This window comes from Nannobrachium achirus, assembly GCF_963921795.1.
Source record: "Nannobrachium achirus genome assembly, chromosome: 6".
Taxonomy (NCBI): domain Eukaryota; kingdom Metazoa; phylum Chordata; class Actinopteri; order Myctophiformes; family Myctophidae; genus Nannobrachium; species Nannobrachium achirus.
This window is the reverse complement of record NC_137815.1, coordinates 43,529,296-43,673,474: the sequence shown is the minus strand read 5'-3', so window position 1 is coordinate 43,673,474 and position 144,179 is coordinate 43,529,296. Positions and strand designations below refer to the sequence as shown.

Sequence of the window (144,179 nt, the reverse complement as noted above, 5' to 3'; positions counted from 1 at the left end):
CCAACTGAATCACAGTCCCGGCTTCACACATGCAGAAGAGCAAAAAAAGAAAAGCACCACAAGTCTTCATCTTGAAACTGAGCACAGCACAACTCAGCACACACCTGAATCAAAGATATTTAATTAATGAAGATAGCTCATCCTCATTGGATCCACTAGAGTGCGACATGGTACACAAATCCTACAAATTGACTCCTAAGTGGGCGCCGGCTCTGACTGCAAATCTCGCGCACGTCCTGTTTACTGGTGCTATAGATCCCGTGAGAGTGTGTTGCTGGGACAGCTAAGAGCAATAATAAAGTTGATTTTCTCCTTTGTTGAAAAAAGCCACTTTAGTATGACAATTTTGTTAATATTATGTGGCTTGTGATGATCTGGTCCAATATTTAGTTCAGTGAGCATAGCTTCTGAACTATTATTTTGATCTGTGTTCACGTTAGCTCTCTCATTGGAAATGAATAGACTCCAACCTGCTTCTGCCTCCTAAAAAGGCGTCCCCCCCTACGTCATACAGAAACGGGAAGTACGGGTCTTTTGCACTCTCTTGCTATCGCCCTCTTGGCCTGAATTCACTGTACCCAGCATGCAGCAGCTGACTTATATACTCTCAGAGGGGTCCTTAAACAGCTAGCTGGATAGTAAGAGGGCTGCCTAAGTTGTGCCTGTCTTAAATTCAAGTAATACATAATTATTAAACACTGAAAACAACAATTTTAGTTTCTCAAACATCATTCATTAACAACATGTGTAAATGTTACACTTGAATGGTGAGGCCATTTTCTCCTGGCACCTGTCTATGTGTGAGCCTGCTTGGGCAGCAGCAGCTGCTGCAAAGGGCCTTCATAGACCTTATCAAAAACAGCACAATCATCAGTGTATTTTGGATTTATGTCAATGTGTGTTTTCAGATATTTAACCACTTGAACCGTCAATACTTATCGGTAATACACTTGACATTTCACTCTGGTACTTAGTCTGCTATTTTTCCCCTCTACACCAAAGCTCAAATAGCCGATCTACAAGCAGCGCGAGGCGTTGTGAGCTTGTAGAATATGGACGCTAGGGTTCAAGTTGTTAATATAAAAAAGGAGAAAAAAAGTTTCTGTCACACAAAGATTTGGAGGACCCCCTGTAGTAACTCTGAGGATCCCCTAGGGGTCCCGGACCCCCTGTTGAAGACCCTTGGTATACATGGTTTCACCTTAGCACCACCCACCTAATCCAGTCCCTCCACCTCCTCCTGAGGGGAAGTGCGTGGGTGGTGTAGAAGATATTATTGCGACCGTCAGGTCGCACTTACTATCAAAACCTCCACCGGCTGTCTGTCCGTCCGTCCGTCAATTCTCACATGGCCCTCTTCTAGCGCCACCATGAGGCCGATTCTTGCAAAAAACATTTTTGGACACTGCTCCAACAAATTTGTCCCTAAAATCACGCAAATCGCTACACAGTATGTCTACACTCATGTCATCAACATGGATCTGACCCATATAGCGCCACCATCAGGCCGATTTTTTCAAACACATTTTTGGACACTGCTCCTACAGATTTTGACTTAAATCACGCAAATCGGTACACAGTATGTCTACACTCATCTCATCAACATGGCTCTGTCCCATATAGCGCCACCGTCAGGCCGATTTTTTTCAAACACATTTTTGGACACTGCTCCTACACATTTTGGCCTAAAATCACGCTGCGACCTGACGGTCGCTTATCTCCCGATTAGGGAGTCTTACTGGTTATACTGTATGTATATTCGCGTACTGTGTGAATGTAGGCCACTCATGTCACAAAGAGCAGTTTAAATGAATCCGACTTGAATGCGTGAAATAAACTCTCCCGGTGCGTAAGGACCTTATAAGTGTAAATGTCTTTGTTATTTTACATGTTGGCATATTTAAATGACCCTTGCTGACATTTTCTTCTCCCTCCTGTCCTCCTTCTTCACCTGACCCCTCTGTGACCCTTCAGATTCGCCTCCTTCCCCTCCGCACGCAACACACACCTGGTCTGGACCACAATGGAAACCCCCTGGGGATTTTGTGTTAATCTGTTAGCATAACCTTTGACTGTACTGCCTGTACTGTTGATAATCACGTCAATACAGTATTCAATCCATCAATCAATCTCCTTTCTTCACCCCCTCCCCCAGCTACATGACTACACCATGCTTTACTTAACGTACTTCCGTTGGTACTTCCTTGCTGTACTGCATCATGGTTCATGGTTCTCTGCATGATCTACATCAGGGTTCCCCAATTCGTTTTCCCCAAGGGCCGAATTATGTCTGGGGTACCAAGCCGAAGGCCACAACATTGCAGGGGGCGACGGTGGCGTTCCCGCTACTCCAGCGACAGTTCAGATATTGTCGTTGTCGGGTGAAAATCTTGTATGTCCAAAACCGTTTGTTTTGCATTTATCATTTAAAAAATGATTTAAACTAGTGAAAACAGACGATCTACAAGCACACAACGCCTCGCACCGCGAGGCGTTGTGTGCTTGTAGATCTGCCTTGTATGATTTGCCTTGTATGATTTGCGAAAGAACGTACACATTTGGAGATACGAGATTTCCACCCGACAACGATATACTAGTGTTGATGCTGCTCTTATACCACTATTATTACTGGGGTTGGTGTGGGCCAGACAGTAGCCCCCCGCGGGCCGCAAATGGCCCGCGGGACGCCTATTGGGGAACCCTGATCTACATCTTCACCTCCGGTCACAACAGCCCACAAGAAATGTCTTATAGAGTTACTAACACGGTTCCAACCAAAATGTCATTGTTTCCCCGCTATGGCTTCACACTGCTCTCAGATAGGAGTGGACGTTTATACCTCCACTCGCCGCATGAATGAACAGCACGCCAACCAGGGCTTTAAATGTCAGCCCTCTCCTCCACAGCCAGCGGAGAGCACTCCACAAACCATCTCTGTCTCTCTTTAAGCTCACAGGTGACGGGGGTTTCCTGGGTGCTTAGGCAGCTTTAAGGGACGGGCTATGGACCTGCAATACAATACCGCAGGTTGGAACCCGTTTCGTGACGTTTGTGATCTTCACCTCTCTCTTTCTTTCTCTCTATCTCTCTCTAATTGTTGTCACTCCCTGCTTTTCACAAAGTAAAAATGGCCTGATTGTAAAAAAAAGAAGTAAAGCCCAAGAGGACAATGAAAAGAAAGGGATGTGAGAGCAGGGTACAGAAGAACATAACTTTGTCTAACCGTAAGAATGTACAGTAATTAAACGGCATCAGCTGACATGATACACAGCGGCCATGACAATCAGAACATTGTTCACACAGACAGACTAGAATGCATACCAAAACCCACAGCAAAACAGCAAAACAGCAATCAGCGGTTAAGGGCTACTGGGAAGCCACACTAGAAGAAAACAAATGCAACTCCATTGTATTCGTTCCAGAAACTAGGAATAAACAACCATTTGGACCCCTCTGTAGGCATTTTTTAGGAAGGGTGAAACCGATTGCTCAGAGTTCTTGCGTGTTGCATCAGTATTATTGCAGCGTGGTGGAGTAATATTGGCCGTGATGATAGCATGACATCTAACATAAATCCATTGTTGAGCACGTGGTGCACTCAGCGACACATAGTGAAGACAACCTATCATTCCAGCTGATGGTGTATTACCTGCTCTTTGAACAAGGAAAGCACACTCATCAGTGGCAACTTAACCACTTAGAAACCCTATATACTTTGTTGCCCGGGGTCACACAGGGGTCTATACTTGTTCCCTGCATGTCTATTTTCCCCTTTACGTCTTCATCAAATAGCTAGATCTACAGCATACATGGGCAACTGGCGGCCCGCAGGAATACTGATATATTATTGGTTTCAGCTGTTATAATTCCAAACGTGCTAACATGACCAGCTTTAATTACTTCAGTCTACTGTATATTAGTATCTTGATGACTTGTAGCCTACTACTAGTCTTTTTTTTATGTCCAATGCATTTGTATTTAAGTTCATAAAGTAAGAAGTAACATAAGAACCTCTACATGCATTTGAAATTAAATTAAAAAAATACTTTTCAGGATTCTAAATAAAAAAATAGCAAAAATAGCCGATCTACAAGCTCAAAGAGCTTGTAGATCGGCTATTTTGCTATATATATTTTTTTTTAAGATTTGTTTTTGGGCTTTTTATGCCTTTATTTGATAGGATAGTAGACTGACAGGAAATGGGGAGAGAGATGGGGAATGACATGCGGCAAAGGTTGTCCGGAGCGGTCCGCCTTGACCACTAGGCCAGCGGGCACCCCTATTTTAGCTATTTTTGACAGTATGCATTGTGGCCCTCTGGAGTGTGTGTGAAAATATAGTGGCCCTCTCCAGAATCAAATTTGCCCACCCCTAATCTACGGGCTCACAATGTGCTGCTTTGCGACATGTGAGTTGGTGAATCTGCCATTTTTGCCCAAGTGTTCGCCTAGTATGATATGTCTAGTAGTAGGAGCAGGGATTATATTTCATTGTGAAGAATTGAGGGTGGGGAGGAGGGAGGTGAGGGAGGGAGGGAGGGAGGGAGCAGGGTTTTTTGTGGTGATGAGATAAGATGAGGCACTAACCACTTGCCCTAAGGAGGGACCAGCAGTACTGTGTAATGCTGATGAAGGGTGGGGAGCCGTGCGCGTGTGCATCTGTGTGTGTGTGTGTGTGTGCGTGCGTGCGTGCGTGCGTGCGTGCGTGCGTGCGTGCGTGTGTGTGTGTGCGCGCGTGTTGTGTCGTGTGTGTTTTCTTCATTGTGGGAATACCTTGCATACTTTTTATTCTCATGTATAATAAAGTCACTGAATTCAAATTAAAGATGTATTAAGGATGTGTATGGTACATGCAAACCGTATAAGTGGGCCTGCCACTGTGTGCATCTGTGCGTGTTTGATTACATGAATATGTTAATGTGTGACCGTGTGACCATGTTGTGTGTGTATGTGTACAATATGTGTGTGTGTGTGTGTGTGTGTGTGTGTGTGTGTGTGTGTGTGTGTGTGTGTGTGTGTGTGTGTGTGAGTGTGTGTGTGAGTGTGTGTGTGTGCGCGCGCACCATGTTGTGTGTGTATGTGTACAATATGTGTGTGTGTGTGTGTGTGTGTGAGCGAGTGTGTGTGAGCGAGTGTGTGTGAGCAGCGTGTTCTGCATCTGAGGCAAGACCCAAATTCAGAGTGAAAATTTTTAACTCAAATCTTTGCTTCTGGGGGTCCCCGGAAACAAAGTATTTTGAGGTGGGGGTCCGCGGCCAAATACATATCATTTTGGGGGTCATTGACATGGCAAAGTTTGATAACCGCTGATATAGGCCGATTCTACAAATGTCTTCTAAATCCTAACAGTTTTCTTAAAAATGTGTTACTATATGTGGTTCTCAAACTTTGTCATGTCAAGGACCCCCCAAAATTACATGTATTTGGCCACAGAACCCATCTCAAAATATGTTGTTCCAGGGACCCCCAGAAGCAAAGATTTGAGTTAAAAATGTTCACTCTGAATTTGGGTCTTGCCTCTTGCTAGATACAGAATTAGATACACGTGCCGTGCGCGTGCGTGTTTGGGCAGCAGCAGCAGCAGCCGTATAGCGTAGAGAGCAATCAGTAATGAATGGTGTAGCTCAGCCTCTGCCAGCCCTGTGATCTTCTCCCTTCAGATATATCCCAAATTACAGGCGCGGGTTACAACTTTAACCCCCGCGGAGAGGAGAGCCTGGGCATGGTATGGCTCGGCCCTGCCTAGAGCCACTGCAGCTGTTGTGGCGTTGGCAATTAGAGGGCTCTCCACTGCACTCCAGCCTGAAACCCACTGTGGCTGAACTGAAGGAATATCCCCTCTTTATGTCAGAAGGAGCGAATACACTTCCCGGCAGCGGCACCTGCCGCGACGTCGTCGGACTTGCCGACAACAGCCGCGGCAATGATTCCTATGCCGTGGCAATTGATTCCTATGCCGTGGCAATTATATAATCCGGACAGACCGACAATCGAGCTGCGTCAGCCGCTGTTGCCGAGCCTATCCTCCCCCCCCCCCCACCCCCACCCACACACACACACACACACACACACACACACACACGCAGGCACGCACGCACGCACACCCCCCCCCCCCCCCACACACACACACACACACACACACACACACACACGCAGGCACGCATGCACGCACACGCACGCACCATGATCAGCTAGTGGACCAACGTGCTCATATAGTCAATTATGTATAAATAAATGAATGAAGTAGACTGGTGGTCGCTTGCTGACCTTCCGGATCTGCTGGTGGACCACCGGGCCCGCCGGGCGTCACCGGCAGCCGCCGCCGTCACCTGCCGGCCTCACCGGCAGCCGCCGTAGCCGCCGCCGCTAGCCGCCGTCACCGGGCCTCACCGGCAGCCGCCGCTAGCCGCCGTCACCTGCCGGGCTTCACCGGCAGCCGCCGCTAGCCGCCGTCACCTGCCGGGCTTGCACCGGCAGCCGCCGCTAGCCGCCGTCACCTGCCGTGCCTACTGTGTGTGTGTCCCTCCCTCCACCTCGCCTCTCCACTTCTATCTATCCATTTTACGCACAGCTGTTTTGCGCTGCACGCATCTATCCCGAAACACACACACACACACACACACACACACACACACACACACACACACACACACACACACACACACACACACACACACACACACACACACACACACACCGCCCGGGAACGACCCACGGAGCGAGCAACGAACACCCACCCGTCCGTCTCGCCGCCGCCAGAGATGGATCTGTCTGTCTGATCCCCCCCCCCCCCAGATTGTCCATAGTTTAATAGTCTGTTATTTGTATTTCTTTCGCCTGGCCTGGCCGTTTAATTATCCATTTCTACCTTAATTCTCATATCAGCCATATTCCATTTTACGCACATTTTACCGACCTCCTCACCCCGAATATAAATATAACCTTCATTTTTCTTTGCAGCTAAATTAACTAAAGGTTCTCCTTAATCGAATTCATCATAGATAGCCTATGTTTATTTTTCAACACATGTTCTTCATTATTATTATTTAGGCATATGGTTTCTCTGCGCTTGTCATGCGTACATCTTTGGATTCATTCTGTGACCAGCATTCTGCTTATGTACTATGCGGATTTTATCGATAACAGGTTGGGTTATTCACCACCTCGGCGTCAGGTTTATTATTAACCAAAGCCATTTCCGAACATAATGCCTTAATGACCCAGTTAACCTATAAGATATTAATAATAATACCAGTAAGACTCCCTGTCAGGTAGCAGCGTGATGTAATAGCTTGCAGTATGATGCCCTCATCATGAAAGACAGTATATGCAAAATCCCTGTAATGCTCCAAGAAAGAAAAAGGACATGCGTTTCTATAATACTGACCAGCAGCCAGCAAGCCAGCCGTGTGTGTGTGTGTGTGTGTGTGTGTGTGTGTGTGTGTGTGTGTGTGTGTGTGTGTGTGTGTGTGTGTGTGTGTGTGTGTGTGTGTGTGTGTGTGTGTGTGTGCATGTCGTGCAGCCTATATGTTTTGGCCGACGATTTTGACCACATCCCCCGCAGTGTTTTCCACAGTCAGTGAGAGAGTGTAAAATGAATCCAAACGTCCCCCCCTTACGGGTCCATTTGGTTTCGTTTTAAGCCTACCCGCACAAGAATTAAAATGTCCATAAGGGTCCATTATAGGTTGTCTACTCATTTACCTGGGGACCACCTGGAAGTTCCAGGCGATCGCCTGACCTTACCAAAACACTGACATAATGTCTGCTGGGTAGTTGGGACATGATGCTGCTCTGTTGCGACTGGATCTATCTATCTATCTATCTATCTATCTATCTATCTATCTAGCTATCTAGCTATCTATCTCCACTAAATTCTCAATTAATTAAAGTCCTGCATTTTTAAGTGATGCTCTGCTGCAGAGAGAGAGAGAGAGAGAGAGAGAAAGTGAGAGTGAGAGTCGGTCCAATCATTGATTGGCCACTTGTCTGCGGATCCCGTCCTCTGAAGTTTGACGCCCAGCAAGGAGTCAGTCCAGCTGTCAATCAGGATATAGGCAATAGCCTAGGCACACTTCATGACTTTATATATTTATGTTATTAACTGTAGGCCTATCACCTGGTCCTATAGAGCTAGTAAGCTATTGCATGTCTTATTACACATAAAAAACCCGCGGAGGCGCCGTGGGCCGCTAAAGAAAGAAAAAGAAAAATAAAGGAAGTTATGTAATAACTGAAATACAGATGCGAGCATTGTACGCTTTGAAATTATAATATAAATGTGAATAAATGAGCAGAGATTCACAACATGACAATATAGTTCCTCTTTTATTTTACATATTAAATGAGCAGAGCATCACTTAAAAATGCAGGACTTTAATTAATTGAGAATTTAGTGGAGATAGATAGCTAGATAGATAGATAGATAGATAGATAGATAGATAGATCCAGTCGCAACAGAGCAGCATCATGTCCCAACTACCCAGCAGACATTATGTCAGTGTTTTGGTAAGGTCAGGCGATCGCCTGGAACTTCCAGGTGGTCCCCAGGTAAATGAGTAGACAACCTATAATGGACCCTTATGGACATTTTAATTCTTGTGCGGGTAGGCTTAAAACGAAACCAAATGGACCCGTAAGGGGGGGACGTTTGGATTCATTTTACACTCTCTCACTGACTGTGGAAAACACTGCGGGGGATGGGGTCAAAATCGTCGGCCAAAACATATAGGCTGCACGACATGCGCGCACACACACACACACACACACACACACACACACACACACACACACACACACACACACACACACACACACACACACACACACACACACACACACACACACACTCATGGCTGGCTTGCTGGCTGCTGGTCAGTATTATAGAAACGCATGTCCTTTTTCTTTCTTGGAGCATTACAGGGATTTTGCGTATACTGTCTTTCATGATGAGGGCATCATACTGCAAGCTATTACATCACGCTGCTACCTGACAGGGAGTCTTACTGGTATTATTATTAATATCTTATAGGTTAACTGGGTCATTAAGGCATTATGTTCGGAAATGGCTTTGGTTAATAATAAACCTGACGCCGAGGTGGTGAATAACCCAACCTGTTATCGATAAAATCCGCATAGTACATAAGCAGAATGCTGGTCACAGAATGAATCCAAAGATTTACGCATGACAAGCGCAGAGAAACCATATGCCTAAATAATAATAATGAAGAACATGTGTTGAAAAATAAACATATCTATGATGAATTCGATTAAGGAGAACCTTTAGTTAATTTAGCTGCAAAGAAAAATGAAGGTTATATTTATATTCGGGGTGAGGAGGTCGGTAAAATGTGCGTAAAATGGAATATGGCTGATATGAGAATTAAGGTAGAAATGGATAATTAAACGGCCAGGCCAGGCGAAAGAAATACAAATAACAGACTATTAAACTATGGACAATCTGGGGGGGGGGGGGGGGGGGGGGGGGGGATCAGACAGACAGATCCATCTCTGGCGGCGGCGAGACGGACGGGTGGGTGTTCGTTGCTCGCTCCGTGGGTCGTTCCCGGGCGGTGTGTGTGTGTGTGTGTGTGTGTGTGTGTGTGTGTGTGTGTGTGTGTGTGTGTGTGTGTGTGTGTGTGTGTGTTTCGGGATAGATGCGTGCAGCGCAAAACAGCTGTGCGTAAAATGGATAGATAGAAGTGGAGAGGCGAGGTGGAGGGAGGGACACACTCACAGTAGGCACGGCAGGTGACGGCGGCTAGCGGCGGCTGCCGGTGCAAGCCCGGCAGGTGACGGCGGCTAGCGGCGGCTGCCGGTGAAGCCCGGCAGGTGACGGCGGCTAGCGGCGGCTGCCGGTGAAGCCCGGCAGGTGACGGCGGCTAGCGGCGGCTGCCGGTGAGGCCCGGTGACGGCGGCTAGCGGCGGCGGCTACGGCGGCTGCCGGTGAGGCCGGCAGGTGACGGCGGCGGCTGCCGGTGACGCCCGGCGGGCCCGGTGGTCCACCAGCAGATCCGGAAGGTCAGCAAGCGACCACCAGTCTACTTCATTCATTTATTTATACATAATTGACTATATGAGCACGTTGGTCCACTAGCTGATCATGGTGCGTGCGTGTGCGTGCATGCGTGCCTGCGTGTGTGTGTGTGTGTGGGGGTGGGGGTGGGGGGGGGGGGGGGGGGGAGTGTGCGTGCGTGCGTGCCTGCGTGTGTGTGTGTGTGTGTGTGTGTGTGTGTGTGTGTGGGTGGGGGTGGGGGGGGGGAGGATAGGCTCGGCAACAGCGGCTGACGCAGCTCGATTGTCGGTCTGTCCGGCGTTGCCACGGATTAGGTATAATTGCCACGGCATAGGAATCATTGCCGTGGCTGTTGTCGGCAAGTCAGACGACGTCGCGGCAGGTGCCGCTGCCGGAAAATGCACTCGCTGTCCCTCCTTTATGTTCTGTGGCTGGGATGATCAGTGGCCACTGTTGGGCCACGAGGGTACTGCAAGCGGGCCCCCTAATAATTGAAATAACACTAAAATGTTAATGATAATATATACATATATCTTTTAAGAATAAATAGAAGGGTATTTTTTTCTTCGAATCCTTGGAAATTGGGTTGTCATTGTGATACCGATAAATAAATGTGTTGCATCCCTTCAAATTAAATTATTTTTTATTGGTTTACCACAGGGACGCTTTGTATGTAGATGTTGTTTTTTTAGAGGCCTTTTCACCACATCAGGAATACATTAATTTCCATGATTTTCATTCACTAAATGTTGACTATGTTCAACTGCAGCATGGTTTTGTAATGTAGTTGCCGGACAATACGAAAAGAGAATAATGTAAACACTTGCTCCAATACATTTTTTACATTTATGACAGCATTTCAAGCCTTTTCGTCAGATCAAAATGAAGAACCTGGGCTCAAAACGTCATAAAAAGTCATTGGAGCATGTGAGTGTGGGGGTTCTATTCTTTTTCCCGGTCCTATCCTATTCCTAACCCAGCAACCTGTGTTGTGCATATTCTGTTTGGTTTGTTTTTTGTCAGACAATGTCCCACGCTGAGATGTTGTTGCCTCAGGATGTTGTTGTGAATGTCGTTGTTGATTGACGTGCCTAAATTAATAAAGTCAGTGTACTGTGCATCTACACGACAGAATCGCATCTCACATTTTGACTCACGTCCTCATTTGTCATGGGGATGAGGGTTTTACTGCAGTGACCACAGAGACGTGTCCGTCATCATGTGCCGGATATATAAATAACAACAAAATGAAACAGAAAGCCTCCGGAACATCATCTCATCTGTGAGTCACAACACGCAGCACCCTTTTATATTTGGACATGGGTGTGTGACCGTGGAGGGAGGGAGGGAGAGGGAGAGGGAGAGGGAGGGGGTCTGTATTTGCATCACATCTCAAGAAAAGGGATCCCAGTATAAAATGTCATGCTTCTTGTACCACTTAAACCCTATATAGTGGACTTGGGGGTCCCACCCCAGGGCTCTATAGTAGGTCCGCTAGTATCTACACCAGCCTGATCTACATTTAAATCTATTTCGCCCGGGGGTCTTCAACAGGGGTTCAGGGAACCTTAGGGCGTCCTCAAAGTTACAGGCGGTCCTCCAAATCTTTGTGTGATAGAAATAGTTTTTTCCCCCTTCTTTATATTAACCACTTGAACCCTTAGCCAACCACTTGAACTTTAACCAAAAATAGCCGATCTACAAGCTCACTAAGCCTCGCAGCAAGAGCTTTACAGTGAAAAGTCAAGTTTATTCATTATTGACGGTTCAAGTGGATATCTGAAAACCCACATTGACATGAATCCAAAATACATTGATGATCGTGCTGTCGAAAAATGAAACTATATGGAATCTATGATACGGTTGTGGGGGTCCCTGCTTCATCTCTCTCTCAACTAAGGGGTCCTTGGCCTGAAAACGTTGAAGACCCCTGATTTAGCCAAAACAGCTAATCTATTATACAACTCAAGCTTGCAGAATGGCTATTATCGCCAAATGTTCTCCCCGTGAATAGTGACACTGGGGTTCACTAGGGTTTCATTTTGTATACAGTCCTTCTTTCTCTCACCACTCTCTGCCCCCTCTTATCTTTCTTTTCCCGGTCACCCTGCTTTTGCTATCTTTCTTTTTCCCCCTCCTGCCTCCCTTCATCCATGCTCCAGTCCTGCATCTTTTCATCCCTTCAAGTCTGAAAGTTCAGCACTGAAGCAGCCATTAAAGATTTAACGGATGACTTTTACTAGTCACTGGGAGCAACGAAATCCTTTTCCCCTTCCAGAGTGAATACGTGTCAGCTCATGTGGGATATGGCGGCGAATCCAGAGCAGGCTACGCTGTGATGAAAGCCCCTGTTGTGTGTCCTTACATCACATCATCTCCTGGTGCAGAACAACGCACCACTGGAACACTAACCCATTAGACTACAATCTGAACTGCCTTTTCTTTTCTGTGTCAACTGGATTGCATTCTTTCTAAATAATTCCTCTGGAAGGGGTGGGGGGTAGGAGGCTGGGGGGTGGGGGGGTTGGCAGTAGTTCCATAAATAGCCGCTCTAGTGTACAGGGCATTTCTTCATGGCTGAGTGACTGTTGGTTGATCACATTAAATATGTGACATTGCGTTACAGACATCATCTGTGGTGGTGCCCAAAGCACACATACATTTTATTACGAGCTGACAATCATCTTGTTCAGTACACTGAATTATTGCATGGGTGGAATAGTCTCTCTTGGCAGCTATAGCTCAGCACCGAACAACGGAGGATGTGCGTTATTCTTTCTTGGAATAGTCTCTCACACACACACTTTTATAGAATAAATCTAATCTGTGCAGTAGGTAGCCTATGGAACAACTGTATGGAAGAACACAGACTATTTGACACCTTTATAGTTTCCAGAGCAGCTATTGTGGAATACATCATGAATTCTCCCCTGTATTTACAACTGAAAAACTACCCTTTGAGGAGCACCTAAGCTTAGGGGGAATGACCTAAGCTTAGGTGCTTAGGCCCTAACCTAGAGGTTAGAGGTCAGTGACAACAGATGCAGGTAATTGTGAATGTATGAGTAGTACAGTAGTAGTGACAATTTAAGCACAACATGCTATATACCAGGGGTGTCAAACTGCCATTTCGCGGGCATTTTGCGCCCCGCGAAGAGGTCCAATGCGGCCCGCGACGGACCCCCGGCGGCCATCTTTGAAAAAAAAAAAATTGGACCTCCAAAAATGTAGTAGGCATGATCGCAATCGTGAAATTGCATGTTTAACCCCCATACCACACCACATTTGAAGAAAACATAATGGCTTCTATCTCATGAATGCCTGAACGGATTTCCAAGCGGATTTTATTGTTTGAATTGATCATGCACACACATGGTGCATGATCTAGGCATGGGCATGCATGATCTGTGCACTATGAATTACATGGAAGTCTATGGAGACTGAGGCATCCTGGTACTTGGCAGCCATTTTGAAAAAGCAGCGAATGTGTTAATAGTAGAAAAGAATATGTATAACTTCAAATTGAGTTGTTCTACTTTCAATGTTTTAAGTGGGCTCCTTAAAAATGCATTGTTTGTTTTCAGTGTCTAATCTGTCTATAATTAAGTAGCTACAGTAGTGAGTCAGTTACTGAAATACAATGCTTCACACTGAGCACTACGTATAACTTTACAAATCTTATATATACGTGTGTGTGTGTGTGTGTGTGTGTGTGTGTGTGTGTGTGTGTGTGTGTGTGTGTGTGTGTGTGTGTGTGTGTGTGTGTGTAAACACCTTTGACACAATCTAATTGTCTCAATAGAAGAGCAGGAAAACTAAACACAATCATCTCAATTGTTATATTGTAACATACTCTACCATTCAGATTAGTAATAAAATGTGATTTTATTGGCCAAGCAAAGTCCTGCATAATACAAGTGTAACTATACAAGCTGAAACTCTGGAGTATCAGGTGATCATAGCTGAAACCTCAGAACAATAGCCACACATTAGCAACCATAACAGATAGCCACCCATTAAACTGCTTATGTAAATGCTGGAATGTTGGAATGTTAAAAAGGTAATCTCTTTCACTTCAAATTGCATAAATTAGCTATTGTTCTGTAGTTATAGAACTGACTGCCAACAGACTGAAAAACAATGCTGGTATAACAGCCATTCACACTGAGTGTAATAGTTTGGAAAATTGTTTGAAAATGTTCACTGTGTGTGTGTGTGTGTGTGTGTGTGTGTGTGTGTGTGTGTGTGTGTGTGTGTGTGTGTGTGTGTGTGTGTGTGTGTGTGTGTGTGTTGGTGTGTGTGTGTGTGTGTGTGTGTGTGTGTGTGTGTGTGTGTGTGTGTGTGTGTGTGTGTGTGTGTGTGTGTGTGTGTGTGTATATACACATATATACACATATATATGTGTGTATATATATATATATATATATATATATATATATATATATATATATATATATATATATATATACTTAGCTGGATGTGTGTGCTCGTGCGCTGGCTGCGGCCCAGCTCAAGTCACCTTTTGACCAATGTGGCCCTCAACCCAAAATGAGTTTGACACCCCTGCTATATACATTTTAGAAAAGGCAATGCCTAATATTTCTAATCTGGTATCTCCCTTAGAGATAGGGTGAGAAGTTCAGTCACCCGAGAGAGACTTGGGAGTAGAACCGCTGCTCCTACACTTGGAAAGGAGTCAGCTTAGGTGGTTCGGGGATCTAGTACGGATGCCTCCCGAGCGCCTTCCTAGGAAGGTCCTCGATTCACGTCCCACTGGGAGGAGACCAAAGACCAGATGGAAGGATTATATCTCCACACTGGCCTGGGAACGCCTCGGTATACTCCCGGAGGGAGTGGAGGAAGTTCCTCAGGTTAGGGAACTCTGGAAATCTCAGTTGGAACTTTTACCCCCGCGACAGATTCCGGATGAGCGGTTGAAGATGGATGGAAGAATGGATGAATTAATTGTCACAGGATATCCTCTTCATAGGGGATAGGAAGAGATAGAAATGTTAGTATAGAGCAGTGGTTTTCAAAGTGGTCCTTGAGGGGTTCCAGGGGGTCACTAGAAGAATTAGCCAATAGAGCATCAAAATCATTTGAACAACTTTAACCCTATATACAGGCTTTGAAAATAGCAAATCTATAAGCTAGTAGATCTACTATTTTCCAAAAGTCTATTATATTTTTTGAAACATTTCAACAACACATAATACTGACCATGATACTGACATGATACTGACACGATACTGACCATGATACTGTCATGATACTGACCATGATACTGACGTGATACTGACCATGAATATTTTTGAAACATTTTACAACACATGATACTGACACGATACTGAATGTAACAGGACTACAATTTATATTTGTTTTACGCTATTGATTTATCAATTATTGTTTTATTTATTAATTATATATTTAGTATTCCTCTTACGTCAGTTATATTAATACATGATACTGACCATGATACAGACCATGATACAGACCATGATACTGACCACTGGTATAAAGGGTATGCAGCATTAAGGCATATATACTAGTAAGACACCTCAGGGTGACTTGCAACATCAGGGTGACATGCGAGGTCGCGCCAATTCTTGGCCATCTGGCCAACCACAGCGTTTCTCTGATTCTAGTTGTTGTCATTCTGGGGGGGGAGTTTGTTCATGTTTTAGTGAGGGTATCAACCCTAGGAGACATGGGGAGAACATGCAAACTCCACACAGAAAGGCCCTATCGCCAACCCCACCTAGGGTGTGGGCGCTGATGATGCGGAGGGAGGAACACGCCGCCCATATATGTCCTTAATATTGATAACATAATATCCTTAATAATGTCCTTAACACTTTGCCAGCCGAAATAGAATGGCTTGTTGATAGATTAGCTGTGAAATTTCTATTATTGTATTATGATCTGAGACATAATATTATGTTTATAAACATGAGCCCGCCACCCCTCCTTCTTGGACGGCGCCGTTGTTTTTTCTTTTTTTTCGATCCCCCGGTCGTTAGCTCACCATGAATATCTGGATGTCCATTGGCATGGAGTGGCGGTTTTGGCCGAGGCGTCTTCTCCCCGTGCGTTTCGCGTGTGCGATCCGTGCGTATATAATCCAAGCATATGGTCCAGGTATGACTGAACGGTCGATGTGAGCATTTTCGCTAGCTTAGCCCTTAGCACTCCAGCTATGCTAATGTTATCGTCTAAACAGAAAATGGGTGGCTTCTGGGAAGCTTTAGCAAGGAAAGGACCTGACGTCACTTCCGGTTCATGTCAGAGCAGCCATGAGCGGGAAGGTCAGACAATCACCGATTTTCGGATAAAAATACTTTATTTCGTTTTTAATGACCCAGTACGGTAAAAGACGGCGCGGCTGAGACATCCTTGCTCAGATGTCCGGTATAAAACGGTTTTAATATTAAGTGGCTCCCCGTGGCTTGGAAAGGGTTAATATTGACATATAGGAATCTCCATATATGGGTATGAAACGTACGTAAGTAATGCCAAGCAGGGCCTTGGTGACTTAGGGCCTTGGTTTGATGCCTCTGGATCTCCATATATGGGCATAAGGGGGTACCCTAACATTCTCATTTTCGGCCTAGGATTTATGACTTCAGAAATCTCCATGTATGGGCATAAAAGGTTTTTTCTTTTTCTGGGAATGACCATATATGGACTTTTAATTGCGACCGTCAGGGAGCAGTTTACTATGAAAACCTCCACCGGCCGTCCGTCCGTCCGTCCGTCCGTCCGTCCGTCCGTCGGTCACACGTCACACGTCACACGTCACACCTTTGCCCTGCTCTGGATCTCCATATATGGGCATAAAAGGGATTCTGTTAGGGATCTCCATATATGGGCATACAAGGGATTCTGTTAGGGATCTCCATATATGGGCATAAAAGGGATTCTGTTAGGGATCTCCATATATGGGCATAAAAGGGATTCTGTTAGGGATCTCCATATATGGGCATAAAAGGGATTCTGTTAGGGATCTCCATATATGGGCATAAAAGGGATGGTATCCCAGATGATGCCCTGTTAGGAGATCCACACTAACAGAATCCATATATGGTCCTACCGACAGCTGCTATAAGCCAACCCTGGCGATAAGGTCTGAGTCGAAGAAATGCTTCTTTCCTGGCAAGAATTGCCCCTTTATACTGTAGGGCTCGTTTGTGTATTGTATGACATCACGCCACATCATCGGCTGAGGACTGTGTGATGTCATCATATGTCCATATATGGAGACATAAGTTGCTCATGCCCAAATATGGGCTGGTGAGGTCAGACTTAGTGTGATGCGTAGGTTATCTCCATATATGGAGATTCAACTTCAATGAGTAACCATGGCAAACTGTCAACTGCCCGTATGTCTTGATAATTGTAAACAAACTTTTGGCCTATTTGTGGAGATAAGCGACCAACGGTCGCTTATCTCCCGATTAGGGAGTCTTACTGGTTTTCTTTTATCCTTTATTGCGACCGTCAGGGAGCAGTTTACAATGAAAACCTCCACCGGCCGTCCGTCCGTCCGTCCGTCCGTCCGTCGGTCACACGTCACACGTCACACCTTTGCCCTGCTCATATCTCCGCATCAGTATGACATCACACCACATGTGTACACAAACCTTTGTGTACGTTGCTGTGGCAACAGTCTGTTGTTGCTGGTCTGTTAGTGTACGTTAGCAACCACCTTAGCAACCATGGTTTTACCCTAGCAACCAACTGTTTACCATAGCAACCAGATACGCAGAGCAGGGATCTCCATATATGGGCATAAACAGGTGACATCACACTGATGTCAGATACTCAGAGCAGGGATTTCTCCATAATATATGGGCATAAAAGGGATTCTGTTAGGGATCTCCATATATGGGCATAAAAGGGATTCTGTTAGGGATCTCCATATATGGGCATACAAGGGATTCTGTTAGGGATCTCCATATATGGGCATAAAAGGGATTCTGTTAGGGATCTCCATATATGGGCATAAAAGGGATTCTGTTAGGGATCTCCATATATGGGCATAAAAGGGATTCTGTTAGGGATCTCCATATATGGGCATAAAAGGGATTCTGTTAGGGATCTCCATATATGGGCATAAAAGGGATTCTGTTAGCTGTTAGTGATCTCCATATATGGGCATAAAAGGGATGCTGTTAGGGATCTCCATATATGGGCATAAAAGGGATTCTGTTAGGGATCTCCATATATGGGCATGAAAGGGATTCTGTTAGGGATCTCCATATATGGGCATAAAAGGGATTGTATCCCAGATGATGCCCTGTTAGGAGATCCACACTAACAGAATCCATATATGGTCCTACCGACAGCTGCTATAAGCCAACCCTGGCGATAAGGTCTGAGTCGAAGAAATGCTTCTTTCCTGGCAAGAATTGCCCCTTTATACTGTAGGGCTCGTTTGTGTATTGTATGACATCACGCCACATCATCGGCTGAGGACTGTGTGATGTCATCATATCTCCATATATGGAGACATAAGTTGCTCATGCCCAAATATGGGCTGGTGAGGTCAGACTTAGTGTGATGCGTAGGTTATCTCCATATATGGAGATTCAACTTCAATGAGTAACCATGACAAACTGTCAACTGCCCGTATGTCTTGATAATTGGTAAAACAAACTTTTGGCCTATTTGTGGAGATAAGCGACCAACGGTCGCTTATCTCCCGATTAGGGAGTCTTACTGGTTAATAATAATATGTATCCATATACATACAATATGCCCATACATGGAGCTGGGCATAAAGAAACGTACGTTAATTAGTAATGCCAAGCAGGGCCTTGGTGAGTTAGGGCCTTGGTTTGATGCCTGTGGATCTCCATATATGGTACCCTAACATTCTCCTTTTCGACCTGGAATTTATGACATCAGAAATCTCCATGTATGGACATAAAAGTTTTTTTTATTTTTCTGGGAATGACCATATATGGACTTTTATACCCTGAGAAATCTCATAGCTTGTCTGACTGTCAGTACAGGAAGTGATGTCACGTGACATCCTTTTTATGTCCATATATGAGTCATTCTGTACCACATCACTGTGACTCACTGACATCACACTGACATCACTTCCTGTACAGCCAGACAGACAGACAGACAGACAGACAGTCAGACAGACAGACAGACAGACAGACAGACAGACAGACAGACAGACAGACAGACAGACAGACAGACAGACAGACAGACAGACAGACAGACAAGCTACGAGGTTTTTCAGAGTATAATGCGACCTTTTGTCGCAATTATGACATAAAATCCCTTACAGCAACTTCTTTCTAGGTCAAATGGGAGTCAGGGAACATTTAAATACTTTCTGAATGAGCTCCCTCACGTGTCCTTTCATGTTTATATCACTCTGAGCAGCTTGTCAGAGGCCTTTGTGAGCTATAACAGAAAGATTGTCATTGAAGCTTCACCTGGCCGACTGTGTGTGCGTGTGTGTGTCTGTGTGTGTGTGTGTGTGTGTGTGTGTGTGTGTGTGTGCGTGCGTGCGCGCGCGTGCGTGCGTGCGTGCGTGCGTGCGTGCGTGCGTGCGTGCGTGTGCCCCGCAGAGCAGCACAGCGGAACAAGAGAGAGTGCACGTTTGCTTTCTGTCTGCTTAGTGCTTCCATAGCTTGCAAGTTGCACCCTTGTTTTAAGGTGCAATAGTTTTAGGGTAAGGATTTTGAGGAAAAGGTTAATTAGGTTGTGTCTATATTAAGGATAGCGTTGAGGTTACGCAAAAATGGCATTTCGAAATCTGAAAGGCAAATTAAATTGGTTTTGATGTCTTGACAAAGATAATAAGACTGTGTGTGTGCGTGTGCGTGTGTGCGTGTGTGTGTGTGTGTGTGTGTGTGTGTGTGTGTGTGTGTGTGTGCGTACACATGTACAGAGTGTCAGACACTCCCTAGGGGGGCTCACGGGGCCACAGACTGTCCAACTGTGTTTATGAACCACCAGGCTCCAGAGCCACTTGAACAGACAATGCAGTTACTCCACCACAGACAGAGCAGCACAGCGGAACGACTCACGGCCCACCGGGGCCTGAAGTCATCTGCGATCGCACCTGTTCAAGTCATCTCTCCTTTTAATAAACACCACTGTGTGTTGTTACATATTCACAGTGTATTTTAGGACTCTTGTATGCGTTTGTTTTGTGGTCGCAATTTGTCACATCACTAGTCATGTGTGTATTCTGATTAAGATACAGTCAAATTGATGCCTCTTTAATCTATGATGAATAGCGTTTCTTTTTTGTGGTCTGTTACTGGTCCTTGTCATGTGCCGTCTAAAGCCCATTTCAACTGATGACAGCTCGTGTGTTATATTTGAATGTGTCAGGGAGGGTGTGTTGGGTGTTATTCATCATGACGGAGGAGAGAGAAGCATCGCCAGAACCAGGTGCTGGGTGAGGTGATAGTTAATGTGTCATAAATCCCCTACCATCCCCCACAAGCTGCTATTCTCTATTACTCCTTCTCTCTCTCTCTCGATCCTTCTATCTTTCTCTCCCCCCACTGTCTCTCTGTCTGTCTCTCGCCTTCTCTGTCCCAGTTTCTATCCCTCTCTCTTCCTGGATTAAATGGGTCCTCAGCTGTAGCTGAACTGTAGCACTCGTTGTAACAACACTGAGTGAATAAGAGCTAGCAATTGCAGACATACACACACACAGACACACACACATGCATACACATGAGCAGTTCTTTACATGTTCTCTGGTGTCTAGATTTATACAGCGACTGTCTGAAAGGCGCCTGCCCATGAAATAAGCCTTTCTTTATGTTGGCTGGGTGATGAAGACTCTCCATCACGTGACATGCACACACAGACACACACACAAGTTCGTTTGAATTAAGAAATGCACAGAGATCCATTTATCTCTCTCTCTCTCTCGCACGCACGCACACGCATGCAAACGCAGGGTCACAAATTCAAGTGAAACGTGCACTCTCCTAAACTCCACTCTGTGGTGGTGTAGTATAGAGCAGGGTGGTGGTCATGGTTGTTTGGTGTTTGTTTACATAGCTTTTACAGGAGCTCATAAACTTGAAGCCCAAGGCTGAGAGAAAACTACCAGCTCTCTCTGCATGGCCTTCTTGTTCCTGCAATCCACGTTCAATGTTGCTTTTATATGTCTTCAATGAGACAAATACCAAGCCAAGACGGTCATTTTAGATTAAAAGCCTCATTTAACGCTCAGTGGTTTTGCTTTGCTGAAAAACTACGGATCAGCTATAGTGACACTGTCGTTCGACAAAGTATGAACTATGCTTTAAAGCGGAAGTTTAAGGTTAGAGGGAATGTGCGTGTGTGTGTGTATGTATGTGTGTGTGTGTGTGTGTGTGTGTGTGTGTGTGTGTGTGTGTGTGTGTGTGTGCGTGTGTGCGTGTGCGTGTGTGTGTGTGTGTGTGTGTGTGTGTGTGTGTGTGTGTGTGTGTGTGTGCCTTTAAAGGATTTTAATGGGAAGTTTAAACTCAGTGTCCCAGAGGTTTCTAGTCTGCTCTGAAGGTTTCACCAGATGACACACTTTTAAACATCACTGCGTCTTCCCTTTCCCCTCTCACACACGCACGCACGCACGCACGCACGCACGCACGCACGCACGCACGCACGCACGCACGCACACACACACACACACACACTAAAAAGCAAATGGGCATGTAAGTATTTGTGGGGCTGTGTGTGTGGGTGAGAGATGGAGGGGGGAGAGAGAGAGAGAGAGAGAGAGAGGGAGGGAGAGAGAGTGAGAGTGTGTGAGAGAGTGTGCAAACATGTTTGCTTTCTGTCTGCTTCCATAGCTTGCATCTGTGTATATATATATAGGCCTATACCTACAGCATTTGAAGTTTCTGTCGTGCCTCATTGTTATAGTGTGTCGATAAAGAGGCTGATAGGAGAAGACATGTAGACAGTAGTGGCCTACTAGGCTCCCAAAGCCCCTGCTGACCTTCAAGCCGCCCATGAAGAGCAACAAAGCTTACCTATACATATTGCCAGCCATATACAGAAAAGCTACAGAAAAAGAAAGAGAGTTAAAATAAAAATCCCAGTATTTCCTGATGAAACACTCAACCTGGTATTGTAACTGACAGTGGACACAGGGCCACTGACCTGCACTTTGTGTTCTACACTTTGCCACAATCTGGAATAAAACCGCAAAGACATCGTTTTACTGATTTGGTACACTGAACACTCCTGATCTGCAAGGTCATGTATTCATGCAGTGAGGTCATGCTGGTTCTACAGACAGGGATATCCATGTATGGGCATAAAAGGGTATGATGTCAGATGTCACAGACACCATAGGACTTTCACATAACGAATAACTGAGTAAGCAGTTGAGCTCTCACAGCATATCTCCATATACAGTACATGGATCTCCATATATGGGTACCAGGGGTCTCCATATGGCTAACTGGTCAGATATACATCACTGGCCAGATGGCCAAGAATTGGCGTGATGTCGCCCTGAGGCGTCTTACTAGTATCTATAGTGTATTATGTAATTTTGTCTTACTACTTGTGTTTATAGTTTTTATTTTCCTTTGCGTCTTAATCTGTGTTATCATTGTCTTCATTGTTCTTTTTGAAAAATGTAAAAAATAAAAAATAAAAAGAGACAAAAAGAAGGAAAAAAAGGTACACTCCAACCTTGTTGCAGTAACCGCAAACCTTAAATCCAAGCCCTAAAAGAGGGACTTGCAACCTTTTGGGGCACTTTTTGGGTGCTGTTTTCCAAGGCTACTGTGATCACTCAATACCAGAAACGTTTTGTGCACGTCAAACTATAACGGTAAATAATGGTCGTTTTTGATCAACTCATTGACAACCTCAATAGCCCAATCTGATCACATTAAAAAGAGGTGGTTGCTGACCTCTGCCCTAAAACCTAGCCCCTAAACCTAACCTAACACCGTCCTCTACTGTAAATCACTAAAGCCAAACCCTGATTATTTCACCCTGAGCGTGAAATAATATTCTTGAAGGTACCAACACTGCAATGCTTTGCCCTCATCACCACCACCATCTTAACATTTCATAAGCAGCTTCTCCACATTAAATGTCAAGTACAGTACTACTACTTACACTTCAGTAGGCATTTACAGAACACACGCATGAAAAGGCCAAACCGCACCAATGCAACTACTCGCAACATGCAACTACATGCAAATACTCAGAGTTGCATTGGTGTGACAAACTGTGACATGGCCTTAAGAATTCATGCATTTTCTCTCTCTCTCTCTCTCTCTCTCTCTCTCTCTCTCTCTCTCTCTCTCTCTCTCACTGGCCAAGTTTTTCTGTAGTGTTGTTAACTCAAAGACGCCCTTATTTTTGTTTGACCAGATAAAGTATTGTAATGATACACACACTCACAATACAAGATATGCTGTTAATGGTCAAATTGTTGTACCTGGCTCAAATACAAACTCAATTAAAAAGCAGTCATTTACAGAGCCATAGTTTATTGGAATAATTTCCCACTTGACATTAATAAAAATAAAACCTCGGTTCGAAGTGGAGTGGTGAATCTGAGCAGCTATACCATGTGTGTGCGTGCGTGTTGAGTGTGCCTGGCCTGCTAAACAGCACCCCTCCTTTGAGTGTGCCTGGCCTGCTAAACAGCACCCCTCCTTTAACATGTGTGTTGTGTGTGGCCACTAGAGGTATTGCCAGGCTACAGACATAGCCAGCCAGCCAGCCAGCCACATAGCCAGCCACCCACCCACCCACCCACAGACATACCTGTCTATTGGGAGTGCTTCCACCACTCCAAAAAACAAATTAGCCTTTAAGGAAAAAGTGCAGAGGTATTTACTAGAATGCAGATGACCATAGTTGAAGGAAAAACCTCAGGCTAAATGAATGTATATAAGTTATTTCATACCAGTGCCTGTTTTAATGTTTTTTTTTTATATTGATGTAACTGTAATGTGAATTAATGCAATTTAATCTGTTTTATATTAATGTGAATGTCATGTGAATTTAATGTTGTAGTTCTTTATGTGTTTTGTAATACCGTATGTTTTTGTGTGGACCCCAGTAAGACTAGCTGATTGCCATGGCATCGGCTAATGGGGATCCTTTTCAAATAAACAAATTAATAAACAAATAAACACACACATTTATTCTTTTAGCAGTGGTCGTGGAGCTCTAAGGATGGCAATGTCTGTCTGCCTTTAACACTTTGTCCCAAAGAAGATATCTCAAAAGGGGATCCATGCGTGGCACTCAGCATCAAGCATCACTTTTAGCTGAGGTTTGCAGTATAAGACAAAGTGCCAACCAATCACAAGCTTGCTATGGTCTGACTCTGAACTAGGCCTGAACTAGGCTTACACATGACACCAGTTACATGGATGGTTCAGATGTTTTGTACATTTACTGGAACAACACTTGGAGGAAAAACACTATTGCTGTTAGAGTGAATACGGCATTGGGGCCCGATTTTGGGAGAAGAGGCAAAGCAGCATGAAGTGCAGATAAAGGCACGGTGGATGGCTTGGATTCAGCTGAACAGTTACAGATGGATTCAATCATGATCAATCAAATTGCTTTTCATCACCTTTAAAGGACAACTTTAGTTTTTTACAACAAGGGTTCATATTTTAGATTGTAATTAAAGAATATAAAAGATGAGTGTTAAAATTATTCAATTGTTTTAGAGATTCTTATTTCAGTGGTTGGGGCATGCAAACAAGTGGCTAAATATGTCATTTTACACAAAATAAGCTCATTCTCAAGATATAACGCAACCTTTCATGGTTGGAAGTGTTACTGTAAATAGTTTTAAAGAAACTGCTGGCTTATTGTGTCTAAAAAGACATATTTAGCCACTTGTACGCATGCCCCATGCGTATACGCATGCCCCACATTTTAGCACGCTAAACACGATAAAACAATGGAACGAAGCAAATGAAAACATTTTAACACTCTTCTTTTCTCTAATTACAATCTAAAATATGAACCCTTGTTGTAAAAAAACAAAGTTGTCCTTATAGTGCACTGTGCTCAGCACAATGTTGTACTGATTCATTTTCACTGTGTCATGGAAGAAGCCTTGGAATTTCTTCCCAAGAAGATCAAACTAATGTCCTTGTGTGGGAGTTGCAGAGTTGTTCACAAATAAATCTACGGTACCACAAACAGACCGCCAAGAGCAGATGGTTGTGGGAAAATAATTATGCAGTTGATATATCTGGCACTGGTCTCATGAGAAGCATTTCTCCCTGTAAGAAATGGTTTAATGATGTCCGGCGACAAGCCAAAACATCCTATCAGTATCTACTGTATGTGACTGATCAGTAAGCCTTTTATGAATGAAACTAAATTAAATAATATATTTTTAATATTAAATATATATTAAATGAATATATGCCTTCAATATTTCCTGTGTGTCGTAACCTACAGCAGTTTTGTTGGATACAACAAGCATTTAACCGTTGCTACTCATATATAATTATCATCATCAAAAATAATAATCTACAGCAGTGGTTCTCAACCTTTTTACATCATGTACCACCTCAGAAAATATCTGTCTCTCCAAGTACCACCATAATGACCTACCCCATCCTATTGAGCTATATGCAGTTGACACAGGAGGCATTCCTAAGCCAACAATGTAATGATCGGGTCATGGTCAATAGGACCGACTCCACTGGCGACCAGTGGAGATTAAGATTATTTTGGTGAACAACTCCCTTAACTCCTGCAGTTGTCACACAATGCCACAGACATTCCAACAGACATTGAGAGCCTTCTTCAACCAAGTGCTTGGTCAGAACTATACCTGTAGTATATATTTCACTCCACTTATGTATTTTTTTCTTCTTTTTTGGGAGACTCCTGAGTACCACCAGCGGGGGGCTCAAGTACCACCAGTGGTACATGTACCACATGCAGGTTGAGAACCACTGATCTACAGCAAACTGATCTACGGTAGAAAGGCTCAGTGCTCACTAGGGACAACTTGAGTCAGAAAGAATAATACCTGGGAACTCAACTGATCTGCATGTATTTGTTATTCTTGCAGGAGTGATTGACGTTTCGACTTGCGTCTTCCTCAGAGTCAAACAGGAACATAAAATAACATGAAATGGTTTTGCGTGGATCTGCTGCAGACTGCAGTCTAACTGGGTACTCCTCCACCAACTAAAATGAGGAAGATTGCACAGATGAGTGTGGATGTCATTGACCTGCTCCAATCAGGCGGGCAGCAGACGGCACAAATTATGGTCGACTCCTCAATCGTTGCCACCAAAATTGCTGTGAAGTGCTGATTAGCAGACCTTACACCCCTTAATGCACCTCTCCTCCCACATTAGGTGCATGCTGGCGAGTCCCCAAAATACCAAACACACGCAGACTAGGGGAACACACATTTCATTAAGTCATTTTAGTTATGGCACTGTTAGTATTGTTAGGTTTAGGCTTGAGAAGAAAGTTTTAGTTCATGTTAGGTGCAGTTATGGTTACTGTAAGATTGTTTAGGCATGGTTAAGGTTAGGCTAAGGATAGGGACAAACTCACCGCTGCACCTCATGCCAATGTACCTGCCCTGAAACAGGGCCTGTAGCCGTGTAAATGCTGCATTATCCTCCACACACAAGTGACCTGGAATCTATGTTTTCAGAGAGGTACTGTACCTGAGTCCATGGAATTAGGTATGCTGATGAGCTCAGGCATGCAGACGATGTGCTGGACACAGATAACAGGATTGGACATCCATGGGTGTAAGAAACCGATTAGAAACAAAGAAACAAAGAAAGACATTGATCTGCATGTGTTCATGATGTTTACAGAGAAGTATGACAGTCTCTGCTTTTGCTGGAAAAAAAAAAAAAAAAAAAAACATTTTCATAAAAATGTTCTCTCTTCATTTTTAACAAGGGCAACATAGAGGTATGCATATTAGGCTGCATGATCTTGAACTCTGACTACCAATTTAAAGATAGGGTGATGTTCTTTGGTCAAAACGTGTTTCAGTTGAAAGGTTAAAGCAGTATATTCCGAGTGTTCAGTAACAGGAGAATCCCTGTTTCTCCAGCTCTTTAATGAACAGAAAATACATTTTCAGGTGAGTTGCACATTTTCAACCAATGAGGAGAGAGCACCCATTTTTCAGCTTCAATTTTGTCTGCTCATTTTCCTTGTGTCATCACTTCCAATCACGCTTATTTATCCTGTATCCTGTATGAATTATCTCTCCTGATTGGATACAATTGGCATCCCGACCTGAACATTTGATTTTCTGTTTATTAAAGAGCAGTGGTGACAGAGAGACCATGCAGTGATCAGGATATATAACTATTTAACACTTATTTTACCCTACCTTTAAGCTCTATGTTATAAAACATACAAAATCTACCTGGTGTCCCTATTTTGGGCATGCGGGCATTTAAATGTGACAGGTTATAAGCTTGTAGATCGTCTATTTTAGCTACATTTTCGAAACATGTTGAAGTTATATATGGTTAATTACGTATGCATCCATGTATCTATGTATGTACAGTAGCCTACATACATTAATATACATGCAAAGGCTCTTTTTTTTCTTGTGACCCAATCTCATTGTAATGAGTTAGACCCACAGCATTGGGCTCTTCAGTGTGTAATCATGCTCCAATAAGCAGTGAAGCCTTCAGATCAGCATCATCTCTGCTTATGTAGTATAGAACCAGACGAGGACTCTCTCTCTCTCCCTCTCTCTCTCTCTCTCACTCTTCATTTCTCTTTTTCCCTTCCACCCTTCAACTCGCTCACTTTCTCTCTATGTCCTTTTCTCGTACGTACTCACTCTCACTCACCAAAATGGGGATACAGACAGTCCCTACCCCTTGGTTTACTTCTCTTTCTCACTCTTCCTCTGTCTTTCCCTCCTTCTCTCTTTCTGTTGCACACACGCTCACTCTCTCACTGTCACAGTACATACAGTATGTGCTTTATACGTGTTTGAATTATCCATATGTGTGTACAGTATTGTTAACATACTCTATGTGTGTGTGTGTGTGTGTGTGTGTGTGTGTGTGTGTGTGTGTGTGTGTGTGTGTGTGTGTGTGTGTGTGTGTGTGTGTGTGTGTGTGCGCGTGCGTGCGTGCGTGCGTGCGTGCGTGCGTGTGGTGTGAAGGCGTGGTAATGAAGATGAAGCCCTAGCCTGTGATCTCATGCCAGGAACCCACAGGATGGGAGGGGGCACTGTAATCCCTCCATCTTGTCTTTGACAGGGAGCAAAATCCAGGAGCTGCTTTCTATTTCATGTGGTTGCAATAGTCTGATTGCAAAAATGGAAATAGAGAAAAGCTATATTAAATAGGACATTTGTTTAAGGAGATACAGCAGGCTAATTGAATTACTCTACAGATTACAGATAAACTGTACATTTATCTTTGATTTTGAGATTATGGATGGAAAGATCACAGATCATAGTTCATCCAAGATCTATAAGTAATCAGAAGCCCTCTGAATGGTTTTGAGTAATAAATGTGACATGGTTAACGGTGTGGCTCCTCAGAGACCAGCCATCAAGAAGAGGATCTGTCTGTGTGTCCAGAGCTAATCTTGCAAACCGTTGCATTGATTAGCGCCAAATGTCTGGTGCACACTCCCAGTAGGCCACAGAGGTGTCACCACAATTCATTTTCCACACATGTTGTTGTAATATCTTTTGAAATATTTAACCTCCATTTTATAATGGAAACTGCAGATCAGGCTGAAAACGTGCCCCATTTTGGAGTCATACGTCATAGCGTGAGTACGTCAGATGACTGACGTCATAAGCGACATCACAGGCTGGCCACATGTAGCCTAGTAAACTGACTCCTCCTGCCTTGAAAGGAGAGTCTGGTTTACAATGCTAGGCCACGCGAAGTCCAAGTTCCACAGCTCCAACGTGGAATGTCGTTCCGTTGTTGATTCTGAGATCCACATGAGATTCGATTTAGTTGAGTTATTTTCAGGGATGCTATTTTGAAAGAACAAAAAAAAAACCCTGTTGGATCATTTGCCTGTCTACACATCACACGGGAAAATACATCAGTTTCCACAGGAATGTACAAGCTTGCTGATGGTGTTTTTCACTTAAAAATTGCACACTGACAACTGCTGCATATCCAAATAGGGAGCTTGTGTGGGGAAAATAATAGTACACCTCAATACACTGTGCCAATGGTTGTCATTTTGTGTAGATTGTGCCTTGGTTACATGGGACAGAATGCGAAATATATTACAGTGAGGGGGAGGGGGAACATATAATAGCAACAATGAATTTCATTACTGAGCCAGGGAGTGGGATGAAAAAATCCATCCATCCAGTCACTGCGTTTCTCATGTGTAAGCAGGGCTAAGTGAGGGTAGCTGATGGGATTCAAGAACCCAGAGAACATGCTGCCTTCCCAGACATGCTTGTATCCATTACTGCCAGAATGGACCAAGTCAGCAGAACAGGAGACCAGGATTTGAGGAGAGAGAAGCCATACACAGTGGCTCTGATTTCACGCTCCGAGCTGCACTTCCATCCATTTTGGAGACCCGTCCCCCATCCCCCACCCAGATTGTTCCTCTATTGTCCCGCTCCCTCCATGTCAGCCCACGAACGTGACTCCATGCAGGAATCGCCCGTCACACTCAAAAGGGCAAGCGTCTCCTCTGTGTGCCAAGCAGGAGGCTAGGGTTTCATCACCAGTGTATGTGTGTGTGTGTGTGTGTTCGGTGTGTGTGTGTGTGTGTGTGTGTGTGTGTGTGTGTGTGTGTGTGTGTGTGTGTGTGTGTGTGTGTGTGTGTGTGCGCGCGCACGCGTGCATGCGTCTGCAAGTGCATGTGCGTGCGTGTGTCTGTCTGTCTGTGTGTTTGTGTCTGTATGTAGGCCTACACAGAAAAAGACAGTCACATTGTTTACCAGCACACTCTTATTTACTGCAACGGTAGCGAGCTCCAAACATCCCCCCTCCCCCAGTCATTGTCATTCAAGGCGAGAACACACAACCGAGACATCAGGTGAGCCACGCAGTCGATCATTGTATAAATGGGGTGCTCTTACACCGAGGATAAAGACTGAATATTCACATTAAAGCCCCCATAAATAACGTGCGCGCCAATGGCCTGCTGCCACACCACAGGGGAGAGGACCGGGCACGTGCACACATGGACATCAAAGGGGGCTTGAGCCCCTGCCCTTTTATCCGCCTGTAAAAAGTGCCCTCTTCAGACCATGAATGCAGTTTTTACTCTTGGTGAAAGAAATGCAAATGCCCTCTTTCCATGCCATACCTGAAGGCAGCATTCAAACTCAACCTTGTCCAAACTCTCCTGAACTTGAACGTAGCATCTTATGTTGAAAGAATTGCCCTCTCTGTGTAAATATCCATGCTGTATGTCACATCTCCAGTAACGCCTTGATTATACTTAGTTGAGTGTGGTATCAAGCACTGAAAATAGCCGACCTCCAAGCTCACAACGCGGCGCAGCGCTATGCGTTGTGAGCTTAGAGGTTGGCTATTTTCAGTGACACGTCGCTCTGCGATGCGTTGTGAGCTTGGAGGTCGGCTATTTTCAATATTTTCACCAAAAGGCCCTTTTAGAAATGTGAGCCCCTGCCTCTCTAAAATTCGCTGCACGTCCCTGGAGAGGACAAGGTTAGATTGTCAAAGAGGGGGAGCAGCCATTTGCTGTGGATCTGGCCTTGAAGGGGATTGATAGAGTCACATAATGCCTGATTTATACTTGGACGGGCACTGTGTCGCGCATGCATCGGAAACAGCAGATCAACAAGCTCACGACACATCGCAGCACAACGCGTATTGCTGTAGATCTTGAGCTTGTAGATCTGCACCTGTGCCACGACTAAGTATAAATCAATCAGGCGTTACTGGACTCTCTATCCAATTAACACCTCCTCCTTGTGCAACGCACGTGTGCACGAGCACATGTGCACAAATCAGTGTACACATGCACGTGTGTGTGCACAGATGCGTATGTGCTTGTGTACACAGATGCTTAGACACACACACACACACACACACGCACGCACGCACGCACGCACGCACGCACGCACGCACGCACGCACGCACGCACACGCACACACACACACACACACACACACACACACACACACACACACAAACACACACACACACACACACACACACACACACACACACACACACACACACACACACACACACACATAAACAGTGATGCCATGGGGGCAGGGGATGGAGAATGAGGTAATGATGAAATAAAGCCATTGCGGGTAGAGAGAGATGTGAATAGGGTAGACCCTGCTCTCCTAATATGCTATTGACATTTAGACTGAGTGGGGAGGCCACTCAGCCATTTAATAGATTGAAAAATGTCAGGTGCTCATTTGCATAAAAAACGTATCTACATATGGAAATAAAATACATGCATACTAATGGGGAAAACTTTGACAGACAGACAGACAGACAGACATTTATTGATCCTGCAAGGGAAATTCAGTTGTCATGTCAGTAACGCAGTATGAAACACAGGACAGGTGCAGGAGGAAAGAAGAGACACAACTAGGAATAGAAAAAGAAATGTAAAAGAAAAAGGGTAAACAGACAGCAGCGTACAGGGACTGGGAATTTATTAACTTTTGTGTTGTTGGCAGAATCCGAGACATCGGGCAGCGCAGGACACAGGAGGAGAGTGCAAGCGATGGCAGAGCATAATGGGAGAGCATCTTGGGAGAGGAAGGCAGAGGATCAGGTTGCAGAAAATGGATTATTAGAGTGAATGAATTACATCATGGCTGGTGGAGCTCTGGGGGGTACTATCAGGAGGCTATAGGACCCTGCTGTGTGTGTGTGTGTGTGTGTGTGTGTGTGTGTGTGTGTGTGTGTGTGTGTGTGTGTGTGTGTGTGTGTGTGTGTGTGTGTGTGTGTGTGTGTGTGTGTGTGTGTGTGTGTGCGTGCACATCTGTGACCACAGAGACTACTTATGGGCGTCCCAAAATTCATGATACATGCACCCAAAGACATCAGACAGCAAGCACATCATTATGCCGCAATCAGGATCAGTGGCTCTATTGCCAAATATGAGGTCCTCAACCACATACCCCTAGCATTCCTATTCTGCACGTCATGTCATAACTTAAGATATGAGGGTGTCGTAATTGGTGAACATTTGGCAATATAATTGAACATTTGGGGAAAAATATACCACATCTACAAGCTCACAACGTGTCGCAATGTGACACGTTGTGAGCTTGCACATCAGCTATTTTCAACAAAGAGATTTGGTGCATAGACTCTACACCAAATGCCATTTAGTGTAGAGTCCATATTTGGACCAAGTCACTTTTGGACCAATCTGGCTAACCATCGTCAAATAAAAGGGAACATCCACTCTGTTTTGTTCCTTTTCATTTGATGAATGCGTAGCATCATAGTCTGTTCTCAAGAGATTACCTTTGGCCCAATGTAGCCCCCAACCCAAAATTAGTTTGTCATCCATCCCTGGTATAGAGGGAAAAAAGAGGGGGTCAAGTATACGTGTAGATCCGGGATCTACACCAAAAGCACATTCCCCTTTCACTCCCACAGGGATCTACTAGATCCCTGTGGGAGTGAAAGGGGAATGTGCTTTTGGTCGTTGCATGGTGTGGTGAAAACCCAACGTTAAACGATTGACAGTGCTTCCAACAGAGTACAGCACATGGACATAATGTACAGGGCCCACATATAGTGTAACAGAATACAGCACATACGTTCAGACAGACTACTGCCCGCAGGGATGCTTGTTTAAGGGGCAGATGGCTTTGTTACTAATAAGTTCCTGTTAGTAGTGCAACAGTGTAGCCACACTACAGCATGCCTTTTAAAAAGTAGACAATCACAATGGCCATACAATGCTTTAACGTATATTAAATTCCATTTAATTATGCTTTTCAAGTTGGGCAGATATTATTGATAACCTTCTCAAAAAGCAGTTTTTGTTATTGTGCTTGATAAGAGCATCAGCTCTACTGATTAGATGTAAAAAAGGTGACCTTTATTTAGTGCCAGTCAAGAGGATTTGGTGCCTCAGCTCAGAGACAATGCTGTTGAAGTACATCAGTAAGAGTAATAGACTGGAACTCAAGCCAGCAGACAGAAGAGCCACGGCCGTGCTGATTCTTAAAGACATTACCATTGATTTTCCAATGCTCTCCTGTCATCACTAAATCTACAGGCAATGTTTCAGTGGGTTCATTTGGATAAAACTCTCTAAAGCGAATCAAGCAGGGGCAAAAAAATAGAAAAAAGAAAAACCTTTGTGCCTCATTTATAATAGAGGTTACCACTGCCACTGAAAAGGTACAAGGGAAACCACCAGATAAAAAAAAAGATATGGGATTCTAAATCAAGTCAACCACAAACATTTTGCAACAACTATTTCAAGCATGTCTTTTTCTGGTCTGAAACCAAACTGGCTGTTGAAAGTGAAGAGTGGTAGCCTACTGTTCAAACAGATGCCTGTTCACAGTCAACCCCACAGACAAATACAGCTATATATGAAGTAAAGTACACATGGACAGAGGGTGCTGGAGTACACATGCAACAAGCCCGCCTGTGCAAATACAGGTGAGATATGCTGTGTCTAAATTGCCCCTTACTCCTTGTGCAAACATCTGCCTCGGTGGGAAACATCATCTATTTTCAATTAGGTGTCACTAATGTTCAGGCCTCCATTTTACTTACAAAACCATGCAATTGCAAATTGCAATGATAAGTGCATAGTGTGTTGATAGTGACATTAAACGTCCATCAGCCTTTGTTAACCCCCCACCCCCCTCGCAGGAAAAAGTCTGCAGTCATTTAATTTTCAACAGAAAAGCAACCCAACAGAGGAACACCAATAAAGACATTATAGCTTACAGGGCAGAAAACATGCAGTACCACTGGAGAACACAGGATTTCCTAGATATATATTGTATGTTTCTTCTGCATATTTTTTCCCTTAAACAAATTCTTAGGAAAATGTTCTCCATAATTCATACTCCTCATAGATGCTAACAGTATAGCCATAGACAGCTATGACACTGAGAGGATATATCCCATGGAGAATAGAGCAGGAAGATATGCACATCAAATGGCTCCCATTAAGAGGATTTTATGAAATTCAGTTATGTTTTTCAAGCAAAAGCTATTCCTCAGACATATGAGATATATCACATAAACATATCACTGCCTGGAAATGGGCTCAGCAGGCCCCAAGAGAAAGGCACAACAACAATGATATAAACAACAGTGGATGGAAAGGAAAACATAGCATATAGGCCTACAGAATCTTACATCAAAGTATGCATAATGTACTGCATCATGCACAGGACTACATTACAATTTATTAAACATTAAGGGACCAGAAGACATTATTTGACAAATATCTTGTTGCCGTGCGAAAGCATGCTGGGCAAAATCCATTCAGCAAAATAAGAGCAATTTTGCAATGAACCAAATTACACAATATGTGTTATCAACATAGATCTGAAAAATAAATACATTGCAGACAGGACATGACAGAGCAATCCTTGGAGGGCAAGCCTCTCGGCTGTCAATACCTTTCCCCTAACAGTCAAGCTCATGTTCGCTCCCTCTCCGGAAAACGCATTAGACAGACCAGGAGACATCCCCAGACCGGGGCCTTCAATCTATAGCACACAACCGCTAATCTGTTAATTGATCTGGCAAAGAGCTATATAGGAGGAAAAGGGTGTACGTGTGCGATGGTGTGGGGGTTGGTGGGGGCAGTGGGAAGGGGTCGGGGGATGTCAGTGGGGTGGAGTGGGATGACACGGGTGAAGAAATATATAATCTGTTATAATGGGTTGAGGGGCCTTAAGTGGCCTGGTGCACTTATATAACAAGTCCCTCAATTAAGAATGAATCTTTATTTCAGTTTTGTGTCGAGTCGACATTCTCAACAAGAAAGATTTCAAACAGTGAAAGGGATTTCTTTGGTTTTGGATGAAAGAAGAAACTGCTGGAGAAGAGTGTTACTGTGCAAGGAGACCTCCTCCAAATTGATCCGGGGAAATAAATAACATCTCTTACTTTTTAAATAACAAACTATAATATACAGTCCAGATATTGTTATAATCTCCATAATGTTATAAGATCCAAGTATATTTAACAAAGTGAGGTCCCAAACTGACATGTTATAAGTAATCGTGTTAAGTAGTCCCAAATATCATTTCATATTATTTTCAAAACATAGTCTATGACCTCATCCTCCATCTCTCTCCCTTCTGTTATTTAATTTAATTTACTGTTAGTCTCCAAAGTCCTAATGCAATTGCTATGTCCGCGATTCTATCACAGTGGTGAGACTACAGTCAACACTGGTTATGTACTGTAGTTATAGACTGTACCTCACACCTTTAAGGGCTTCAATATCTAACATATTATGAGCTGACAGCACATTGTGTTAAACCACAAGCTCCAATAACTACACACTAATATTCAATAACTCTATGGGAGCGTAGGTGTGACAGTAAGCCCACCTGGTGCTATATATAGCATTATCTCTTCTCTACCCTTCCAGGTGCAGAATGGAGTTAAATAACACCTCTGACAGGGAGAAAGGGATAATAAGTGCTGGAGTTTGGGTTGCTGCACTTCTCACAGGCACTAAAGGGATTCAAAGGCATGATCAAGGCTGGAGTTTAGGTGATAAGAATAAGAAAAACAAATGGAGACGTAGAGTCACGTAAAGCACTAATCCCATCATCACCACCATCAGCATCCTCCTCCTCCTCCTCCCCGGATGTAAGGAGCTTAGATGATCCAGCATATTTTCGTTCTCCCTTCACCAAGAAGTGGCCTGCAATAACTTTAGGGGATGGCTGGAGGCAGCTCCCCACCTGTCTGTCTCCTGTAACAACCTAATCTCCCCAGAAGTTCTTTTTTTCACCACTCACCCTGAAAAAATAAACCCAGACACTCATCTGCTGCCATACTGTAGGGTGTAGGCCATGTACGTAGAATACACTACGCGAAGTAGAAGACATGAGATTCTTTTTTTTAAACGTAACTTGACAGCTTTGCTTTAGGTAGTGGTGTTAAGTATAGTGTAGAAAGAGAACTCGTCAGAGCTAATGTTTACACATAGGCATGTGAGGGTCTACTCAGACTTTTGCTTTTTGTGTGTGTTAATCCTTAATGCGTTGTGTATGGTGTGGATTGAAGAGAGGATCACGTAAACAGAGGCCCCTCTGTGTGCATGAGACTCAAGGAAGGAAAAAGTCAGAGATGGGGGTTCAGCTCGTCCAAGGGCAAAGGCATACAGGATGCACTACTGTCTGTTTGTACGTAGCCTCGCGTAGCCAGGCTTACTCATCTCCGAACACGAGGTTTGTACGTATGTCCCACACTTCGCCCATTGGCCAATCTTTGTGGGACGCTTAATGAATTAAAAAGCACTGCTCACTTCACACTGGGTGTATTTTCTTCTTCGTTTTTACAATTACAGCGCTGCATTCGTATCATGAACACTGATGCATCAAAGCACATTATGCAATTAACTGGTTAGATACAGGCTTATAGACAAGAGGTGGATATAGCTGTATGACACTTATGTTCATACACTGCCTCCTTGTGGTCACTGAGAGTAAGAGGTCAACTGTGTTCTGTTCATCAACAGGTTTGTTAAAAAAAGGACCATTGACTGAACTATTATCTATTAAACTTGTGTACTGGTTCCCAACTCTGTTCCACAGGCACCGCTAACAGCACCGTCGTTTTCCAATCCTACCGAAATCCCTACTGCTGGTTTTCTATAACTGGGACCCCTAGCAGTCTACTTCAGTGGTTCCCAAACGTTTTAGCTCGAGCCCCAAAAAATATGTTTTGCCAGAAGTAGCAGATCAACAAGTGCAACACTTTGTGAGCTTGTAGATCTGATATACTTCTAAATGTTGATTTATGTAATGTTTTTTTTTATTCTTTTTAATATTTATTCATGGGATCCCTGGGAAAGGAATCAGCGTAGAACTACTGATTCTGTCCACTCATGCAAACATCATTAAGTGATGGATTGTTCTGAGGCTGGGTTCACTCACTGTATGTAATTCAATCAATATTTTATCGACAGCCTTTTGAATGCTGAAGCGAGCAAACAAGTTACCATGCAATTGCCGTTTCCCCTATTCTATGGTGTCAGAGAACGCATGCTCATCTTGGATTGTGACGTTAACATGGTTTAATTTCACAGGCTGCAAAGTCAGTCCAATCTGTTTTGGATAAAAGTTTAATTCACAAAAATACAATGACCAATATAATGAAAACGTACTAAAATGTACTTTAATAATCCATAAAAGCTGGAACATCATTTGACAGAAAAACACAAGAAGCATTATTAGAGTTGGTTTAGTATAATATATTTCAGCTTCAAGAGACATAGAAATCAATCCTTATTATTCCCCATATTTCTTCTATAAAAGACCCATTTTTTTCTGAAGCATTGTTATGCAAAAAAAAAGGCATTAGAATATATTATGGGAGCTATGAATTCCCAGTGACTGAGTATAAAATTAAGTCACATCAGAGAGATATCTGCAGAAGAGAAAAGTCCATGAATAGGGCAAAATAAAACATCTTTTGTGGTTCTCGATCTATCACCATTGACATGACAGGCATGGAGGATAGGTGTATGGCTATAAAAAACAAGTTCTCACGTTGTCACTTGGTTTCACTTGAAAACATTTACACTTTAATAACAAATGTTTTTCTTTTTCATGCTCGGTTCAAATATTTATAATCATACAACTAAAAAAAAGAAAAGGAAAAAGGGCTCAACTTCCATGTCTTTCAAATACACTAATAATATTGCAAAGATGAAAAATACTGAATTGAAGTTACAACCCATTCGTTTCCACCTTAACATTAATTTGTTTCTGTCAAACTCTTGGAGGAAAACAAAAACACAAGTAAGGGGCTGCTCTCTGGACAGGTTGGCAGATAATGGACACATTTTTTGTTTTTCGTTTCAACTATCAGAGGCTTTTTGTCAAGCTTTTATCATCATCGTGGTCAGAGTTCGTTGTGGTGGTGTTTGTTTGTTGGTGTGAAAATGGGGATTGTCCATTCAGACTCGCACTGATACAGAGACACTGAGGACTGCCCTCAGAGGTGAGAGACCAGAGTCTTCTCTCTCCATTTCTCTCTCAAGTAGCTCATCCTCATCTTCAACAGGAGCACATCGGTCAGCTGAATCACCGTTTTATGGCTGATGGCAGCGGGCAGGGGGAGGGGAGGGGCTGTCGGAATGCTGGCACGTTCCAATCAGGGCAACAGTTCTTCATTACAGCATTCTGAAGGGAGGAAAAAATAAAAGACAAGAGATTCATAGGAGGTTTCAACTCCGGTCTTCGGGACTCCTGGTACGGCTGATTTTCCATTCTACCAATTCTAACTACTAACTAGTGCCTGAGACAACACACTCACAGCCAACATGACAGGGATAGAGTACAGAGGATTTTCCATACATGTCAATGAAAACCTCACTAAATTAACCTATTTAGGCCTAGAATTATTGAATGCTTTAACCAGTGAAAAATAGCAGATATACAAGCTCACGAGCTTGTAGATCTGCTATTTTTGAAAAAGTTGTGAAAATGTGTGCAAATTTTTGAATATATGTATTTTCAAAGCGAAGGTTTGTAACTCAAATTTTGCTTCTGGGTGGTCCCTAGAACTAAATATTTTGAGATGCGGGTCCGTGGCCAAATAAATATCATTTTGGGGGTCCTTCACATGAGAAGGTTTGAGAACCACTGGCATAGTAGTCTCTCAAGAACAGACTAACTGAGCTCCATTTAAGTGAAAAGGACCTTTTCTTTGACGATGGCTAAGCCAGATTGCTGACATAGAAACATAGGTTTTTCAAAAAAATCTTAGAAGCATTCAAAAGACACTTATAGAAAAAATTCGAATTTTCACGATTTTTCAAAAATAGCAGATCTACAAGCTCGCAGCGCGGCACTCGGTGCCGTGCTGTGAGCTTGTATATCTGCTATTTTTCAATAGTTAAAGCATAAAATAATGATACACAATAATGTGTACCCGTTATGTTATCTATGGCTGCCCTCTTGTGGCCATTTAGCAACATTAACCGTCAGCCCTCCCCAAGTTTTCAACCTCTCCCCGAATGACTGCACACAGGCACGCAGCTGAACTCAATGCACGTCGCTTCTCCAGTTCTTCTGACAAGCAATGACGACACCGTCTCCTCCTACATCTATGTCCCCATCTGAGAGTAGGAATAATGGCCAGCTGTGAATGAGGTAACCGGGAGGGGGTGGAGGGTGAGACCAAGTCCAGAAACAGATACTCCCTTCTTCCCAGAGAAGTCAAAGAGTTAGGCCAAACGATGCTCATCTGATCTATGCAAACCACAGACTCCTCCTAACACAATGACAATTGAAATGGACTTATGGTTCAAATGAATGTACAGTACATTCAGGCCTGGCAATGCGATATGCCCCCTTTTTAAGCATTCATGTTATTTTATACATGCAAGCCATTCAGTAGGAGAGCAGAGCACTGGAAATAAACTGCTTAAATCAATCACATTCATAGTACATCTGATAAAATGACTTGAAGGAGGGAGAGCGAGCCAAATGCAATTTTATCATAAAATCATGATTTATTACGGGCCCGACGAGGCCGCTTTGATTCTATAAAATCATATGACGAGCTCTACCAGCCTCCAGATGCAGGTTGAATTACACTGTCAGCCAGCACTGTGCTCCATTATGACTCCACCTGTTCAGTCCCTAGACTGATAATTACAAGGTACATTCAAGTTGAGAAAGTAAACAACATCAATGGGTTGACATTGAAGTCGTGAATTCAATTAAAGTTCCCCCTGCTTTCTTTTATTACTGATTTGATGTATAAATCGAACAGCAAAAAAAAAAGAAAAGGAAAAAAAAGTTTGGCCATGTGAAAAGTCAGAGTCCACATCAACCTTTGCGAAACCGAGTTACACTGGAATTCCTCATTCTGTGCATGCATTGTCATGTGGCAAAGAGCAAATTCTCTGTGACTAGGCTTGAACAAGGCATACACACAAAGGTAAGATGTTTTGGACACAGCCATTTAGCGGAAGAAACGCTTAGCAGAATACCACCATAGCTGATGGTGTAAACTAGGTGTTTTTTTTGTCACAGAACTTCCAAAGTTATCATTTTCAAAAGGTTAATTCACATATTTTCTAACATAGATAATGATAGCTGTTAAGGGGGCCTGTTCAGATTTGGCACGACACATTGTACATGATTTTGAGCAAGACGATTCAACAATCAATGGGAGGTAGATTTTGATGTCAAAAGGTCTAGTCTGTTGTGGCATTTCCTCAAAGGTCGAATTCATTGGGGCTTGTGGATCATCAGCTTTTGAGCTTGGTGTGATTTGGTTATGGTGGCCTAATTGCGACCGAAGGTCGCATTTTACCATGAGAAATATCACAGCTTGTCTCTGTGTGTGTACACATTTTTACGTCTATGGGTTTGCTGCTCTGACATCATGCTCTGATGTCACTGTGATGACACATCCGGTACATCTTGTCCAAGTATCCGCGTATCTCTGAAGGTCATAAAATTGATGTACCATATACAGTACATGGATCTCCAAATATGGGTACCAGAGGTCTCCATATATGGGTAACTGGTCCGATATACATCACTGGCCAGATGGCCAAGAATTGGTGCGCATGTCGCCCTGAGACGTCTTACTAGTGATGTGAGGTTCTACATACGTATGCATGTGTATTCATTTTGTGTATACGTAATTGCCTCTGATTTCTTGGTGTCCATAAAAAATATATCAAAAATTGTCATGGACATTATTACAAAGAAAACATGAAAACAGGCAAGACATCCTCATATTTTAAGCACATTGGGTGGTCTCGAGGTCGGAGTAAAGTTGTCATCGATATACTGTAATCTCGAGGTCGGAGTAAAGTTGTCATCGATATACTGTACATATGAAAAACAGAAGTACCAACAATGTGTGTCCTCCACCAGTTGAAGGGCATAAAAACTAGGGGCTGTGAGAGTACAGCTGTACAATACATCACACATCTAAATTGCATCTCACAAGCGCACTATACACAAGCACACTGAATAGAAAACAAATACAAAGTGTGACTGGGGAATGTGAATACACATTCCTGGGGCAAATGAAGTGGGACACTGTTCATGGGGTTGAAGAGCGTTCAGGAAAATGACCGCGTTAAACAACAGATCCAAGTCCCTCTTTGTTCCGTCCATGCCCCCCCAGACACCCCTTTCCCAACTTCGCTTCCTGCCTCTCGCAGTTAAAATGCTGGTGTATGGTGGGCAGTGAAACAGTGGGTCCGTAATCCCATTAGTGTCAGTTCACTGGCAGGGGGGGGTAGGGGGGCAGACACTGCCCCAGGGCATGCCGACTGAGGGCACACAAACACACACTCATACACCTCCTCCAACTGACCAGTGCAGATGGATGTGTGCCTAGGGGCTCAGTGGGTGGTTCAGGGACACTGTTGTGGTTTGGCAACATCGGGGCCCTCATTGTGGCCCTGTCTGTCTTACTAATCCAGCATGTTATCACTGACTGGACCAAAAGTCTGTTCAACCTGATGAATGAATTCAATGCAGAAGAACAGTAACGCTTACACCTTAGAATCTGTTAATCGTAACAGAGTTAGCAATATTTTAAAGGGATAATTGAAGTGAATGGGGCTGTGATTGCGCTGAAACAAATAAGACTCACCCTTTTGCTGATGTAACGTGCTGACAAACTCCAATTAAGTCAAACAAGTTGATTATACAGAATGGTAGTGGATCCACATGGCACCACAAGCACTTGCAACAAAGTTTAAATTCATGAAAACCTGTGCACATATGCACACAAAAAATATATATACAGAGTATATAGTTAATGGGTGGCTCCCAATAGTCAGACCTTTGTTGAAAATAGTCTGATGCAATCTGGAATAATCAGTCAATGAGTGCTGACACAGTATAGCCTTCAAGACTGGACAAGGTTGATCCCCAGCCGGGTCATACCATATGCATCCCTGCTTGACACTCAGCATCCAGGGTTGGATTGAGGGTAAGTAAGTCCCTGCTGCGACATACTAGCGTCACGTCCAGGGCGGTGTACTTGTACAAATAGCCGATCTACATGTGTAGTGAAGCAGATTGGCCATTTTCTGAGCTATCCAAAGCCTCAGACTACCCTATATTACAACAAAAGCAAAACTAAAAGCATTAAATATAACCTAAACTAAATTAGCAAACCCAGGTTAAAAACGAATCAAACCTAAACTGACTTTGAAAACATAAGAAAAAATGAAATAAAAACGAGTTCAAAGCTCAAAACTATAATAACCTTGGTGTAGACCCAGTGACAGTGTCACTTGTTCAGGTTCACTGGTTTCAATGTTTGGAAACATGGAGGCCTCATGCTGCAGATCTCCAACTGAGGTTACACACTCCAAGATCTCATTAAGATTTTGTTAACCAATTAAGCCCAGCTTTACTGTCCCAAGTTTCCACATCAAGGTGCTAAAGGTGCATCCAGCTGCTTTATACTGAGGGCACTTTCCAGCGCTCTCTGCCTTACATTCTTGGTCTATAGCTGTTTGGTAAGAAATAGATGCATATATGATTCTCATCAACTAGTAAATTACAACACAAAGGTCCTTCTGGACCTTTGTGTTGAATCTAAACAATCAACTAGCCATTTAGAATGCTCTTATAAAGGCAGAGTAGTTGTAACTTTCCTTCATAAAATTAAGTCAGAATTACACAATAAGCATAACAAGGACAAAGCTTTGCTGGTGGAGACCAAACTGGTGGTTGGGGCTGCATGTGCCGACTAGGGCTTGGGTCAATGCAATTGTTCTAAGAAACAAAGTATCCAACATTTCCTTAGCAACGCTGCTTGGCACTTATATTGAAACCTCAACGCATTTGAGAGACATTCAGATATTGGGTTAAGGGCAATGCATACGTTTCTGTGTTGACTCGTGTCGGAATGAAACCACACAGAAATCAGGTACCTGCACATGACCGGCTGTTTGCACACAGCATGAGGGAGTGATTGTCAGCTGTGCATGTTTCAACAACGGATAGTGAGTCAGTCAGTCATGGACAGCAACTATTCTGGGTCGTAGCCTAAAGCCAAGCCCAGAAATCCTGCTTGGCCACAAGGGCTTTGCAGGCTGAGCTGCTGACTGGCAGACAGTAAACACCTAAAAATATAGTGGGAATCAACTCTATTAATCCCATAAAATCTTAGCTGTGGTGAGGTTGGCCTCTAGCAAGCAGGCAAGTTAGTCCATTTAAGCTATTTTGACAGTTTAACAGTAGGCTTGTTCCGATTCCTGATGGGATCGTACTGTATATCACAGACTGAAGGGAAGATGATATTAAGGCAATTTGAACTAATTTAATATCAGAACAGAAGATGCTATAGGATACACACCCTCCTGTGCATTTAGATGTTTCCGGTGGAGCGGCATGTCTACGGGTCTGTGGTCGGAGCCCTGTTAATCAGATATTTGTAAAACACGTTGCCATTCACTTTAGATCTCTGTACTCTGTATGCTTGTAATCATAACATTGCTCTGTACTCTGTACTATTTTTATTGTTTTATTAAAGCTAAGATAATGTTAAACTGAACATGATGCCATTATATTGTCGCACCGAGCACAGACAGACTTTTAAAAAGGGAGCCATCATTATTAAATCGATGGTTTTAATGCTTGACACTAAAACCAGTCGTCCATGCTGGCATTGATTTCACTGATCTCCATGCTGTGACACAACTATGATGACAGAGGCTTTTACTGCGATAGTGATCTTTAACAGGTCAAACACTCAATAACATGTCAACTCAAAATCTGGAAAAAAAAAAAGAAGAAGAAAAAAAAATCTGTTTCTAATGTCAAATTCCTTCTCAAAGTGAAAACACAAGCAATCCCTTCCATAACCCTCATTACCATAATTCCATTACTCACGCAGGGTAAATCGTATCATAAATGATGACACCCCCCGCCACTCCTACTACCACCGCCCCCTGGGCCCAAGAGATCAAATCTTTTAATCCCTATCCGATTGGATCAAATTTGAATTTTGGCTAGATCAAACACAACCACAAAACTGGATTAGGGATCAATTTGTTATCCGATCTGTGATCATAGAATTATATCATCAATCATTATGTCAATAAGAAATATCAGTTTGATTAATCAAATAATATCTTTAATCCATATCCCAATTTGGTGTTTTAAAGGTTTTTAACTCTTGGACACTGGCATTGATCATCTATCAGAGATTTTTAATTGCCATGTATTATGATATTATGAAAATATTACCCAATTTGATGAGAGACTATTTGAGTAGTACACGCCATGGCTTGGCTTCTTCACAGGTCAAAAAACAGTGGAGTAACTTGGACAGGATTGCGAAATGGACGGGTCAGAAATGTCCACATTGTACATTCACACCAGAGCACATTTTTGTTGCAATCATTCACAGAACTCATTCATCCATCTGCTAAAGTTGCCACAGCACTATAATGTGAAGGTAATGACAGCACTCCTCACTGACTCAGGAATATGGGCCTATTCACAAACACTGGCAAGCTTGTGATGGTCATCATCATGAGGAGGTGCAAACAGCAGTGGTTCAGGGAAACTTATGGGATGTGTCCTACATATTTCCTGTGTACAAGAAAGCCTGACTCATTCAGCATCATGTGGAATTGTTCCTGGTTAAGACAATGGCCCTGTTTACAGATCACTGCAGTTACCATGTACACACAGCCCAGAGGAACAGTAGTCAGATGGTTATGCTGGAGGAGTTTTAGACACACATGTGAGGAAACGTCCAATAAGATTATATATATATAGCCTGGGTCCTGATGTTTATGAGGTCAGTGCACGCAAACAAAGTCGGCGATGAATTAAAATACCGTCCTCCGTTGAGGCGGGGTTCCTTGTAATGATTGAAGTTAATGGCCTTTGGCCTATGAGGCCAGTGTCATGCACAATAAAATCAGCTGTCACCATGTGAAAACACGAGCCATTATATAATGCTGGCAAAGTTGCCACACTGCCTGTATATGACCTTGATACACATTTTCTTTTACCTTTTGCACTGAAAAACAGAGTAAACATGGCTAACAATGTAATATTGAAATCATGATCACCACACACACACACCTGGCTCAGAGCTGCTGCAGGGGCAGGGATGGGATGGGTATCTTTTAAAGCAGGACACAGTTGGATTTCTTTTTTGCTTTCTTCTTTTCCACTGGCGTTTTCCTATTTATCTGTCTGACCAGGTCATAGAAGATCTACAAGAAAGGAATCAGAACACAAAGGACAGGAGAGCAGAAATAATGAGGGGGGGTTGACAGAGGTAGAAAGAATACTGGGTGTGGTTGTCTGTGGCAGGACAGGTACAACCATCTCAAAACAGATTTAATGTCTGTTAATGTGGAAACACTTTTAAGATGAGGTTTTAAGATGATGTTATCATCTCAAGAGTAGTTTAATACAACCAGCCACAAACACACATCTCCCTATTGCTTAATCCAGTGTTTCTCAAACTTTCAAATCTCAAGGTCACCCCTTAACTCTGACAGGTGTAAAAATGGAACCAAATCCATTTGGTTCCATTTGTAAACTGTCAGAGTTACAGACTTGTACGAGTCAATTTGGACCCCCATAAAGGAACCCACAGAGTCCCTGGAATCCACTTTGAGAAACAATGGCTTAAACTACAAGCTTGTTGCAATGCGACACGTTCTGAGCTTGTAGATCTCTTTCGCAGCGCGACGCCATTGTGCGACCAAGTATGAATCAACCGTATCCGTCACCGTTTGCAATGCGGGTAGAGCCAATGTATGTGCATTTGTGTGTGTGTGTGTGTGTGTGTGTGTGTTGTACTCACTTCAAGGACGTTGATCTTTGACTTAGCGGAGGACTCTAAAAAGGCACAGTGGTTCCACTGTCTGGCCAGGTTCTGACCCTGCTCCTTCCCCACCACACGCTCATCCTCCAGGTCACACTTGTTCCCCACCAGGATCATTGGCACCTGAGGGAAGGAATGAGGTGATACACTCCATTTAAACTATTGTTCTCTACACACAAACATTTATCTGTCTTAACACTTTAGGTGTCTTAGACGGAGATCTCCGTTTTAGGCTAATAAGTACACATCCGTGCCAGTGTTTCAGTGTTTTTACCAGGTTTTTCTAGGGCGATCGCCGATCGCGCGTGCACACTGCCTGTGCTGCGGTGCATTCTATACAAAACTGTATGTGAGCGACACAGTGTCTTTGCTTCTGTGTTGTTGTACAGTAGCGATGTCTAGGCACCACTTCAATGCATGCGGATGGGGCCTTGTGGTACTGTGGAAACCTAGAACAGGTGGAAAGCGCTCTTCTTCTGCAGAAAAAGAATGGGACCGGATGAGGAACTGATGTTTTGTTTCCGGGTTATTTCATCTCCTATAAACTCTTAGTAACCGAGGACCGAATCAACGGATAGACAACGGTGATATTAATAGACTTATTAAATAAAGATACTAATACGGAGATCTGTTTTTGGCAGAACTTTGACAAAATTAAAAAAGTCTGGTCAGCAAATGTGTCAATATCTACAGAATCTATATGTACAGTACAGATACACACACAAGTATGATACATAATTTTGTGTGTGTGTCTGTACTATACATAGTAATATTTGTTTTATATACTGTATATGCACGGGTGAAATTAATAAATCGAGTGTAAAGTATGACAAATCAGATTAGTCTTTATTTATATCGGAAAAGAAAAGGGATGAAGAGACCAGGACCAATGATATGCATGACTGTTGGCTGATTCATTTGAGTGCTACAGTATATACCTACAGTATGTGAAGTAATCTGAGAGAGAGGGAGGGTTATGAAAGGAATGAAACAGAAGAGACAGTTAGGCATAAAGAGAGAGAAAACATCCAAGAACAATGTTCCAACTATTTTTGGTTTGCTCAGTAACAAGGTTCTCTGCGTCTCTCCAGTTCTTTAGAAAACTGGAGGGTCACCAATTTTGCACTGATCCACGAGGGGATATTCTGTGCCTTCAGTATCATGTACAGAACAAGACTGAGGGAGAGTGAGGAGGAAGTGAATAGAGGATAAGTAGAGGGAGAAAAGGAGAGAAAGAGAGGATATGGGGGCAAAAGGGGAGAGGGTAAAAGAGACAGAGAAGGGGAGGATGGAGATTATGGAAGATGAGCAGACGCTCTCACTAGCACAACGCACTGTCCATTTCATTTGCACTTATCTACAGCTAAGTAGTCTATTCAATTCAATCTGAAGGCGGGGATGGATGATTCACAGACAGCATCAACCTATATCTACAGTATTCAAACCCTGGAAAGCTGGTGTTGAAAAAAAAAGGGAAAAAAAGGCATTTATGCTACCTGGCACAGCAACCGAAAAATGGACAAAGAATCATTACAAAGCTGCAGCAGAGGCGGTATCTTAGTTTTTTTGTTTGCATTTAAAAAATCCTCTTCAATTTATTTCCCCGGATTGGTGACCAATGCAACTGCTAAAACTCTGCCAAATATGCATACTTGTTTCCTTTTTTTCATAAACTCATTCAAACATGTTAAATGAACAGGGCCAATGAGGAAACTATAATAATTATAATAAGGAGGTGTATGATTCTGGGACAAAAATAAAGCTTGGCCCATAGCCGTCCCACTGGGCAGAGAACAGGGGTAGTGGGGAGTGTTGGGGATGCGTCTGCTCCTGCCTGCTGTTTCCTGACAGGCTATCTAGGGAGCATGTCTGCCAGAAGGAAGTCATGGCAGACCCGCCCAGACCCGGGATAACATCGTTTTCCTTCCTGCCAGTTTTCTAACACTGCTGTGCTAGAGTCTATATGCTCCAGCTCCTCTCTGGAATGATATGATAGTGCTTTAAGCACGTTAAACCTGGCATCCCCGTTTTGGGCACATGTTCAAAATCTTCTCACAATTCTTTTAATTACTTTAAATGAATGAAGCGCTTAAGGTACGAGTGACAATGTGTGTGCATTAAGGATCGACTGGTTACTGGTTTTAAAATAACATGGTCAAATACACGGGTCTTTAATATATTTTCAATATTTTATTTGGGTTTTACTACTCCATGCACACATTTCCACCCACCATCCATTTGGACTATGGGACAACAACCATGTATCCAATAGCCCTGTGGGGAGCACAACTACAGATCCCGTAGCCCATGGTGAAAATGATAACAGCTTTCATTTGGGAAAAGTGAAGAATGGGTTTCCACACTCCCTGCATATGCCAATACAACCCACTGAGGAGAAAAATGAACGACGACAGACTAACAGTTTTGGTCATGTAATAGTAAGATATGATATACTGTTTTTAGCTGCAAATACTGTTCAGCATAGCAATAACCAAAGTTAGTAACAATGAGATTATACATCTCAAGGGGTTTATCCTGCTGTGCATGTTATGCTGCAGTACAGTGTACATGCATGTTCCTCAAACAAACTTTGTCAGACAAATATTCCTTTTCTCCAGTGGTTTTTTGTTTGTGATCAAGCAGGGCAGGCAAAAAACATACTAAAAGCAGGGTAGGTTTACATGCAATGCAAAATGTTCAAGTTTCATTTATTCACATAAGGCTTTGCTTATATTGAGGCGGGTCGCAACCAATAGTATGCTCAATAATTGATACGTTCGGTTACCCTGTACCCCCTTCCCTAGCTCATTCAGCCTTGTTATGTCCAAAGACGTGACTTGTGAAGCTGGAAAAAACAGGATATTTGTGAGCAATATGGTAGTATCCTGACATGCACCAACCTGTTCATACATATCCACATTGATCCTGTCAACAAGTGTCTAGTGTTTCAGAGGTTGTTCTTGGACAGAGCTATGGCCAAGTACTTCCAGAAGATGTTATCCTAAATACTCAAATATTCTAGAACCCTCTCTCTTTCTCTTCCACACTCTCTCACTCTGAGCCATGGGGCAGACGACAGGAAGTGGGTATGTTTGGTTTAGCCCCATGGAGGTTACCGCTTGATGTTTGATAACCAAACAAGCCTTCAGACGGAACCGTTGAATGACAGCAACCCCCCACCCCACCCCACCCCCAGTGCATCAGAGGTCCCAAGTGAACCAGTGGTATGCCATTCTAACACAAACTGTAACAAGCCAAGCTGGAATGAAGGGTTGGACTGTTAAGGTCAGCAATACAGAGCTATGTTAACTAGCAGTGTCCACACAAGGTCCGTTGAGAGGAACGTGCCATGGACAGGTCCTATCCCGCCCACGATCGCATTCTAGAGGCTGGGCTGCAGACGGAATGGAATCCAGAACAGGGAAGGATGCTTGGTCTCTGAGTAAAAATGAACATAGACAGCGCTTCCAAATGGAGAAGTGAGTCACAGGCACGGAGTGCAGCATTAGTTAACACCCTGTTCACGCAAGTTGAGATGAAGCCAGCTTGGAAAAGTCATAAGACGTCAGTTATGTAAGAGCAGAGTGGGAGGCAATGAGGGATGTCGGCTTTTTTAATACACTCTTTAGTGAGTTACTTTACTCTCTCTGCCTCATGAGACTCCTTTAACAAGTCTTCTCAGGAGGAGGAATTCAGCCCCACTGCGATCAAAACGCATGTCATTAAAAGGCCTTTTTAATTGAGCTTGGCGAGGCAGAGTGTGTCTGCACATTTCACCAGCGTTGCAGTAAATGGTGCATGGCATTCCCATCAAGTTGCCCAGAATGAGAACAGCTGCAGCGGCAAATATCTTGACTGCTCTCGCGCTGCCCCAGCCTCAAAGCCTTCAACTCCAGTTAAGAAATATCTCCTCTTTGCAAGGAGAAGCCAAAGCGAGAGGGAGAGACGGGCCAATGTGTTAAGCATTTCCTTTGGTGGTGCATTCTTTCAAGGGGCAAAACAAAGATAAACAGATGTCGTGGTTGTCATAGCCGACGTCTTAAATCACCAGTAGAACGCTCACTGACGGAGCAGCCATAGCGACCAGATAAGTGTGACTGTTTAGACAGGGTGGAACGTATCAGGAGGGGAACACGGTTCCAAGAGAAATGGGACGGTAACTGCTTTCCACCATATTGAGAAGCCACACTGATCCTGCAATCAATCCCTTAGCCCCGAGCCTGAACCTCGGTCCCAGAACCACAGGGGCTCTGTAATGAGGAACCGCAGATCCTCCCCGATTCCAGTGCGTTTTTTGATGAGTTGGGGCTTTCCTTTGCACATCATCCCTGACAGTCCAATCACCCGCACAGAGTGCCAGAACCACAGTCAGACCACAAGGCAGGCCGGGGACAGGGGAGCGAGGGGGGGGGGAAACAAAGAGCCAAAGGCGATGAAAGGCCAATCAAAACAAGGAGCTGAAGAGAATATTGGTATAGAGAGAGGAGGGCTGGCCGATTTTGGGGGGGGGGGGGGGGGGGGGGGGGGTGAAGGCAGGAGAAGGGGTGAGGGGTTTTACAAACTGCTGATGGGAGAAGGAGCGAGAGACAGAGAGAGAGACCAAGAAAGTGAGTGAGCCAGATAGAGTGAGTGAGAGAGAAATAGAGAGAGGGTTATGGTAACATTCATTCCCTCCAGAGATCACCAAAAAAGGGCATCCTGAATCCTGCTGACGGGCTATCTGCCCTGCCGGGAGGGGATGGAGAGCTCTCCCTGTCTCCCCCTAACAGTCTCCCAATGTACCAGGGACACAAAGAAACTGATGCACTATTCAGAAACCAAGTGAGGAATCTATTGATGTGACATATCCTCTTTTGGTTTAAGCGGTTAAGAGACCCAATACCCAAGAAACATTTCGTCACTGTCGGGCAGAAATGTCATATGACTCATATCTCCACGTTTCAAATGTGTACGTTTATTTCGTAAAAGCCCTGATTCGTCATACAAGACTGTCGCACAAAACTGGTGAAAATAGCAGATTTACAAGCACACAACGCCAAGGCAGAACTCAGCATTGGCTTAAGATTTCCCTCACAAATGACGGAAATCAAAGAAAGGCTACTGGCTGTCAAATAAGGGCTAGGAAGGGGTTACAGTTACAATCAAGAGAAACATGATGAAAACATCCCAAAATCACACAAAGAAACAGCTGCTGAATCTAGCCTAGTAGTGTTGATCAGATATTAAGCCCACATTTCTTGTAGATAATTGCAGTGGAGTCACCAAGAGACATACAGCCATATTGCAGATATTAAAAGACCAAGTAATCCAAACACTTATAGGGCTCATAATTATGAGTTAGATGAGGACAGTCCAGTGCATGCATAATGTGAACTGCTGGAGCAAAAGTGGCACATGAAACTAAGCACGTGTGAATAGTGCAAGCAAGAAGTGAAGAACTGCAGGTGTGCATAAAACTAGTGAGGATGAGACATAGGTCCAGGTGGACAATCTGTACATACAGTACAGTATGACAATGAATGAACATGATTATAAGTGAGGTGTCAACCAAATGCTGGTTCAATTTCACATGCTTTCTGGTGAGATTTCTGCACTCTATCGGACATTTAACCAGACAATATTTGGCAGGTCCCACATTACATTCTTAAAACTAAATGGCTGGTAAAATATTGAAGGGAATTAATTGTGGGATAAATAACAGCAAATAACAAATACCACCAGCATAGAAGAATAATCCTGCCGAAAGAATAAAGCCACGTTTCATGACCCAGCATCAAGTAAGTAATTAAAGTTTTGTGGTCTGCCTTGCTTTCTTTGGTGTGCTGTGAACTGTGAAGAATTATCTATCAAATGTTACATCCCCAAAAATAAATATTCTCTAACTATGTGAGAATAGGATACCCTAATGAGTCTTATGAGCCTCACTCATTCATCATTCACTATTTATTTTGTGTCTGGGAGCTCTGTGCGTTTCATCGTCCAACAAACACAACTCACTCCCAGCTTGTCAGGCTGAGATGTTCAGAGACTATAACGTAACATGGACAACAGACTCATCTCTTCCCGGTTCCATCACTGTTGAATACCAATGCGTGAATGGTTTACAAATTATTAAAATAACAAGCCCAAGCCATGTCAGACCCAGTCATTAAAGAAATGGCAGAGTGGCCCGGCGGGTCCCAACGGTCTTGCAGACCTGTAACGTAGACCAGGACCCTTGCGTAACCAGTAACAACTCAAGTGTTACTTACATCCTCCGTGTCCTTTACTCGTAGGATCTGTTCCCTCAGGTCCTGGAGGTCGTTGAACGTTGACTGTGCTGTGATGGAATATACCAAAGCGAAGCCTTGGCCATTCTTCATGTACAGGTCCCTCATTGCTGTGAACTGCTCCTAAAATGACAATTCGGAAACAGGGAGAAGATAAGGCCATCAGTACTGTTAACGGTACAAATTAACCATATTAGCATGCAGTCGATTTTGCTCTTACTGTATGTTTTACCCATATCCCGCTGCCGGGGTGGGCAAAATGTCCACTGTGTTAATATTGCCAATGAGGATATACTATGAATTCAGCTTTGTGTAACTTGTGTATGCTTGAGTTACAGGAATACATGAAGTTAAACCATTTTTAATTTAGTGATTCCACATGTTGTCATTGAAGTGGGTCAGAGGGAAATTGAGCGGGTCCGGACTCCAACAAAATTGTGTTTCTTCACAAATTGTAGTGTTAAACTTTTGCTTGAACTAAAGCTGGTTGCACACTGTGCGTTTTTCGTTGCGAAATGCGTTTTTCAGGGCAAGGAGAGAGAGAGAGATAGAGAGAGCAAGGGACCGAGTGGTGCGCGAAACAGGCGGCAGTGTGCAAACGTGACTGACATAACGTGAGGTTTATTTTTTGGAGCTGTGTGCAGCTCCCTATACGTGGCTGTGTGGGTCTGTCTGTGTGTGTGTGTGTGTGTGTGTGTGTGTATGTAGCCTGACTTCGGCGCGTAACTAGTGCCGCACCATTTACGCCACTCGCGCAATATATACATCAAAATGTGCGGCTCGGCCGGGAATGGTGTTCTATTACCTTTCGTTCCGATCCGCCTTACCATGCCGACGTAATCGGCAAAAAACGACGCTTAATTGTCCCCATTGACTTATAATGGGACAATGCAAGAAATCACTTTCAAGTATTTTTCTCTCGTAAACCATAGGAGCTACAGTTTCAAACCTCGGAGAGGAGATTCATAATGATTTTAAGAATGAATCGAAAAATAATTACATCACTCGGCCTCATGGTGGCGCTATAACGGCCCACTTTACGTTTTGCCCCGTAACTCTTGAACCGTAGATCGGAAAATTAAAATTCTTTTTTCCCTGGATTCCTTGGGTCAAGACGCATCTCCCCATATAGGCCACGCCCATTTGCGCCAGGATAGATTTTCCGCCATATTGAATTTTCTCCAAAACACACTTTTTGCTCCTTTTCCTACATATTTTCTTCAATGTCACAAAGATCGGTACACATGATCTACACACACACACACACACACACACACACACACACACACACACACACACACACACACACACACACACACACACACACACACACACACACACACACACACACACACACACACACACACACACACACACACACACACACACACACACACGTGTGATTTTTTATTTGCGTGCTCCGAAATTCACTCCGATATTCAGCCCGAAAAACACAGCAGTGTGCAACCACCTTAACCCTGTTTATAATTATGGTTATAATCATGGACGCACCACAGGTAATACTAATGGTCTAAATAATTTGTATCTCCGTTACAAGTGCAAAGCTGTATCTATGCTGGGTGTACAGTGGACAAGGTACGTTATCAGCATACTTTGTGTTTGGGCTGCAATTTTGAGTGGCTACATGGCAAGTAGAACAGTTCCAAATATAACATCACGAGTATAGCAACATGCAGCACTGAGGTACACAAAACAAACAGTGCACCAAACATAATGTATAACGCTGTCACAGGCTTTGGTACAGCATGGTACACTTCTGTTGCGGAATAAATGTGGTACATCTCTACAGCTGGACACTATTACAGCTGTTAAAATCTCATGATCCAATTCCATTTCTTAGATGCCACAGAAGGAGGTTTAAATTGCTGCTTTTAGATTTCCTCAACAGAATCCAAATCTTTCCCAGATAAAATAAAAACCTCGATCAATTTAAAGACTGGTCAACTGACCCTTGGCATGTCTATAATTTTCTCAACATAAATCACATTGCTGTTCTGTTTCTAAGCTGAAAGAAAATCACTTGCTCTAAGCCAGTGGTAGCTTAAACATGTCGTTTATGATCGATCTGTCGATCCTGAAGGGCATTTGGGTTGATCCTGGAGCAATTTCAAAACCCAGACAAAAATCATCAATTCACATCATGTGGCGTTCAGTCACACTCATGTTTATTGCTTTGAACGTGAATCACTACTAGATCTCTCAATCTCATAATATGTGTGTGTGTGTGTGTGTGTGTGTGTGTGCGCGCGCGCGCGTGCGTGTGTGTGTGTATATTTATTCCCTTTTTTCATTGAGCCCAACTAATTAGCATAGATTTTAGGCCCGTTCCGAAAATCATTGCGTCGGGTACAGACACAATTTCGGAACTCTAATCGCTACTAATCATATCGTGGGAGAGGCGCAGCACTATTTAGCATAGGAACGTCCCTGGCAGAATATCAATGTTCCAATTGTGTTACCTCTTGAATACTAGTTTTCTGCCAAAGCTGACAAGATGACATCAGATAGCAGTATTGAGAATGAATTTGGGAAGAGACACCAAAAGACATACAATTTCCACATAGAGATAGGCATGTTTAATGGAAAATGCACTTGTCTCATCTGCAACATTAACTACGTAGTAATAGTGAAGAAAAGAGACTTGGAACATCACTTTCTAACAAACCACAAATCTTGTCTTTGCCAGCCATCAGTGAACTAATAAAAGAACGTTTAAGGAACTGAAATCTCAAACACCAACAAACACTGCACTCATTTTTACCACTGCCTTCTATCGTTGGGTCACACATTTGCCACTGAAATTACACACAAGAGCACTTTCTAAACTGTTCTCTTTGTTAATTTTTTAATTTTAAAAGAATAGCCATGTAGATCTAGTACCCGAAAAGGCTGCCCACCCCTGCTCAACTGGAGAATAACAGACAGCAGACAAATAGCTCAGCTGGACAAATATTCAAAATGCCACTGCTTGGTATTGGATGAGGCTGGGTATTGAATAAGCCATGTCACAGGTATGAGGTTGTTCACTTACTGTGCCTGCTGTATCGAGGATTTCAAGCATACATTGCTGCCCATCTACCTCCACTTGCTGTAGGGGGACAGGACAGAGATGGCATATTAGGAACAGGTCAAACACAGATTCAAAGAGTACAAAGCTTTATCTCACGTCAGAAGCAAACCTCAAATAAACAAAACGCCAATAAGCAAAACAGAGCTGGTAATAATGAGCCAATGGGCTGTGATGAGGAACAAAAAGGGACAGAAAGAGGGGGAGAGTGAAAGAAGAGCGATAGAGAGGGGAGAAAACGGTAACACAACATCATGACGTGAACTTGAAGACCAGCTGCTAGCAATCAGCTCATTCCAGACCAGCACAATCTTTCACTCGCTTCTTTCTCCCTCCCCACAGAACACTTACCTTTCTGTATGAGTCTTCTATTGTTGGGTCATATTTTTCCACAAAGATTCCCTGTACAAACTGAACTGTCTGTAAGAAAAGACACAGAAGCAGACAGCGTCAGATCAATGTGGCCTCCTGCTGTAGAGAAACAAAACATCCGGAGACACTAATGTGGCCAAGCAACAGTGTCTGCTAGCAGTGCTGGAGCAAAGTAATGTCCATCTGGCTATCAAAGTAACTCAACAAGACAATCAGAGTTTCCAGGGTTAGGTCTATAAATACACATAGATATGAAAATACAGACATGATGTGAAAGCAATCATTCATCCTAAATGTTAAGGACAATTAATCTTGTACAACAAATGGTTCTGTTAAAGCAAGGTAAAGGTCTCGGTGTTGGTATAACCTGAATTCACCTACCATCTAAACATGTCACTGCTTGCCAGTTTAAGAGCTGTACTTGCATTAATAACCACGAAAAGCAAAGCAGTATGTACTGCTGTGTGAGAAAAGTGTTGACAGTTTGAGCACATCTCAGAGTAGAGGTAGTTCTGATTAAGTGGCCTTGGTGTTCTACAGACACCTGTTTCGCTATACATTTGATACCGGTTTCATATAAGCAAATGTGAGGGTATTGGAGAACCATAATAGTATTGACATGACTATTTATTCTTGGGCATGCACATTGCCTTAAATGAATAAGTGGATGTACTGTTTATTCAATTTAATTCTAAGAGATGGGGGGGGGCGTGGGATGAATAGAAGATACATTACTCACCAGAGCGGACTTGCCCACACCTCCCGAGCCTAACACCACTAGTTTGTATTCACGCATGGCGGGATCGCTTCACCAGACAGCCCAACACTCTGCACTGGAGAAACGGAGAGGAGCAAAGAGAAATAGAGAAGTAGAGAAAGATTAGAGACAGAGAAATAAATAGGTCAATGAGATGAAAATGGATTAAATGGGTCCAAAAATAAAAACATAAAGAAAAGGAAGAACAGGGCTTGTCCCAGTCCAGCCCAGTGTCTCTCCAGTCTCCACTCCAGAAAAGAAAGGATTCTAGTAATTCCTGGAGGTATGGACAAGAAGCAGCACAACAATGGAGGCAACACCCATAAGTGGAGCTGCTTCAGGGTGGAGGAGGTGAAGAGTATGTGACCCCTCTCTAACTCAAACCAGCTGTGCTGTGTATGTATGTAGGGGTGTGTGTGTGTGTGTGTGTGTGTGTGTGTGTGTGTGTGTGTGTGTGTGTGTGTGTGTGTGTGTGTGTGTGTGTGTGTGTGTGTGTGTGCGTGTGTGTGTGTGTGTGTGTGTGTGTGTGTGAGAAAGATTGACAGAAAGAGAGAGTGAGTTGGGGAACTGAAGGCAGGAAGACACATGGGTTTGGCAGACATGCCTCTCAATGACACAATCCTTTGGCCATCGAACACAAAACACACCCAAAGCACCCCACTGTCAGGACTTGCAGAGCATTCGCTCATCGCCTAGCATATTTGTAACCTGACAGCACTATGTCAGTCACTGGAGGTGACTGGTAACAGTCAGGGGAAGTGGAAAATGAGATGGTGGGGGAAGTTGTGAAATGACTGGAATATCCCTTTGAGCAACATGGAGGCTGTGAATCGTTGGCACACGTTGTGACATAACTCCAAGTTAGGTTAGCCAACTGGGTCACTACTAGTTGGCCTCTACAGAGAAGCTAGGAGGCCTGGTGCTCTAATGGCTGAGAGGGGAGTGATCTGGGATTATTGGTACATACAAACATACTTGAAGCTTGTCTTGATTTATGCTTTGTTGTTGCGCATCATGTCTCTCACCAAAAATAGCAGATCTACAAGCTCACTGGTAGATCTACAATTCTTGGTGCGAGACACATGTGCAACTAGTATCAATGATCTCTGAGGAAGAGCATGACAGCAAGTAATGGAATGAAATTGTTCTTCAGTTCAAAATGGAAATAAAACATTCCTCAAATGAGTAGTTTGAGGCATGAATGGTCTCAAGTTTCATCCAGCAACAATAATTGATACATTTTCTCTCTCCTTCAGTAGTATTGGCTTTGGCCTTCTATTGCTTATTTCAGCATTTTGCAGAAGTCAAAGTGAAAGAAAAAAGTAAACTGGAATTCAATATGCAGCATGTTTATTGTACAACTAAACACTAATTACAGCTATTAGTGGACTACAGTAAAGTGAAGTGAATCACAAGTGATACTACTGAGTTATGACCCTTGTAGAAGGTACCAAACCCATGCCGACCACTACATATTCATTGATGATTTTTAAATAATAAAATTACTATTTGGCTAGGATATGTAACATTCCAAAGTGAAATTATAACCGTGTAGCACCTGGGTTATTCTACAGGTCAGTATATTGCCTTCAGTGTTTCCCTTGCCTTCAGTGTTTCCCCCCAGCCATACTAACATGCCATATTGTATGACCATAGGTACCAAGACAAATCAATGTTACCCTTTTGAGTCGGTGGTTGGAGAACCCTAAAGGTTGAGAAGTAAGAAGCATGTGCTCAAAAGCAGGGCCGAAGGATAAGCCTTGCCTAAACAGTAAACATCATCTCTTTTTTCCAGATTATCAAAAAGCTAATTAGTTTACCAGCCATCCTCAAAAATAGATTATCCCCTCCCACACCATTTTTACAGCAAAATCCCTCTAAATGATCATGGGAGAAGCCAACTGAGGACCGAGGACCTCCAACTCCCAAGTCACGAGGGACAACCATGTGGGATATGAAGCCCAAGCAGTGAATAATTCATATTCGCTAAACCATGACACACAAAGAGAATTCCTCCTGGCACGACTTGGAGGGAGCCAGTCGAGGGAATAGCAGCCCAAGCATGCACGTGTGCTCTGCAAACAGTCCTTCAATTTGAGTGTGTGTGCAGCGTCACATGTGCAATGTCACACTCACGGTGCCACACACACACATAGAGATTTAGGCTAGGCCTTACTTGTCAGCAATCTATGCATCATGTTTCTTATATTAACACACTGTGGCCTAATCCGTGCAAAGGCGGACGACATCAAGACCCCCCCCCCCCCCCTCTGAGACAGCGGCTGTAAGGCTATTATAAGAATGCATCACAAGTGACTATGGAGGACGTTCACTCCTCCAAACAAACAGTGCACAGTCAAATGCCATCTGTTCTGTCACACCCTTCGGTGTCATTGTGGGTGAACAAAACGAAACGTGGTACGGGCAACTTCTAGTGGCTCACCATAAGGGCAGAGTGTTATGTTTTCACAAACCAGGGTCTAAACATCTCATTTTGATGGTGGGCAACAAAACATTAAACGGTGTAAGAACAGCTATACATCGTGATTCAATCACAGACACTGACCAGACTAATCTAGCCTAGCCTCCCTCTACTTTGAAGTTGTTGAGAATGGGTTAATTTGTCTCCCACCCTACATGACCCCAAATGTCCTTAATGACCTGGGTTCCATTATTAAAACCAGCCTGATTTTACAATTAGGCCTCAATCGTCATCTTTCTTCCTCCCTTTCCAAGACATGCACGTCCACTTTAAAGTACAGTACGTCATTTCTACAGCAAACACAAAAAGAACCTTTAGCAGGGCCATTATAGAATATAGGACACCCTTTCTCCAACACCTCTGCATGTTAACAATTTGTAGCAACTTTCATCATAGTAGCAAAACAAGGCTGAACTCTCCAACTCTGCCTGCACACACAGTAACACAAACCCACACACAAGGCCATGTAAGGACATCCCCCTTAATGCTAAAATCTTGCCCTCTTTCCACAGCTACACACCGCAATGTTCCCAACAAAACAAACACACCGCCACCGTTCCCCTAGTCTCGTGTCAGCCCCAGCAAATAAGGAGAGAGGGAAAGCCACACGCCGCAGCAAACTCGCACCACTGTGACTTCACTGCATCACTCACCCTCTATGGACGAAGGTATGACTCCATGTAAGGCTGGAAAAGGCGAGAGTATGTGCTGCCTGTGAAGCTACACAAAACTTCTGGCCAGAGAATGTTTTTCAAGTTTGACAAAAGTGAAAGTAGGGCGCAGCGTTAAGGCAGTGAAACTGCAGCGTCAACAATTTGACATTATCATCTGGAATTAAGGGTTTATTATTACCACTATCACATGTTACTTCCTGGTATAGTAAGGATAGCTGTCACAGAAACTGACTGAGTCAGCGGAGTGAGCGGACATGTTGGATTGACAGGTGCCTTCTATCTTTCCTGCCCAGACGAATGGTGAAAAAAAAGAAGAAACACCACATCCGTCCAACTGACTGACGTTAACCGTTATGCCATCTTCTTCTTGTTTGCTTGCTGTGTGACTCACATGACAATTATGGGTGCTGCATGGGGAGGCAATTTGAGGTTTGGGGTTAGAAAAGTAGGTGACAAAACAGCTCTGGTGCACTCGGGTCCATTCAGATTGCAGGTCATTACTCATCTGTACCAAAATCTCAGATGTCTCCCTATATTACTCAGTTACACAGAACTTAGCAGGAAACCATCCCACTTACTAATGTCTGGAAGCAGTGAGTCTGACAGGGAGTGAACTGTAGTAAACTTTGCTACCAAGGTCAAAAAGATAAGAGAAGTTCTTGAACAGTGAAACATTTCTTTAAAAAAATGCAACATGCGTATGTATATATTAAGTACAGTACATTGGTGGAGTTATTTTAGCCTGGCGTAGCCAGACTATAATACTAATGCAGTTAACTAACTGCAGAATATATTATACATCTATCCCTTGTGTTAACATGGGTGGATTGTTTAGCTGTGCTCGGCTTGCGTTATCTTAAACTTAAATAGTTCTGAGTAATGATGATGACACCATCAAGAATCAAAGTTTAGGGGAAACACAGATATGAGATTAAGTAAGGTCAGAATGACGAGCACCCTCAAAAACACTGCCTAGTGCCTACTGCCTACGCCTTCTCTCTAAAAAAGAAATCACGATTCAGCTTATATTCTCTACAAGGAGGAGACTAACAGTGTGTAACCAAAGAAACAGCGTACTTAACAGAACCCCAAGCTACTTCTCTTCAATTTAGAGGACCTAATCTGTAACAGGAACCTTGAAACAAAACTGAAAGTAGCCAAAACATCTAGCTGACTAAGACTTGACTCTGAGACCAACTACTTTCTAGCTGACTCGGCTTTTGAGAATAGTCAGTGACTGACAACTGCCTGACTGTCAGTCAGTCATATTGGGGCCTTGACCTGGCTGTAACTACATCCTCTTTCCAGTTAGTGCCAGTGCCACTTATGCCTCATTCTGATCGGATGGGGAAAAGGAGCAGCTACTTTTAGTCCCGGTTCCTGTTCAAGACCCCAGACAGCAGGGCGAGTGGGGGGGAAGTGTAGGTTTATAGCCTACAACTCATCACCAAGCCTGGGCTTATGGACGGATCCTTCCCCAGCCCAGAACAGGATGAAACAGATGCTTCGTTGCATGCATTCATCCTGTTGAGGGGTGGGGGAGACCCCGGAGACCCACTCACTCACTTCTAGGAAATAACCCTATGTTACAGCCAGGCAGCACTGAGAAAAGCACCTTCTGGGGAGTAACATCCGTGCAGAATGTTATGTTGATCTTCTATGATAGAAGACTAGTTTTATTGATGATAGAAGTTATATTTTATTATTGAGTATAGCAGGACATATGCAGGATGTATGTTTTTCATGTCTTGTCTGTACTTTTCTGTCTTTTTAAATGCTGACCCTAGGAGCTATCTGTGCTCCAAGAATTCTTATGCACGTGTGCAATGGGAATAAAGTCTGATTTATTCTATATCATCAATGGCACTGTCACGAGTGACAGCCTCGGGTTCGTAGTTTTGGGGACACATGACTGCAACAGGCTGCTGTGTAGCATCGTGCATGAGTCCCAGTCACAAGAGAAAGTCGCTGCACGTCGCAAATCATCTCAAATGTATCTAAACCATGTCTTCACTCACTGCAGTAGCTAGCGTACGTTTATCACACCAGGTCATGTCAATTCCCTGCTATTTGCGGCTGTGACTATTCCCCGGAGTGAGGACGTTTGCTATTTTAACACAGCTTCCATAACATTCCACACATGCTATACATTTCTGAGCCCCCTGCCCTCGGCCACACATAAACCCTGCAAGACAGCGCATAATCTCTAATCCACTGTATTTTGAGATGATCTGCATAAATCTGCAAAAAGCATATGCTTTTTATTCACACCAGCGAAAAGACTAAACCCCACCGTTTAACTGGCTTGTTAGCAAAAACACCGCTAACTAACTAGCTAGCTGGGCCGCCCGTCACTTCTAGCACTGGCTTATGTTAGCTATCTGGCTAAGCTAAGGCATTCTGTCTAACCAGGACAGGATCTAAACACCAACAGGAACAGAACTGCGCTCAAAGAAATGTCTCTTACGAAAACAACGACAGTCTAATTAGCTCCTAAACTGCAATTAAGCTGGGTTGCTAACGTTACCTGCCCTTCCTGTCCGCCCGGCCTTCACTAAAATGGGAGTGCACTCAGTCCAGTCTCCTCTCCTGGCTACTTATCCTGGCTTATTAAAACAACCCCAATCAAACACACACCGCGCAGCCCCGGCCAGTGTGGCTTTCATTAATGCCACCCCGGCGTGGCGTGGGACACACACCCCGGTCTGGAATGACCCGTTGTCCGGGCACACCTTTTATTTCCCCATGGTTTAAGTTTGTTTCTTACCGTTTCTCTTCTCGCTGTCTCTCGCCGCTCCACCAAGTGTCAGTTACAGTTTCCCTCCCGGCCTCAGTGTGTGTACTGTCTGTGAGTGTGTGCGTGCATGCGTGCGTGCAGTAGACGTCATTGGAACTACTTCTCATTTCTCTTAAAGGACCAATCCGCGATACAAACGTAAACAAACGGGGATCCTACCCCCCACCACCAATTAAAATAGGGGGAATTTATTCTATTTCTCCAAATTTGGTACCTTGACTGACTAATAGGCTCTAGGACTGACAACCAATGAATTAGATTCGCTGACTTTTGGAGTTTTCCCTTTGGGAATGTTTGTAAAACTGGAGTAAAACAGACTGGTGGTGGTCTCAAAAAGTTACCCATGTGAATTGTGAACATCTGCATTTACAAAGCAATCTCTTAATAGTATTTTGTGAATATAACGCTAAATATGGATTTGAACAAATAGGACCCCAATGTAAACAAGCCATTGTGTATTAGTACAGTGGTTCTCAACCTGTGGGTCGGGGTCCCCACATGATGTGGGGGACCCCAGATGACAGTGAAGTGACAATAAGGACTTATTAATACATAAAAAGACCATCAACAGTAATCAACAAACTATACTATAGAAAACTGGTCAAGCATTGGCCAAATTGTCAAATAAATAATGGAAGAAGCAAAGATTACGGACAAAAAAGCTCACGCTTGTACATCAGCTATTTTCATGATATTTATCTGTGGAACTGAGTCAAACTAAATGTAATGGCTCAACTCCTGCAATTTCAAGTGCTTGTTAGGGTGTGTAAGGGGTCTCCAGTTCAAATGATTATTTTGGAGGGTTGTGGCCTGAAAAGGTTGAAAACCACTGTTTTAGTAGACCTTATCTGAACTCAACTTAACTGTACTGTCCTGTACTTTTCCTTAAACTTCTAATAAAGTATTCAATCAATCAATCAATTTGCATTGTAACTCTGGTCTAGGAAATGCATCTAGGCCTACTGTATATTAATTTGATCAAATCAACATAACTCATTTAAGTATCTTATTTTAATAGTAGTTTGTCCTTTTAACAGCACACAGTCACTAAAACGATGCCCCCTCTCTATGTATTTTACTTCACCTTTTAATGTAATCACTAAAGTCTAACTTTAGTAAAGACATAACATGGAGGAAGCAACTACTATGTAGTAGTGGGTTTGCTGGAAGTTAAGGTACAACAGCAACAACAACAATCTATACTATAATTTTGCGAATGTCTGTCTGAGTGAGTGTCTGTCTGTATGCTCCTCGGTGGCTGGAGCAATTGATCTGAAATCGCATCACCATCAGCATATGAACACACCTGACATAACTGTGAAGCCCGTTTGTCACTTTCACAAATCGTATGCTGTATAATAGCATTTTTATGGTGTATCTATATCTATTTAGCCTACAGTACCTTTTGTGACCACACATGTTAAGGGAGGGGCGCTGTTGTTCAGGCCATGCACAATCACACACAAACCCACACACACACACACACACACACACACACACGGGGGGGGGGGGGGGGGGGGGGGGAAGTGTGTGTGTGTGTTTGTGCAGGCGGGCGGGCGGGCGGGTGGGGGGGTTAGCCATTAAACGAAACGGGCATTTCTTACATTGATGCTCCTACATATTATCATGCAAGCACCAGTTAAAGTTACTTTCCATCCCTCATATACTGTATGCACAGTGCACATCCCATAACCCACACACTGCACATCATTTTGGAGCTCATATCTTTGAACGGGTAAGGGCTAGTAATAATAACAAAGTGCTTAAACACTTAGTTGACAGGGGTCCTCCAGGGTTCTATATTAGGCCCTAGTATTTCCCTCAAGTCTACTAAAGTGTCATTGCCGAAAATAGCTGATCTATAAGGCTCGCAACATGACGCTTTGAGTTTTAGATCTATTTTGCCCAATGTTCATCGCAGAATAGGGACTCTAAGGTTCAAGTGGCTAAATAGTATAAAACACTGAGAAGTCTAATTAAAGGGGAGAACCGCCCATTTAAATATTGAACTATGTCATTAATATACCTTTGCAAAGCAGCTACACATTCGTTAACATTAATTTGAGTTTGCCCAGATTATTTGTGAAATGTATCAAAGAAGAATGTCAATTAATGGCGTATTTATTTATTTTTACAGCAAAATCCTCAGTGATAATTTATCCATTTGGAACTCTGCGAGTGTACACAAAATTAAGAGAAGAGTTGTACGCACTCATGATTAATCACAGAGGATTTTACTGTGCTCTCGTTTAGACCAGGGTTTCCCAAAGTGCGTGCCGTGGTGCCAGTCCAGGGGTGCCTCAGAATACTTTGATAATATTTGGAATGCATCAATACCATTTCAGTTTAACACTTACACCCTCTATGCTTAGTAAAACAGACCTGATTTGCACTGTAGGCTACTCTCTTCACCAAAAACAGCAGATCTACTTGCTCACATCATCTCATGTTTGAGCTTGTAGATCGGCTATTTTTGGTGAACCTTCCCCCCCAAATTAGGGATGCTGGGGTTAAAGTGGTTAAACGTCAAATATAAAAGTTATTTTCAATCTGTTCTAATGCAAACGTTTATTTCTCAGTGACGAAGCGTATCTCAGGTGGAAAGATACATAGCGTAATATATAAGAGTCAAAAATGTACAATGTAATTCAGGGGTGCCGTGGATGAAAAGGTTATCATAGGGGTGTCAAAAGGTTTGCAAACCCCTGGTTTAGACTACAGGATCCATAACCTAAAAATCTCAGACCTCCAAATCTGGTATCAAATATCCTGATATAAATCTGCATTACGTTCAGCAACCACTGTCCACTTCCATCCACCCAGTGTCCTTCACCTGTAATTAGGCTGCTGCGTGCCTTCAGGGCCGCGGGTCCAAGAGACAAGTTGCACACATGTACCAAGAATGCCTGCTAAAGAGAGGAAAGTGCTCCCTTATGTGTTGACTATAAACACATCTTTAAAGATCAAATTACACAGTAAATCATGTTGGGGGGGTGGGGAAAGCATCATTAGAGGGGATTGCTACAGTACTCAGTGAGGACTGCCCTCTAGTGGGGTAATGTACAATCCCTCTCAGCTAGATGCATTACAGCAGTTGTTCTCAAACCTTTTCCATTTCAAGGACCCCCATTACTCTGCGTACAAATGGAACCAAATGCAGCCATAATGGTCCATTTGCACTCTCAGCATTGGAATCTACAAGGAACCCTGAGGTTCCCAGGAATTACCTAAACTTTTCTAACGGGTCTGAAAGTCCCTGTGAGCTTATAGATCAAACAATGAAATAGCGCTCAATTTGTTCAAATGTACTTATCCATCACGCCAAGGAGTGATTATATATGTATTCACACGTTGGAGTCTACAAGGAACCCTGAGGTTCCCAGGAATTACCTAAACTTTTCAAACGGGTCTGAAAGTCCCTGTGAGCTTGTAGATCAAACAATGAAATAGCGCTCAATTTGTTCAAATGTACTTATCCATCACGCCAAGGAGTGATTATATATGTATTCACACGTTACAACAGTTATATTGTAGAATTATTTTTTAATTATTGTTAAATCTGTCATACAGATTTAATGTGTATCATCAACCCCTTACTTGAGCTTGTCCATACATTTGTACTGCCAATGCCATCCTTCTTGACCAACATCAATCCTATGCCATTAGCAGTGTGTTCCTTTTCTTGGTGTCAAACATATCTATCCAGTACAATTCTTCATAACTAAGAATAAATAATTCACTATATATATAAAAAAAACAATACCTCTGGGATATAATTGAATGTAATGGATGTTTGCCTTCATAACTCTGAATAAAATTAAAAGGGCCAACATCACGTAAGAAATTTACAAAACTGGCCAACGCAAGCAGGTGACATGGCTGATATCATTAAGGCAAATGAGCAGTACGTTTACATGCGGTAAGCTTTTACTGTATATACATACAATAGACATAGTATAATTTATTTGGGTCCATCTGTGACATGTCTTTGCTAGGTTCAACACCAGTTGGAGATCATCCATCTTGAAGGGTGTCTTGTAGAGCCAACATACATTGATTGCATGATTACAGAATGACATGTAATGCCATAATAAGCCATAAAACAAACAATCTAGTTCCTGATCGCAAAAACCTATATTTAATCACTGCCTAGGAGAACTCGATGCAATTGACAAGTCTGAGGATGGCAAAAGGCAAGTCTGTACATGGCTCTAGAAAGACAAACACAAATAAACATGAGCATTGTCCTCCCTTCATTTCCAACACAGTCTGTAAAGTTGGGTGCAATGATGATTGCTTGTGTAGCATTTTCAGTCTCCATTTCCTGGTGTAACCTTGACAATTCAGAGGGCCTAGTGGATGCGGGAGAGATGGTCACCTCATTGATATTGACTGTAGTCACCAAAGGGGGCAGAGGGCATGGGGGCAGGAGCAGGTTCCTCTGCAAACTGGGGACCTGAGGTGAAGAAAAATAATAGACGGAAACATTAAGTCTGGTTGAACCCTATCTCATAGCATACATGTGATGTCTAGGTATCAAAATGCCTTTGATAGATTTGTGAAGTACCCAGAATTTTCTTCCTAGTACCCATTATAAAAGTGTATGACTTACACACTTTCCTGCTTTTATGTTATATGAATGAATTAGATGGTACAAAACACCCAACAGTTGTCAGAAAATGATCTACATTTCCTTGAGAAAGGTATTTTATACCGAAAGATGCATCAACTAGAAGATTAAAATAGAGGTGATTTGACTGACTGTGTACGGGAATTGACCTTTCGCAAAATCCTACCCCAAAGTCAGTGTCCAATCCTATCCGGCTGATATACTTGAAGCTTTCGCAAAATGGACAAAGTGTGTGCAAGAGAATGACTGGTCTACAAGTACAAGCATCCTTCCAGCACTGTACAGCAGGTCTAACGTTCAGAAGTCAAGAGTGGAATCAGATAGAGTATAAAACAGTTCCATCCACAGACAAAAAAGTTCAACCTTGTTTGGAGTATGCTACCAGCTGTAAAGTGATCATTATCCCCTCTTGTGTTCCCAAGCCAGTCACCCTCAAAAGGCCACCTCCAATCGGTGCGATCAGCTGAGACGTGCAAAGGGAGTGCTATTATTTGCATCATGTTTAGAACTTATTCCGTCCATCACATCTTGCTGTCCATCACTAACTCTGACGGTATGCTTGCAGGATGCTGAGTGAACAAAAACGAGCACTACCTAAAAAAAATCTGGCTTTGAAATTAGCTCCCTTTTACAAACCTGTGCCGTTTAACGGTCAAACAAACATTAACCAAAATGGGTAGGGCTTTGGCGAAAGCTGAATTTAAAGTTGCAACTTTTATGACCAACCCATATTCGAACCCAGGTACCACGTGTGCTGACATTTCTACTGCTGAGCCAATACCCAAAAGCCCATATAGACAGAGGATATTTTGTAGCTTCATGCTTACCTGACCAGATTTTCTCAATAGACTAGTTTGCAAATCCCGCCCCATTCTGCCCTGTTACTATGATGGGACATTTTCCCTGGGCAGATTGTTTTTATAGTGGCAGTGAATGGGATTTTTTTATGTTTTCATAGCCTCATTACAGCTATACAAAGTACCAAAGGAAAAACATCTAGGTGATATTAATAAAAAGGGAAGACAAAGGTACAGTAGTTACATTGCAAAACAGGGGATTTCCCTGAAAATATATGTTTTAATTTGTTTAATCCCAGTGGGACAGAATCACTATTGCAGATTCTTTTATAGTGGAAGTGGATGGGATTTTTTTTTGTTCATAGCCTCATTACAGCTATATAAAGTACCAAAAAAAACACATCTACGTGATATTAATAAAAAGGGAAGAAAAGGGTACAGTAATGACATAGCAAAACAGTAGTTTCCCCCCGAAAATATATGTTTTAATTAGTTTAATCCTCTGGATCAGAGAGAGAATAGTATAGAAATAGAAAGCGCATTGCATCTTGGGTAGGAAGAGGAGAACTATAATCTGTTCTCCTCACATAATCGTAATTCTGCCCATTTAAAATATATGTACCCAATCGTAACTAGTTAGACCATTGATAAGGTCCATGTGAACTAGTTTGTTGAAGCTTATTCATTATGATGAGCGTGATCGCTATCACCTACCGCGGCCGTACCGGGCGATTGCCGTGTCGCGCAGTGCGGACAGTTTTTGAAAGGCTGAAGCAACATTCTCCACTGCACAAACTCCACCCCCGATAGCAAAAAGTGAATGTTTTTTCTGGTTGGCCAGTCAGGGAGTCTCAGGGACCAATCAGAAGGCTGACAATAGCAGGGAGACCAACTAAAACCACCACAGTTGTGATAGTTGTATGTTGTATTAACATACTCCATTATTATGATACAGATTGGTGAGAACTGAGAACAACATTTAAAAATAAGTAATGGATTGGATTGTCAACAATCTTTTTAATGACTACACTCACCGGATGGGAACTGTGAAGAAGCAAATCTATTGAGCATGATTCCAGCACCTTCTATCAGTGCCAGTAGAATGCCCCCCATAGCTGCAGAGCCCACCATGGCTACGGCTCCATCTGAGAAGAACAGAGAATGTAAATGGAACTACAGTTCAAATAATGAACACAAACAAGTTTTTACAGTTCTAACATGATAGCTGAAGGAATATGTCAATACAGCTACCAAATATAATAGAAACAATCTAGAATCGAGTCTAGTACATGACGCCCAGTATATTGTAAAAAGTCCAGCATATTGTATAAAAGACAAAGTATGGTTAAGATAACAACAGCTGCTTTGCCTCAATAACCTGTGTACTTTGCAGATATCTGTATTGGTTAGAGTTGTTTAGGGTTAAAGCTAGTATCTATTTATCTGGCAATCTGTTTATCTGACTCACTTCTTGCAGCAAGGATAGCGCCAGTCATGGCCCCACTTGTGATCGAGTTCCAGGGATCCTCTTTCCCTCTTACTTTTACGAGACCACAGTCAATCATGGAGAAGAGGCCTCCCCATACAGCAAAGCTACCTGCATCAAATAACATAAATATATAATATAAATAAATATAAATGATATATTATACTCATCAAAGTGGATAAGCTTAGCTAACTTTGTGTTCAACATATCTTACCTCCCAACTGCGGGGCTCTGGTCTTGATGGCAGTCATGCTACCTTTCATTCTGTGGCTCATCCCCTACAAGTGAGGCCAACATACAACACATACATTAATTCAAATTCCATTCTGTGTGTTTTTAAGTTAAATACACCTTTAATATAAGTAATATAAGTAACTAATACAGTACTCAGTATACTCTGTGCATTGGGTTAGGGTTAGGGAGTCAGGACTATATCCTGTATGTATGTCAGGAGTCAGGACTATATCCTGCACCAATGTCATCCAAAGAAGTTTCTGTACAGCTACAATATATGGCATAAGGTTATTCTAAATAGCATATGACTTTGTTAACTGCAGAGGTGACTGAGAACGCAATTTATAAATGAAAAGAAAAGATGTAGGCCAGCAAAATGTATTTGCCAAGTTCAAGAACAAGACAGAACCGTAAACAGTAATGACTTCATTGTATCTATCCCTTTTTGGTATAAATGCATTTAATAAATTAACACAAGATGATTAAATGCAAATCGAGTTCAAAGTAAAGAACGAGATCCTAGGTCCTAGGATCAGATAAGACGGGTAAAGTAATGATGAACTGTCCTATTTATCCTCACATCACAAGCAAATTCACACACAATCATGTATTTTCTTTGCCTGGCGTTGCCAGCCTCTATCACACACTTCGTTTTGGGAAGAGTCTGGGATTTCAGGGAGAGTTTTCATTTCTGGGGTTTGCCCCAAACCACGTGTCGTGCCCCAATAATAAGCTTACAGAAACCACGTGCCCCAAGCATACAACCCTAATTGGCCAACCCTTGAAGCTGTTTGAGGAAATAGAATCTCAATGGATCTGTGCCAGACCGTACTACAACACCACTACCGCCAGGGAGTGTTGTTGTGTTCGGTCTGGTTTATTAACCAGGCAAGTATTTTCTCCTATAGTCTCTGTCATTGTGCTTCTCAAAAAAGCCATAGATTATTCTTACAAAATTGGTCAAACTGTTTGCTATAACCAAATGTCCCAGGAGAACTCAAATAACTGCCATACTATTGATGTTCCCAAACTAAAATGGACAACACTGGAAATAAGTGTTTCATTATGCTTTCATGTGTTTATCCTTAAGTTATATTGTGATTACTTGTATTCATTTTTACCAGAATAAATTTTTACCAGAATCAAATCAAAGAAACGATGCAGCCATTAACCTAAACGAAAAATACCATAGAAAACATGACAATTTGACTGACAAACAAACATGTTATAATACAGTATATTGACAGCAGTAGTAATAGATTAAAAGTAAGTATTTTCTATACTTATATCTTCCATACTTACAGAAGGTGCATTTCTGAACCCTTTGACAGCCTGGAAAATACCACCTCCAATGGCCCCCATTGTGAAGGCACCCCCACAATCGTCCACAATCCTCCAGGGGCTGAAAGACCACAAACAAATACTGTATTTGGCCACAGAGTGAACAGCCTGGGTCCACGTTTATGTCCAGTCAGCTACTGATAAACACTGCAACAGCAAATACATTTCTTTATGTTGTCAAGTGTGAAAATGTCTATTATTATAAGTATTAAATGTGAGGCAGATGTTACGGCTATAATCTTAAAATATAAAAATGCTATAATCTTAAAAAACACTTCACAAACACAATCATATCAATTTCAATGCAACACAGAATCTAACTTTTAGTACATGAGAGAACACAAAGCGGAAAAATGAAGAGTCCTGTTACCCAGATTAAATGTTAAATACACTTTTTCAGAAGCCAATTAGGAATAATATTATGCTTAGGTGGTATGGCATAAAATGCTATTTAGAAATCCCAATGGCATGATCTTTTTTTTTACAGATTTTTTTATAGATCTCAGCTTTGTTGTAAAAGATGATCAAACAAATGAAACATATACAGTATATCTGGAGTCATAATAGAAATCAATGAACGGTCCAATTGTAGCAATAGAAGATGTTAGGGATGCGGCAAATATTCGGACGCCAAATAGATTTTATGGACGAATAATATTACCGAATACCATACCGAATATTACCGAATACTGTATAGGCTATTCAATATATTATTTTTTATTTTATTAATTCATTTTATTTTTTACATTATTTCTTTATTATGCAATAATTCAACTGTATGGCTAATGGCATGTTCATATTTTGAGACTTATTGTCTTTTAATATGAATTTACTACACAATAGTAAATAAATAATTCTACACAATAGATACATATATGTTTTAAATAACTGGTCTCAATATGGACCCTTATAGGTTTTGCCATAATCATAGCTCTACAAGCCATGACAGCAATAGTAAAAAAAAAAAAAAAAAGAAGAAAAGTATATATAATTAAAACATCGGCTATTTGGTATTCGGACAGGTGTTTCCTATATTCGGTATTCGGTTTCGGCAAAGAATTTTCGGTACATCCCTAGAAGGTGTGTGTAATAGTGTGCAGAACAAATAACGCAATGCCATCCATTTACTGTAGGTGAGACTGAACTGAACCAACCAGTTAAGACACCTAGTCCAGTGCAGTCTAAACTTTTCAGGTCGAGGCCCAAAAGAGAGCAATTTTCACTACTTATTTTAATGGAATTTCTTAGATTTGTTTGTTTGTTTGATTTAAAATGTATAGAATTATTAAAAAATGTGTATTCAAAAAAATTTAGGAAAAGAAAATTGGAATTTTACTCTAGTCGAGACCCATAAAAATTGGTCTGTGACCCACAAGTGGGTCCCGACCCACTGTTTTGGAAACAGTGCTCTATTTTGGAAACAGTGCTCTAGAGCCACACACACTGGTATGATGATGAGTCCAGAGTTCATTTTGTAAATATAACCAGTAAGACGCCTAAAGGCGAAAAGCGACCTCGCTCTTGTTGCGCCGTCATCTGTCTTGGCCATATATGGATTCTGTTAATGTGGTTCTCCAACAGGGCATCAACTGGGATACAATCCCTTTTATTCCCATATATGGAGATCCCTAACAGAATCCCTTTCATGCCCCTGTTAGATATGGGCTTAATATTGATGACATCAGGGATGCCCAATTGCCCATACATGGAGATCCCTGTCTGAACCAGCCACGCCACTGTGATGACACCTGTTTATACCCATATATGGAGATCCCTGCGTATCTGACATCACTGTGATGTCACCTGTGATGTCACAGTGACGTGTCAGGGGAACCAGCGTCAGGCGTTACCCGTACGTGTACGGACAAGATGTGCCGGTTGTGACAGTAAACTGTGACCTATGGTCGCAATAATTCACCAATACAAACATTCATTATTAGACACTTAAGAATGTTAAGATTTAAACACTGTTCAGTGTAGCTTTGTGAATATGCATCTCAAAGGAGTAAATCTGCACTCCCGATAGATAGACACACTGTTGATGCCATCATAGGTCTCTACCGGTCAAGTAAACAGTAAACACAATGATCCAAGGTTACTGTGTAGTGGGTTCATTGCAGAGCAGTTAAGTAAGCAAGCAGTAAGCAGTGCACACGCTGCCTGGGGACGTCAAGGCAATTTTTCTTCAAGCTATTTGACTAAGCAGATAAGAAGAACTCTGGGCACACAATGTTTTTTGGCAATAAGACAATTGTCTGTCTACCCCCCGACTGACTACCCTTGCTCTGTCGTACAGGCCACGGTGACATAATCAAGGAAGATCCATGACATTTGTCTAAACAATACATTAACCGGACTGTCCGGACATCAAAACAAGCAGATGTGCGTTTCATCAAGGTAATAATAACCCAGAAACATGACGGTCACGACCGTCATGTTTCAGGGCTAGTCTCAGCAGCCACATACAAATGCAAGGGGAGCTAACGTTAGCAATGCGAAGGAAAGAGGATATTATCTCGACACACACACACACACACACACACACACACACACACACACACACACACACACACACACACACACACACAGAGAGAGAGAGGTTTTCACACACACACACACACACACACACACACACACACACACACACACACAGAGAGAGAGAGAGAGAGAGGTTTTGCACGTGCAGGTGAGTAAACAAGTTTACAGACAGCTGGTTAGGCCAGTGTCTCTCAACCAGTGGTCCTGGGACCACCAGTGGTCCTTAAGAGGGGGTTCCAGGTGGTGCCCAGCTAAATGGTGGAGTTTGTAACTCCATCATTAGATCTTTAACTCTCGAGTGTAAAATGAAACCAAATGGACCTTTTCGGGCCTATTTGGTTTTCGAAGAATTGTTATTTTGGTCAACGTTTTGCCTGTTATCGCTCCTATCATGGCCCCACATCAATACAGCATGGATGGAATTGTGGAACAAAATCCCATCCAAAGACAACACAATATTCTAGGTTTTTAGAATATTTCTCATCAAATGGTGGTCCGTGGCTCAAATGTCGAATAAATAATGGACCTTGATGTAAAAAGGTTGAAAAACACTGGCTTAAAGCGACAAGGTCACCATGCAACGTGATTAACATGATGTTAGTTAGCATAAGCAACAAGCCGGCTGCCTGCTAGTCTCCAGTACGGCGACGGAACACCTAATAATAATAAATCAACTTCATCAAACGGATCCCCGGGATGAGATTCAGTCATTGAGACGAACAAACAGAACACCGACAACAATATTTATGTTCTATTTGGACCAGGGACTCACCATGGCTCCCTCGCATACTCCTCCATTTTGTTCTTTAGCTGTTCCTGCTGCTGACGTCACGTGACCGTTACCAAGGGATGACGTAACACCGATTAAAGGGACACACGTTATAGTTTCCCTCACAGCCTTCTAATCAGAGAGTCCTGCCACTGCGGGGTCAGAAACAGCGCTGGTCACGTGGTTCATTGTCACTTTACACCTCATAGACTTCAATGCATTTTGTAAACTTCCGGTTCGCCGTTTGTCACTATACGCCAATAGATGTGTGCGTAGAAGACCTGGCCCCATGAAGTGAACGGGAGTGACGCAACTCTTCATTCTAGGGCTCTGGTTTCCCTGAGCTTTCATCCAAAATTGTTGTTTTATTAATCTAAGGTCAGTGTTTCTCAAACTTTAAAATGTCAAGGTCTCCCCTTAACTCTGACAGTATGGGATGGTGTTTTCCTCTGGTGTTTCAGTCCGAGTGTATCAAAGGGTGCGTTCGGAAATGCGCACCGGACTGCGCGGGCGTTTATCGTGGGCTTGCCCAGGCCTTACGGCCTGGGCATAAATATAACGATTGCATTCACCACGGCTTCGTAACTCGCGCGGCGCTCCGCCGGCCGCGCGGCCCTGGCCCGCTCTTCGCGGCCACTCGCGCCTGCGGCGCTCGGGGGCGAAGAGCAGGACCAAGGTCCGCTGGCCTTCGCGCCGCTTGCAATGTCGTGGACAATAACTGTGACATCTAACCATAAAACGAGCGCTCTACCACACCCGGTGCGCATTTCCGAACGCACCCTTTGATACACTCTGACTGAATCACCCAAGTAGTGAATCACCAGTAGAAAACACTCTCTCCTGACAGTATACTGTCAGAATGTAGCCTGGGCTGTCTTCCAATTTCGGGCTTTTGATCCGGTCGGGAGCGGAAGAGCTCCTACGTTTTTCTGTAGTCCAAAACGGACTACACTTTGGCCGGAAACAACGACCGGAAACAGTTTTAACCAGGTTTTAACCCGTACTTGCGCATGCGCTAACTACCTGCGCATGCGCTAACTGGGTTGAAACTGTTTCCGGTCGTTGTTTCCGGCCAAAGTGTAGTCCGTTTTGGACTACAGAAAAACGTAGGAGCTCTTCCGCTCCCGACCGGATCAAACGGCCCGTTTAGTAAACGAAGACCAGGCTTTCCCCCAGCGGAAAGCCTGGTGATGCGAGGTTAGTCAGAATGAAGCAGCCGTGGTTCTCAAATTGTGGTCCGGGGACCTCTAGGGGGTACTTGAGGGGGTTCCAGGGGGTCCCCAGGAAAATGTGTTAAAGGAGTAGTTCACCCTCAAAATGATTTTTTTTCCTATTGATTACTCAGTCATGCCATGGAGACTTGAGTTCAATAATATTCTTTTTGTATTTGTCGCACTCCTATAAGAAAAAAAAATGATTATTGTAAATTTACCCCCATTGTTGATTCCGGATGGGGACCCATGCATTTGGGTCCCCATCCGGAATCAATGGGGGTACATTTATTGTAATCAAATTACTGTCATCAGGGACGTTGCATTTTCAATATTGAGCTGGGTGCTCGTTTTTGACCCCGCCCCTTTTTAAGTAGGTATTTGTACTTTACTTGAGTATTTCCAATTTCCAATACTTTTACTTCTACTCCACTACATCTCGGATCCAAATATTGTACTTTTACTCCACTACATTTATTTGAAAACTTTAGTTACTAGTTACTTTTCGGATATAAGTTATAATATTTTAAAACACACATTAACCACTTTAGCCATTATACCTATATAGGTTGTTTGAAAATAGCCGATCTACAAGCTCCAAACGCATCATATCACGACGCCTTGTGAGCTTGTAGATCTGCTATTTTCCAAAAAATTGTACTTTTACTTTTGGTACTTTAAGTACATTTTGATGCCAATACTTTCGTACTTTTACTCAAGTTCATTTTGAATTGAAGGCAAACGTCACAATGCAGTGTCAGCCTGGCTTCATCAAAGTCGTCTCCATAGAATTGCACCATGCGTTTGCGGGCGCTGTTTCCGACAACACAATCCTCCACATGTGTGTTGACCATTTCCACACGTGAGAAAAACTTTAGCATGATTCTCAAAGCAAAAAAACGTGCTAAAAGTGTCTAGCTGCATACGCAGGCCACGGGCTGAGTGCAATGTAGTTGGAAGCAATGGACTGCAGCGATGCCGTTTTAGTGGTCCAGCGTGTGGGGCACAGGGGTCGCAGAGACGGTGCGTCTTCGTCTTGGTAGGCTACAGTATAACAGAGCTACATCATACAGCCAGGATGTGGGGCGGTCTTTGACGCTGTGTTAGCCCTATACTCTAATTTAAAGGGACAAAGCCAACGTGTGATATCGGCCGAGTGCCAGGAATGCAGTTTGGCCAGTTTGGGAAAACTTGTGAAAACGACTGAGTGCTAGGAATTGTCAGCGAAAAATCAATGGGCTCTCATAACTGTACGCTCAAGCTCCCAGGCGCCCCCTATGATTCCGCCTCTGACTGTCATGCAAAGCGGTACACAGTATCTCTACAGTCATGTCATGTCATCAACATGGATCTGACCCATCCCATTTCCCATATTCCCTCCCGATTGGCTACCATTGCCTTCCAAAGTTTGTCTATGCGACCTGACGGTCGCTTATATCTCCCGATTTAGGGAGTCTTACTGGTTTGTAGTACTTATTGTTCTAAGAATTGATCTAACAAACTGATAACCACACCATTATCAAATTCCTTCCCCTTTTTTCTCCTCCTGGGTTCTACTTGGTCAGAGGAGCTGTAGCCGAAGACACACAGACCACTGGAGCACAGCCCATTATTAGGAACGGGGAAGGAATGAACTGCAGACTCATGGAGACATGGAGAAATGACCAAATATAGGCATTTCATGGATGCAGAGTTTGAGGCAGAGCAATAGATACATAAACTGGACTGTTGAGTGTTCTTCTCTCTCACTCTCTTTCTCTTTTTATCTTTGAATCCCCAGTGTGCTGGCTGGTTGGAAGGTTTGCTGGCTGGTTCGGCAGCTTGTCCGCATGAGGGCCATTTTTGCGGTGTGAAGGAGAGCTTCAGTGTTTTGACAGCAGCAGCAGCAGTTACTAAGCACCCATGCATGCTGCTGGAGGATTGCTACGAACAGTATGTGTGATGATGGAGCAGTCCTGTACATCACACACTGCCAGATAAAAAAAAAAGGCTACAACTCATTTAGTGTAGTGAAGTCAGGCCAACACTCTTCACACTTGGCTTACACACCAGTGCTACAATGCATTCATCTTCAATGTGTATTTCTGTGTTCAGCAATTGGAGGTACATTATTTATTTATATCAATATTGCATTTAGTTACGTATTGCCTCCGTATAATTATCTGCTCCTCATGAAGTTGCACAATAGTATTTTTGAGGTTGTACATTCCCACTGAATATTGAATGTCAGGGTATTAATATAGCCTAAAAAAAAGTATTTTTGTACCGATGCACCAACGTGATTACACAAATTGTATTATAAAACAGCATTAACACATTTTGCCATATTTAATTATAAATACAATATGAATTTAGTGAGTATTGAGGGCCAGCACATAGGCTACATACTGCACTCAGCAGTTGCAGTAACAAATAGATCTGACAATAACGTACCGGTAGCTACAGTATGTGGTAGTTCACCTAACAGTGATGGATAAGTCCAACAATGTATATAGATTTTGCTTCTTGCTTACATCCCATTATTGTACATAGTTGTGTATAGATATAATCACTTATGACATTGTTTCAATGAGAACATTCCATCTTTTTATTGAAGACATACAGGGTCTGTAAGGTAATCAAAACACTTAATTACATATTACACCACTTGGTGCCACTTGGAAAATCCTATCACATTAGAGTACTTTAGAAATTACATTCATTTCAAAGTATGGAATAAGTCAACAAAAAAGTTGCTTATTGCTGATAGAAGCCATTAGTAACTTTATAAATCACCACCGACCGACAAGACTTGTATATTTATTATGTAAGAGTATCTAAGACATTCAAACATCCAGCCAAGAAAAATACAGAATATCAGATAAGATACTAAAGGCCAGCCATTCCTTCATTCTGCCAACTTCCATCCAGTCTTTCATAATAGACAAGGATTTCATTCGGCTGCTTTCCAATGTGTGTAATCAATGTTTGTAAGCTCTTGCCTGATATTTTCTTGAGATTTGGCGACAAACTCTTTGCAACTATTAACTAACTTGTTTCACTTGTTTCTTTTTCTTCTGCTTAACCACACAGTGTGTATTTCTGAAGTTGTCAGCCCACGTTTATTCATTCCCTGATATCTATATCATTATAGATTTCCACAATTTATCCAGAACTCTAAATGACTAAATAAAGTGGATTTTATGTCCACAAATAAATAACAGGTCAAATTATTGTTCGATAAATCAATGCTAGATTCTTACACAAGAATTTATAGTTATTTGAACTACTTATTAAGCGCACTCCAACTACACTTACATTCAACCACATACACAAGCTGACATCACACAATCCGCTTCATATAATCTAGTGCAAATAACAGACTAAGCATTTAAAAAAGAATTAAGACAAACAAGAGCAAAAAAATAAAACTCCAGGAATTTTCTGAAGTTTGCTGTCACAGGGCCTCTGCATCACACATTCTCCACAATGTCCTTTTGGTCCAGTGTTTGAAGGCATATAATAGTAAGGGCCACTCATTCAATTAATTGACTCACTATTCCCTTCCCTTTAATGTCCAGTGTTTGAAGGCATACATAATAGTAAGGGCCACTCATCCAACTAATTGACTCACTATTTCCTTCCCTTTAATCTGTCTACATCACCACATGGCTCTGTGACAGACAGTTTTTAAGAACTGCACATGGGGATATATTGAGGGGTTTGTTATCCCTTATGTACACCTGGGGTGAGATGTCTATTCTTTACCTGTCTCCTGTTTCGCTATCCATTCCAATGGGACTATTACTGCAACCACTTTGGCACAGGAACCTGTGGAAGATATAGATATTAACAGGAAAGTAAAGTACTGTATGTGTGAGAATATCCTGCAGATATACTTAATCGTGCAATTCATCTTATATCCATTACCTTCTTGAGTTGATGCTTATCGCTCCCCCTGATGGAGTCTAGTAGTTGGTCCCTAGAGCTCTTGCTGGAGACAGGTCCTTTGTTATCCATGGGAGGAGGTGGAGGAGGAGGAGGTCCACATCCAGGTGGAGGAGGCGGTCCACCTCCAGGTGGAGGTGGAGGTGGTGGAGGGACCAGGCCCCCAGATACTCGCTTCAGTTTTGGCGATGGCATGGGTGAGGCCATGGGGGAGGGTTTGGGGGATGCCCCGGGTGAGCCTCTCAGAAACCCGATGCCGCCGCTCTTGGGAACGTCTAGTGTCCCCTTCTCCCCGTTGGCCTGCGCTTGCTTCTGTTCCTGCAGGCGCTTCTGTCTCTGGCGGTCCATGTTGCGGCTCAGGATGTTGGTCATGGTCATCCTGGGCCCGGCCAATTCAAAGTGGTAGCCCAGCTTAAGCAGGGTGGTGTTTTCCTTAAGAATTTTGGTCATCTCCATCTCTGTCTTGCCACCGCAGATGTGACGCTGGTTGTGGAAGCGCAGCTCGGTGAGGGTGGCGTTGTGCTGCAGTGCCTGGATGAGGGACAGGATACCCTTCCCGGTGAGATGGTTAGAGTCAAGGTTGATGCTGGTGATGGTCTTGTTATTGCGCAGGGTGCCTGCTATGGCATACGCCACGTGGTCATCAGCCCGACAGTTGGCCAAGGCAAACGTCTTAACGTGGGTGTTGCTGTGCAAGGCCTCTGCAAACTGAATGAGGGTTTTGACCTTAATGACCTCTGAGTTGTTGACATTGAGTTCATTGAGGGACGGGTCGTTGCTCAGAACCTGCTCCATCAGCTCATCAAACATGCTGGAGTCTTCGTCCTCCTCCTCTTCCTCTTTGTTCTTTCCAGCAATACAGTTGTCCACATACTCCGATTCCTTCACTTTGTTGAGCTTTGACCCCTCATTGTTTTTGACGTTTCCCTTACTGTCCTTTTTTAGATTTTTCTCTTCTGCTCTCTTCTCTCTACCGCTCTTCCTGCCCTCCTCTTTCATGAGGTCATTCTGTTTTACTTCCTCTTCATTCGCTTTTATTTCTTCTGCCTTGTTGTCTCTCACCTGCACATCACCATCTCCTTTCTTCTCCTCCACCTTAGCCTTCCTCTCTTGTAATTTACTCTCTTGCCCCTGACTTTCATTAGCCTTGCACTGTTTCTCAACCATCTTGGAGACAAGACCCCGTGTCCTGATGTCTTCTTTTCTGTCCTTCCCCTTGCCTCCCTCCTTTTCGCTTTTTTCTCGTAGCTTGGAGATGATATCTTTGGTTTTGCTGTCATCTCTTTTTCTGCTGTTACCTGTGCTGTCCCTCTTTTCTTGCGTTAGCTTGCTGTCCTCACCTTTGACTTTTTCTTTGGTCTCCTCTTTAATGTCACTATCTCTGCTCCCCCACTTCCCATATCTACTGGAAAAACCATCTCTCTCTTCTTTGTGGTTTCTGTCCTCCAGCCTGTTCTCCTGTTCATTTGCAACACTAGTTTGTCTATGTAGTGCTTCTTTCTTGTGATCATCTCCCTCCTGACTCAAACCCATCTTCCTCAGGTACTCCTGCTTCCGGGTCTCCGTCTTTGGCTCGCCCTGCAGGACAAAAGGAATATTGTAAGATCGCATCGCGTTGTGAGCTTGTAGATCGGCTATTTCCACTATCAAAGTTATTTTTTAAGTAGTAAGTTGTCAAATATGTCAGTAATTTCTTTGTAAGTTTGTATATTTAGGTTATGTGTCATGTACAACTTCAAAGCCTAAAAGCCAAACAGAAATGTAATTATCAACGACAAAAACACAATTAAATCGTTAATTGCCAATTATTTGAGTGACAATTAATCGTCATGTAAAATGTCATATCGTGACAGCCCTAGTGTGCGTGCCTATTTCTTACAAGTATTGCAACATCCAGTCAAACCAAAATCTGTATTTCATGTCAAGGGGCCTCTATAAAGCACACCACCAAAAGCGTGTTTTCTTCTGCCCATATGGGGTGCCACAAACGTGAAAAGTTAAACCATATGTCATAGAAAGCCTAACATCCCCACAGCTATCTCGTAGGTAATGTGATATTACTCCAGGTCCATTATTCCGGAGTACCATTGGTCTGACGGCAGACATTGACTAAAGCCCAACCCTACGCATTAACCTCACAAAAAAACTATGGCTAAACGTAACCTTAACCCTAACCCTAACCTTAACCTCACAAAGACTATGCCTAAACCTAACTTCACACTAATCTAACATTTTACGGACTATTGAGATGGCTATCTTTTAGCCCCCCAGCAATATACCCAGAATAGGCAATCGGGCAGGAACAAAAACAACTATTTTCATGTAATAAATAAATAAATAAATAAATAACAGCTCCCTCTGTTAGTCAGTCGTTTGTCCTGTTAGATGGTTATATAGGAGCAGGAGACTGTACGGTGATGGTCCACATATTTGCGTTTGATTATATATTTAAATTAATTAAAATATATATATATATATATTTATTTAAATAAAGTAAATTGTCAATGGGCATCTTGGCCCAGGGGCCCCTTTGGCTCAATCCATAATCCGTCCTTGGATAGGCCACCCAGCCTGGGCAATCACAGTATGTGTTACAAGACAGGAAAATCCATAGAAAGGGACATGATGATTATCTGGTCAACACAATAGTCAGTAGTACACCACCAGTAACTGTATATAAACAAAGCCTTGTCAGGCAATGCAGAACATAACTAGGACGTCAATTTAATTTGGGAAAATGGGACACTCCATGCCAGCATGTAAATGTCACCCATGAATTTCCTGTGTCATCAACATATTCCTTTTATAATAAAAGAAAACCTGCTCTCTTAGACATCTACATATACAGTATCAGGATGACATAATCTATGATAATGCCAAACCTGCATGTGAATCTGTACAATGAAAAAGGCTCCCTATTATGCTTAATGTAATCACTGCTTTCTGTAACTGTAACACACTAGACATTATATTTTATATGTGTTTACAGTAAGTAAACTGACTGGGAAACATTTTATAGTGCAGGGATATATTTGCAGAGAGTAGCTAAGTGTTTTGTATGCTCTCCATCTGTGTTTTGCTGTGCAAAGCCAGGTTCCAGGCAGATGTATCCTTAAAAGGCAGTGAGCGTAGGAGCAATCAACCAAGGAATTCCATCAGGCTGGGATTAAGAATCTCCATAGGACCTCAGCGGCTGAAGTGCCTTTCCTTTAAACACTAGACAGCAGCAAACTGCTATAGAGCCCATCCCCAATCAAACCTGTACCAGGGATGGCTCTCAATCTGAGAAATCTTTTATAACGTGATGTTAGGATGGCAAAATAATACCCTGTATGTTTCTGAGAGGCTGTTTCTCCCCTTAAGAAAGCTTAAGGATGTGAAAAGGCTGCAAGTAATCCTTGGGGGGGATGATGTTTTTCCTGGCACAGACGCTAACTGTGGTGGACCGCTATTTATGAGCTGATGGACTCAGTGTGTATGAGGTCCAGTTGGCAGATAGCAAAAACAAAGAATCAAATGAAAGCTATCATTAGAATATCTGGGGAGACTGTACAGTATGTTGTGTGGTACTGCATCAGTCAATCAATAAAAGCAAATACATACATTGTACATTTTCTATGGTTGCTTTTATAAATTCACAAGTCATTATTTTCATTACAAAGTAAAACAACAAACTAATATAAACTAGCTCTGCATTTAAACAATACAATAAGAAAGTAACAAATACGATGGGGTCTTCAAATTCATATTTAAAGATACATATTTAAAAAAATAACGCACATCCTCTGTTTGCCTGATGCTGAGCCAAACTGCAAAAACAGTAGTTCTTATAGTCTTCAAATTATAGAGGCAAAGCAAAGGTTTTCCCCTATTAAATCTCCTTTGAGCCAACAACATGAACACATTATACTAACAAAGCTTGTGAAAAATGAAATGGTTTAGTGGTGATGGTGAGACCATACCTCAAATGACTGTTTCCTCTGACTGTGCCACCTTTTGGGGTCAGTCTCTCGATTTGCACCCAGTCTGGAGTTTTGGGCATTGTTGGCTGCAGGCGGCTGCGTGGACAGGCTCTCTCTCTGCACGAGGATCCTTCCATCCGTCAGGTCAAGGTCTGGGATTTTCATCATGTCCTTTTCCAACTCATCCACTTCCTCTGGGGAGAGGTTGGACAGTAGGCTGTCCAGGTCTGGGTCCTCACTCACCTGTGTGGGCAATCTGTCCATAGTAGGCCTGGGCATCGTTGCCTGAAAGCTATGGTAACAGTGACACCCGTGGGGGGTGTGGGGTCCAGTTTCAATAATAGAAACTGGATTTCTGCGGTAGTGGTGGTGGTTGTAAATTCCTCTTTTTAATTAGAAAATTGTGTTATCTCTCTCCCTCTTGGAGCTACTAGCTAGCAGAGCAATATTCCTATAGGCCAGATGGTGTCCTTCTGTCCTGTCCTGCTCACCCAAAAGTCACCGGAGGCATCAATCCTGGCACCAAGAGGCTGGGCTCACAGGGCTACCTTGTGTTAGGGGTACCAGTTAGGAAGTGACGGACTGCAATATAGTCTCACATGAATGATCAAATTGGACTGTGAGTCTGGGACATTCTTTGAAATCCTGTGAACGTGCATGTCCATATTAGTTCAGGGTCTGCAGTCCTTTAAAGGCAATGGGAAGGGCTGACGTTTACACAGATCATGCCAGAGAGTGGCATTAGTACACAGTGAGACTTCCTATTCCACAAATCATTTTGTTATTTCATTGGGACCAGTTGGCAATTATTTAATTGATTGATAATGTCTCTGTCAACGGCAACAGTTAAGAATTTCTAAACTACATTTACTGCCAAGACAGTTATGTCAGCTGTCATTAGGAGTGTTTCCTATTTAATGAATCTCCTCGACCACAATGGAAACAAGTCCCCCAGACCTTTGTGTGTTATCCTTATAGCCTCTGACTGTACCTTGTGCTGTTTACATTTCTGTCTAATAAAGTATTCAATCAATCAATGAATCGAACAAACACATTCCCAACATCTGTGTAAAGTACAATGAAAGATAGAATAACATTATGTTACACAGGAACTATAAGTAGTGTCAATAGGCCCATGAGATTGTGGAAAAACATTGTTAACAAATGCTGGTGTTTCAAACTGAGTTTCAGAAACAATGTAGTGGTTGCTATTAAATGGCTGCAGAGCATTCATACAACATCTATTCAAACCTAGCTCTCTATGGACATCTAGTGGTCAAAATAGATCCAGTACTAACATATAATTTGTTTTTCCAATGACATGTGGAAACAGCAAAAGACAGCAGACCATTTTGTTATGTTCCAAAGTTAAACTTTTATGTTGATAGAAATAAAAAGATTTAACTGAGTTTATATTACAATTTCATACCATCCATTCATTTGACAATAGACAAAAAGCTATAGGCCTATCTAGAAATAGTTCAGTCGCAACCAACGTCATTTTCATTAACACACTATAGAGTTGGTCAGAAGCACAAATAAACAGATAAATACACATTCCACTGTGTTAAACCTTGCCTGAGATTGTCTTGAGATTTGGCAACGAGACACACATTACTCATTTGTCATTTATTTTTCTTCTGCTTAACCACACAGTGTGAATTTATGAAGTTGACACCCCATTTTTATTAATTCCCTGATATTTATGTCATTTCAGATTCCCCCTGTTTTGCAACATTCCAAATGACAAAATAAAGTGGATTCTCTCTCCACAAATAAATAACTGGTCAAATTATCGTTCAATATATCAATGCTAGATTTGTATATACTGTAAGCATTTATAGTTATTTGAACCCACCGTGCTCACCGTGCACTCCAACCACACTCACATTCAACCACATACACAAGCTGACATCACATTAACCGCTTCATATAATCTAGTGCAAATAACAGGCTATGTGTCAAAAGAAACGAAGACAAACAACCGAGAACAAAACATGGCATTTTCTGCAGTTGGCTATCAGTGCCCCCCTGCATCACTCATTCTCCACAATCTCCTTTTGGTCCAATGTTTTAGGGGAGAAATCATAGTGAGAGCCACTCATCCCACCAATGGACATTTCGAGTTTCACCTTTTCCTTCCCCATAATCTGTCTATGTCACCAGTCACCACATGGCGCTGTGACACCATTAGAAGCAGGCGCTGTGACAGTGTTTATGGACGGCACATTGGGATATACTGTACATTATGGGGTTTGCCATTCCTCTGTAGAGGCAAGGTGGCTGTTCTTTCCCTCTCTCCTGTTTCGCTCTCCATTTCAATGGGACTATTACTGCAACCACTTTGGCACAGGAACCTGTGGAAGATATAGATATTAACAGGAAAGTAAAGTACTGTATGTGTGAGAATATCCTGCAGATATACTTAATCATGCCATTTATCATATATCCATTACCTTCTTGAGTTGATGCTTATCGCTCCCCCTGATGGAGTCTAGTAGTTGGTCCCTAGAGCTCTTGCTGGAGACAGGTCCTTTGTTATCCATGGGAGGAGGTGGAGGAGGAGGGGGTCCACATCCAGGTGGAGGAGGCGGTCCACCTCCAGGTGGAGGTGGAGGTGGAGGTGGTGGAGGGACCAGGCCCCTAGATACTCGCTTCAGTTTTGGCGATGGCATGGGTGAGGCCATGGGGGAGGGTTTGGGGGATGCCCTGGGTGAGCCTCTCAGAAACCCGATGCCGCTGCTCTTGGGGACGTCAAGTGTCCCCTTCTCCCCGTTGGCCTGCGCTTGCTTCTGTTCCTGCAGGCGCTTCTGTCTCTGGCGGTCCATGTTGCGGCTCAGGATGTTGGTCATGGTCATCCTGGGCCCGGCCAATTCAAAGTGGTAGCCCAGCTTAAGCAGGGTGGTGTTTTCCTTAAGAATTTTGGTCATCTCCATCTCGGTCTTGCCACCGCAGATGTGACGCTGGTTGTGGAAGCGCAGCTCGGTGAGGGTGGCGTTGTGCTGCAGTGCCTGGATGAGGGACAGGATACCCTTCCCGGTGAGATGGTTAGAGTCAAGGTTGATGCTGGTGATGGTCTTGTTATTGCGCAGGGTGCCTGCTATGGCATACGCCACGTGGTCATCAGCCCGACAGTTGGCCAAGGCAAACGTCTTAACGTGGGTGTTGCTGTGCAAGGCCTCTGCAAACTGAATGAGGGTTTTGACCTTAATGACCTCTGAGTTGTTGACATTGAGTTCGTTGAGGGACAGGTCGTTGCTCCGAACCTGCTCCATCAGCTCATCAAACATGCTGGAGTCTTCATCCTCTTCCTCTTCCTTTTTCGTCTTGCTATTGGAGTTCTTTCCATCAATACAGTTGCCCACATACTTGGATTCCCCTGCCTTGTTGGGCTTTGACCCTTCGTCGTTTGTCAAGTTTTCCTTACTGTCCGCTTTTTGGTTTTTCTGTTCTACTCTCTTCTCTCCACCACTCTTAGTGTCCTTCCCATTCACGTGGTTGTTATGTTTTACTTCCTCTTCATTCGCTTTTCTTTTTTCTTCCTTGTCATCTCTCACCTGCACATCACCATCTCCTTTCTCTGACCTCTGTCGCTCAAGTTTCGCATCAGGCTTGTTGTCCTTGTCTACATCTTTCTTCTCCTCCACATTAGCCTTCCTCTCTTCTGATTTACTCTCTTGCCCCTGACTTTCATTAGCCTTGCACTGTTTCTCAACCATCTTAGAGACAAGACCTGATGTCCTGATGCCTTCTTTCCTGTCCTTCCCCTTGCCTCCCTCCTTTTCGCTTTTTTCTCGTAGCTTGGAGATAATATCTTTGGTTTTGCTGTCATCTCTTTTCCTGCAGTCTTCTTTTCTCTCCTTCTCCCTGATGTCATCCTTCTTCTCTTGTAACTTGGAGATCATGTCTCTTGTCTTGTTACCTGTGCTCTCCCTGTTTTCTTGCTTATCCTTTAGCTTGCTGTCCTCACATTTGTCTTTTTCTTTGGTCCCCTCTTTTATGTCACTATCTCTGCTCCCCCACTTCCTATATCTACTGGAGAAACCAGCTTGCTCGTCTTTGGAGCTGTCAGATCCTTTGTTGTTTCTTTCCTCCAGCCTGTTCTCCTGTTCATTTGCAACACTAGCTTGTCTATGTAGTGCTCCTTTCTTGTGATCATCTCCCTCCTGACTCAAACCCATCTTCCTCAGGTACTCCTGCTTCCGGGTCTCCCTCTTTGGCTCGCCCTGCAGGACAAAAGGAATATTGGAATATATTAGCACTTTTTCTAAAGATTTAATGCTTTGCTCTCACAGGACAGTAAAATCAAGCACTTGGGGCAAGGGGGGTATTGACTACAAGGGCCTCCAACTGTAGAAACCAGGGATGTGACAATTATGTTGTCAAAGCACCAGTCAGCTACCTGTGCACCAGAAAGTGAGCACTTGATGCAAAGAAAATATATTATTTAATCAAATCAAATAAACTACATAGCAGGTAGTCAGGCACTGCAGAATTAAATGGGATGTTCCATCTAATGAAGGCTAACTGTGTCCATAACGTTTTACCAAGGTAATTTCTTCAGTGTTTGTGTCACTCTATGTCCAGCACCAGCAATGAACTGGGTGTGTGCAACCCACTGTTTTGAAATACTTAACTTTAATGGGCCACACCATGCTCAGCATAACAATCGCATCACTGAATTTCCCATGCCATCAAAGTAAAAATAAAACAAAACCTGCTCTCTCAGACATCTATACAGACATCACTATGACATAACCCATGTGATATATAAAGCCTAACCCGCACATGTATACAATGAAAAGTCTCACTATCGTATGCTTACTGTAAACACAGCTCACTGCAACTGTAACCCACTAGACAAGATATACTATATGTGTTTACAGTAAGTAAACGGTCAGGGAAACAGTATATAGAGCAGGGATGTATTTGCAGAGAATATAGCTAAGTGTTTGATTTGCGAGCTCTCCATCTGTTTTGCTGTGCAAGGCCAGGGTACAGGCAGATGTATCCTTAAAAGGCAGTGAGCGTAGGAGCAATCAACCAAGGAATTCCATCAGGCTGGGATTAAGAAGCTCCATAGGACCTCAGCACGAAGTGCCTGAAGTGCCTTTCCTTTAAACACTATAGCGAGCAGCAAACTGCTAAAACCCTTCTGCAATCAAACCTGTACCACTGATGGCTCTGAATCTGAAAAATCTTTTATAATGTTATATTAGGATGGCAAAGTAATACCCTGTGTGTTTCTGAGAGGCTGTTTCTCCTCTTAAGGCTTTAAGTAAGCATTGGGAGAGGGGTGGGGATGGGGTACAATGTTTTTCCTGGCACAGACACTACTGTGGTAGACCACTAAATGAGCTAGCTGATGGACTCAGTGTGCATTAGATCTAGTTGGCAGATGTATATCACATGGAAGTTATTATCGGAATATCTGGGAAGTCTGGATGTCGTGTAGAAACTGTGTAGAATCAATCGATAAAAGAAAACAATTACACACATTATGTCTAAATTAAGTAAAATGACAAATTACTACTGTGAGCTCTGCATATAAACGTCAAAAGAACGTAATAAATACAAAGTGTGGTTTCATAATAAGTAATACAAGTGTGGTGTTCATAAAAAAGTAATAATCTTTGTTTGTTTCTAATAGATGTTTCTCCATCTATGAGTTAACATTAACACATTTGCTTACAAACGGTCTGAGAGGTTGGTAGTGTTTAGTGATGTTGGTACCATACCTCAAATGACTGTTCCCTCTGACTACGCCAGCCTTTAGGGTCACTATCTCGACGAGTACCCAGTCTAGTGTCCTGGACATTGTTGGCTGCAGGCGGCTGCGTGGACAGGCTCTCTCCCGGTGCGAGGATGATTCCATCCTTCTGGTCGATGTCTGGGACCTTCAGCATGTCCTGTTCCAGCTCTTCCATTTCCTCGGGGGAAAGATTGGACAGCAGGTTGTCCAGGTCAGGGTCCTCGCTCACCTGGCGACCCGTGCGGGTCAAGCCCCTCACCTTCCTCCTGGACATGGTTGTCTAAAAGCTACGTTAAAGATGACACCCGTGGGAGAAAACAATAGAAATTGGATTTCTTTCGGTAGTAGTGGTGGTGGTGGTTGTAAATTCCGCCTTTTAATTAGAAAATGGTATTATCTCTTAAGCAGAGGAATATTCCCAAAAGCCAAAGCAGATGGTGTCCTTCTGTCCTGTCCTGCTCACCCAAAAGTCACCGGAGGCATCAATCCTGGCACCAAGAGGCTGGGCTCACAGGGCTACCTTGTGTTAGGAGTACCAGTGACAGACTGCAATAGTCTCACATCATCAAAGCTGACTGTGAGTCTGGGACATTCTTTGAAATCCTGTGAAAGTGCATGTCCATATTTAGTTCAGGGTCTACGGTCCTTTAAAGGCAATGGGAAGGGCTGAAGTTTACACAGACGCCAGGGAGTGGTATTACACAGTGAGACTTCCTATTCCACAAATCATATCGTTATTTTCTTGCGACCAGTTGCCAATTATTTAATTGATAATGACTCTTGTCGACGGCAACAGTTAAGAATTCTAAGCGGCATTTGCTGCCAAGTCAGATATGTCAGCTTTCTTTAGGAGTGGTTGCCTGTTTAACTAATCTCCCAGAACAAACATATTCCCAACATTTGAGGAATGCACAATGCAAGACAGAATATTATTATTTTACATAGTAACTATAAATAGTATTAATAGACCCAAGAGATTGTGGAAAGTAAATCAATCATTTGTTGACAACTGCTGGTGTTTTAAACAATTCCAGAAGCAATGTGATGGTGATGTGTTGCCATTAAAACGCCTGCAGGGCATTCATACATCATCTACAGTATGTAAACTCAACTTAACAAAACTCTTAGAAGTGACTATTTATGGACATCTAGTGGTCAAAACAAAGTAAACACTGAATGGCCTCCCTTTCCAGTGTCATGTGTGGAAACAGCAAAAAGACACAGGACCATTTAATGTTACGTTCCAAAGTTAAACCTTTATGTTAATAGAAATAAAAATGTTTCACTGAGTTTATATTACAATATCATACCATCCATTTGACAATAGACAAAAAGCCATATCCAGAGACAATGCAACCAATGTCATTTTCATTAACACACTCATAGAGTTGGTCAGAAGCACAAATAAACAGAAACACTTTTTGTCAAACTGTACCAGTGACTTCAAAACTAAATTCCAGTGTTCTACTTGTGCTTTACAAAGGCTCAATACATCGGTGCATACAAACAAACACCGGGGCATCCAATTCAGGCTGTAAACGAATGACAAAAATGTTCACCAATTTTATGAGTTTGCACTGAAGGGAGACACAGACAGTAAGTACCAGTGGTGGAAAAAGTACCCTTTCTAATCTTTTACTAAAGTAAAAGTAGCAATACTACAAGGTAGAAATACTTTTGTTACAAGTAAAGGTCCTGCATTAAATGTATTTACTTGAGTAAATATACAAAAGAATTACAAAAGTATTGGAATCAAAATACACTTACAGTACCAAACATAAAAATATTCATAATACAGAATGGCCCATGTCACAATAGGATTGTAATTAGTGCATTAACATGTTACCCCCTTGAATGTTGCAGATTGTTAAGGGACTGATTTTAATTACTTAACATCTTAACAGCTTAACATATAATACATCGTTTCAGTTTGTGTATGTTTTGTATTAATATAAATCTGCAAAGTTACTAGTACCTAAAGATGTCAAATAGTTGTAGTGGCGTACAACGTGCAATATTTGCCTCAGATGTTAAGTGGAGTAGATGTATAAAGTATCAAAAGGGGAAATACTCAATTAATGTTTAAAATACCTAAAAACATTGTACAGTGCTTGAGTAAATCATCATAATTCCACCACTGGTAAGTACCAACAAATTATTAGAGCAAGATTCCAATTCAAAATTGGATAGCTCTTGCTGCTGGCTTCTCTGATTAGTGAGGGAGAGAGAGAGAGAGGGAGAGAGACAACTCAACCGAAACATCCAATTTTCAACTGAAAACATAGATCCTGTCTGTATAAGAGTGCGGAAACGCTCATCCAATTAAAAACATTGTACCTGAATAAATATAACCCAGGCAGCACTTATATAAGCAGTACATTGTTTACTGTACAGCACATGCTTGAGACAATGTTTTACAATTCAAGCATTTTTACAAGGGGACAATATCAGCGAAAACTGCATCATTAGCGGGGTTGTTACTTTCTGGCCAAGCAGGACATAATCAGTATAATCTTCTGTAATGATTTCCACACAGAAGGTTGATCACAGACTTTGACCTCAATGGAGGAAACCTTATTATCTCAAACTCAAGTATCGATACATAATTTATGCTAAAATGACTTGGCTCTTTGGCTTGGCCAGAAGGTGAAACCCATTCACAGTAAGAGATGATAAATATTATATCATAATGTTAAATGTAACCGAATAAAGAAATGTCAGAAGTAAGTAGTAAAACAATATCCTTTTGCTACAATGATAAGACTTTAACAACTTTGTTACAATATCATAAAATATTCAGCTGTATTCATTTACAAAATATCCAGTGAAATAGTAGTAATCTCATTTTGTGACGCTCCATTAAGGCGGGACATATTTAAATCAAGCAATGTGACCTGCAACTCCATTGACCTGCTACTGAAAAATAAACATTTAACATAATCTCCACTAATAAAAAATAAATGGCAATATTGGATCATTCTAGTAGACCTAATCTTTGATAATTTACATGCTAATGTGATAGTACGTTAGACCAGTGTAGGCAACATGCTCCAATGAAAATAAATTCAGTCACGTAAGGAAGACAAGATGAGACTGAGCTGCCAGATAAAAAAATACATCAGTGTGTTGACTTACAGTGAAGGTTCACAGAATTTTGGACATAGAATCAGAGTACCATGTTATTAAAAAACTAAAGCAGCACATTAACATAGCACTGCGCTGACCACCTTCCAGCTTATGTTTAAGTCAAACAGACCTCACAAATCCCTTATCTCAAAACACCAGTGTTCCCTTTTCCCATCACTGGATTCCGAAAAATAAACGTATGTGGAAATAAAAACATAATCTAATCACATATCACAGAATGAATGCAGACTGATGACCTGGAATGTAAACCATAGGAAGTAGTTCAGTCGTTTTAATTCAATGAGGGCAAGGAGCTAAGGTATTGTTCCATTTAAAGTTTTCCCTTAAAAAAAGAAAGAGAGACTTGTTAACAAGTGGAGCGCCAACCCCCTTCCCTTTTTGAACACTGCCATTGAGCTCACTGTGCACCAACGCATGCAGTGAACAGGCAGAGCTGCTGCACTGGTGGCGCTGGTTGATGACCTCACTTTGGGGATGGTGTGACATTTCCTCTGTGAAACCACCAGAGGGAATCAGGCATCAGGTTTCGGTAACTAAAATTTGACTCACTCGAGTACGCCATAAAAGCAGGACAACGTTATAAATAAACAAAACACCTTAAAGTGCTTCTGGTTATCTTTCACAAGCAAAACACTGCTAGTCAAGCTGTGTGTGTGTGTGTGTGTGTGTGTGTGTGTGTGTGTGTGTGTGTGTGTGTGTGTGTGTGTGTGTGTGTGTGTTCTCGCCTTCTCCTTTTGATAAAGTCACCTCTTCTTTTCCTGTGTGTGTGTGCGTGTGTGCCCATCAATGGCCGGGATACTGTGGAGGCGAGTAAGGTGGAGGAGCTGAAAAAGGAACAGATAAAAAGTCAGTTCACTTCAATATCATGTATGTTGTCTCCTGAAAACATATTGATTCACCACTATGACATGTATGATTTCCTTTTGGATTAATAGTTTATCTTATGTAAAAATTAAAATTGCCAACAAATCACAGTTGAGGTGTTGGCACAAGAACGTTATTCGTGACACTCTAAGACGCAGCTTTGCTACTCTTACCCTGGCTGTATCCAGGATCTGCCATCGGATACGCAGCATAGGGCCCAGGCTGCATCATTGCATACTGCGGGGGCATGCCAGGGTACAGGGGTGCCATTGCATAGCCTGGGTGTGGGTAGTCGGAGGGTCCCAGTGGTTTTCCATAGGCATCGTACATTGGCTCCACTGGATAGCTGGTCATGGGGATCTGCTGGGCTGGAGGCCATCAACACACATATTGTTGTACATCAGTGTAAGAAAACATTAGGGTGGGGTGACCAATGTTGGCAGCAAAACCAAGCAGTGTTTGTGTTTGATGCACACATTAGAGGGAGAGCGAGAGAGAGAGAGACACACACAGACACACACAGAGAGAGAGAGAGACAGAGACAGGGAGAGGGGCAATAGTTATAGTGGTGGATTAAAGCAGGGAGGGGAGATGGAGAGTATAATGAAGCTCTGTGTAAGTGGTATGCATGCTTTGTGTGCAACAGAATAGCCCTGCCCAAGGTCAAAGGCCTAATATCTAGTGTTGTAGTACTCAAGTCAATGACACGTCTCGAGCCAGGTCTCGAGTCCAAATTCTCATTGACTCTGTCTCGTCTTGGTCTTGCACATGATTTTACTCAGTCTCTGACTAAGGGACTCGGGACTCTTCACTACTTTTTTTTTTTCTTTTTTAAGATTTGTTTTTGGGCTTTTATGCCTTCATTGGATAGTACAGTAGACTGACAGGAAACGGGGGGAGAGATGGGGAGAGACATGCGGCAAAGGTCGTCCGGATCGGGAATCGACCCGGCGACCCCGCCAGGCATCAATGCCTATATGGTATGCGCTTAAGACCAGTAGGCCACCGGGCGCCCCGTCAAGTCACTACTTGACTTGAATAATTATGCAATTAAATAATTTCATTATACCCATATTATGAGGAGCCCATTCACATTGCTGTCTGGCGCTTTTCATGAAAGAATTATTATATGATACTTGTAAATGGTTTAGTAGGTAAACCCATACTCCGGAAAATGTGTCAATCTTGTGCAAATAATAGCTGGAACTATAAATGTTAAATTATGTCCTGAGAACCCCAACGTTATAAATAGACCTATCTTCTTAATTTTGCCCACAAAGTGCACCAGAGTAATACATTTAACTTACAAATGCAAAGAAAGTAAGAAACCCCCACCACCCTAACAGGCCAGATTAGATTAGATTCCTGGCCAGCCAGACCATTGCTACATGCCACTTCCCTATACTCTCACTCCATGTTTCGTGTCTGCCTCCATAGTAACTATCAAATGAGGACTTTATTTATTTTTTATCTGGTCTCGGTCTCGACTTGGTCTCGACCCCCCTCCCGCACTCAGTCTTGACTTGTCCTCGGAATCCCATGTTTGAATCCTGGGTGTTACACAAAGGTCACAATGCATGTGTTTTGTGTGTGTGTGTGTGTGTGTGTGTGTGTGTGTGTGTGTGTGTGTGTGTGTGTGTGTGTGTGTGTGTGTTTGTGTGTCTCTCTTACCATCATAAGGTGTCCTGCGACTCTGTTGTCTTCTCTGGTAGAGGTAACAGCAGGAGCACATGAAGCAGCACACCATGGTAGCAATGATAGCTACAAATAGCAGAATGGATGAGGCGATGCCAGCTATATTGGTGGGGCTGAGAAAGAGATAGAAAGAAAGCAACGGTAGAAAAGGTAAAGAAGAGGGAAGCGTAACCTTCAGTCTCAACCACTACATTGTCTCATGGATCAGACATTGGCCTATACTTAGTAGCAAACCTACACTAAAATAGTCAAAATTTAAGAAGGGCTTTCTGAATGAGGCCCAATGTGATTACAAACCATCCATTTTTCTTTGTCTCCGTCTCTTCTGCCATCTACATCGTCACTTAATTTCAGCCCCACTAGTTCAATGAAGCCCACTATCTCGTCACTTCATTTCAGACCTTACTGCACATAAATCTTAACTCCCTCTGGGGTTAATAAGCGCCAGGTAGCCTGGTCAATGCTGTGAAAGTGATGGATGTTTTCCAGCGCTGTGGAGGAAACTGCAATGTTGCAACCTCTCAAGGCACGAGTTTGCTTAGTCCAGCGTTATCGCAATCGCTCACAGGGGACTTCAGCTTAATCCACCATTAAAAGCAGAGTTAAGCTGATGTGTTGGAAGACATAATGAGAACATGTTGTGCTCCGGTGACTCGAGCAGGGTCAATTAGTCTGATGGGAATCTAATGGGAACGAGTCCCACTCATGGAAGGCATGATGACTGTGGACCAATGTCAATTCTTTATATTAAACCTATGTCTGTCCTGATTGGCAATATGATCTCTTTGAGTGACAGTTGTTACACATTGAAATATTATGATACTTTGGCCATAATGATTTCTTGTTTTATTGCAATACATTTGGCATTGTAATTCAATTAAATGTTGTATTCACTCCACAACGGTAAAGATCTAAACTTAAATGTCCATGGATGCAAAAAAGTAAATATCAGAATAGATTACTCGATCACTACTTGATCAAGATGTATCTAGTAATATCCTACAGCATGGGGATGCATTGTATTATTGCACGCTACCAATTTATGGACTAGGGCTCTGTGATCAATATCACGATTATACAAAAATTTGCCTCCATTACGAAACAAGTATTTAAAAGAAATAGCGTAAATACAAGGTCATAAGGCATCGTGATGAGTTTGTAAATCAGCCATTTAAAAAACATTGTAGGCCACCATTGTGCAGCAATGTTAATTAGACTAATGCATTTATTTTAGTATAAAAAAAAAGTTTCAATATATTTAGGGTTAATTTCCCAGCCCTAGTATCTATGGACCCATGCTCCCGACACCCACCTGAACTGGAAGAGCATGCAGCGTTTCTGCTCCCGTTCTGTGATCATCTTGAAGGCGTCCAGACAGCAGTAACGACGGAAGCAGTTCCCACAGCAGAATGTGATTAAGGGACAGTCAAAGCCGTTGTGCCAGGTGCCATTCTTATCCACATACCACAGGCAGTCCTCGTTGGCACTCACTAGATGATAAGTGAACAAACAAATGACAACGTGAACAACGTAACACCAGTAAGACTCCCTAATCGGGAGAGCGTGAGTTTAGGGCAAAATGTGTAGGAGCGGTGTCCAAAAATGTGTTTGAAAGAATCGGCCTGATGGAGGCGCTATATGGGACAGATCCATGTTGATGAGAGGAGTGTAGACATACTGTGTACCGATTTGCGTGATTTTAGGGCAAAATCTGTAGGAGCAGTGTCCAAAAATGTGTTTGAAAAAATCGGCCTGATGGTGGCGCTATATGGGACAGATCCATGTTGATGACATGAGTGTAGAGTAGACATACTGTGTACCGATTTGCGTGATTTTAGGGCAAAATGTGTAGGAGCAGTGTCCAAGAATGTGTTTTAAAAGATCGGCCAGAAGGTGGCGCTAAATGGGACAGATCCATGTTGATGAGCTGAGTGTAGACATACTGTGTACCGATTTGCGTGATTTTAGGGCAGAAATTGTAGGAGCTATGTCCATAAATGCGTTTTGCAAGAATCGGCCTCACGGTGGTGCTAGAAGAGGGTCATGTGAGAATTGATGGGTGGAGGTTGTGGTTTGGCAGGCAAGGAGTGAGTATGCAAAATTTGGCATGATCGGGGCAATGGTTGCGAAGATATGAGCAGGGCAAAAGTGTGACGTGTGACAGACAGACTGACGGACGGACTGACGGACAGCTGGTCGAGGTTTTGATAGTAACTGTGATCTGACGGCCGCAATTAAATAAAGCAATGGTTCCCAAACTTTTTTCCTTGGAGCCCCCATGATACATCTGACAAAAGCAGAGGCCCCCCACATGCGCACACACACATGCACAGTGTACACACTTGTGTTTTGTTGATGTTAACCACTTAAGCACTATATACTTCAAACAAATTGTAAAAAAAATAGCTGATCAACAAACTCACCAAATAGATCAACAAATTATCTTTGCTATTTTTGGAAAAAAATATTCTAAAGTATTATGAGTTGAAATGATATCACATTGAGTGGATGAAAGCAAGTCATGATTTTGTGCAACATTTTGGACTAACTCAAAATAGATGAGGCTTCACACCCCCCACCTCAATGCAACTAGCCGCAACAAAACAGTTTTAATGACACCTTGCAAATTGCAATGACACCTTGCAACTGCCATTGGGGATAATGGTTGCGAGTAGTTGCATGCAACCGTTCGGTTGCAAGGCAAATCATTGGTCAGCGGCTTTGAATGCTATCAACTCACTGAATGGGAAGGGGAGCGTGTCGCTGTTACTACATGTCATCTTTTCGACACCCGACTAACCCTCACCTCCGTGGAGTGAGTCGCTAACCCTCCGGTCGAAATGATGGTCATTCGAAAGAGCGCGATTTTCCCTGGGGGAGTAGGAATGTGCATCATTACTACTTTGTTATGACTAACTTTCTTCGCCTCTTGCCAAATACAATCAGAATGCATTTTACAAAAACTTAAGTCATGGTACTATCACTTTAGGTTTACTGTCAATATTCCAGGATGACCTCCCACTTGGGTAATGACGCCCCCTGGCGATCATTCAGAGAAACTACTTCAGCTCCCGTACTAACGTAGGTAGGAAGGGCCTGTCACTCAAACCGGAGTGACCCGCCTCCAGGCTATATAAGCCCCCGGAGGCGGAAGTAACATCCTCTTTTCACTCTCTGCGATATCACATTCAGATAAGTTGAAACTCAGCCTTTGTATTATTATTCTTCGCGCATTAGCCTAAAGCGGTGGCATTAGGAGTCGCCCACTGGCGAGTGTTGAATTAACCCGTACTTAAGAATACTTATTCTTGTTCCGTCCTAAATCGACGGTTATTTCCTTTTATAACAAAGGATTATTACTGCTTGTTCAGGCCTCCGCCGAAGCAAGCGTGGCATAGCATTAGCCGTTAGCTTGTTAGCTCGTCTGCTATTGTTAACGTTAGCTACACTGCTCACCGCTTGTTCAGGCCCTGCCCGAATCAAGCGTGGCCTAGCCTTAGCCGTTAGCTTGTTAGCTCGTCTGCTTCTGGTTAACTCTATCTACAGTGCTTCGCCATGGATCCTCTGGCCTTCCTGCCGAGGCAATGTCCAGGCTGTCCAGGACTCATCGACGGACAGGATCTTCACCATCTCTGTGTCGGCTGCATGGGCGTTGCACACGCCTTCTCTGCACTGAGTCCTCAGGGGAGAGCAGGACCTTTCTGTGACTGCTGCGTGGCCTACGACCACGATGTACTGATACACCGGTTCTTCCTAGCCAGGGCAGGCCTCGGGGCCTGCGCTCCACCAGGTGGGTCCACTGCTCTCAACCCCACAGCCCAGTCTTTCCTTCCCCAGGCGGCCCGCACCGTTGGTCAAGGTGCGGCGCTGCCTTCCGGAGATCCGCTTGACAACCAGCGCGCCATTCCAAGTCAAGATGGCGCCGTGCTACATGAGACACCGCCTGCCGCGCAACCGACCGCAGCTAGCTCCACTGTCACTGGAGCTGGCGGGTCTGGTGAAGTCGCCGCTAAGAAGGCGACCAAGAAGGCTAACACCCAGACGAAATCTCCGGTAGCCTTTTCCCCTTCGGGCGCGGTGCCCAAAAAGAAACGCTTGGATGTGACCGTCGGGGACGTCCCCCTCGACGTGAGCATCACCAAAACAGTCCAGACCTTCAGGCGAGAGTCGGACCTGAGCTCCGGTCAGAGCGAGGGTTCTGGTTCTGAATACTCTGGATACACGGCCGAGGAGGAGGAGGACTCCGTCGAGGACGAGGGTTCTCGACTCACGGTCACTGTGAAAGGTAATGCCCCTGCGGCTCCAGCACGTCAACTGGACGCCGCAGGGAGCTCCCAGGCCTCCTCAGGCACCACTGCCCCTCCACCCGCCAGTCAAGCGAGTGAAGCGGGAGCAGAGGACGTCGATTCTGCAGCAGAAATGCTGGATCATCTCACAGTCTACATGAGAGCTCTGGCCAGAGTTGGAGAGGAGTTGCCACCTCCTCTCCCCTCTGAAGAGGCAGAGGATGATGATGAAATGCCCGGGCAGGAGCCTTCGGTTCCCGCCCCGTATGTCCTCTCCAGGCTGCCGCTGGTGAAAGGTTTCACCAAGGCCCTCCATTCCTCATGGAAGACACATAAAGACCCCAGGAAGCTGCCTTTCTCTGTGCTGGATTTGGTGGGCGGTGCGGAGGCAGGCATGTCCACCTGCCCTAACCTGGACCACCTGTTGGCACAATCTTTTCTGAGTTCCGTCAGACCCCAGTACAAAGATGTAGGCACGGCTAAAAACGGGCCGTTTGTTGGCCTCGTCGGCACCAACCCGCCGGGGTTCACTGTCCTGGAGGACAAGCTGCAGTCGGACAGGGCTCGTAACGCCTACCGGTCCGCTGCTCTGGCCGCTAAGGACCTAAATCTGATCCAGCTCTTGCTCGCTTCCACCAAGGGCCTGGTCAAAGGTCTGCCCACGGGGGAGCACACAGCTGAACTGAACACTCTATTTGACATCATGCTGAAGGTCAATTGGCATGCGGTTAAGTGGATGGGCAGGTCCATGGACTACAACCTCCAGTCTGAGAGAGCCCGCTGGCTCGACTATGTCGACCTCGAGCCTAAGAGGGACGTGGGCGAGAAGCCTCTAGGTCCTCGCGGGGAGATGTACAAGTCTCTCATAAATATGGAGAACAGTCCCACCACCCTCATGGGTGGGGGGCTTGGAGCTGCTGCAGGGTAGAGTTACCTTCTTCAAGGCGGCTAAGGACATCGTCGAGTCCACCACAGTGCCACAGGATGAACCGCAGCAAGCTAGGAGGACGTCCCGCTCCTCCCGCGCCAAGGAAAGGGGCCGCTCTGCTTCTTTTAAGAAGCACTCGTCTTCCTCCAGGGGAGCCTCTGCAGCCAGGGCGCCTGACAGGCCCCGCACCAAGGCTGTGGTTCCCGAGCGCGCTCAGCCGCGCCGCCCGTCCAAGGATGGCAGGCAGCAGTCTTCATACCGCGGTGGCCGCGGTAGGGGACAGCGCAAATGACACTCTGAAGAGGGGAATTGTGCTGGGGCGGGGGTCCGAGGTGTCTCTCGGTCCCCCTCCCCCCAAACGAGGGCGTTTTTTCGGTACCCCGTGTCGGGGAAATGAAAATGTTAATTTTGATGCCTCCTGTGTCGGCAATAAACATGTTGAAAGAACAAAGTCTGTCTCTGTCCAACTCTCTCGCACTAGCACAGACGACCCCATCGTGCATGCCTCCTGTAGTAATGATGAAGTCCTGTCAGGACTCGATAATCAATCACAGGTTTTATCAGAAACCAGTAATGTTAATGTCAAACAATTATGTGGTTCCTCAAGCGCGCGAGTGGGATATCCCTCGCGTCGACAATATGAATCCTTTATGCATGCCTCCTGTAAGAATGATGGAGTCCCGTCAGGACTCTTTAATCAGTCAGAGGTTTTATCAACAACCAGTAATGTTAACGTCAAACAATTATATGGTTCCTCATGCGCGCGAGTGGATTTTCCCTCGCGTGAGCGATGCTATGAATTTAACCTTGAGTCAGAAATTCTGTCGGCCTACTATGAGCCCGGGTCAAGGGACAAGCATAAAGGCCTTAGAGCAGGTATTAAACGTAAAAGTTCCTCTCCTGTCAGGGGAGAATGCTTTAGTTGTGGGCGAGTCTGTTTATCAGTCGAATCGCTTTGCTCTTCCTGTCGCTCTATCGAGCCAAAACCGAACGCTTCCGGTTTCACCGGATACGGATTCGCTAGCTCCCCGCTTCCGGTCCGGCCGCAAAAGAGCTCCGCTAGTCAAGCGGTACAATCGGAAGGTGTTCCCACCTTGCGGCCTATTGAACCCCTGCGCTCCGCATCCGGGTGTTCCGGATACGGATACGCAGGTTCCCCACTTCCGGTCCCGCCGCAAAATAGCTCCGCTAGTCAAGCGGTACAACCAGAAGGTGTTTCCGCCATGCGGCCTATTGAACCCTTGCGCTCCGCATCCGGTCGTTCCGGATACGGATACGCAGGTTCCCCACTTCCGGTCCGGCCGCCAAAAAGCTCCGCCGTCACGGAAGCACAGTGGTGGGGTTTCTCTCGCTCAAAACACGCTAGCACGCTGTGCGCGCCAGTGGAAGTTATGCAACCCGAGCCATTGGGTATTTCGAACGATAACCAGGGGTTACAGGTTACAGTTCGCAGACATACCCCCGCTTTCGAGCAGGGTTATTCATACCAGAGCACGTGGTTTAAAAGCAAGTCTTTTGAGAGAAGAGATCAGCTCATTGCTAAGCAAGGGTGCTATAGTGGAGCTGGACAGGACCCAATCCCGCATGGGATTTTGGAGCCGTTATTTCCTGGTGCCCAAAAAGGGGGGGGGGCTACGTCCCATCCTGGACCTAAAGGCACTAAACGTGTACCTGAAGAAGTACGTTTTCAGGATGCTAACAGTACCCACCATGTTACGGTCGGTCAGGCAAGGGGATTTCCACTGTTCAGTGGATCTGAAGGATGCTTATCAGCACGTCCAGATTTATCCCCCACACAGGAAATTCCTTCGGTTCGCCTTCGAGGGTCGCCTGTACGAGCATACAGTACTCCCTTTCGGTCTGTCACTGAGCCCGAGGGTTTTCGTGAAAGTGACCGAAGCAGCCATCGCCCCGCTGAGACGGCAGGGCGTCAGGTTGGCGACGTACATAGACGATTGGATGATTTCAGCGAGCTCCGCCCACGAAGTGGCGCGTCACACACAAGTGGTTTTGGCTCACCTGAAGGCCTTAGGTTTCATAGTCAACCACGGCAAGAGCATGCTGACTCCAGCAAGTCGTCTTACATTCATTGGGGTCCTTCTGGACTCATCCGACATGTCGGCCCGTCTCTCAGAGGAGAGGGTGGACAGGTTTCGGGAATGTCTCGACTCCTTTCAAGTGGGCCAGGAGGTCACTTACAGGAGTTGCATGGTACTGACGGGAATGATGGCTTCCGCAGTACATCTGTTGCGTTTGGGCAGGTTTCATATGAGACCTTTTCAAAGATGGATGTTATCCCTCGGGATCCCGCCCTCCTTGAAGTACAAGAAGGTTACGGTTTCCCCTTCCTGCGCGATCGCCCTGTCTCCGTGGCTGGTGGAGGGGTTCCTCACCAGCGGAGTCTCGATTGGCGAGGTGGTTTCCCACAAGTCGATCACGACAGACGCCAGTCTCAGTGGATGGGGAGCCACTTTCGAGGGGCGCACAGCGCAGGGGCTTTGGCCTCTGGAGATGAGGGGTCGTCACATCAACTATTTGGAGTTGATGGCTATACTCCTGGCGCTCAAGCATTTCGAGCCTTGGATTTTGCATTGTCACGTCCTGGTCAGGACAGACAATACGACGGCCATGTTTTATGTCAACAAACAGGGGGGCCTGTCGTCGTTGCCACTGGACCGTCTGGCTCGAGAATTGACGGTTTGGTGCTTGTCGCGCCTCAAGTCGATCAGGGCCTCACACGTCCCAGGTCTCCTCAACAGCGGAGCAGATCTCCTGTCCAGGGGAGGTCCTCGCTACGAGGATTGGTCTCTCCACCCCAGGGTGGTGAGCCAGATTTTTCGCAAGTTTGGTCAGCCAGTGGCGGACCTGTTTGCGTCAGCGGAGAATACGAAGTGTCCGTTGTTCTTCGCGGTGAAGGGCAGTCCTCCCTTGGGGTTGGACGCCTTAGCGCACACGTGGCCGAGAGGTCTACTGTACGCGTTTCCCCCCTTCGACTTAATCCGACCCACTCTGGAGAGAGTCAGGAGGTTCGGTCTGGAGATGCTCCTGGTGGCTCCCTACAAGGGCACGTGGAGATCGGCGATCGCCCCTCTCCTTTGCGAACCGGGTTGGCAGCTGCCTCAGTGCAGGGACCTGTTGAGTCAGGCCAGGGGGGAGATCTTCCACCAAGGCCTGCAGGTCCTAGACCTGTGGGTTTGGCACGTGAAAGGTTAAACCTGCTGGCAGCCGGTTTTTCTTCTGAAGTGGTTGATACCATTCAGAGTGCTAAGGCGCCCTCTACGAGGGCGTCTTATGATGGAAGGTGGAATGCCTTTGAGGACTGGTGCGAGTCGCGTGTTCCACCTGTGGTGGCTCATGTGGCGTCAGCCCAGGAAATTCTGGAATTTATGCAGAACCGCTTGAGAAGTGGTCTAGCATTTTCTACCCTTAGGGGGTATTTGGCGGCTATTAATGCCTGTCACCTGGGGGTGGCGGGCAAGGCACCTTCTAAAGTCCCGGAGGTCATCAAGTTCATGCAAGGAGTTGAACGTTTGAGGCCGGTGACTAGGTCTTTGTTCCCAGTTTGGGATCTGCAGGTGGTTCTAGGGGGCCTATGTCGGGCTCCCTTTGAGCCGCTTGTAGGGATGCCTTTGAAACTTTTGAGTTTCAAGACGGCTCTTTTGCTGGCTTTGGCCACGGCTAAAAGAGTTGGTGACCTGCAAGCTCTCTCGGTGTCTGCGGAGTGCATGCAGTTTATGAACAATGATCTCAAGGTGTTGCTCAAGCCTCATCTTAAGTTTGTTCCTAAGAACATGGTGGTCCCTAAGGAGCCTGTTGTTCTTCTGGCTTTTCATCCTCCTCCGTTTGTCTCGGCGGAGGATGAGCGGCTGAATTGCCTTTGTCCTGTCAGGGCATTGAAGGCCTACTGTGACAGGACTGCTGGTTCTAGAGCTTCTTCTCAGCTCTTTGTAGAAATGGGCAATGTTCTTGTCAGAAAGCCGGTGTCTAGACCCACTCTTTCGAGGTGGATTGTGGATGCTATTAGGCTGGCTTACTCTAGTGCGGGTGTGGAAGTGCCGGCGGCACTTAAAGCCCATAGCACTAGAGGTGTGGCTACTTCGTGGGCACTGGCAAAGGGAGTCTCCGTTCAGGAGATTTGTGTTTCGGCGAATTGGTCTTCGCCTTCTACCTTTGCAGCCTACTATCACCTGGATATCGAATCCTCTTCGCTAGCGCATTCGGTTCTGGGTGCAGTTGCCTCCTCTACGTCATAGAGGAGTCGGATCTTCCCCTCCCACAGGTGGGCATGTAGCCACCTGGGGTATTTTGGGGGGGACCCTGTGTTTTCCTTATATAGTGTGTCTTACTTATAAGGCGGACTTGTCCTTTTCATTTGGTTGAATGAGGCGGACTTCGGTCTGTCAGGGTCTCTCCTTATTTTCTCATGCCTTCACACCCAGGTCCGGTGGGCCTGGGACCTTCTGGGTGATGGGTCACGCCCGTTTGGGCTGTGCTCACCCGTATGAGGGGTGTGTGGGGGTATGAGAGTAGGTTGTGGCTTAGAGGGGAGTTTAAGAATCCCAAGTGGGAGGTCATCCTGGAATATTGACAGTAAACGGTAGGTTCCGTACGGAACCATTGTTTACTTAGATATGGAAGGATGACCTCCCACGTAATGCCCCTCTGTTTCACTGAATGTGGCAGAGAGTGGTATTAAGAGGATGTTACTTCCGCCTCCGGGGGCTTATATAGCCTGGAGGCGGGTCACTCCGGTTTGAGTGACAGGCCCTTCCTACCTACGTTAGTACGGGAGCTGAAGTAGTTTCTCTGAATGATCGCCAGGGGGCGTCATTACCCAAGTGGGAGGTCATCCTTCCATATCTAAGTAAACAATGGTTCCGTACGGAACCTACCGTTATGACTGTACAGGTATACACACAGTCACAATACATACAAGTTGGCACTTGGCACCCCCCCCCCAGTCTACACCCCAATCTACATGCTCACAAGTCACAACGCATCATGATGTGTTGTGAGCTTGTAGAGCTGCTATTTTTGCAGAATGTTTAATGTTTGCCCTCAGAATAGGGACGTTAGGTTAGGTTGATGTGATTCGACATACTGTATGTTGCAGGCATCGACACTAAGGCTTGCCCACCTGCCCCCGGCAGGTAAATAAAACCTTGGGGCAAGTGAAGTTTGCTTTCAGGTTGCCCGACCGGGCAAGTGCTTAATTGAGAGGGGACGCAACCGTATATAAGCACAAAAAGAGATATCTGTCTAAACACCTGAACGTGGCCAGCGCGTTCTGTCTACTGGTCTGCGGAATGTAAAATAAGAGCACGGATTACCTATAATATGCTGTTTTTACTGTTGCTACTCTTAAAAATGTAAAATGGCAAGTGTGAAACCACAGACATATTCAACAATAGCTTTGTAGGTATTTGGTATTTGGATTTGCAAGTATAGAGCAGTATACATTTTTTATCGCACAGCCCCAGAAAGTAAAGAAATCAGTGTTAAATTGAGCGGTAATTCAAATCTTAACTTTCATTTTAAAATGGACGATTTACTTTTCGGGCAAGTAGGTATGACCTTTGGGCAAGTAGAACATGACCTGTACTTGCCCGACGGGCAAGTGCCTCTGAGACCTTAGTGTCAACCCCTGTGTTGACTCCCCCTTATATGATTTCAATGTGGGTAGCTTGTACAAAAAAATAATTTCATCTACTCTTTTACAGCTTGTAGTATGAGAGTTGTTGAATTGAGTGGTGGTTGAAAGCCAGTTAGGCCTCAGGCAGGGTGCTCACTGGTTGCCACTTGGCACTTAGATGGAAATACCAGACAATTTAACAACTCAAAACATTCTCTGACAAAAGAGTCCAGCTGGCCTTGAGCATCTCTTTTCTTTCCCAAAACCAGCCACCCAGAGAACAGCACTCCAACATGCTATACGTATGGGGTTTTCAACTGATATGAGCCAGGGACCACCATCCTGACTAAATACAATCTCCACCCATCATAACTAACTTGCACATATGCCAGTGTGGCATATTATGTATTTCTCTCAAAGATACATAATGAGTATTATTATTATATAATAACAATTATAACTTAAATTTATATTAGCGCCTTTCAAGAGACCAAAGGACACTTGACTTCAACAATAAATGAATACATAGTTGCAAAAGGTAATAAACACTGCATTTCTTTTGCTGTAAGCTCTACGAATTTTGCATGATAACTCATCCAGATCTTCACAAGGGGATGAGTTTCATACATGTGCCTGGAGACTGGATCTTAATGAGCTGATCCTCTTCTGCAGTTAAGCTTGAAGTTCTTTTGGAATTGAAGCACCACAAGCCTTCTCAACCTCCTGACCCCTGATGATGTATTCAATTCCACTGTCCTCATATCACGCAATTACCAACAGTTGCGGACCAACTTTCTCCAAAATAAAACTAGACTGCACTCTGTCGAGGTGCCAACTTTCCCCTTGTGCACTTGTGGCTATGTATGGCCAACTTGTGCGCCAGCAGAGGGCGCCTTGTTAATTATATATCGGGTTGCACTTGTTGTTGGTGATGTCACTAAGAATGCTGGTCCCTCATTGGCTCTTGATAGTGACGTCACCAAGAATGCTGGTCCCTGACTGGCTACAGGCGTAAACAAAGCCAGATAGGCGACAGATACGCCACCGAACGCAGTACTTGCACGCTCTTCTGGCGCAAGTAATAAAAGAATTATGGTGGGGAAAAAAAATCACTTAATTCTTATACCGAATGCACTGCAGGGTAAGGGACCAGATGCAGTACATTCACAGACCAGTGTTGAACTAATACATTGGAGGATGTTATTGCGGACGCACAGAATATTAGGCTTAATCTTTGACCTGTGTATGAGTTCTGAGACAGACTTCATCAAAACTTCTATCATCAGTCATCTTTTCAAAATCATTCTCTACTAAAGAATCACATTTTACATGTTGATGACTCAACTGAGTTTGGGATAAGATTTTAAAGAAGGAATATCGGCATGTACTGTATTCATCAAGTGGACCTAACGTAGACCAAAGGAATAACATATACTCTTGAAATAAATATACTCCTCTTTAAAAGCTACTGCTGTCTAAAATGTACAGTTAGATGCACCTGGTATAACCACTTTCTTGAAATTCCCCAATACTGAATGGAAAGCATGCTAAAACATCTTAACTAACTGCTGTGCTAACATGTACTTAATAATTAGGTCATACAAGCCACCTGCATGTAGGGTGCTAAAATGTACACTGCAGTGTTCATGCAATGATAATTCATCTGTAGCCCACAAGAGAATACCACATTATTTCTTTGACTTTGTGATATATTATAGAACATAGACTTCTATGATTATAAGTTAAGCCTGCTTTGAAAAGAGCTGGTCTGTCTTTTTATTTATGCATTTAGTATTTTTGAAGCATCCTTGAGGAGATGAGCTTAATCAGAATCGCAACACTTGCTCTTGTTGAGAATGAGACCACTTTTGGGTGCTATTACTTGCGAATACTTATTTTGACCATATTTATTGCCTGTTGCTTATTCAGCTTATAATGATGCGTGTTGGCCAAGTGTCTCAAAAGGGGGTCTTTATGTCATGTTCACACACACACACACACACACACACACACACACACACAAATAATGGGCCACTCTGCTAACATAATGTAAAAGCAGCCAACCTAGCCTACTACTCCTCGAGGGCGATTTTTCAGTTAACATAATAATATTTGCTGATACTAATTCACTCAAACACATGCATGCGGCTTATACAGTATGTATGAACAATAACCTATTAACGGGCCTGAGTCTGACGCTATAGGTAAACAAAAAGTAAAAATAGCAAGAAAGCACGATGACATCACGGCTGTTCAGCTCAGCTGTGTTGTTTCTTGTTGCAGCTTTTGTGTCGTGCACGGATGGGAATGGCTCTGATGGCCCTGGTGGATGCTGGAATATGATGGGCGCAGCATGCGGAACGTGTTGACAGTCATAATTAGACCCGGATGGTGTATGTGTGTGTGGCACGGCTCGGCCTGGATTAGATGGTGTTAAATGGACAGTACGGCATTCTTTCTTACCATGAGAAGTGGAGAGGACGACCACAAGCACCACCAGAGCCAAGGCGACAAGGGACATGTTGTTGCCCGTTATGCACGACATCCTCCCCCCACACCACAAAGTGCAATCCGGTAGAAAACGTAGTTCCGTAAAGAACAGTGCGGCCGGGGGTCCCTGTGTGGTAGCCTATTATTACCACCCAGCTTGTGGAATATTTGCACGCCGAAGCGGGAGATGGACACGGCTTGGTTTCGTACTGACTGAGTGAGCGAGCGAGCGACTCGGAGCGAGTAGTGAATGTAATGAGTGGAGCCTTTTGGTCCCATAGACTGGAGGAAGGATTGCGCTGTGATTGGCTGGTTGGTTATCTAGCAACCATAGACCCAAAAGCGCTTCTCAGACCAGTCATTTGGGGGCTGGGGGGGCTGGGGGAGGGCCGGGGGGCTCCCCAAGTGGCGGGGGGGTCTGGGTGTCTCACCCTAGGCTATTTTTGAGCGGTGGTCACAACGCTCCTATACGTGGCCGTGTGTGTGGGTCTGTCTGTCTGTCTGTCTGTATGCGTGTCTGTCTGTATGTAGCCTGTAGCCTGTATGTAGTACCTTTTGTGACCACACATGTTAAGGGAGGGGCGCTGTTGTTCAGGCCAGGCCAGACACCCACCCACCCACACACACACACACACACACACACACACACACAATATATATATATTTGTTTTGCTGTTGTGCAGCCTCCACGACCACCGCTCAGTTCACACGGGTGTGATTTTAACTCTTTGGTAGAGTCTTCTAATCAGAGAGTCCTGCCACTGCGGAGCATAGACTGTAGAAAAATATGGACGAAGCGAAGCCATTGGTTTATATGCAGCGCAAATGGCCCTTTCTACCCCTTGGAATGGGTGTCGCCATCATAGAATTGTAAAGGCATCAGAGATGCTATTGGCTGCCAACAGTCACGTGCAACGCAGGGATACATGGGAGAATGTGGTCGGAGCCTCCCGAAATACAGCACACGAAGAAGAACACAGCCGGCTGGCGAGTTTAGAAACTCTACGCTTGCTAAGGGAAGGAGCGCTCGTTTTCAACAGCGTCGGCAGTTATTGTCCACGACATTGCAAGCGGCGCGAAGGCCAGCGGTCCTTGGTCCTGCTCTTCGCGCCCGAGCGCCGCAGGCGCGAGTGCCCGCGAAGAGCGGGCCAGGGCCGTGCGGCCGGCGGAGCGCCGCACGAGTCACGAAGCCGTGGTGAATGCAATCGTTATATTTATCGTTTATCGTGGGCTTCACCTCCTCCGCGGTCCAAGTGACTACAATGGAGCGCTCCCTACCTCCGGTTCAGCCAATCACAAGCTTCAAAAATGAGTGCGGGGCGTGGTTTTCCCTTAGCAAGCGTATAGTTTCTAAACTCGCAGCCGGCTGGTATTAGTTTAGTTGGCCACGCCCCCCCGCAACTTTATCATTTATTTTAAAATACATTGGACCACATTTCAACAAATGGTGATGGTGATTGAAAGGCAATTTTTAACTAGCGATAGGAACCATACAGTATTCATGAAAACGTTAATTAAGGTTAGAAAACGAAAGGGGAAAATGAATGGGATCCAATGGTGGGCAATTCTTTTTGCGATCGGCCGGGGGGGAAAACAGCGCAACTAGCGGCCAATCATAGGAAGTTTTAGTTCCGTATTGGAGTCATTTTAAATCGGCAGAACTATGCCCCTGCTGCGGAGTCAGAAACAGCGCTGGTCACGTGGTTCATTGTCACTTTACACCTCATAGACTTCAATGCATTTTGTAAACTTCCGGTTCGCCGTTTGTCACTATACGCCAATAGATGTGTGCGTAGAAGACCTGGCCCCATGAAGTGAACGGGAGTGACGCAACTCTCCGTAGGTAGAAGGCTCTGCTCTATGGTCCCGAAACCTTTTAACCTTTTTTGTGAGTTTGATACTTTTATCAGGCTTGCATTGGAAAATGTAGGTTACCGTTATACCGTTTCATCCATGTGTAACCCCTAGACTCAGAGGGTAGTAGAGGGCAAAATGTACCAGGTGACGTTCTGAGTGAGGCGTATATTTAAGAGCATTCCAGACAGGCACAGCACAGGACGGTACTGCAGGTCCTCAACACTGCCAGGAGGCTATTATTCCAAACGGAAGTTTGGAGTTACGAAGCCGTGGTGAATGCAATCATTCTATTTATGCCCAGGCCGTAAGGCCTGGGCAAGCGCACGATAAACGCAATGATAATTGGGTTTTGGTGCACCTCGCGCAGTCCAAGTGACCACAGCCGAGCGCTCCAGACCTCCGCTCCAGCCAATCACAAGCCGCGCCTTCTAATTTATGTAACCCCGTCTCCTACGGAAGGAATACTCGCTGCCAGGAGTGTGTTGAGTGGCGTCTAGCAGATTACCAAGCATGTTTAGGAGTAGAGCGCTCGTTTTCGCCAGCGTCGGCAGGTTACTGTCAGAATACAATGGTTAGATGTCCCAGTTATTGTCCACGACATTGCAAGCGGCGCGAAGGCTAGCGGACCTTGGTCCGGTGCGAGTGCCCGCGAAGAGCAGGCCAGGGCCGGCCGCGCGAGTTACGAAGCCGTGGTGAATGTAATCGTTATATTTATGCCCAGGCCGTAAGGCCTGGGCAAGCCCACGATAAACGCATTCTATTCACCTCCTCTGCCACGGTCCAAGTGACTAGAATGGAGCGCTCCCTACCTCCGGTTCAGCCAATCACAAGCTTGGGTCCTAAACCATGTCCTTAAACAAGCTTGGTAATCCACTAGACACTGTTGAGTGAGTGAGGGAAGTTTGAAACTGGCTGTCTGAACTGGTAAGCCGGTTTATGGGTGTTGAATTTTAACCTTGCTTTTATTGTGTTATTTTGTTTGGTCTGAAATTACAACATGTCATATATCATCAGGTCGGTGCTTTGATGCTGATATTGTGGATCGTCGATGTTTGCCTGTCCACTCAATTGTTTGGGGTGTGGCCCCACCCTCTCCCTATGGTGTCGGCTTTAAACTTGAAGAAATGTGAGTATTCTAATATGAATGTACAAAGGAAATGGGTATATATGTTACCGGATGTTTGGGTAACGCAGGACGTTCTATGTAAGAGCGCTTGTTTTGTCGTTCACCACACACCAATCACCACCAGGTGGCGACAACAGCCATTCACTAGTGAAGGCGCTGACGTCACTCGTGTGCGACTCTATTTGCGACTTTATTTACTAGCCTAGCCTAGCCTAGCCTAGCCTAGCCTAGCTTAGCCATTAGCTCCATTGTAGTCACTTGGACAGGGCGTTTATCGTGGGCTTGCCCAGGCCTTACGGCCTGGGCATAAATATAACGATTGCATTCACCACGGCTTCGTAACTCGCGCGGCGCTCCGCCGGCCGCGCGGCCCTGGCCCGCTCTTCGCGGCCACTCGCACCTGCGGTGCTCGGGGGCGAAGAGCAGGACCAAGGTCCGCTGGCCTGCGCGCCGCTTGCAATGTCGTGGACAATCGAGCGGCTCCGCTCCGCCCCGTGCTGCATGACGAGTGCTACGTTTCTCGACCGTCCTGTTTCTCTATCATCCGGTGACATATATATTCTGTAATGAGTTGTGTGTAACATTGTGTCTAACCTGTATGAATTACTGTCATTGCTCAGCAGGTGGTGGGCTGTGCTGCTCATGTGTTGCTTGGTGTAATAACCCTGAGGCATTTGCCTGTGTTTATACAAGCCATCGGGTATTCATTGATGTATTGTAGCCATTCTTCCATTTCCTCATTGACACACTATTGACACTTTTTTAACTACAAATGACTTTTAACTACTTTTCAAGTATTTTGAAAACCTTCTTTTCTAAATAAAACTCTTGTCATAATTGTACCAAGTCCTTGATTCTGTGGTAATCATAGCGGGTTACACATGCAAAGAGTAGGCCTACTACATTAATGTATTTGATGAATGTTGTATGACTGAGTATGAGTTGTAAAACAAGCCCAAAAGCTTTCTGGCCTATATCCTTTTAGTTGACTGTGTATCAGTGAACTGAACTGAACTGTCCTGTACCTTTTATATGCAAACTTCTATTAAAGTCAATCAAGCAAACAATGTAAGACCCATCTTTAACTAGAAGCTGTGCGCTTCCGAGCACAGGTCTCCACCAGGTCAGGTAGGTTATTGTTGTGGCCTCCTGGTGGCACTATAATAGGCCAAAGTGAAAAGGGTGCCATGTGTTCTTGGGACTTTCACGGCAATCAGACACTGCATGCATGATTTGAGGCATTGTGTTTCAAAAATGTGTTTTGCTAAAGTTGACCTGCTGGTGGCGCTATAACAGGCCCATGTGAAAAGTGTGGCATTTGTTCCTTGACCTAGTGGGAATGTGCGTGCGAAATCTCATGCAAATCGCAGGCTGCATTCATGACAGGCTGCATTCATCACATGTTAGCCAATTAGGATAGAATATGAAATGTCTGACAAATCCGTCTTGACGAGATTATCACTATAGAGATACTGTGTACTGATTTGCGTGATTTTTGGATAAAATCTAAAGGAGTAATATCAAAGAATGTGTTTTATAGTGCCTGGTGGCGCTATAAAAGGCAGATGTGAAAAATGTTGGGCAAAGGTTTTTCCTTGGCCTCTAGGGAGTGTGCAAAATGTTGGGCAAAGGTTTTTCCTTGGCCTCTAGGGAGTGTGCATAGGCTACATATAGTTTTACACTGATCAGTGGAGTTATAGGTAAAAACAAGAATGGGCCTGTTGTAGCGCCACCATGAGGCTGTCAATTTTTAAGTGACATTTCTTCCTCAGCCTAGTGGAAATGTGCATGGACAATTTCATCAAAATTGCATGTTGTGTTCATGATTTCAGGCATTTTGTTCAAAACAGAGCAATCATGCAAACTTTGGAAGCCAATATTGGAATATGGTAAATTGGACAGATTCATGTTGATCACATGACTGCATGATCTTTGGACAAAAATACTGTCCAAAAATGTTATATCTGCCTCATGGTGGGGCTAGAACAGGCCCATGTGAAAAATGTGGGGCAGATAGGCTCTATGCATACAGGTATACGCCATTTTGTTCTACTTCCGGGTGTCTTTCGACTTCCTTCACAGGTGTTACTGATGATACTAATGAAGGGTCTGTTTGATTTATTGTACAGTGGTTCTTTAATTTCAAGGACCCCCATAACACTGTACAAATGGAATCAACAAATGGAATCAAATGGACCCTTGCAGGTCCATTTGCCTCCATTTGTACTGTCAGAGTTACACACCTGTATGGGGACATTTGGAACCCACTCAATGACACTTTGAGACCCACTGGTGTAGCTGAGTGTTTCCATAGTGAGCCAACATGCACAATATCAGCACCCTGACTCTGTTTGACCAGAATGGAACAGACCCTTCATTAGTATCACTAGACCTTACCCGTTCGAAGATATGTGCTCCAAAATATGTGCAGAGTGTGGGTTGTGGGGAAAGTTACTGTGGTGCGTGCGTGAGAATATGTGGGAGCATCATAATGTAAGGAGCAGCTCATGGAGGAGTGTATATTTATGATGCAAATAATTTAACAGCAAATTTAGGTGAATAGAAGTATGAATGCGCTTGCTCCACATAGTTTTTTCATACCCGTTGGAAGATGAGACACACATCAAACAGAGAGAGAGAGAGAGAGAGAGAGAGAGAGAGAGAGAGAGAGAGAGAGAGAGAGAGAGAATGCACATTCCTAACTGTGAGAGAGGGGTGTGGGGCTACAGATCCCATGGCCTGGAGGAACGGACCGTAACCATGACAACAGGCAAAGAAAACGCTAATAAACAGCTTTAATTTGGGAGAAATGAAATTCGGGCTCCGTCAGCGTTGGTATAATGCTAATGGCCAATACCATGTGAACTTTGGGATCAGTTGCTGAAGCGAGTGAATAGATAAACGTAGATAAGCGTGAGCGTTAGAGCGTGAGTGTGTGTGTGAGTGAGTGAGTTGTTTGGTGGTTTATCTGATAGATTGGTAACACCTGTGAAGGAAGTCGAAAGACACCCGGAAGTAGAACAAAATGGCGTGTGTGCACAGTTTGGCATTGTCCGGGCCAACGACGCCGGAGATTAGCTGGCAACAGACGGACGGATGCACGCACATTGTGGTTCCTGTGGAAATAAGCCTCGGCTTTCTAGGATGTCCTTTTAGTTGACCTTGTACCAGTGATTTGTACTGTCATGAAACTGTACTTTTTTCTATTGCAAACTTCTAATACATTCTTCAATCAATCAAAAAACACGCACGCACAGACGCTGGCACACATGGATTGACAGACGGATGGACGGACAGGGGGTGAAAACATAGGGAGAGAACCAGGAGAAATAGAAAAACTGCTTCCCTGATCACAGGTCTCGGCCAGGTCACGTAGATCAGTGGTTCTCAAACTTGGGGTCGGGACCCCAAGTGGGGTCTCCAAATTATTTTGTGGGGTCCCCAGATGATTAGCTTAATGTAATTTTGTTTCTTCTCACTCAATGGTAAACAAACCAACAGGCGTTTTTACAGCTTGAGGTAAAGAGAGGCGCTACAACACCATCCCAAGTATGGAGTTCCACACAGCTCCAGACTCGCCTCCAAGAAAGTGTGGCAGTGTACATACAGTAAGTACATGTCTGATAGTTACAGTCAGGCACAAATGTATATCCAGCTCCTCTGACATCTAGAGTTGTTGCACTTGCAAGTGCAACATTATCCCATGCTATCCCGTTGAGCACTGATGAAAGACACAAGCTTTGTGTTTGTTTTGTTGACCTCCAAACAGGCTGAAAACTGACTGGATAGTTAATGATACATAATTATACAATCTGGTTTCAATTATATATAATTATTAACTTTGGACACATCGTGATCTGTGCAAGTCACACAGTTACCTGACTTCCTCTGTATCTTTATGTCTCTTCTCTCTGACAAGACAGCAACATATTGACCGGCACACACACTACCCCAGGAATCTAGGCCATCACATTATCATGCCTACCTATCAAGCCCGGCTGATGATTACTAGTCCCCTCATTCCAGAGGCTGTCTGTGTACAATCACAGCAGTCTGTTACAGATGCCAGGCTGAAGTTCCAAACCTCTGCCCCCCTTCCCATACAGACAGACCTCCCCACTGAGCAGGCTATATGGCCAATATCATGAGGCGGAATTATTCACAATCTCAGATGACAGCCGCTGCCTGCATGGTGCTTGGTGCATGATCACTGTTCCAAGCCGTCTCCTTTTCACTATGGAGCCTTGGTCAGAGGAGCTTCAGAGGTCAAGTGTACTTATTTTGAGGGTGTGACGGTGCCGAAAAGGACAACCTGTAGCAGCCCCACCCACACATGAAACTGCAGTCCCCAACCCACAGCTGGAGGCATAGGAACCACTGGAGAGATCTGTAGCTGTAGAAAATGAAGCCTATTATACCACCACCAGGACGCGTGGCTGGTGGAGACCTGTGCTCGGAAGAGCACATCTTCTAGTTGCACTCTGCGTTTGTGATTTGAGGCATTTTTTGAAAGCCAATCTCAGCAAATCAGGAGGGAATATGGACAATCAGAGAGATCCATGACGATCACATGACTGTAGAGATACTGTCTACCGATTTGCGTGATTTTTGGACAAAATCTGTAGGAGTAGTGTACAGAAATGTGTTTTGCAAACATCGGCCTCATGGTGGCGCTAGAACAGGGCAATTTGAGAAATGTGGGGCAGAGGTTCTGAATTGGCATCCATGAGTGTGTGTGCTCATTTTGGCAGCGTCCGGGCCAACGGCGCCGGAGATTAGCGCACACACATTCCCACTAGGCCGAGGAAGAAATGCCACTTCAAATTTTTGAAATCAGCCTCATGGTGGCGCCATGAAAGGTCTAAGATTGGTGAAGAACACATGCCACCCTTTTTACATTGGCCTATTATAGCACCACCAGGACGCGTGGCTGGTGGAGACCTGTGCTCGGAAGAGCACTTCTTCTAGTTGCATTTGTAACATTCATTTTTCATTCATTTTTGTAACATTTTGTAACCTCAAATACTACCTACCCTGTTATTAGAATTCATATTTCATCTACCCTCTATTTTAACTAGTGTGTGCTGAAGCATCCATTTGGTTAAAACACTTAAAGGAAAACTACCAGTAGGACTCCCTAATCGGGAGATAAGCGACCGTCAGGTCGCATGTATACACAAATTGGCCTGTATGTGGCATTGGTTCCATTAATGTCTGCAAAAAGCAACCTCATGGTGGCGCTAGAAGGTTTTGGTTTGCCAGCCAAGAAGTGTGTGTGCAAAGTTTGGCATGGATAGGGGCAAAGGTGCCGGACATAAGAGTAGGGCTAAAAGTGTGACGTGACGTGACGTGACGTGACGTGACGTGACGGACGGACGGACGGACGGACGGACGGACGGACTGACTGACTGACTGACTGACTGACTGACTGACTGACTGACTGACTGACTGACTGACTGACTGACTGACTGACTGACTGACTGACTGACTGACTGACTGACTGACTGACTGACTGACTGACAGCTGGTGGAGCTTTTCATAATTACCAATTATGAGGGTATTTGAATATTGTATGAATGTATTGTGCTGATATTAATAACTGATTGTGTAGCTACTATCCTCTCAGTTGAACAAAAGGCAACACAACATTGTGATCCATCTGGGGCAAAAGGCAACTTAACAATGTGATCTATCTAGGCCAGTTTTAAAACCTTTTGTGCCCAAGGCACATCAATGAGCAGGTAAAAATCTCAAGGCACTATTGCATTCATAGCAGATTCAGAGCAGCATCTACAATCTCACAATGTGCTGTGAACTTATAGAGCTGATATTTTTGCAATTGATTTTTAATTGAAGTAAATACGTTTAAAGTGTATAACGAAATGTCCAAAACAGCACAAAAAGCACAACTCTTGCTACCTCAACACACTGTTTAACCACTGATATAAGCCACCTGCAAACCCTTTCACCTCCTAGCACACACTCTGTGAGCTGCTAGGTGACAGCATGGTGTCTATGGCAACTGGGACAAGGGCTACTCCTTTAAACTGTGGTCTAGTAGTCAGAGAAAAATCAAGTGGTGGCTGAATGAGCACAGCATAATCTAGGTCCGATTCAAGGGATACAGTGCCTTTATAATGATAACTACTGTAGGCTATATCGTTAATTATAATATTGCTGACTTCTTTTTTTAATCTTTCTGTTTAATTCCTCATAACAAAGCAATAACAACCATCGTGTAATGGTCAAACAATAATTGACTTAAAGTGGGCTAAATAATGTCAGAGCACACGGCTATGAAAAAGACGTGACAAATACAATTATAATAGGCCCTGCTATCAATAATAAATGAGGGATGACTCGCAGCGTTATTTAGCATTTGACTGCTACTGTGATAAAATAAAAGTCTACAGATCAATAAAATATTACATTATTATTACTATTATTATTAGTATTGCGACCGCAGGTCGCAGTTAACTATGAGAACTGGCATATCTTGTCAGACTTTCTTCTGTAACATAAATGGTAAATGGTAAATGGTGCATTTATATAGCGCTTTTAATCCAAAGCGCTTTACATAGATTGTGCATTACATTCACCCATTCACTCACACATTCATACACCGGTGGCGGAGGAAGCCATGCAAGGCACCAACCTACTCACCGGAGGCAAGGGGTTCAGAGTCTTGCCCAAGGACCCTTCGACATTAACTCAGGGGGAGCCCGGATTCGAACTGGGAACCCTTCGGGATTTATACCCTTCGTGCTCTAATACCAGTTTCTCTACCCCTGAGCTATGCCGCCCAACATCTGTAACGCCTCAAATTTGTTGACATTGTGACGTCACGTGACATCACGTGACATCACGTGACATCACCTCATCCAAGATAAAACCCTGGATATCTATACATGGAGACGATGGATCATCAACTAGATCTCCATTTATGGAGCTGACCTCTAAATCTGATTCCCAGATGATGCCTGTTAGGGCAACCACACTATCCCTTTTATGCCCATAAAAGGGGACAAAGACTGAGAGACAGATACTGACACGCACAGACGCATGTCTGGGGTCTCACAGTCACAGCACACGGTTGGTTCTACAGAAGGGATCTCCATCTATGGGCATAAAAGGGATTGTATATCAGACGTCTAATAGACGTCATAGGACTTTCACATAATGAGAGTAAGCATGTCTGGGGTCTCACAGCACACGGTTGGTTCTACATACTCCAACTTTTGCACACGGATAGCTCAGATCTTTAGCTTCCTCCTTTTCCCAAAGCATCACTCCAGTGTACGAGGGAGCGGTTTTATGTATTTGGAAATTATACTACTTTTATCCGGGGCTGTTTGCAACCTATGTTCATGTGCAAGTAAGTATTCAGCTTATTTCTTATTTCACCAATGTTCAGTAGTTTTACAGAAACAGAGCAAACTTTGTAGCACTGTGTAACATTATCATATCATTGTCAAAAATCATAAAAAAAGAAAAAAGAAATTACACCCTGTTTTAGGAACTCATGTCTTATGTCTTGGCTGTGGATACCTTCAGTCCAAAGATGCTAAGAGACACTTTAATTTCTTGACAATTAAAATAAAGTATTTGGTATTATAGATGCCCCTGAAACTGTCATCTACTCCAAAGATCAAGTGATGGAGGAGGCAGAAAACACTCTCATGTTCCATCAAAGTGAAGTGCGGTGTGGAACTCTCAGAAGTCGACACTATGGTTTGATACCGAGTAACCTTGATGGGACCTACTGTCACATATCTCCATCCTGAGCTTCACCCCTCAGAAAGGAGACATCCTGCACTCTGGAGCACGAGGCCCTGCGGGAGCCTGAGAAAATGAATCAAATCATATTGACACTGGTTTGGATTGCAAAGTGATGTTCACATGAGTCTTTTCTATAACACCGCTCTCAGTGAAATGCATAGCCTATAAGCAGCTTTTATTTGTTGTTCAATTCTACGTAAAAAATTCACATCAGTGTGAACTGAGCAGTGCTGTCTATTAATTTCAAGGCTGTGTGCATGTGCGTGTGTTTGCATTCCTGGTGCGTGCATGCATGCATGTGTACATTTCAAGGCTGCTCAACAGCACCACTCGGTGACTGCAGGTATACTATTACAATGATTGGTTTAATGTCAATGTGTCTTCTCTTGTGAGGTTCACATTCACAATAAAAATGATATTCAGTAGTAGACCATACAATCTTTGTATCTTCTGAGGTTTAAATGTTTTGCAATAAATTGTGCATACTAATATTATCCTCAAAGCAAAACAGATCATTCTGTGACCATTTCTGCAGGTCAGACGTTGGATCCTTCGTAATGGACTGGAATGATTGACGAGTCTGTACTAAAACTGTAAAACATCCACTCTATACATTAAATTAAGCACCAATATAGGTAACATTCTTTATTTGGCCCTTTTGGAAACTTAATGACAAAATAATAGCAATGAATGACAGCCGACCAAATATTTTATTTAACTATGTGTCCGATTTTGATGTTGACTGTCTAAATATCAGTGGTGTAATTTAAGGAACAAAACGCAATACAAAAGATGATTGTGCTTGTCTGTAATTTAGTAGTTATTGTGCTGTTGTGTGTTTCTGTGGTGAAATAACCTGAAGATGGATTATGCTTTATACTGCAATGATTTGGAAGAGATGTGTGTATGAGTTATGTGTGTGTTCTGAAAATGTCACTATTTATGAACTAGTCACACTGTTTTTTTACCCAGTCACACAGAAGTTATGAAGGGATGAGTGTAGCTGTCCCAGAAATGGTTGTTTGGTAGTATTACATTTTATTGTTTATTTTTCTGTAAATATGTAAATGGTGAATGTATTTTTATTTGGATGACATATCGTACATGTGTGTATGGTGTCATCTGTTTGTTCGGGTAGTGTCATTGTGCAACCATTGTATTAGATGAAGCAGTGTCAGGTTTAGCATGATTTTATTTTACTTCTTATGTGGTGTAGGACTGCTCTGATTGATTGATTGATTGATTGATTGATTGATTGATTGATTGCTTGATTTACTGCTTGCTTGATTGATTTTATTAGTTCAAATAAATACATACAATTACTAAAATCAGAACCAAAGTAATAAAAAAAATATTTACAATGTGGCACTCATATACAGTAGATCATTTAAAAAAGTGGCAACGCAGAACATATTTATAGTGACTAAAATAAATTATAATCATCATGTATAATAATACAAATAAATAACCACCAATATTGGTTAAAATAAAATGTATAATTGTTTTGCCCATATAATCTTTTTAACATGAGTTTTACAAGCCTATAGATTAGGTTTGTATAACTGAGAGAGTAGGTCATTCCAAATATCTGACTTGCCTTTGTTATTGATGAGAAATCAAGACAACATCACACTTTAAATAATCAGGTTCATTAGGTATTCCACTGAATATATTAGGTCTTCACAAGACCAAGTTTTATTTGGTCTACTTGTCAAAGTCAGGTTTCCTTTTTAGTGATCAAATCAACATTCACACAGACCAGCCTGTATCTTGGGCCTATTTTGTTTTTTGCTATTATGGAAAACCTCAGCTCTTCAGGAAACAACCGTCATCTAGGGTTGATTTCCCAATCTTCTGGATGTTTTGTCCTCACTTTGGAATAGGAGAAGAAAATAAGTTTAATGTCAACACGTTCAGTGCCAGTCTCTGTTCAAAAATGCAAACCCTGCTAGGCTATTAAAGAATTGTGTAGTCTTTCAACAGAAGTCGTGCAAAATCGATGCGTGAAATGACATTATGTCAAGGTCAGTTTAATGTACACCATTATCTTATTTCATCCAGGAAAAGTAATCCAGGGAAGTGAAAGTGTTCAAATGCAATCAGTCTCTACGATGAAGAGTTCATAAGTTATGTCAGACTTTGAGATAGACACAAACAAATAACAAATAATGTTATGTGTCATCGCCTTGTGGTGTGATTTGATGATGATGCATTGTACAGAATCATTGCAGACAGTGACACAAAGACAGAGACAGACAGACAGACAGACAGACAGACAGACAGACAGACAGACAGACAGACAGACAGACAGACAGACAGACAGACAGACAGGGTCATATTATGTTACATTTGCTTCCTGGCACACCTAATAAAATGTATGAAAACATTGATGTAATCTAATGTTGTGACATTGATTTTGCAAGTAGGCTTTTCTGGTTGCAACAAAAGTTCAGACAGTGAATTTCAGAAAGAATTAACAAGATTGCACTGTACATGTAGTAGGTTGTCTCTCTGACACATTACTTATTAAAAGATGTTCAGAAAAATAATGCAAATTTCCAGTTTCATCCAACCCTCAATTTACATCACTTTTGTAGAATGGCCATGTAATGTCTCAAATACTTTATTTTGTGAAATTGTACAACACCATACAATAACTTAGTGGCAAAATTATATAGACATGACTGACCTAGTATGCAAATCAGTTGACGCTGTATGCCCCTCCCTTGCCTGGTGAAAAGAGGATGAAAAGTGGAATGATAAAATCACTGCTGTTTGTTCAAAGATTGTGCAAAGTGGGATAAACAGATTGGGACCAACCTAAGTCTGAGAAATCAAAGAAGTCCTCCTCAAAATCCATCAGTTGGTTGTCATGTGACTCGTCCATTAACCTGAAATAAGTTAACAAATTCTTAATCGAAAGGATAGTGGCGATAAACATCTGGGCACCAGTTGCACATCACTGAAAAGGGATCATAACTCACCAGAAGGAACCGCGTCTCTTCTTGAGTACAATGACCACAACAACAACAATTATCAGGAGGAGAAGAACGCCAGCCAGTGATCCAAACAGTGCTCCATAGAAACCTGGACCCCAGTGGAAGAGTTCACACTGTGGACCATAATATTGCTCCAGGGCAGACTTGTAGCACCTGTGTTCAACATGGTTATTTTTCTAGACGGGATTCAATCACAACTGACAAATTATAGAGAATTAAAGAATAATATATGGTGACTTACAAACAGACAGGTCCCAGAAGTAAGTTATTCAGACATTGTCCATGCCGATTGCAGTATTGTGGGTTCATCATACAAGGCCCAGTACATTGCCAGTGGTCATTAATGAGCTCAGCAGTGTAATTAGCAAAGTGACTACAGTTGATGAATGGATGGAGGTCTGAGATATCTGTTTACAAACATAAAGAAATATGAATATATGAACAGCATACATTGCGTACAAAAAATGTCATGCACATCACAAAGATAGTTAAAATTACGCTGCAGCATAGAGAGTGTATATCAAGGGTCTTCAACAGGGGGTCTGGGACCCCTGGGGGGTCCTCAGATTTACTATAAGGGGTCCTCCAAATCTTTGTGTGGTAGAAACTTTGTTATTCTTTTATAGTAACCACTTGAACCCTAGTGTCCTTATTCTGAGAACTTTAGCCAACAAAAGCAGATCTACAAGCTCACAACGCCTCGCGCTGCGAGGCAATGTGAGCTTGTAGATCAGCTATTTTTGGCAAAGAGCTTTGGTTTAGAGGGGAAAAAGAGACGACTAATTACAGAGTGAAAGGTCAAGTTAGTATTGGAGGTTCAGTGGTTAAATATCTGAAAACACAAATTGACATGAATCCAAAATACACTGATGATTGTGCTGTCAAACGATGAAACTACATGGAATCTAGAGGTTGGGGGTCCCTGCTTCATCTCTCTCTCAACTAAGGGGTCCTGGCCTGAAAACGCTGAAGACCCCTGGTGTATATCATAATTAAAATGCATTTGAATTTTGGAATAATAAATAAATGTTGATCTCACTCACTTTTAATCTCAGGTGGCTGAGGGATTACGCCATTAAACTGCACGCTCACATTACCAAATGCCTCTCCAATTATTTTGAGGTTGCTTGTATCATTGAAGATATGTGTCAATGTGGTACCGATTCTGTTGTTGAGAATCTGTATTTGAGTTTCATTGTTTGGATAGTTGTATTCAGCCATTGTCTCTGCAACAACACTTCCCTGTCTACAGCAGGAAAAGAACAAAGTCACATGTCAAATGAACTGTTGCACCTGACCAAATACTCCCTTATTGATTACGTTTCTGATCACCTACGTTAAGTTGGTGACTTTTACTGCTCTGAAGTTCTGTGGATCTTCCTTCAGTCTGGCATTGATTTTGTTGTTGAGAATCTGCATTTCAGGTTCGTTGTTTGGATATTTGTATTGAGCTGTAGTCTCTGCAAAAACATTTCCTCGACTAGAATAGGGAGAGAACAAGTGACATGTTAAATGCACTGTAGCAAACTGTAGCAACCTGACCAAAGTTTCTGATCACCTACATTAATTTAGTGACTTTTAGAGCTCTGAAGTTCTGTGGATCTGCCTCTCTGAAGAAGACTTCAAGCTGCAAATAAGAAACAACATAAATAGGACCCAAATTTGACACTTTGTACTGCCATTGACAAGTTGTCATTCTCTTTTTGGCCACTAGATGGTACCTCTACCTCTACCATAAGTTATGAAAGACCAGTAGCACATGGCTAGTCTGGGTGGCCATGTGCTACCCAGAGAATTTAACAATACATTCTTATGGGATGATTCCCCTGCTGCTGCACACTGTGTGAGTGTGTCTGTGTCTCCACTATTATTCATTGCTCCAGTTTACTTTTTATCTCCCAATTACAAGACAGCCATGTGATTATTTTAAGATCATTTTCGAAAACCTCATGGCAGCCATGGGGTAAATTAACGAATTAATACCGTGGCAGTGTGTTTAAAATAAAGTTAATAAATAATTTAAATATAATAAATATTATAATACACAAAGGATCAGTGTGGACAATTTAAATAATAATAAACCAAACAACGCTGAATAAAACTCATCCTTTACCTCCTTTTCAAGAATGCTGGTGAACTCTAGTGACTGTGGTGAGCTCAAATTGTTAAATGCCTCAAGAAAGTTCTTCATGATTTCCAAAGACATATTAACATTTCTTGTTGGTACTGCTCCACTATCTGCAAAATATTATAATTAAAATGACAGGCATTAAGTTTCAAAGTGAATGCTGTGTTTGACACCAGTAGGCACAAAGCATACAAACATATTCATTGACAATAATGTAGACTGCATCAATATTGTGGCTGAACTCCTCAAATCAGATCAGAACTGCATACCCAAGAAGAATTATATGAAAAAGTCAAAGTAAAAAAAAACTAACCAATAACAACATTTGTGTCATTCTGTCCATAAATACATCCATCTCCATAGGTGTCATTGTGGCACTGGGGCGAGGGGGATGCAGAATTTGTGCTACTGGTTTGCAATGAAGATGGTGAATGACTAACAGATGCAGTTGACAGCCTTGGGATTTCAGTTGATTTTGAAGATGTTTTGGTAGCGCTGATTGTAGATGCAGAAGTTGTATTTGTTGCAAAGTCTGTAACAGTTCCGGTGTTAGGTTGAGACTGGGAAGGGCTATTCGTAGATGATGTCGTTTCAAATGGTCCTTGTGATGCTACACTGGTTTGAAGGGTCGAAGAATGTGTGCTGCTGGTTGGCATTGAAGATGGCGAATGACTCACAGATGTAGCTGACACATTTGGGATTTGAGTTGGGTTTGAAGATGTTTTGCTAATGCTTGCAGAAGTTGGATTTGTTGCAAAGCGTGTGAGAGTTACGGTGTTGGTTTGAGATTCAGTAGAGCTATTTGTAGTTGCTGTAGTTTGGACTGTAATATCTGATGTTTGACTGGTTTGAATGTTGGAAGAAAGCATGGTACCAGTTGCTATCGAAGACTGTGAAGGCCTCATAGATGTATGCGACACTGTTGGGCTTTCAGTTGGGTTTGAAGATGTTTTGGTAGTCCTGAATGGAGTTGCAGAAGTTGGATTCGTGGCAATACCAGTGACAGTTACAGTGTTAGGTTGAGACTGGGAAGGGCTACTCATAGATGTTGTAGCTTCAAATGGTCCTTCTGATGTTTCACTGGTATGAAGGGTCAAAGAATGTGTGCTACTGGTGTGCATTGAAGATGGTGAATGACTAACAGATGCAGTTGACAGCCTTGGGATTTCAGTTGATTTGGAAGATGTTTTGGTAGTGCTGATTGAAGATGCAGAAGTTGGATTTGTTGCAAAGTCTGTAACAGTTCCGGTGTTAGGTTGAGACTGGGAAGGGCTATTCGTAGATGATGTCGTTTCAAATGGTCCTTGTGATGCTACACTGGTTTGAAGGGTCGAAGAATGTGTGCTGCTGGTTGGCATTGAAGATGGCGAATGACTCACAGATGTAGCTGACACATTTGGGATTTGAGTTGGGTTTGAAGATGTTTTGCTAATGCTTGCAGAAGTTGGATTTGTTGCAAAGCGTGTGAGAGTTACGGTGTTGGTTTGAGATTCAGTAGAGCTATTTGTAGTTGCTGTAGTTTGGACTGTAATATCTGATGTTTGACTTGTTTGAATGGTTGAAGAAAGCATGGTACCAGTTGCTATCGAAGACTGTGAAGGCCTCATAGATGTATGCGACACTGTTGGGCTTTCAGTTGGGTTTGAAGATGTTTTGGTAGTCCTGAATGGAGTTGCAGAAGTTGGATTCGTGGCAATACCAGTGACAGTTACAGTGTTAGGTTGAGACTGGGAAGGGCTACTCATAGATGTTGTAGCTTCAAATGGTCCTTCTGATGTTTCACTGGTATGAAGGGTCAAAGAATGTGTGCTACTGGTGTGCATTGAAGATGGTGAATGACTAACAGATGCAGTTGACAGCCTTGGGATTTCAGTTGATTTGGAAGATGTTTTGGTAGTGCTGATTGAAGATGCAGAAGTTGGATTTGTTGCAAAGTCTGTAACAGTTCCGGTGTTAGGTTGAGACTGGGAAGGGCTATTCGTAGATGATGTCGTTTCAAATGGTCCTTGTGATGCTACACTGGTTTGAAGGGTCGAAGAATGTGTGCTGCTGGTTGGCATTGAAGATGGCGAATGACTCACAGATGTAGCTGACACATTTGGGATTTGAGTTGGGTTTGAAGATGTTTTGCTAATGCTTGCAGAAGTTGGATTTGTTGCAAAGCGTGTGAGAGTTACGGTGTTGGTTTGAGATTCAGTAGAGCTATTTGTAGTTGCTGTAGTTTGGACTGTAATATCTGATGTTTGACTTGTTTGAATGGTTGAAGAAAGCATGGTACCAGTTGCTATCGAAGACTGTGAAGGCCTCATAGATGTATGCGACACTGTTGGGCTTTCAGTTGGGTTTGAAGATGTTTTGGTAGTCCTGAATGGAGTTGCAGAAGTTGGATTCGTGGCAATACCAGTGACAGTTACAGTGTTAGGTTGAGACTGGGAAGGGCTACTCATAGATGTTGTAGCTTCAAATGGTCCTTCTGATGTTTCACTGGTATGAAGGGTCAAAGAATGTGTGCTACTGGTGTGCATTGAAGATGGTGAATGACTAACAGATGCAGTTGACAGCCTTGGGATTTCAGTTGATTTGGAAGATGTTTTGGTAGTGCTGATTGAAGATGCAGAAGTTGGATTTGTTGCAAAGTCTGTAACAGTTCCGGTGTTAGGTTGAGACTGGGAAGGGCTATTCGTAGATGATGTCGTTTCAAATGGTCCTTGTGATGCTACACTGGTTTGAAGGGTCGAAGAATGTGTGCTGCTGGTTGGCATTGAAGATGGCGAATGACTCACAGATGTAGCTGACACATTTGGGATTTGAGTTGGGTTTGAAGATGTTTTGCTAATGCTTGCAGAAGTTGGATTTGTTGCAAAGCGTGTGAGAGTTACGGTGTTGGTTTGAGATTCAGTAGAGCTATTTGTAGTTGCTGTAGTTTGGACTGTAATATCTGATGTTTGACTTGTTTGAATGGTTGAAGAAAGCATGGTACCAGTTGCTATCGAAGACTGTGAAGGCCTCATAGATGTATGCGACACTGTTGGGCTTTCAGTTGGGTTTGAAGATGTTTTGGTAGTCCTGAATGGAGTTGCAGAAGTTGGATTCGTGGCAATACCAGTGACAGTTACAGTGTTAGGTTGAGACTGGGAAGGGCTACTCATAGATGTTGTAGCTTCAAATGGTCCTTCTGATGTTTCACTGGTATGAAGGGTCAAAGAATGTGTGCTACTGGTGTGCATTGAAGATGGTGAATGACTAACAGATGCAGTTGACAGCCTTGGGATTTCAGTTGATCTGGAAGATGTTTTGGTAGTGCTGATTGAAGATGCAGAAGTTGGATTTGTTGCAAAGTCTGTAACAGTTCCGGTGTTAGGTTGAGACTGGGAAGGGCTATTCGTAGATGATGTCGTTTCAAATGGTCCTTGTGATGCTACACTGGTTTGAAGGGTCGAAGAATGTGTGCTGCTGGTTGGCATTGAAGATGGCGAATGACTCACAGATGTAGCTGACACATTTGGGATTTGAGTTGGGTTTGAAGATGTTTTGCTAATGCTTGCAGAAGTTGGATTTGTTGCAAAGCGTGTGAGAGTTACGGTGTTGGTTTGAGATTCAGTAGAGCTATTTGTAGTTGCTGTAGTTTGGACTGTAATATCTGATGTTTGACTTGTTTGAATGGTTGAAGAAAGCATGGTACCAGTTGCTATCGAAGACTGTGAAGGCCTCATAGATGTATGCGACACTGTTGGGCTTTCAGTTGGGTTTGAAGATGTTTTAGTAGTCCTGAATGGAGTTGCAGAAGTTGGATTCGTGGCAATACCAGTGACAGTTACAGTGTTAGGTTGAGACTGGGAAGGGCTACTCATAGATGTTGTAGCTTCAAATGGTCCTTCTGATGTTTCACTGGTATGAAGGGTCAAAGAATGTGTGCTACTGGTGTGCATTGAAGATGGTGAATAACTAACAGATGCAGTTGACAGCCTTGGGATTTCAGTTGATCTGGAAGATGTTTTGGTAGTGCTGATTGAAGATGCAGAAGTTGGATTTGTTGCAAAGTCTGTAACAGTTCCGGTGTTAGGTTGAGACTGGGAAGGGCTATTCGTAGATGATGTCGTTTCAAATGGTCCTTGTGATGCTACACTGGTTTGAAGGGTCGAAGAATGTGTGCTGCTGGTTGGCATTGAAGATGGCGAATGACTCACAGATGTAGCTGACACATTTGGGATTTGAGTTGGGTTTGAAGATGTTTTGCTAATGCTTGCAGAAGTTGGATTTGTTGCAAAGCGTGTGAGAGTTACGGTGTTGGTTTGAGATTCAGTAGAGCTATTTGTAGTTGCTGTAGTTTGGACTGTAATATCTGATGTTTGACTTGTTTGAATGGTTGAAGAAAGCATGGTACCAGTTGCTATCGAAGACTGTGAAGGCCTCATAGATGTATGCGACACTGTTGGGCTTTCAGTTGGGTTTGAAGATGTTTTTGTAGTCCTGAATGGAGTTGCAGAAGTTGGATTTGTGGCAATACCAGTGACAGTTACAGTGTTAGGTTGAGACTGGGAAGGGCTACTCATAGATGTTGTAGCTTCAAATGGTCCTTCTGATGTTTCACTGGTATGAAGGGTCAAAGAATGTGTGCTACTGGTGTGCATTGAAGATGGTGAATGACTAACAGATGCAGTTGACAGCCTTGGGATTTCAGTTGATTTGGAAGATGTTTTGGTAGTGCTGATTGAAGATGCAGAAGTTGGATTTGTTGCAAAGTCTGTAACAGTTCCGGTGTTAGGTTGAGACTGGGAAGGGCTATTCGTAGATGATGTCGTTTCAAATGGTCCTTGTGATGCTACACTGGTTTGAAGGGTCGAAGAATGTGTGCTGCTGGTTGGCATTGAAGATGGCGAATGACTCATAGATGTAGCTGACACATTTGGGATTTGAGTTGGGTTTGAAGATGTTTTGCTAATGCTTGCAGAAGTTGGATTTGTTGCAAAGTGTGTGAGAGTTACGGTGTTGGTTTGATATTCAGTAGAGCTATTTGTAGTTGCTGTAGTTTGGACTGTAATATCTGATGTTTGACTGGTTTGAATGGTTGAAGAAAGCATGGTACCAGTTGCTATCGAAGACTGTGAAGGCCTCATAGATGTATGCGACACTGTTGGGCTTTCAGTTGGGTTTGAAGATGTTTTGGTAGTCCTGAATGGAGTTGCAGAAGTTGGATTCGTGGCAATACCAGTGACAGTTACAGTGTTAGGTTGAGACTGGGAAGGGCTACTCATAGATGTTGTAGCTTCAAATGGTCCTTCTGATGTTTCACTGGTATGAAGGGTCAAAGAATGTGTGCTACTGGTGTGCATTGAAGATGGTGAATAACTAACAGATGCAGTTGACAGCCTTGGGATTTCAGTTGATCTGGAAGATGTTTTGGTAGTGCTGATTGAAGATGCAGAAGTTGGATTTGTTGCAAAGTCTGTAACAGTTCCGGTGTTAGGTTGAGACTGGGAAGGGCTATTCGTAGATGATGTCGTTTCAAATGGTCCTTGTGATGCTACACTGGTTTGAAGGGTCGAAGAATGTGTGCTGCTGGTTGGCATTGAAGATGGCGAATGACTCACAGATGTAGCTGACACATTTGGGATTTGAGTTGGGTTTGAAGATGTTTTGCTAATGCTTGCAGAAGTTGGATTTGTTGCAAAGCGTGTGAGAGTTACGGTGTTGGTTTGAGATTCAGTAGAGCTATTTGTAGTTGCTGTAGTTTGGACTGTAATATCTGATGTTTGACTTGTTTGAATGGTTGAAGAAAGCATGGTACCAGTTGCTATCGAAGACTGTGAAGGCCTCATAGATGTATGCGACACTGTTGGGCTTTCAGTTGGGTTTGAAGATGTTTTTGTAGTCCTGAATGGAGTTGCAGAAGTTGGATTCGTGGCAATACCAGTGACAGTTACAGTGTTAGGTTGAGACTGGGAAGGGCTACTCATAGATGTTGTAGCTTCAAATGGTCCTTCTGATGTTTCACTGGTATGAAGGGTCAAAGAATGTGTGCTACTGGTGTGCATTGAAGATGGTGAATGACTAACAGATGCAGTTGACAGCCTTGGGATTTCAGTTGATTTGGAAGATGTTTTGGTAGTGCTGATTGAAGATGCAGAAGTTGGATTTGTTGCAAAGTCTGTAACAGTTCCGGTGTTAGGTTGAGACTGGGAAGGGCTATTCGTAGATGATGTCGTTTCAAATGGTCCTTGTGATGCTACACTGGTTTGAAGGGTCGAAGAATGTGTGCTGCTGGTTGGCATTGAAGATGGCGAATGACTCATAGATGTAGCTGACACATTTGGGATTTGAGTTGGGTTTGAAGATGTTTTGCTAATGCTTGCAGAAGTTGGATTTGTTGCAAAGTGTGTGAGAGTTACGGTGTTGGTTTGAGATTCAGTAGAGCTATTTGTAGTTGCTGTAGTTTGGACTGTAATATCTGATGTTTGACTGGTTTGAATGGTTGAAGAAAGCATGGTACCAGTTGCTATCGAAGACTGTGAAGGCCTCATAGATGTATGCGACACTGTTGGGCTTTCAGTTGGGTTTGAAGATGTTTTGGTAGTCCTGAATGGAGTTGCAGAAGTTGGATTCGTGGCAATACCAGTGACAGTTACAGTGTTAGGTTGAGACTGGGAAGGGCTACTCATAGATGTTGTAGCTTCAAATGGTCCTTCTGATGTTTCACTGGTATGAAGGGTCAAAGAATGTGTGCTACTGGTGTGCATTGAAGATGGTGAATGACTAACAGATGCAGTTGACAGCCTTGGGATTTCAGTTGATTTGGAAGATGTTTTGGTAGTGCTGATTGAAGATGCAGAAGTTGGATTTGTTGCAAATTCTGTAACAGTTCCGGTGTTAGGTTGAGACTGGGAAGGGCTATTCGTAGATGATGTCGTTTCAAATGGTCCTTGTGATGCTACACTGGTTTGAAGGGTCGAAGAATGTGTGCTGCTGGTTGGCATTGAAGATGGCGAATGACTCACAGATGTAGCTGACACATTTGGGATTTGAGTTGGGTTTGAAGATGTTTTGCTAATGCTTGCAGAAGTTGGATTTGTTGCAAAGCGTGTGAGAGTTACGGTGTTGGTTTGAAATCCAGTAGAGCTATTTGTAGTTGCTGTAGTTTGGACTGTAATATCTGATGTTTGACTGGTTTGAATGGTTGAAGAAAGCATGGTACCACTTGCTATCGAAGACTGTGAAGGCCTCATAGATGTATGCGACACTGTTGGGCTTTCAGTTGGGTTTGAAGATGTTTTGGTAGTCCTGAATGGAGTTGCAGAAGTTGGATTCGTGGCAATACCAGTGACAGTTACAGTGTTAGGTTGAGACTGGGAAAGGCTACTCATAGATGTTGTAGCTTCAAATGGTCCTTCTGATGTTTCACTGGTATGAAGGGTCAAAGAATGTGTGCTACTGGTGTGCATTGAAGATGGTGAATGACTAACAGATGCAGTTGACAGCCTTGGGATTTCAGTTGATTTGGAAGATGTTTTGGTAGTGCTGATTGAAGATGCAGAAGTTGGATTTGTTGCAAAGTCTGTAACAGTTCCGGTGTTAGGTTGAGACTGGGAAGGGCTATTCGTAGATGATGTCGTTTCAAATGGTCCTTGTGATGCTACACTGGTTTGAAGGGTCGAAGAATGTGTGCTGCTGGTTGGCATTGAAGATGGCGAATGACTCACAGATGTAGCTGACACATTTGGGATTTGAGTTGGGTTTGAAGATGTTTTGCTAATGCTTGCAGAAGTTGGATTTGTTGCAAAGCGTGTGAGAGTTACGGTGTTGGTTTGAGATTCAGTAGAGCTATTTGTAGTTGCTGTAGTTTGGACTGTAATATCTGATGTTTGACTGGTTTGAATGTTGGAAGAAAGCATGGTACCAGTTGCTATCGAAGACTGTGAAGGCCTCATAGATGTATGCAACACTGTTGGGCTTTCAGTTGGGTTTGAAGATGTTTTGGTAGTCCTGAATGGAGTTGCAGAAGTTGGATTCGTGGCAATACCAGTGACAGTTACAGTGTTAGGTTGAGACTGGGAAGGGCTACTCATAGATGTTGTAGCTTCAAATGGTCCTTCTGATGTTTCACTGGTATGAAGGGTCAAAGAATGTGTGCTACTGGTGTGCATTGAAGATGGTGAATGACTAACAGATGCAGTTGACAGCCTTGGGATTTCAGTTGATTTGGAAGATGTTTTGGTAGTGCTGATTGAAGATGCAGAAGTTGGATTTGTTGCAAATTCTGTAACAGTTCCGGTGTTAGGTTGAGACTGGGAAGGGCTATTCGTAGATGATGTCGTTTCAAATGGTCCTTGTGATGCTACACTGGTTTGAAGGGTCGAAGAATGTGTGCTGCTGGTTGGCATTGAAGATGGCGAATGACTCACAGATGTAGCTGACACATTTGGGATTTGAGTTGGGTTTGAAGATGTTTTGCTAATGCTTGCAGAAGTTGGATTTGTTGCAAAGCGTGTGAGAGTTACGGTGTTGGTTTGAAATCCAGTAGAGCTATTTGTAGTTGCTGTAGTTTGGACTGTAATATCTGATGTTTGACTGGTTTGAATGGTTGAAGAAAGCATGGTACCACTTGCTATCGAAGACTGTGAAGGCCTCATAGATGTATGCGACACTGTTGGGCTTTCAGTTGGGTTTGAAGATGTTTTGGTAGTCCTGAATGGAGTTGCAGAAGTTGGATTCGTGGCAATACCAGTGACAGTTACAGTGTTAGGTTGAGACTGGGAAAGGCTACTCATAGATGTTGTAGCTTCAAATGGTCCTTCTGATGTTTCACTGGTATGAAGGGTCAAAGAATGTGTGCTACTGGTGTGCATTGAAGATGGTGAATGACTAACAGATGCAGTTGACAGCCTTGGGATTTCAGTTGATTTGGAAGATGTTTTGGTAGTGCTGATTGAAGATGCAGAAGTTGGATTTGTTGCAAAGTCTGTAACAGTTCCGGTGTTAGGTTGAGACTGGGAAGGGCTATTCGTAGATGATGTCGTTTCAAATGGTCCTTGTGATGCTACACTGGTTTGAAGGGTCGAAGAATGTGTGCTGCTGGTTGGCATTGAAGATGGCGAATGACTCACAGATGTAGCTGACACATTTGGGATTTGAGTTGGGTTTGAAGATGTTTTGCTAATGCTTGCAGAAGTTGGATTTGTTGCAAAGCGTGTGAGAGTTACGGTGTTGGTTTGAGATTCAGTAGAGCTATTTGTAGTTGCTGTAGTTTGGACTGTAATATCTGATGTTTGACTGGTTTGAATGTTGGAAGAAAGCATGGTACCAGTTGCTATCGAAGACTGTGAAGGCCTCATAGATGTATGCAACACTGTTGGGCTTTCAGTTGGGTTTGAAGATGTTTTGGTAGTCCTGAATGGAGTTGCAGAAGTTGGATTCGTGGCAATACCAGTGACAGTTACAGTGTTAGGTTGAGACTGGGAAGGGCTACTCATAGATGTTGTAGCTTCAAATGGTCCTTCTGATGTTTCACTGGTATGAAGGGTCAAAGAATGTGTGCTACTGGTGTGCATTGAAGATGGTGAATGACTAACAGATGCAGTTGACAGCCTTGGGATTTCAGTTGATTTGGAAGATGTTTTGGTAGTGCTGATTGAAGATGCAGAAGTTGGATTTGTTGCAAAGTCTGTAACAGTTCCGGTGTTAGGTTGAGACTGGGAAGGGCTATTCGTAGATGATGTCGTTTCAAATGGTCCTTGTGATGCTACACTGGTTTGAAGGGTCGAAGAATGTGTGCTGCTGGTTGGCATTGAAGATGGCGAATGACTCACAGATGTAGCTGACACATTTGGGATTTGAGTTGGGTTTGAAGATGTTTTGCTAATGCTTGCAGAAGTTGGATTTGTTGCAAAGCGTGTGAGAGTTACGGTGTTGGTTTGAGATTCAGTAGAGCTATTTGTAGTTGCTGTAGTTTGGACTGTAATATCTGATGTTTGACTGGTTTGAATGGTTGAAGAAAGCATGGTACCAGTTGCTATCGAAGACTGTGAAGGCCTCATAGATGTATGCGACACTGTTGGGCTTTCAGTTGGGTTTGAAGATGTTTTGGTAGTCCTGAATGGAGTTGCAGAAGTTGGATTCGTGGCAATACCAGTGACAGTTACAGTGTTAGGTTGAGACTGGGAAGGGCTACTCATAGATGTTGTAGCTTCAAATGGTCCTTCTGATGTTTCACTGGTATGAAGGGTCAAAGAATGTGTGCTACTGGTGTGCATTGAAGATGGTGAATGACTAACAGATGCAGTTGACAGCCTTGGGATTTCAGTTGATTTGGAAGATGTTTTGGTAGTGCTGATTGAAGATGCAGAAGTTGGATTTGTTGCAAAGTCTGTAACAGTTCCGGTGTTAGGTTGAGACTGGGAAGGGCTATTCGTAGATGATGTCGTTTCAAATGGTCCTTGTGATGCTACACTGGTTTGAAGGGTCGAAGAATGTGTGCTGCTGGTTGGCATTGAAGATGGCGAATGACTCACAGATGTAGCTGACACATTTGGGATTTGAGTTGGGTTTGAAGATGTTTTGCTAATGCTTGCAGAAGTTGGATTTGTTGCAAAGCGTGTGAGAGTTACGGTGTTGGTTTGAGATTCAGTAGAGCTATTTGTAGTTGCTGTAGTTTGGACTGTAATATCTGATGTTTGACTGGTTTGAATGTTGGAAGAAAGCATGGTACCAGTTGCTATCGAAGACTGTGAAGGCCTCATAGATGTATGCGACACTGTTGGGCTTTCAGTTGGGTTTGAAGATGTTTTGGTAGTCCTGAATGGAGTTGCAGAAGTTGGATTCTTGGCAATACCAGTGACAGTTACAGTGTTAGGTTGAGACTGGGAAGGGCTACTCATAGATGTTGTAGCTTCAAATGGTCCTTCTGATGTTTCACTGGTATGAAGGGTCAAAGAATGTGTGCTGCTGGTTGGCATTGAAGATGGCGAATGACTCACAGATGTAGCTGACACATTTGGGATTTGAGTTGGGTTTGAAGATGTTTTGCTAATGCTTGCAGAAGTTGGATTTGTTGCAAAGCGTGTGAGAGTTACGGTGTTGGTTTGAGATTCAGTAGAGCTATTTGTAGTTGCTGTAGTTTGGACTGTAATATCTGATGTTTGACTTGTTTGAATGGTTGAAGAAAGCATGGTACCAGTTGCTATCGAAGACTGTGAAGGCCTCATAGATGTATGCGACACTGTTGGGCTTTCAGTTGGGTTTGAAGATGTTTTGGTAGTCCTGAATGGAGTTGCAGAAGTTGGATTCGTGGCAATACCAGTGACAGTTACAGTGTTAGGTTGAGACTGGGAAGGGCTACTCATAGATGTTGTAGCTTCAAATGGTCCTTCTGATGTTTCACTGGTATGAAGGGTCAAAGAATGTGTGCTACTGGTGTGCATTGAAGATGGTGAATGACTAACAGATGCAGTTGACAGCCTTGGGATTTCAGTTGATCTGGAAGATGTTTTGGTAGTGCTGATTGAAGATGCAGAAGTTGGATTTGTTGCAAAGTCTGTAACAGTTCCGGTGTTAGGTTGAGACTGGGAAGGGCTATTCGTAGATGATGTCGTTTCAAATGGTCCTTGTGATGCTACACTGGTTTGAAGGGTCGAAGAATGTGTGCTGCTGGTTGGCATTGAAGATGGCGAATGACTCACAGATGTAGCTGACACATTTGGGATTTGAGTTGGGTTTGAAGATGTTTTGCTAATGCTTGCAGAAGTTGGATTTGTTGCAAAGCGTGTGAGAGTTACGGTGTTGGTTTGAGATTCAGTAGAGCTATTTGTTGTTGCTGTAGTTTGGACTGTAATATCTGATGTTTGACTTGTTTGAATGGTTGAAGAAAGCATGGTACCAGTTGCTATCGAAGACTGTGAAGGCCTCATAGATGTATGCGACACTGTTGGGCTTTCAGTTGGGTTTGAAGATGTTTTGGTAGTCCTGAATGGAGTTGCAGAAGTTGGATTCGTGGCAATACCAGTGACAGTTACAGTGTTAGGTTGAGACTGGGAAGGGCTACTCATAGATGTTGTAGCTTCAAATGGTCCTTCTGATGTTTCACTGGTATGAAGGGTCAAAGAATGTGTGCTACTGGTGTGCATTGAAGATGGTGAATAACTAACAGATGCAGTTGACAGCCTTGGGATTTCAGTTGATCTGGAAGATGTTTTGGTAGTGCTGATTGAAGATGCAGAAGTTGGATTTGTTGCAAAGTCTGTAACAGTTCCGGTGTTAGGTTGAGACTGGGAAGGGCTATTCGTAGATGATGTCGTTTCAAATGGTCCTTGTGATGCTACACTGGTTTGAAGGGTCGAAGAATGTGTGCTGCTGGTTGGCATTGAAGATGGCGAATGACTCACAGATGTAGCTGACACATTTGGGATTTGAGTTGGGTTTGAAGATGTTTTGCTAATGCTTGCAGAAGTTGGATTTGTTGCAAAGCGTGTGAGAGTTACGGTGTTGGTTTGAGATTCAGTAGAGCTATTTGTAGTTGCTGTAGTTTGGACTGTAATATCTGATGTTTGACTTGTTTGAATGGTTGAAGAAAGCATGGTACCAGTTGCTATCGAAGACTGTGAAGGCCTCATAGATGTATGCGACACTGTTGGGCTTTCAGTTGGGTTTGAAGATGTTTTTGTAGTCCTGAATGGAGTTGCAGAAGTTGGATTCGTGGCAATACCAGTGACAGTTACAGTGTTAGGTTGAGACTGGGAAGGGCTACTCATAGATGTTGTAGCTTCAAATGGTCCTTCTGATGTTTCACTGGTATGAAGGGTCAAAGAATGTGTGCTACTGGTGTGCATTGAAGATGGTGAATGACTAACAGATGCAGTTGACAGCCTTGGGATTTCAGTTGATTTGGAAGATGTTTTGGTAGTGCTGATTGAAGATGCAGAAGTTGGATTTGTTGCAAAGTCTGTAACAGTTCCGGTGTTAGGTTGAGACTGGGAAGGGCTATTCGTAGATGATGTCGTTTCAAATGGTCCTTGTGATGCTACACTGGTTTGAAGGGTCGAAGAATGTGTGCTGCTGGTTGGCATTGAAGATGGCGAATGACTCATAGATGTAGCTGACACATTTGGGATTTGAGTTGGGTTTGAAGATGTTTTGCTAATGCTTGCAGAAGTTGGATTTGTTGCAAAGTGTGTGAGAGTTACGGTGTTGGTTTGAGATTCAGTAGAGCTATTTGTAGTTGCTGTAGTTTGGACTGTAATATCTGATGTTTGACTGGTTTGAATGGTTGAAGAAAGCATGGTACCAGTTGCTATCGAAGACTGTGAAGGCCTCATAGATGTATGCGACACTGTTGGGCTTTCAGTTGGGTTTGAAGATGTTTTGGTAGTCCTGAATGGAGTTGCAGAAGTTGGATTCGTGGCAATACCAGTGACAGTTACAGTGTTAGGTTGAGACTGGGAAGGGCTACTCATAGATGTTGTAGCTTCAAATGGTCCTTCTGATGTTTCACTGGTATGAAGGGTCAAAGAATGTGTGCTACTGGTGTGCATTGAAGATGGTGAATGACTAACAGATGCAGTTGACAGCCTTGGGATTTCAGTTGATTTGGAAGATGTTTTGGTAGTGCTGATTGAAGATGCAGAAGTTGGATTTGTTGCAAATTCTGTAACAGTTCCGGTGTTAGGTTGAGACTGGGAAGGGCTATTCGTAGATGATGTCGTTTCAAATGGTCCTTGTGATGCTACACTGGTTTGAAGGGTCGAAGAATGTGTGCTGCTGGTTGGCATTGAAGATGGCGAATGACTCACAGATGTAGCTGACACATTTGGGATTTGAGTTGGGTTTGAAGATGTTTTGCTAATGCTTGCAGAAGTTGGATTTGTTGCAAAGCGTGTGAGAGTTACGGTGTTGGTTTGAAATCCAGTAGAGCTATTTGTAGTTGCTGTAGTTTGGACTGTAATATCTGATGTTTGACTGGTTTGAATGGTTGAAGAAAGCATGGTACCACTTGCTATCGAAGACTGTGAAGGCCTCATAGATGTATGCGACACTGTTGGGCTTTCAGTTGGGTTTGAAGATGTTTTGGTAGTCCTGAATGGAGTTGCAGAAGTTGGATTCGTGGCAATACCAGTGACAGTTACAGTGTTAGGTTGAGACTGGGAAGGGCTACTCATAGATGTTGTAGCTTCAAATGGTCCTTCTGATGTTTCACTGGTATGAAGGGTCAAAGAATGTGTGCTACTGGTGTGCATTGAAGATGGTGAATGACTAACAGATGCAGTTGACAGCCTTGGGATTTCAGTTGATTTGGAAGATGTTTTGGTAGTGCTGATTGAAGATGCAGAAGTTGGATTTGTTGCAAAGTCTGTAACAGTTCCGGTGTTAGGTTGAGACTGGGAAGGGCTATTCGTAGATGATGTCGTTTCAAATGGTCCTTGTGATGCTACACTGGTTTGAAGGGTCGAAGAATGTGTGCTGCTGGTTGGCATTGAAGATGGCGAATGACTCACAGATGTAGCTGACACATTTGGGATTTGAGTTGGGTTTGAAGATGTTTTGCTAATGCTTGCAGAAGTTGGATTTGTTGCAAAGCGTGTGAGAGTTACGGTGTTGGTTTGAGATTCAGTAGAGCTATTTGTAGTTGCTGTAGTTTGGACTGTAATATCTGATGTTTGACTGGTTTGAATGGTTGAAGAAAGCATGGTACCAGTTGCTATCGAAGACTGTGAAGGCCTCATAGATGTATGCGACACTATTGGGCTTTCAGTTGGGTTTGAAGATGTTTTGGTAGTCCTGAATGGAGTTGCAGAAGTTGGATTCGTGGCAATACCAGTGACAGTTACAGTGTTAGGTTGAGACTGGGAAGGGCTACTCATAGATGTTGTAGCTTCAAATGGTCCTTCTGATGTTTCACTGGTATGAAGGGTCAAAGAATGTGTGCTACTGGTGTGCATTGAAGATGGTGAATGACTAACAGATGCAGTTGACAGCCTTGGGATTTCAGTTGATTTGGAAGATGTTTTGGTAGTGCTGATTGAAGATGCAGAAGTTGGATTTGTTGCAAAGTCTGTAACAGTTCCGGTGTTAGGTTGAGACTGGGAAGGGCTATTCGTAGATGATGTCGTTTCAAATGGTCCTTGTGATGCTACACTGGTTTGAAGGGTCGAAGAATGTGTGCTGCTGGTTGGCATTGAAGATGGCGAATGACTCACAGATGTAGCTGACACATTTGGGATTTGAGTTGGGTTTGAAGATGTTTTGCTAATGCTTGCAGAAGTTGGATTTGTTGCAAAGCGTGTGAGAGTTACGGTGTTGGTTTGAGATTCAGTAGAGCTATTTGTAGTTGCTGTAGTTTGGACTGTAATATCTGATGTTTGACTGGTTTGAATGGTTGAAGAAAGCATGGTACCAGTTGCTATCGAAGACTGTGAAGGCCTCATAGATGTATGCGACACTGTTGGGCTTTCAGTTGGGTTTGAAGATGTTTTGGTAGTCCTGAATGGAGTTGCAGAAGTTGGATTCGTGGCAATACCAGTGACAGTTACAGTGTTAGGTTGAGACTGGGAAGGGCTACTCATAGATGTTGTAGCTTCAAATGGTCCTTCTGATGTTTCACTGGTATGAAGGGTCAAAGAATGTGTGCTACTGGTGTGCATTGAAGATGGTGAATGACTAACAGATGCAGGTGACAGCCTTGGGATTTCAGTTGATTTGGAAGATGTTTTGGTAGTGCTGATTGAAGATGCAGAAGTTGGATTTGTTGCAAAGTCTGTAACAGTTCCGGTGTTAGGTTGAGACTGGGAAGGGCTATTCGTAGATGATGTCGTTTCAAATGGTCCTTGTGATGCTACACTGGTTTGAAGGGTCGAAGAATGTGTGCTGCTGGTTGGCATTGAAGATGGCGAATGACTCACAGATGTAGCTGACACATTTGGGATTTGAGTTGGGTTTGAAGATGTTTTGCTAATGCTTGCAGAAGTTGGATTTGTTGCAAAGCGTGTGAGAGTTACGGTGTTGGTTTGAGATTCAGTAGAGCTATTTGTAGTTGCTGTAGTTTGGACTGTAATATCTGATGTTTGACTGGTTTGAATGTTGGAAGAAAGCATGGTACCAGTTGCTATCGAAGACTGTGAAGGCCTCATAGATGTATGCGACACTGTTGGGCTTTCAGTTGGGTTTGAAGATGTTTTGGTAGTCCTGAATGGAGTTGCAGAAGTTGGATTCGTGGCAATACCAGTGACAGTTACAGTGTTAGGTTGAGACTGGGAAGGGCTACTCATAGATGTTGTAGCTTCAAATGGTCCTTCTGATGTTTCACTGGTATGAAGGGTCAAAGAATGTGTGCTACTGGTGTGCATTGAAGATGGTGAATGACTAACAGATGCAGTTGACAGCCTTGGGATTTCAGTTGATTTGGAAGATGTTTTGGTAGTGCTGATTGAAGATGCAGAAGTTGGATTTGTTGCAAAGTCTGTAACAGTTCCGGTGTTAGGTTGAGACTGGGAAGGGCTATTCGTAGATGATGTCGTTTCAAATGGTCCTTGTGATGCTACACTGGTTTGAAGGGTCGAAGAATGTGTGCTGCTGGTTGGCATTGAAGATGGCGAATGACTCACAGATGTAGCTGACACATTTGGGATTTGAGTTGGGTTTGAAGATGTTTTGCTAATGCTTGCAGAAGTTGGATTTGTTGCAAAGCGTGTGAGAGTTACGGTGTTGGTTTGAGATTCAGTAGAGCTATTTGTAGTTGCTGTAGTTTGGACTGTAATATCTGATGTTTGACTTGTTTGAATGGTTGAAGAAAGCATGGTACCAGTTGCTATCGAAGACTGTGAAGGCCTCATAGATGTATGCGACACTGTTGGGCTTTCAGTTGGGTTTGAAGATGTTTTGGTAGTCCTGAATGGAGTTGCAGAAGTTGGATTCGTGGCAATACCAGTGACAGTTACAGTGTTAGGTTGAGACTGGGAAGGGCTACTCATAGATGTTGTAGCTTCAAATGGTCCTTCTGATGTTTCACTGGTATGAAGGGTCAAAGAATGTGTGCTACTGGTGTGCATTGAAGATGGTGAATGACTAACAGATGCAGTTGACAGCCTTGGGATTTCAGTTGATCTGGAAGATGTTTTGGTAGTGCTGATTGAAGATGCAGAAGTTGGATTTGTTGCAAAGTCTGTAACAGTTCCGGTGTTAGGTTGAGACTGGGAAGGGCTATTCGTAGATGATGTCGTTTCAAATGGTCCTTGTGATGCTACACTGGTTTGAAGGGTCGAAGAATGTGTGCTGCTGGTTGGCATTGAAGATGGCGAATGACTCACAGATGTAGCTGACACATTTGGGATTTGAGTTGGGTTTGAAGATGTTTTGCTAATGCTTGCAGAAGTTGGATTTGTTGCAAAGCGTGTGAGAGTTACGGTGTTGGTTTGAGATTCAGTAGAGCTATTTGTAGTTGCTGTAGTTTGGACTGTAATATCTGATGTTTGACTGGTTTGAATGGTTGAAGAAAGCATGGTACCAGTTGCTATCGAAGACTGTGAAGGCCTCATAGATGTATGCGACACTGTTGGGCTTTCAGTTGGGTTTGAAGATGTTTTGGTAGTCCTGAATGGAGTTGCAGAAGTTGGATTCGTGGCAATACCAGTGACAGTTACAGTGTTAGGTTGAGACTGGGAAGGGCTACTCATAGATGTTGTAGCTTCAAATGGTCCTTCTGATGTTTCACTGGTATGAAGGGTCAAAGAATGTGTGCTACTGGTGTGCATTGAAGATGGTGAATGACTAACAGATGCAGTTGACAGCCTTGGGATTTCAGTTGATTTGGAAGATGTTTTGGTAGTGCTGATTGAAGATGCAGAAGTTGGATTTGTTGCAAAGTCTGTAACAGTTCCGGTGTTAGGTTGAGACTGGGAAGGGCTATGCGTAGATGATGTTGTTTCAAATGGTCCTTGTGATGCTACACTGGTTTGAAGGGTCGAAGAATGTGTGCTGCTGGTTGGCATTGAAGATGGCGAATGACTCATAGATGTAGCTGACACATTTGGGATTTGAGTTGGGTTTGAAGATGTTTTGCTAATGCTTGCAGAAGTTGGATTTGTTGCAAAGTGTGTGAGAGTTACGGTGTTGGTTTGAGATTCAGTAGAGCTATTTGTAGTTGCTGTAGTTTGGACTGTAATATCTGATGTTTGACTGGTTTGAATGGTTGAAGAAAGCATGGTACCAGTTGCTATCGAAGACTGTGAAGGCCTCATAGATGTATGCGACACTGTTGGGCTTTCAGTTGGGTTTGAAGATGTTTTGGTAGTCCTGAATGGAGTTGCAGAAGTTGGATTCGTGGCAATACCAGTGACAGTTACAGTGTTAGGTTGAGACTGGGAAGGGCTACTCATAGATGTTGTAGCTTCAAATGGTCCTTCTGATGTTTCACTGGTATGAAGGGTCAAAGAATGTGTGCTACTGGTGTGCATTGAAGATGGTGAATGACTAACAGATGCAGTTGACAGCCTTGGGATTTCAGTTGATTTGGAAGATGTTTTGGTAGTGCTGATTGAAGATGCAGAAGTTGGATTTGTTGCAAAGTCTGTAACAGTTCCGGTGTTAGGTTGAGACTGGGAAGGGCTATTCGTAGATGATGTCGTTTCAAATGGTCCTTGTGATGCTACACTGGTTTGAAGGGTCGAAGAATGTGTGCTGCTGGTTGGCATTGAAGATGGCGAATGACTCACAGATGTAGCTGACACATTTGGGATTTGAGTTGGGTTTGAAGATGTTTTGCTAATGCTTGCAGAAGTTGGATTTGTTGCAAAGCGTGTGAGAGTTACGGTGTTGGTTTGAGATTCAGTAGAGCTATTTGTAGTTGCTGTAGTTTGGACTGTAATATCTGATGTTTGACTGGTTTGAATGGTTGAAGAAAGCATGGTACCAGTTGCTATCGAAGACTGTGAAGGCCTCATAGATGTATGCGACACTGTTGGGCTTTCAGTTGGGTTTGAAGATGTTTTGGTAGTCCTGAATGGAGTTGCAGAAGTTGGATTCGTGGCAATACCAGTGACAGTTACAGTGTTAGGTTGAGACTGGGAAGGGCTACTCATAGATGTTGTAGCTTCAAATGGTCCTTCTGATGTTTCACTGGTATGAAGGGTCAAAGAATGTGTGCTACTGGTGTGCATTGAAGATGGTGAATAACTAACAGATGCAGTTGACAGCCTTGGGATTTCAGTTGATCTGGAAGATGTTTTGGTAGTGCTGATTGAAGATGCAGAAGTTGGATTTGTTGCAAAGTCTGTAACAGTTCCGGTGTTAGGTTGAGACTGGGAAGGGCTATTCGTAGATGATGTCGTTTCAAATGGTCCTTGTGATGCTACACTGGTTTGAAGGGTCGAAGAATGTGTGCTGCTGGTTGGCATTGAAGATGGCGAATGACTCACAGATGTAGCTGACACATTTGGGATTTGAGTTGGGTTTGAAGATGTTTTGCTAATGCTTGCAGAAGTTGGATTTGTTGCAAAGCGTGTGAGAGTTACGGTGTTGGTTTGAGATTCAGTAGAGCTATTTGTAGTTGCTGTAGTTTGGACTGTAATATCTGATGTTTGACTTGTTTGAATGGTTGAAGAAAGCATGGTACCAGTTGCTATCGAAGACTGTGAAGGCCTCATAGATGTATGCGACACTGTTGGGCTTTCAGTTGGGTTTGAAGATGTTTTTGTAGTCCTGAATGGAGTTGCAGAAGTTGGATTCGTGGCAATACCAGTGACAGTTACAGTGTTAGGTTGAGACTGGGAAGGGCTACTCATAGATGTTGTAGCTTCAAATGGTCCTTCTGATGTTTCACTGGTATGAAGGGTCAAAGAATGTGTGCTACTGGTGTGCATTGAAGATGGTGAATGACTAACAGATGCAGTTGACAGCCTTGGGATTTCAGTTGATTTGGAAGATGTTTTGGTAGTGCTGATTGAAGATGCAGAAGTTGGATTTGTTGCAAAGTCTGTAACAGTTCCGGTGTTAGGTTGAGACTGGGAAGGGCTATTCGTAGATGATGTCGTTTCAAATGGTCCTTGTGATGCTACACTGGTTTGAAGGGTCGAAGAATGTGTGCTGCTGGTTGGCATTGAAGATGCCGAATGACTCACAGATGTAGCTGACACATTTGGGATTTGAGTTGGGTTTGAAGATGTTTTGCTAATGCTTGCAGAAGTTG

At 43.4% G+C, this 144,179-nt stretch overlaps 5 protein-coding genes across 7 annotated transcripts; all 5 read right to left on the bottom strand.

Annotated features, from left to right (window-relative positions):
• Positions 1-37,301: 37,301 nt before the first annotated feature.
• Positions 37,302-62,480, bottom strand: LOC308287431 (ras-related protein Rap-1A-like). 3 transcript variants are annotated; one of them, XM_080728602.1, is made up of 8 exons: positions 62,408-62,480; positions 56,467-56,555; positions 55,707-55,775; positions 55,320-55,376; positions 52,250-52,390; positions 45,978-46,121; positions 45,245-45,378; positions 37,302-38,338 (listed from the first exon to the last, which is right to left on the bottom strand). In XM_080728602.1, exons 2-7 carry the CDS (start codon positions 56,521-56,523, stop codon positions 45,289-45,291), a joined length of 558 nt encoding a protein of 185 aa, XP_080584728.1. In that variant the 5' UTR covers positions 56,524-56,555; positions 62,408-62,480; the 3' UTR covers positions 37,302-38,338; positions 45,245-45,288. The 3 variants fall into 3 exon arrangements, with proteins under 3 accessions (XP_080584728.1, XP_080584729.1, XP_080584730.1); XM_080728603.1 differs by having other exon boundaries at positions 56,467-56,560; positions 62,408-62,462; XM_080728604.1 differs by lacking the exon at positions 62,408-62,480 and adding an exon at positions 62,168-62,186 and having other exon boundaries at positions 56,467-56,560.
• A 3,493-nt stretch (positions 62,481-65,973) lies between these two features.
• timm17a (translocase of inner mitochondrial membrane 17 homolog A (yeast)) lies at positions 65,974-74,290 on the bottom strand. Its single transcript, XM_080729083.1, has 6 exons — positions 74,236-74,290; positions 70,887-70,986; positions 69,565-69,628; positions 69,333-69,461; positions 68,899-69,009; positions 65,974-66,893 (listed from the first exon to the last, which is right to left on the bottom strand). Exons 1-6 carry the CDS (start codon positions 74,259-74,261, stop codon positions 66,817-66,819), a joined length of 507 nt encoding a protein of 168 aa, XP_080585209.1. The 5' UTR covers positions 74,262-74,290; the 3' UTR covers positions 65,974-66,816.
• A 4,936-nt stretch (positions 74,291-79,226) lies between these two features.
• LOC308287121 (uncharacterized protein) lies at positions 79,227-83,611 on the bottom strand (the record flags this gene model as incomplete). The annotated part of the gene is made up of 3 exons (XM_080728241.1): positions 79,227-79,253; positions 79,353-80,948; positions 83,333-83,611. The coding sequence occupies 3 exons, from the start codon at positions 83,609-83,611 to the stop codon at positions 79,227-79,229; spliced, it is 1,902 nt and encodes a 633-aa protein (XP_080584367.1).
• Positions 83,612-85,662: 2,051 nt separating this feature from the next.
• Positions 85,663-89,358, bottom strand: LOC308286715 (uncharacterized protein; the record flags this gene model as incomplete). The annotated part of the gene is made up of 3 exons (XM_080727815.1): positions 85,663-85,689; positions 85,789-87,558; positions 89,071-89,358. The coding sequence occupies 3 exons, from the start codon at positions 89,356-89,358 to the stop codon at positions 85,663-85,665; spliced, it is 2,085 nt and encodes a 694-aa protein (XP_080583941.1).
• Positions 89,359-93,014: 3,656 nt separating this feature from the next.
• shisa4 (shisa family member 4) lies at positions 93,015-108,233 on the bottom strand (the record flags this gene model as incomplete). The annotated part of the gene is made up of 5 exons (XM_080727822.1): positions 108,100-108,233; positions 96,103-96,280; positions 94,767-94,903; positions 93,269-93,463; positions 93,015-93,055 (listed from the first exon to the last, which is right to left on the bottom strand). The coding sequence occupies exons 1-5, from the start codon at positions 108,179-108,181 to the stop codon at positions 93,015-93,017; spliced, it is 633 nt and encodes a 210-aa protein (XP_080583948.1). The 5' UTR covers positions 108,182-108,233.
• Between the last annotated feature and the right edge of the window lie 35,946 nt (positions 108,234-144,179).

What these genes read in the sequence shown, in the direction of transcription:
- LOC308287431 (XM_080728602.1), bottom strand. Translation starts at nt 56,523, where the DNA reads ATGCGTGAATACAAACTAGTGGTGTTAGGCTCGGGAGGTGTGGGCAAG. An exon ending in GAGTAAAGGACACGGAGGAT is followed by an intron (nt 46,122 to 52,249) that starts GTAAGTAACACT and finishes TCCTTCCCTCAG; the next exon opens with GTGCCAATGATCCTGGTGGG. An exon ending in CAAAGATCAACGTCCTTGAA is followed by an intron (nt 45,379 to 45,977) that starts GTGAGTACAACA and finishes CCTTTCTTGTAG; the next exon opens with ATCTTCTATGACCTGGTCAG.
- timm17a (XM_080729083.1), bottom strand. Translation starts at nt 74,261, where the DNA reads ATGGAGGAGTATGCGAGGGAGCCATG. An exon ending in CAGAGCCCCGCAGTTGGGAG is followed by an intron (nt 69,462 to 69,564) that starts GTAAGATATGTT and finishes TATTTGATGCAG; the next exon opens with GTAGCTTTGCTGTATGGGGA. An exon ending in CGCTATCCTTGCTGCAAGAA is followed by an intron (nt 69,010 to 69,332) that starts GTGAGTCAGATA and finishes TGTTCTTCTCAG; the next exon opens with ATGGAGCCGTAGCCATGGTG.